The 115,124-nt window shown below is 40.4% G+C and overlaps 3 protein-coding genes across 12 annotated transcripts in view; 1 reads left to right on the top strand and 2 right to left on the bottom strand.

Annotated features, from left to right (window-relative positions):
- Positions 1 to 16,625, bottom strand: part of entpd1 (ectonucleoside triphosphate diphosphohydrolase 1) — a 28,189-nt gene extending 11,564 nt beyond the window's left edge. For 2 of the 4 annotated variants that reach the window (XM_037754023.1, XM_037754020.1), the window contains exons 1-7: positions 16,469 to 16,625; positions 5,812 to 5,939; positions 4,680 to 4,797; positions 2,373 to 2,523; positions 1,832 to 1,991; positions 874 to 1,077; positions 423 to 680 (exon numbers count right to left, since the gene is read on the bottom strand). In XM_037754023.1, coding sequence (XP_037609951.1) covers positions 423 to 680; positions 874 to 1,077; positions 1,832 to 1,991; positions 2,373 to 2,523; positions 4,680 to 4,797; positions 5,812 to 5,939; positions 16,469 to 16,484 — 1,035 coding nt within the window. In that variant the 5' untranslated portion in view covers positions 16,485 to 16,625. Of the gene's footprint in view, positions 1 to 422; positions 681 to 873; positions 1,078 to 1,831; positions 1,992 to 2,372; positions 2,524 to 4,679; positions 4,798 to 5,811; positions 5,940 to 6,971; positions 7,346 to 16,281; positions 16,305 to 16,468 lie in introns of those variants that run through there. The other 2 variants (XM_037754022.1, XM_037754021.1) reach the window with 2 other exon arrangements.
- Positions 16,626 to 27,508: 10,883 nt separating this feature from the next.
- On the bottom strand, positions 27,509 to 97,139 carry ptprea (protein tyrosine phosphatase receptor type Ea). 7 transcript variants are annotated; one of them, XM_037753985.1, is made up of 22 exons: positions 97,002 to 97,139; positions 61,999 to 62,265; positions 46,446 to 46,523; positions 44,637 to 44,730; positions 44,091 to 44,164; positions 42,596 to 42,640; positions 41,507 to 41,643; positions 38,369 to 38,459; positions 37,141 to 37,217; positions 36,213 to 36,249; positions 36,025 to 36,122; positions 35,240 to 35,359; positions 34,148 to 34,311; positions 33,761 to 33,896; positions 33,447 to 33,596; positions 32,769 to 32,862; positions 32,433 to 32,509; positions 32,179 to 32,313; positions 31,812 to 31,937; positions 29,726 to 29,877; positions 29,461 to 29,596; positions 27,509 to 29,316 (listed from the first exon to the last, which is right to left on the bottom strand). In XM_037753985.1, the coding sequence occupies exons 3-22, from the start codon at positions 46,516 to 46,518 to the stop codon at positions 29,242 to 29,244; spliced, it is 2,091 nt and encodes a 696-aa protein (XP_037609913.1). In that variant the 5' UTR covers positions 46,519 to 46,523; positions 61,999 to 62,265; positions 97,002 to 97,139; the 3' UTR covers positions 27,509 to 29,241. The 7 variants fall into 7 exon arrangements, with proteins under 7 accessions (XP_037609913.1, XP_037609910.1, XP_037609915.1 ...); XM_037753982.1 differs by having other exon boundaries at positions 44,637 to 44,733; positions 97,002 to 97,138; XM_037753987.1 differs by lacking the exon at positions 42,596 to 42,640 and having other exon boundaries at positions 97,002 to 97,136.
- A 2,818-nt stretch (positions 97,140 to 99,957) lies between these two features.
- Positions 99,958 to 102,032, top strand: LOC119478939 (clarin-3). Its single transcript, XM_037754041.1, has 3 exons — positions 99,958 to 100,189; positions 101,334 to 101,519; positions 101,603 to 102,032. The coding sequence occupies exons 1-3, from the start codon at positions 99,958 to 99,960 to the stop codon at positions 101,878 to 101,880; spliced, it is 696 nt and encodes a 231-aa protein (XP_037609969.1). The 3' UTR covers positions 101,881 to 102,032.
- The last annotated feature ends 13,092 nt before the right edge of the window (positions 102,033 to 115,124 follow it).

Raw genomic sequence — 115,124 nt, 5'->3', positions numbered from 1 at the left:
TGTTGTAGTGACCATAGCCTGTAGCGGTCAAGCACTTTGCATTGTGGGATACAGTAGGCGAGGTAGACTGGTCTGATGTATACTGGAGATTTTTTCCGAATCAGTATGACATCCCGGTATTTTTGACATACTGTAGATTTTGCTTTTGTTCGCATACTGCATACTACATGCTACATGCTCCATTTTGGCCAAATCAGTGCGTACTAGTATAGTATGCGGTTTTGAATACAGCCACTGTTTGTGGAAAGTTGAAGTTCAAGATGCTACGTGCAACACAAAGAAAATGCCATTCACCTTCATTATATTGGGGTGGTGGCAGGAATCTCAGACATACATGGAATAAAGCCAAAAAGTAGTAGATACCACTAGATATAAGTGAGAAAATGTATATTTTATTCGTAATGATAACTGCGTTACATTACCCCAAATGGCCCCTGCAAACGTGGCTGGAAGACCCCATTGAAAGAGCATTGGCTGTATTGGCAGTAAGTAAAGTTGAAGATCCTTCTTATGGTTTCCTGGCATTGTGTGAAGTTTCCTGTCCCAATGTGAGTGTATTTTTTAGGATGTCCTTCGGGTTTCAAGGGTGACACGCAGGGGCTATCATAGAGTTCGGAGAACTCCTTATCCACACTATAGCCAGGGTTGAAACAAGGATCCAATACTCTTACTGGACTGTCCTATGAGAGAGAGCAAGAGAGAAAGAGAGGTGTAAGAGACACAGAGAGGAAGCTAATTACATTTAAAGTCAGCATCATTGCACATTTCAGCATATCATGTCTCTCTTAAAGTTTATTAAATCTCAAATCATCTCAGATTAGATTAGATTTGAATAGACCATTAACGTCAATAGAGAAAAAAACAGAAATTTACTTTTGCCTGGTGTGCCACCGCCAGGCGTTGTGCTTGGTCTTTCCCGTAACACAGGAAGCTGTTTGTGTACAGGTTATAGTCATTTCCGTAGAGTCGGAAAGTCACGCCGTTGCTGGGTGACTCTGAACCGTCGAAATTATCAGATACAAAGCTAATCTGAGTGGAGGCCCCGCCAAGGTCAAGGGCGCCTGTGGTTGCCAAGCCCTGCAGCAGAGACAAAAAGGACATTGAAGTCAGTGCACAGCAGGAGCACACTGACTGATGCACACAGAGCACGTTTAATAGTGGACAAACTTGTATGGACATGTATGCGGAGACATGCGCGTAAGGACCAGTGCGCAACCTCCGGCTCTGAAAAGTGAAACCAATGCGGAAGCCCATAAACTTGCATTCTTTCTAATAGCCAGCAGGGGGCGACTCCTCTGGTTGCAAAAAGAAGTCTGATTGTATAGAAGTCTATGAGAAAATGAGCCTACTTCTCACTTGATTTATTACCTCAGTATACATTGTAAACATGAGTTTATGATCTCAATCTCTAGTTTCAAGTCTTCTTCAATACATCATGATGTTCATTTAGTAAATTATGGTCCCATTTAGAGTCAAATAGACCATAAAGCAGGGTACTTTGTGATTGACAGGTCGCTACCACGGCGTTGTCCGGTCTGGGAGTTGTCTGCGTTTTCGTCTTACAACTTTAACCCTTTCACAGTATGTTTTCAGTTCATGAGAGTTAATTATAACCTTTTCGGTTGCCTAAAAATGTCTTATTCAGCGTTCGGTTGTTCTTAGCTTCACCCTTTCGTGCCACTTCTGGTTGCAAAAAAGTTGGCGATGGCCAAAAACCAGGATGGCGACGACCAAAATGCCAAACTCGAGGCTTCAAAACAGCAGTCCACAAACCAATGGGTGACGTCACGGTGACTACGTCCACTTCTTATATACAGTCTATGGTACAGACCTGGCTGAGGCGGTCATCCAAGTAGTTGACCGTGACCCAGCCAAAGGCGCCCTCCTCCCCGCCGGTGAGTAGTCTCGCTCCCTGAAAGGAAAAGGGGGACTTTTGCAGGGTGTCCTCCACGGCCTGAAAGACCTTATTCGATGCCACGCTGTTCACCATACTGCACACACACAACACATTCATTAGATTGATTCAAATCCATAATTCAAATCAATATGGCAGCCCATAAATAATAGACTGTATCATATATAATGTATTTGACAGTAAAATATTGGCTCCTCTGGCAGTAAAGTTCATGTGGAGATAAATCACAAAACAGTTGTGTGGAAAAGACTACAGATAGAAGAGCTTCGACTGCCAGCGCCAACACGATTACAGAGTTAAGCCTTGGGATACACCTCTGTGTCAGCATGCAATGGCATGCGGCGTTTATTTCTGTAGATGTATGTTTTCAAAATCAGAAATGTTTTATGTATCCCCGGGGGAAATTGAGATGTTTTATGTCTGATTATGGGGATGTGTGTGCACACGTGTGCCGTACTTCAGCAGTCTCATTCCAGCAGTAGCCCCCAGATAAAGAGGGGTCTCGTGATGTCTTTTATCGGGCACCCGCCGCTTGGCCTCCTGCATGCATTCTCTCAGAGACTCCCCTGCCTTCTGTGGATCAGACGCATAGCTGGAGATACCTGGACCTGTGGGTTGAGCAAAATTTCAAGAGGTGTGTGAAGTCATTTAGCCTAAATTTTGCAACTATGGAGAAAAAAAGTTAAGACGTTATCAAGGTGTCGGCTTCCTGTAAGCATGCTTGATGTACCCTCCCTCAAGCAAGTATTTAATTAAATTGCTCTATTTGAGTTTCTCAGTTGGCAAATTTACAGCCAGGTGTATCCCTCATCAAATATCCAGCATAAATGTACGCATCCTCCCTTCTTGTGTTAACCTCTCAGGTAATGCAGCTGGGTTAAAGGATAGGCCAGGTGTTACTCTACGTTTGTCTGACTGTTCACAAAGACCGAAACCAGCAATGCTTTAGTTCACCTCCCAGTGCTTTCTGACTTCCGTACCCTGTCTTAAACCTTTTAAAAACAGCTAAAAATATATATTATTTTATTTAAAAAAAAAGGCTCAGTAAAACAGCTGGGTACTGTAGTTTTAAGAAAAACCTTTCTCAGAGAAGCGTGTTGATCCTATTGTCTGGGAATCTGCCGTCTGGTGCCTATATGAAAGCGCTCTACTCTGATAACCAGTATAAATTACATGAGAGGAAGGGAGGCTAGCACACACTGACAGCGCTTTGATAGAAAGCAGCAGTTAAATCAACTTACAGAGGAGAAGCTCACAGTGGGAGTCCGTTTGACACACCTTTTTATTATATGGTGTGTGTTCAAAAGTGCTTTAATAATTCAGCAAGATTTGGTTCCATAATAAGGTTGCCTTGAGGCGGAGGCACTTTGGATTTTCATGTTAGTTCCAGGACATAATGTACCTTGACTTTTACATATTCATCTATACATGCATACAACACAGGCACTGTAGGTAACACTATCTATGAATTGTTATGTGATAACTAATGGCTTTAATATTAATGATTAACCCTCTGAGACCCACAATAGACCCATTTTTGTCCTCTTTAGGGGGTGATAGCAGGTCAACGGTAGATAGGCACATAGAAGTGGTGTCTTTCATCTGAAAGCTGGGAATCGGTTTATTTCTGAATCAGAAATAAACATTAATTAAAGTATATGATGGCCACTCCCATGCTTATTTATGTCTCATAAATTGTTTCAGCAATTCTTGTGTTGATTTGTTACACAGGTTTGGTGCTAAATTTAACCACTTCAAAATTTTATAAAAATGATCAATATTCCCTCCAAAATAACACATTAAGACAACAAGACCTCGAAGAACACCATAGAAAAAGCCATGCGGAGATTTCTGCATTTTTTCGGTGATTGGATGGTACACTTCGGACACTTCTGTTCTGGAAACTGCTCAGAAAAAAACCCTTATTGTCAATCTAGCTAGGAAAGCCATCCATCCTCTGAATGCTCTAGGTCTCTAGTTTGTGGCTGTAACGTTTCATGAGGCTGTGATTATCCTAGAGGTCACCACAGGTCATTTTATACAGTGAGGTCAAGTTTAAAAAAAAATGTTCTCACTACAATGAAATGGCTGCTTTAGGGACTAACATCATCACACATGAATACAATTGGGCTCAGTGGATCCACAAGAGTTTAGTTCATAATGAAGGACCACCCAATGCATCTGGACCAAAATCTATTTATTAAGAACTCATTAACATTTACAACTACAGACTTGATGACGTATTAGAAAGTTAAACCCAATTTTTATTAGGCTTATCACAAGATGAGTAAGTCATTAGTAGAGCGTCATTGGGTTTCTCTTTCACTTTATAATAAGCATTCAGATATGCAGCCATAAATGTAAGTGAATCATTAATAAAGGGTTCCTGCAATATGATAATCCATCAAGTGTGGAGTTGTAAATGTTAATGAGTTTTTCATAAATAGTTTTTGGCTGCAAATGCCTTTCACAGAAGGTAAGCTAAAACGATAAGCTGATTAACCAAATCCATTATTTACAACTTATTTACCCATTATAAAGTGTTACAAATTGGTATCAACAACTTTTACACTATTTTCAAAGTTAAAGCTAAAGTTTTTTGTTCTAGTGCTGCATAATTAGTGCTCTAAGTGAAGTATATAAAAATGTTCATATAAGCTTATGATTACACTTTTTAAATATTTGCATTAATATGCATTAGTGGTCGCACTCGTGAATGTGAGGGGACAAGTGTGTGTATGTGACGGCATTGTGCAGCACATACCTTTGACTGTGCAGGAATGCGTCTGCTCAACTCTTCCAGTGTTGTTATCCTTCTCAGCTGGCCACTGATAGATATACAGAGATGTGTGGGAGGAGCCAGCGTCCATCACAATCCCATACTTGAGTGGAGACAGGAGGAGGAATTCGAGTTCAGTTAACTCTGGACGACTTCCATCCAGACACACAGTTTAAAGCTTCAGTAGGCAGAAAGTTTCATTGGGCAAAAAATCCATAATAACCTTTCAGCATATTGTAATTCAAGTGTTCTGAGAGAAAACTAGACTTCTACACCTCCTCATGGCTCTGTTTTCAGGCTTTAGAAAATCGATCCATTGACGGGAAATTTGGCCAATCAAAGGTCATTTCAGAGAGAGAGCGTTTCGTATTGGCTGTGCTCCGGCTGGTGGGCGGTGCTTGGTATTTCCTCAACAGATCTCAATCATTTTACAGCTAAACAGTACATTATGAGATGTTTCTGAAAACATTTGAGGTGAGAAATAGGCATTACAGTAACAAAATATTGATTCATATTTGATCAGCGCTGCCTAGTTTGACCATTTGATCGGAGTTTGCGAGTGATTGACAGCTGCTCAGAGACGGCAAGGCTCCAGCTCGGCTCTGATTGGTTGTTTTCCTCCGGTCTGTGAAATCTTGCAGATGCCATAAGGGGCACCGGAGGAAACAGAGGCACATGACTCATGCACTACTGTCAGGATATAAAAAATAATAAATGTTTTATAAAAAATAACTTTTTTTTTAATCATATTTGCTCCATTTCTACCCACTGCAGCTTTAAACCGAATGATTGTATTGCCCACAGAACTATATCAACAATATGTTTATATGTTCAAATAGAAAAATATCAGTTTAGTGCTGAAACTATAGTAAAACACTGTAATTAATAATAGCTGTGAGACTATTACTTGGCCTGCATTTGTGACAAAAAGGAATGGTGATTTGATATTATCAACATGCACTGGCCTTATTTGGTAGTGGATTTCTAGAACCAGTAGCACAGGTTGAGGTCATATTGTCAAGAGACCATATTTGGCTTGTGGACTTTGGACAGAGATCCCACTGTAATGCAGTGGGCTCCCACACAGACAACACTTTAGTAGTCTCCTCTACCATACCTTGTACTTTTGATGGACGGGCTTGTTCTGCAAAACTGCTACCGTCACCAAGGCAACAATCGCTATGACACCAATCACAGTGATGATGATGGTCACAGGCTTTTGCCAGGGGTTCTTCCCTTTCATCTCTGAGAGCGGGGGCGGAAAGACAGACAGACAGACAGGAAGGAGAAGCGAGAGGGATAGAAAGGGGAAGATGGGGACACATTGCAAAAGAGGAATGGTGTATTAGCCAATCTTGCATCCAGATGTTGATTGATGTCACAGCATGTGTGTGTCTTTGTATGTGTGAGCGAGATTCCGCCCGAGGGTTTGTCTTTTAATTGTGTTGTTTTGTAACCAAGGGCTACAGATGGATTTCTGAAGTGGTATGTCTGAAGTCATGCCAAGCTGTTCTAGGGGGTTGTTATTTCAGCCGCAGCACGTTTCGTAAGGGTATTCCACCAAAGTCCTTAAGTAATGCTGAAAGATCAACAAGATTTCCCGTTTAGAAAATGATTAAAAGGAAAACCAGTTATACAAAACATGAGGATACAATCAAAACAGGATGACCTATTGTGATTGAAGCTATAGCAATGAGTCACAGTTAGCCATCCATAATTAATCATTTCCACATCCTGTTTTAGGTATTATTTTAATCCTGAATATATTTGATCGCTGCGTCTGATGCTGCTTTGTTTGGTTCTCATTCCTTCCTAAGCACTCATTGAGTTTCCACTGTTTACTAATGGGATTTGAAACACACACACACATACACACAGATGGTATTGTAGATTATATGCGCTTATATATTCACAGTTTAGAAAGGGACAAAAAAAGGGTGTAACATATGATACCAACCTGAATTGTAAAGTACACACACTTGCGCACACATGGTTGTTTGCCAGCTTACTTACCCTGGTAATTACGAGGGTAGGTAAACTGGCAGACACTATGTAGGTGCACATGACAGCTGGCAAAGTACACACATTGTAGAAAGCGGCCCGACTAGAGTACACTACACATTTCATGAGGACATTGAAGCTTTTCTGCCGTGCTGCATCAGCAGGACGCGCAGCAGTGATAAACCTGACCTTTGTCTACTGTGTGAAAACACACCAAACTGAAACTTAAAGCACTAATAAAGCAGTGGCGAACAGACAGCGAAAGAGAGTACTTACCTCTGTTGTCTACTTCAATGAACTTACCACTGACAGGGGAGCGAGAGAGGCAGAGAGAGAAAGAGAGCAAGAGAGAGAGAGGGAGGGGTGAGAGGAAAAGAGAAAAGGAAATATGGGGAGGAGAGAATGAACAGAGGGAGGTAGCGGAGTGATAAGATGAGGAGAGGTTTTTCCGTTGTGGCCGGTCAGAGGATTAGAATAGAGCTGTGTGTGTTTGTGTTTTTCTGGTGGAGCGCCTCTGAAGCACCGAGTTTGGCATTTCCTCCCCAAGCCGGGGCAGCAAAGCTGGTCACTATGGAGACACAGCTAAAGTGCGTTTGTGCGTGTGTTCGTTGCACTCTTGTGTGCATGTGAACCCTCTTTATACGGGACTCTCTCTCTCTTTCTTTCTGTGAACTAATGAGAGTCACTCGCCCCAGCACTACTCTCTCTGTCCATTCTGTGGGATGTGTAGAAGGGAGGGGAAGTGGGGACTCCCTTGTTTAGCTGTTTTTATTACTGGCAGGCTGTGATGTCATCTCTGTGACGGATTGGAATCCCCTGCTTTTCTCTGGAGGCCCTGTGTGTGTGTGTGTGTGTGTGTGTCTATATGTGTGTGTGAAGAATAGGGGTTGCTGGTGTGTGCAGACCCAAAACATGACTTGCCTGCAAATTTGTTGATCCATTCACAGATCCATTCTGTTATTTCCCACTCTTGCCGCACACATGCAGACACACGAACACACTTGTTTAAACACGTGAATGACTGTCAAATTAGCTGACTTATCATTCCCTCACCTTCCTGTCTTTGAGAGACCTGAATGACTCAAAGCCTCCTACATTAAGGAAACACAGACGCGCACGCAGCCACCACAAAGTATCCTGTAATTGTTTGACCGTGTCATTTCACTGAGCAAACAACCAAAGTTCACAGCTGATATAACTTTTTAAAACATTACCCTGGGGCTGTCTAAACCAGGTATACAGTCTGCTAGTTGTTTAACCAGTTCACTGTCTATTCTGTAAATGAGCATGGTTTTGTCACCCAGCTGAAATCTTCTATCTTTAGTGGAAATTACAGTCAGACTGATCACTGAGCTGATTTATTAAAATGAACAAATTAAAATGTAATATTACTACAATAAAAGTAACAATAAAACATGTAAAGCACCACCACAGATTAAAATACAAGCACAAACTGGAAGTATGAAAGGAGAGAGAGACCTCTCCAAATATGGCTGCACAATTATGGCCAAAATGATAATCATGATTATTTTGATCAATATTGAGATGAGGATTATTTATTGATTGTAGAGACAAAATATTTGTATTGCACTTTAACATTTAATTCAACAGAGCGCTGCTGTCACTTTCACATTGTGCTACATTCCTGCTGATTTACAAATTGTTGCATCAAAATAAGACTTAAAATAAGGTTCTTCACCTGAATTCAGTGTTTTTTTTTGTTTTGCCCATCTGCTCTACAGTATATATCTCTTCTCTGGACTGCAGCTGCAACATCCAGGAACATTTTTCAAAGGCTGCCGCTGTAGGGTATGCACGCAGTGGCATGACGGCTCCCCAAAATTGAAGCCAGTTGGTGGCTTAGCTCAGGAAGCACTTGATTTAGATATTTAGCAGTTTGCAGATATTTAGAGTTTTCTATGAACGGAGCATTTTAAACGTCAGTATCGCAGTCGATCATGTTCATTTAATAGTGGGAAGCCAAAATCATGATTGCAATTAATATTCAATTAATTGTCTATCCCCTATCTCCAAATGCATGTGACTGGTCTTTAATGGTTTTAGACACAAATGTGACCCTCCACATGACTGACCCTCTGACACTTGGAATACAGCCATAGACCTAGAAAAATTCAAAAACTTGTAATGCCAGTCTTAAACTATGTTCACACTACAAGCGACAAAAGCTATATTGTCGTGGAGTTGCCGATGAACTGTTGCTCAAGTGCTTGCGGAAGTGGTCATGTTGTTAAATAGTACTGAGAACTGGCATTTTTATGCCTCTGCGCCAGCGACAGCCGTGGCCGGAGGCAATATGTTTTCGGGTTGTCCATTCTCGTGAATCTCAGGAATGCCTGGAGTGAATCTCTTCAAATTTGGCACAAATGTTCACTTGGACTTCAAGGACGAACTGATTAGATTTTGGAGATCAAAGGTCATGGTATCTGTGACCTCACGGCCCTCCCATTCTCGGAAACGCGATATGATATCTCAGGAATGCCTGGTAGGAATTTCTTCAGATTCTCAGATCTTTCAAACGTCCAGTTGGACGTCAAGGATGAACTGATTAGATTTTGGAGATTACATTTCCAGTCATGGATTTAAACTGCAACTTGACTGGTTGGCAGAGGCATTTTTTAGATGGAACAGGGTGAAACAAAAACATACGATTGGTTGTTGCTTAACCACGTCATTGGAGCTCTGAAAAAAGTTGAGACCAGCTCAACTTTATTTTGTAGCGCGTCATGCAGCGACAAGTTTCAGTTTGTAGCTTCATATCACTGGCTTCCCTTGAAAATGCCTTTTAGCCTGTTGCCGTGTTGCTCGTAGCGTAAACACGGCATTAAATCTCTTTAATGGATTTTGGTTGGCAGCTTGTCTTCAGATAACGGAACCAAATCTGGGCAAAGCTGAGGAAGTTTGGGTGGAGCTGTGTAAAGATAGAAAGAAACAACTAATACTAGTTCAAATTCTTTCAAATTCAGCGAGGAATGTTGCTTTCATTTGTCTTTAACAGTGCATGAGGAAAACATTCAGAATTATTCATTCTTCATTGAAAATTCAATTCTAAAGATATTCACACGGACAGCTACTATATTGAAGTAAACACTGAAGTCAACCATCAAAGGCTCATAGAGTGCTGATCTTCGTGGAGGTCAAAACACCAGCTCTGACTGCATGACTGTCCGTGTTACATCATATAGTACCGGCACGAATGTTGCTTCCCTGGAATAATGTGATTCATCAAATCTTTCGTCGAAGGTTGAATGCAGCCACAGTGAAGCAATAATGAAACCACATGTGAACGCCACATATGTTTACTTGTTTTACAACGTCATCACATGCCTTGATTTATATTGTCATTACTATAGCTGTTCATCTAGAGTGTGTGAGAACAGCTGCATTGTGTCTGCGGGTGAAGTAAACAACCAGCCTCGGCATTAATGAACGACTCCATTAATGACAGCTGGCGCCCATTAGAAAACCCCGGCTTTATTCTATAGAGCAAGTCAAAATCTGTGAGGGAAATGATTACAGTAGAGCTGTGAAGGTGCCTGAACCTCGCCCTTCCTCTCAGTCAAGTTTGAGAGGTGTTTAGCAAGAGATGAAACGTTTAGTTCCAGTCAAATTCTTTCCTTAATTCACTTCCAGATTAAAGTATGGAAAGATAAATGATGTGAAACCACTCACTGATGTGGATGCTGACAGCGACACATACAAACACATGGTCACAAACACGTTGAGGCAGAAAACAGGGCTTATCTGAGAGTCAAATTAGTTGAATGAGATCACCGATCAACTTCCTTAGAACATCAACACTGACTGGAACGCGGCTTGTTGGCAACACAAACACACAGATTTGTATGTTTGTACTGGTGAAGAATTTGATTGACTTAATGCATTCCTTAATTGCCACAACTACATGCCCCAACCCTTGGCCTATCCCAAACCTCCGTGCAGGACTGTGCTGCCTACTGGCTGCCAACAGCTAACGTTAACTAGCTCTCGTCCTGCCGATTTCAACACAGGAGGTGCCATTGATTAACATTATCAGGCGTCAGGCTCTTTATGCAATGAGTTTTGGGCGAAGGTAAATTATAACGTTATCATGATGTGTTCAAATGTAGTTTTTGGTGAGAAACTTGAATAAATCCAGTTGTTTGAAGGAGATGTTTTCACAGCAATATAAAATAGGCAATAGAGAGGGAATTATGACCTGTTTAACTTCCTAACAAAAAACAGTATGCAAATGATAATAAAGGAGTGTATGTGGAAGTACATGGGATTTATTGTTTTACTTTTATTTTTTAACCGTGGTATCAATTGGTATCAAGAATCGTGGAATTTCACTGGTATTGGTATCAATGTTGTTTCATAACGGGGTAATCAAAGCACAGAAGATCAAGTTTATTGTAGTTCAATATCAAATCCAGTTGTGGGTGATGTTGTATAGTATTGTATATCTAATCAGTTTGAAAGTAATGGCAGTATACACATTTAGAAAACATTGAGCCTGACTCTGCAGCCATCTCAGCCATTGAATTTCAGCAACAGGATTCCTCGGGGATAGCCTTTTTTTTCTGGTGGCACACTGGCGGAAGTGATGCAGTGTGGATGAATGAAAAAAATAAAGACTTAATTTCGGGCGGTAACACGTCACTTGACATAATAAATGTAATAATATTACAGATATCCTATTAGTTACGCTAATTTTACTTTATTACTGCTAAAAGTAATTTATTACTGTAACGCCCAACACCTGTGAGGATCAACCAAAGTGTCATCACTTTCCAAAACACATATAAGCATACGCGTTCGTACATGCAGTCTTGCACCACAGTTTTTCCATTGCAGACCCTTCTGTAAACACAAATGTAGTGTTAAGGTGAAGCGAGGATGATTCAAACTACGGCATGAGGAAAGACACTCCAGGGAACAGGACAGCGCAGAGAAATAGACGTGGAAAACATAACATCTGCTATCACTCAGTGTATCTCTTCAAGTCCTTTTTTACGACTTTGATGCAAACATTTGAAGGTTTTTAAGAAATTTCTAACAAGCTAAGTAAATATAAAAGCGTCAGTAGGTGCTTTAACTAACTTTTTCTTGTCAGGAAGCAGGAAGTTAAAAAAAAAAAAAAACACTGTGGAGGGAGACTCGAGATTTAACATTAACTCCTGTAGCCTGCAGTAGAAATGAGTGTTGTTTAGATGAGCAGCATTCAGATCATGCACCAACCAAAGTAATATTCAACAACTGTTTTACATTCTTCTTTCCTCAAGATGACCGTTGACTACATTCATTACCTAATCCCTAAAATGTGATTTAATCCTCATTGACTACCTAAGATTTAAGACCACACCAAATGACCTCATTTTGCAAAAAGAAGTCTAAAGTTCAAACTGTTTTTTATAAGTTTAAACAGTACAGTACAGGCCCTCACACACGCACCTATAAAGACTAAGATACACAGTTTAGAGGTTTGCCTAATATGCCATCCTCTCACACACACTATGGAGTTTATACTGGCAGTATGTTGAAGTTTTGTTAGGTCAGGACGCACTGTGTGATATAAGCGCCTCCACCCATGTTGATCCGAAACTACAGGCTCATAAATCTCCTGTGATAAAGAGATGCACCAGAGAAAGAGAGAGAGATAGGAACGTGTTTTGAATCAGCTGATACTGAGCGGGTTGTTACTTTACACTCAGCGATGAGTCAAAGGGTGGCACAGTCGGGGATTGACAGTGGTTTCATAATGACAGGAAGACGATAATGTTCCTGTGTGGCAGATCTTAAATTAGTTGTGCTCTGATGGTTATAGTCACAAGCCTGTGTGGTGGACTCATGTAGATGAACATTGTAGAGGTAATACATGTGTTACATAGGCGCTGTCACCACAACTAGCCTTTAAATCCTTGAAGTAAAATTAGCAATACCACAGTGAAAAAATACTTAATAACAAGGTAAAGTCTCGATATCGGCTGTAAAACGTTAAAAGTCTCCAAAGTTGAAATACTCATTGTTCCACATCAGGATTTCCATACTTTAAGCACAGTTTAAAGGCCTGTACACACCGGAGGACATGACGAGTAAATGACATATGCAGATGACAAATGCAAATGTGAAATACTCTCCTGCGGATATTGTATGTCTAGGGCTTTTATTGTGAAAGGTAAGAACTGAAGGAGTGCATCTGGTCTGTGCTGCCTTTGTCGAGGTTGAAAGGAGTAATAAAGTTTGACGTCTTGCAGTCGTGTTGTTGTACAATATAGTGTATGTTTTGAATATGTCCGTTCCCGCACAGCGTGATTGGTCGATGCCTTTTATTTGCAGTGTGAAAGCTTAGAAAAATCAACCAAATGTGTTGACGTGCAAATTAATCACACAAAAAAGAACCAGTGTGTAAAGACCTTGGAAGAAAAAGGATGAAAAGATGGGGCAACAAAATTAGAGATGGAATATTATATAGAAATGAGAATGAGAAATAAGAGGAAGCATCTCTGACCGCCACAGGGAAATGGTCTGTCCTTACTGGTGATTAGCCCATCTTGACCTCGCCTACAGGACAGACGGATTATGGGCTGGTCTACCCTGACCTTCAGCAGAGCAAAAAATAGCTATTGACGTTTCATTCTAAAGGATCTTGCTGAACATCCCTATTATATTAGTGATATTTTATAAGCAATGTTATACCTGAAACGGCAAAATAATTACTTTAGTAAATGTACCTCAGATTTGTACTTAATGTTTATTGAGTTGCTTACAGTAAATGCCCAAACAAGCATGCTCTAATGCACACAATCTATTTTTTACAATAAACGGAAGAAGCCAGCAATAATTTGAATCGAAAGCACTTAACAATGATGGATAGAAAGTGCAGACTGTATTTGATACGCTGAATTATTGTACTTAATTATGTACTTCCGAGTAAATGGGCCATAATATTTTCCTCCTTGGCTTAATACACATGCATATATACTCACAAAAATCCATTTAGTGCCTATTCTCCTCAAGGATTAACACATCCAGTGTTCCCACACACATCACACACCATTGTGCCTCTGAACACGGTGTCCTTGAGCTGTCACTGGGCTTCTTGCTTCAACTTTTTCCAATTAATCAGCAAAACTTTGGTTTGTCCTAAACGTTGGAGGAGACAACAACACTCAACAACGCTCTATAAATACATTCGTCCGGGCTGTTGTGAAACAGCGTCGTCTGCGTCTTCCAGTAATAAGGGAACCTCTGGCAGCGTCATATGATTTAGAAACGAGAGGAAGCATCTCTGACCGCCACAGGGAAGTGGTCTGTCCTTACTGGTGCTTAGCCCATCTTGACCTCGCTTACAGGACAGACTGACTATGAGCTGGTCAACCCTGACCTTCAGCAGAGCAAAAAATAGCTATTGCCGTTTCATTCTAAAGGATCTTGCTGAACATCCTTGGTTGGAGTGAAATAATAGCCACAAATTTCAGTTTATTCCCACTATGGTTACTTGATGTCACCTACAAAAGCTAAATTAGCTTATGTTCAGTGACTGATACCTTATCTACAAACATCTTGAACCCTATTAGGATATTGTGATATTAAAGGGATAAGTCACTCAAATTACAAAAAAAACAAAAACATTTTCTCACTTATTCTAGTGGTGTCTAGCCACGCAGGTGTCCACATTTTGAGATATTTCTGCCTTCACAATTCCAGAGTAAATAGTAAACTTCAGCACATAAAATTAAAAAAATATATACATGGCATTTCCTGTACATTTTTAAACAATAAAGCATACCTAAAAACCACTAGCAACTCTGTAAAGTAAATGTGATTTGTATTAAACGGAATAAATTCAGTGTCAACCTCCGGTTCTGAGAAGTGAAGCCAATGCAGAAGTGCCTTAAACTTGCATTCTTTCTAACAGCCTGCAGGGGGCAACTCCTCTGGTTGCAAAAAGAAGTCTGATTGTATAGAAGTCTATGAGAAAATGACCCTACTTCTCACTTGATTTATTACATCAGTAAACATTGTAAGCATAAGTTTATGGTCTCAGTTGTTAGTTTCAAGTGTTCTTCAATACAACATGATCATTTAGTAAATTATGGTCCCATTTAGAGTCAAATAGACCATAAAGCAGGGGATGCTTTAGGGCGTGGCTACCTTGTGATTGACAGGTCGATACCACGGCATTGTCCGGTCTTGGATTTGTTTTCGTCTTAAAACTTTCAGGTTCATGAAAATGATTTGTAACATTTTGATCACCTGAAAATGTCTTGGTCATCATTCGGTTGTACTTAGCTCCACCCTCTCGTGTCACTACTGGGAGCAAAAAAACGAGATGGCGACAACCTAAATGCCGAACTCAAGGCTTCAAAACCATACCCCACAAACCAGTGGGTGACATCTAGGTGATTACGTACACTTCTTATATACAGTCTATGCTTGGCATAGCCCACATTTTTTTCTGTAATTTGGTTGAACTGACCCTTGGATCTACATTGAGTGACAGGCATGTTATTTTGAAACTTGAGATAAGGCATCGCTCACCAAACATGAGCAAATGTGACCTTTTGAATACATTTTTTTGCATACCTAAATAATCTAAAACAAACCATATACTGTAGGTGCAAATGATATTGGGCTCAGTTGACATTAAAGGCTATTGTATAAAAAAACTAAATAAAACCCCCAAAGAAATCTCCATGTTTCTATGTTATTTCTGCTTCTACAACAATTAGTGGAGGTGAATGGAATTTCATTTAGCATCAAAAATGACTTCTAAAATATTTTGTAGTAAAAGGTATATCACCGTATCCGCACATTGTTTCTGGAAAGACACATTATTGATGACTTTTTAAAATGTACCGGTAGTTTAAAGCGAGAACCACAAATAGAATTCCATTCACCTGCATTGTACCTGAGCACATAAAGTCCAAACTATCTGCATGGATGTATAATTTTTTTTCTTTTTGTAATTTGGGTGAACTGACCCTTTAATCTATATGAGGAACCAGGTATATTATTGTGAAACTTCAGGTATCAGTCACCGGACTTATGCAAATGTGACCTTTGTATACAATTTTGAGATAGTTTCAACATCCTCGAATTCACGGGTGATGTTGGCAGTCTAAAACAAACAGGTGGAAATATTTGGCTCGCTTTGGGCTTGTCAACAAACAATAATTGGATCATACGTCAAAGATATTACCAAACTTTAACCAACCCTCATTAAATTAATCAGATAACGTTGCTCAATTAGCCTCAGTCACATGCACTCTGCCTGATAAACTATCATAAACCTCGCATGATCTTGAGAGTGCCTCTGTAAGTGTGCCACTGTTTATCTTCAGAAACACTATCACACGTACCCTAAACCTCTCACTGAATCCCTCATGCAAACACACACACACACACACACACACACACACACACACGCACACACACACACGCACACACACAGTCACCTGCTCATGCCATCCATACGCACACCCCGGCACATGCTATGGAAAAGTCACACACCTGCCCCACACTGCTACACAGCTGCTACATGCAATAAAGCAAGTCACACAGTTGGAGGAAAACACACACTCACCTGATACTTAACATTTAGTATACCGACTTCTGGTACATCCTGCCACTGAGAACACTGGGTGATAAGCATTGCCTGTTCTTGTGTGTGTGTGTGTGTGTGTGTGTGTGTGTGTGTGTGTGTGTGTGTGTGTGTGTGTGTGTGTGTGTGTGTGTGAGTGTATGTGTGCCAGTCATAGCAGTACACCTACCTCTTTGTGCAGGCATGGGTTCTTTCTCAGCAGCAACACAATGCTCTTTCTATTCTTTGCCCCTCTCTCTGTCTCCCCCTCTCTCTCTCACTCTTTCTCTCTTCCTCTCTGTGGTAACACAGCTCTCTGCTCAGTCTTAATGCTTTTCAGCACCTCCTTTCACATACACTCGCTTTATTAGGAGAAGCAGAGCTTCCCTCCTCCCTCCCCGCGCAGCCCACTCCCCTCCTTCCCAGGCGCCTTTAGCTTTGCCGTCTGTTTTACCCTTTCTCTTCCTCTCTCTCTCTCTACACCTTTGTCATTCTCTTTGCCGCTGTCACTCTTCCACTCAGTCTTTCCCCCACTTTCTGCATCTACCTCTTAATCTGTCTCACTGCCTTTAACTCTCCCGCTCTCCTCCACTGGTGTCTTTTTCATCATTTTCCTTCTGCCTCTGCTTCTCTTTGTCATTGTCTTGTAAAAGTGGGTCAAACATGAAAGCAGTGTTAGATGTGGATGGGAGCTGGAGCTCAAGCTGGAGGGATATTGAAAGAAAAGGCGGCGGGTGAACTTAGTCTCCTGCTTAAATCCTTGATACCCGGCACCCTCGTTTTTATAGATGTTATCTTAACTCTATTAAAAGAAATTGGCCTCTTAATGATTCCACTGAAGTCTATAACCTCAAATACAGAGCCTATAAAGTTAGCTCTAAGAGGCATTATGTAAGATCTCTTTCAGTTCAGGATGATAAAGAAACCTTGAGTCCAGGGCCATGGCATTGACACTGCTACCTGTTTGTTGTGTGTGCGCTTGTCACACACTTTTACCAAGGCTGAAATACAAAGCTCTGTCTGTTTTTGGTCCCATGGGGGGGTCCGATTCAAATTCCCTCACCAGGCTGCACTTTAACCACAACAATAAACCACCATTCCTCAGCACTGATACTATGAGGAGAAATCTGCAACCATCAGCAGAAAACAGTTAATATATGGGTGTGATCAGTATGCATAATGTGTATAGCGCAATCAGTACAAGTGGTATCGGGGGGGATGTTTTGTTTTTATGATGGGACCGCAGACGGAGGTATTATTTTGCTTGGAGCTCTCCCAGTATTTTCTGCAGTGATAGAAGCAAAACAGAAGATAATTATGACAGCACTAATCCTCACTTAATGATTTTCTAAATGACATGCCGAATATTTCCTTCAAGATGGCAATAATGTCCTATCGTTCAGCTTGAATCTGTAAACGCTCCATCAGTCTGTCACTAAATATGAAAATCATCATTAGTGATGGTAAATATCTATTTATTCAGTGCTGTGCACAGTGAGAGGGCATGGGGGGGGGGGTAACTGCCTCTGCTACTTATGCTCTGAATGCAAGAGTCTAAGTACCCCCACGTACCCTTCTAGTTGGTCCACGTGCCCCTCTGCTCGGTCCAAGTTGGGGCTGGGTGAGGATTTAATATGATGAATACATCGTCTTTCAATGGAATCGTATCATGCTGAAATCATATATCAGCATAATGTGATACACAATTACGTCGTTTAAATTGATTTCTCAGAAAATCTGATGTGAAATATTTCGAGGGAATATCATTTGACTATTGCAGTTTTCTTTTTACATTACCACTCAGTTCAATGCAGTTAACAAACAGTGTATGTATGGAAATATGTATTTTTTTCTTTATAATTTTGCACTAAAGTTCGTAATTAAATGAGCAAATCCTCAATACTTTTCATTTGTCAAGTATTTAACTCACACAGGAGTATACAAAAAAGAGGCTTTACCAGGTGGTTATAGATTTATATATTTGGCTTAAAGGAATAGATTTTGGAAATATCACATCCTTGCTGAGAGTTAGATGAGAAGATTAATTCCACTCATATCTGGGCAGTTAATATAAAGGCTATGGTCAGTTTAGTTATCTTAGTTTAGCATACAGCTTAAGATGTTTTATCTCACATGTTTAATCTTTACAATTGTAAAAATGTCAAGTTGCATGTTATGGCTGGTTATGTGCCGGACTATTCCTTGACTGCCCGTAAAATGGCAGCTTGTCGTTTTTATACATCAGATTTTGTACAGATTAAACATATGAGATATAACATGTTAATGTGTGGGCTAGATTATAAGGCTTTTGTGACCTTCGGAAAGTACCAGGGTAGCTGTTTGTTAGTGGTTTCCTGTGTTAATGCTAAGCTTAAAAAAAAAAAGCGGCTGGTGTTAGTTTCGTAATTACAACGGACATGAGTGGTATGAGTCTTCTCATCTCACGTTTGACAGGAAAGCGAAAAAGTTTTTTTCAAAATATTAAACAATTCCTTTTAAGCGCCCCTTAGGTGGTGTGCAGAGATTCTCCATCTCAGATGTTTATGTATTTTTAAGTCTAAACTAATGAAGTTCGAACATTGTGACCATTCTTAACTGTCTATTAATACTCTACAACTCTATGCAGTATATCTATACAGTATATCTCAATAAGTACTGATTGCGCTTTGCAATTTAATATGCATCCCCTATGTTACGACAAATATCAAACAGAGACCTAATGCCATATACAGTACATACATACTGTATGGAGTTATACTGTCAGGGATCCACAGGATAGGTCGTGTTAAAAGCTACCGCAGTTCTGATGCTTTGGCCACTTTGAATATAATCGTTACCTCTGAATTCCACATATGATGTTATTCTCACAGATTAAACATCTCATCACAACTCGCACAGAAAAGAAAATTGATCAGTCCAATCCAAGTCACTTGACATTTACCACCTGGTCAACACTTCTGTTTTCATGATATTCACGATCAATCTCTTTATTGCCTAAAAACATCTTAACGGTTGGCACTCATTACAGAAAACCATACCCTTTAATCCTTAAATCAAGGAAAAGATAATCTAATATTTGATCAAGGAATAGATTTGATGATGTATAAATTGACCCCTGGCAATGAAACATCACTAATTCTATATTTACCTTATGTGACTCACCGTTTTTGTTCTTCAAATGCAAATACCATAGGTTAACGGAGGTTTCCACTAGCACTAGCAACATGTAATGTATTTTTGACAAATTTAGTCAAGGGGACATAATGTGACACATTTTAAAGGGATAGTTTGAGTATTTTGAAGTGGGGTTGTATGAGGTACTTATCCATAGTCAGTGTATTTCCTACAGTAGATGACGGTCGGCACGCCCCCAATTTAGAGAAACAGACAGGAGTACCAGCATGGAAGCAAAGTAATGTACTGCTGTGGACGGGGCCAGCAGCAAAACATATTTTAGCCACCTAAAAGAAAGGCTCACCTAAAATAAATCAATATCAGTTTAAGTGTTTAGAATATTTTCACTGCTTTACCTTGCCGTCAGACAGCCCTTTCCGAAAGGGAACTGAAGCCGTTGTATCCATCTATGCTCTCGCCAAAGCCACCAGACTCCATTGAAAAAAACACCAGTAATTTTACCTCGCAGAACTCGGGAGTTGCTAGTCTACCGCTGCCTCCATCGGTTAGTTTGTTTGGGCTATTGTGTGACCTTTGGTGAATCCGAACTAACCAAAGTCACAAAATAGCACAAACTAACCAATCGAAGCAGTGGTAGACCAGCAACCTCCGTGTTCTGCGAGGTAAAATTACTGTTTTTTTCGATAGAGTCTGGTTGCTTTGGCAAAAGCATAGATTAACGGCTTCAGTTCCATGTTGGAAACATAGACTGTAAGGTTGTCTCACAGTGAGGTAAACCGGCGAAAATATTCTAAATATAGTGTACAATTAAACTGATATAGATTTTTTTAGGTGAGCCTTTCTTTTAGGTGCTAAAATATGTTTCGCTGCTGCCCCCGTCCACAGCAGTACATTACTTTGCTTCTGTGCAGTAACTCCTGTCTGCTTCTCTAAACTGGAGGCGTGCTGACCGCCATCTACTCTCGGTAGTACTCTGACTCTGACTATGGATAGGTACCTTCTACTACCCCACTACAAAACATCCAAACTATCCCTTTTAGTGTTTATGGCACATTCCTATAGCAACACTATAAAAGGTAACAGAACAGAAAAGGAAGTGTTATCTGAAATAACAAGAACTTGCTTAAGCTGTTTGAGCAGAAGTGTAAATGTCTCTATGAGGCGTTTCACAAGTTATCGTTTCCTCATTTTAAGAATTGCTTACTGATACAACATCTAATGGTACCTCTAATAAGGAGAGAAACTGACAGACAGACCGAAGAGGGAACTGAGAGGGTCTCCAGGCAATCCCTGTGACGTTTGTTAGGCCACATATTCAATCAGCAATAACTGAAACATGACAATCAATAAATCAAAGTTGTAATACTCTGGCCTCTCTCCCTGAATGGCGCCCAGAGGGCTTTTACTGGAGAGCAGTTTTTTTAATGGAATGCAACCATAACAACAATATTTCATGTTTAATGTCTTTTATTCATATATGCTGACCTCTTAAAAAGCCTGTACATTATTCAGTTTTATATATTGTCACTCTAATGACAGATGTCAACAAGCTGCATAGTCAGGGAATGTTCTACTTCCTGTTTTATTTTATTTACTGATGTTTTGTTGATGTTTTAAGCCGAATAGCCAGCATATATTAGAAAGCTGTCAGTTGGAAATGTAGCAACAACACAAGTGCTATCAGTCAACTTTGGTGGCTTTGGTCAAATGTTGTACATCAAACAATTTGTATTTCATTTAAAAACAACAAAATGGTGTTAGATTTTCATAACTGAAAGATGATAGATCCCCACTGTTTAACAGAGGACAGTTAGTGGGGAATGTGGTTTCTTCGCAAAACCATTTTCCCACTTAGAAATGGGAGACAAACCTGACCACAGTTATTTAAAAATCACATCAACGGTCGTTTTCTGCGGTCGTTTAAGTGGTTCACTGTGGTTGAAGAAGTATTGATTCACTTAACCGTACATGCTGCTTCGCAAGTCAGTCATGAATGATGATGTACTGCCCGAGCCCGGAAACAGCTGGACAGGCCGGGGTTGTTCATAAAGCATCTTGGCTGCGACCGTGCATTTGTTTACTCCCTTTATGGCACATGCATCAAAAACACATGCTGACTTTTTAAAATTCCACCCTTCTGGCCAGAGACAGCCGACTCCGTGGTGTCAGACTTCCGCCTCGCAGTCTGTATCATGATGTTATTCGTCAGTTTAACCAAGATGCAGAAGGCACTCTCTAGGACTGACAGTAAGCACTCTCATCATGTATTACCACTGGAGGTAGCCCTGTGGGTAGATTCACTCGGTATGGTTTAGTTTGTTTTAGTTGAGTTTTTCTGACTGAGCTGGTTTGCTAAAGATGGCACAGTACAGTTTGGGAATGTCTTGGTCCTCGATATATTACAGCAAGAATAACACCTGTGATAAAAACAAATAGCAACAACCTAAAGAATCAAACAATTAACAAATAAAAACTTGTCTTTCATACTAAAGCAAATTGGATTGGTGGTGCACTTAACATCAACTGGCAAACTGTTTAACCTTCCTGAGTATTGTGTGGAATCTAACTGGACTAAACTATGTATGCTGTAATGCAGCTGTGTCTCTTATGGGAGAAATAATTTGTGTTTTGTGATGTAGCTTGGAGCCCTGTTGTTAATTACTTTCTATGTGTTTTGGTCCCGCCCTCTCAGTTTTTTTATAATTATGTTCATATATCTTATTGTCTATTTTTATTGGGCTTCATTAAAGCAGTTCCTCATCAACAATGTTGATAAGGCAATAAAATATTGAAGTTAAATAATCAGTAATTATAGGCCTAAAACCAACTTCCGTTGTGTCCCCAAGCAACTAGTGATGAATGTTTTTCATTAGATTTTCATTCAAACTATAGCATAATCAGCTTGACGTCAATGCCTAATGAGTTTGCATTGATGCCCGTGTGGATTATGTTGTGGTTCACTTAATTCAAAACAGTTAATATTTTAGCTGTGGCCAACTTGATTTATCTGTAATTTGAAAGATGGAGAATTTTACATCTCCCATAGTAACTTTAAATTAGAAAACGGTGTGGTGTCCCACAGGGGTCAAGTTCGGGGCCCTCTACAGTTTAACTTGTATACTTCCTTTAGTCATAAAAAGTACAACATCCAATACCATAGTTGTACAACTCGCGCTTTTACATTGCATTGTCATCAAGGGATCTCAGTCCTAGTTTTCTCCTATTCAGTTAAATATTTCAACATCTAAGTGGACTGGCACAAAATTCATTACAATGAACAGGGTTATTGTTGAGTAGATCCCAGATGCATGTTCCTGCTGGTGTAAATACTCACTTGCCCACCAAATCCACAGCTGAAAATAAGTCCCATCAAATTCACTATTACCTCCTGTTTGAGTAATATTTGCTAAAAACTACAGCGCCCAGCTGTTTTAAGAAATTAAGTTACTTTACTTTAAAAATGTAATATTTTTGATGCTTCTGCGGGAGTCAATGGACCTGTGGCTTAGAGCCACAAACAGGGTCGGGAAGTTGATGCACTGAGAAAAAGACTAATGCATTATTGGTTTTGGTCTTTATTTGTTGACAATAACAAAAATTATAGAATTCACCAAGCTTATCCTTTAAGCAGCATAAAAGTAAGCAGCCTCACAACATATTCCAAAAGTGACATACATATTGGCTTTTAACTGTTCCCTTTCCATTGATGTTTTATTATTTTGGGTCCAAACCAAGCAGTTGGGTCCTCAGAGCTCCCATGAAAAAGAAGCTTGGAAAGCGTACTGGCCTGTTAGAACAATGGAGGAATAGGATAACACTTGTAATGTGTTTTGTGGGCCATTGTGTCGTATTAACATCCCAGTAAGAGCTGCCTGATTGAATTATGGTGAGACTTAAAGTGTCTGTTGAGACTGTTTTAAGTGTAGCTAGACGTTGCACAGTGAAAGAGAGACCGGTAGAGAAAGAGATACTGAGGAAATACATTTAACAACAAGTCATTATGAAGCCAGTGACTCAGGGATGTGAATCAGAGATGTGTAGTAGAGGACAGACAGACAGGCGGATGGACAGGATCTCCGGTTCATTCTTAGGATATTAATGGCACCATGTTCTACCCTGTGCCTGTCTCTTTTCATCAGCTACAACCACACTGAGGCAAGAGAAAAGAGTGTGCTAACATGGTCAGGTTGAGATCTTAGGAACCTCACTTTTGTAGCATACAAATGTACACTTGTATCTTTTTTTTTTTTCTGTAGTCTGTAGTTTCTTTTTTAGCCATGCTAGCAGCAAGGCTCCATTGATGGTACGGTTGGTTGGTCCATCTCTTTGGTCCAGACTGAGATATCTCAACAACCATTGGATGGATTGCTATGAAATATTGTACAGACATTCGTGGTTCCCAGAGCATGAATCCCAGTGGCTTTGGTGATACTTTGCCTTTTCCTCTAGCACCACCAGGTTCTCATTAGTGTGTTTCAGTGAAATGTCTCGACAACTATTGGATGGATTGTTTTGAAATTTGGTACACACATTCATGTCCCCCACATGATGAATTGTAAAAACTTTGGTAATCCTCTGACTTTTCATGTAGCGCTATAATTGGGTCCAAATTTCAATCTTTCCAGTACTTTTTGGTTTATGACCAAATAACTGCAAATCCAATGACATTTCCATCAGCCTCAGCTGTACTTTGTGTTTAGTGCTAATTTGCATATGTTAACAGGCTAACAAGCAAAACTAAAATGGAAAACATGGTAGACATTGTGCCTGCTCAACATCGGCGTGTTATCATTGTCATTGTGAGCATATTAGCATGCCGACGTTAGCATTTAGCTCAAAGAACTGTTGTGCCTATAAGTACAGCCTCAAAGAGACGCTAGCATGGCTGTAGATCTTGTTATATCCGCAAAAGCAAACTTTTTGTGTCTTGTGTGTGGCAAGAGCAATGTTCTATTTGAGGAGCACTTTTGAAATGACTCTTGGTTGCTCAAAATTACACTCTTTCGATATAATTGTGTTCTCATGCCTTACTGAGTGACTGATTTATATGGAGAAAAGTGCGTGGATTGATTGATCTTTAAGAAATGTGTATGGAAGTGAAAAACTCTGGCTATTTAAAGCAATGTTTTGTTCTAAACTTCAAATATATTTTTCAGAATTTCTCAGTACTTTACATTACGTGTGTGGTTCTGGATACTTGTTATGTTCAGGAGATGGTGAAAGTAATGTGAGCATGTTTTGGAAAAAAGTGATGGAATAAGTGAATAGACTTTGCTTGACATAGGCTACACTTACCCACAGTGTAATCAGGAATTAGTTTCCGAAGCCACACATGAAAGCATTTCAGCAGTGGGGTCACAGCGAAGGCCACCACGCCAATGAATGGCCCATGTTCCATATTATATTAGAGAGAAAATGGGAAGCCTTGTGAATGACAAAATATAATTAGTTAGGGGTCAATCAAAATAACAGAATCAGTTAGGGTTAATACATAATTCATATGACCTCTTCACTCATGCTGACCTTTTTGGGTTTCGGCCCCTCCCGCTGAGGAGTGTTACCATGGCGCCGGGTAACAGAGGAAATGGAAATTGTCAACAAAGAGGCTTTTTGTTACTAGGGTTTTTGTGCAAGATAAGAAACATTTGGCAAAAATAGCTCAAATATACTCCTCCCTGTTATTGACTGGTGGCAATCACATGGCTACTTTTAGTTTATACATTATTTATTTGTTTTTGGAAGTAGGAGATACATTCTTTGTGTATTACATGTATCATGTGACACTCTGAAAGAGGAACTTTCTTGCCTTGTCTCGTAATGAAGTATTTGCCTTTGGTGCTTTTAAAGCCTCATCTGTTTTTGTTGCAACGTCATGTTTGCAAAGCCGTTTCTCAATCATGTGAATGTACGTGGATGTGAAACTTTTCATTACAATAAGGAGATCTAGTGAGGCCATGTGACAGTTTCTGAAGTTGTGTTCTGAGAATCTTTATTCGAGCAATCACAACTTATTTACTTTTATGGTTCTGAATTACTGTTTCATCATGCTGACATGTAGGAGTTGTTGCATTATTCACCATCTACAGAGGAGCCTCAGCATTTGTCTTGCTTACATCATCCCACCGGTCTCAAGCTTTGATAGTCCGTATATATGGGCAGGATAGATTGAAATGACTTATCATGGAGTAGTATGATATCACAGAAACTTACATTGTATTATCAGTTGAATTTTCCCTTTTAATTAATAGCATTTCTCATCTACATATAGATTGAGGTGCACTGCCCCCTGTTGGCCTGAAGTATTACTTACACAGGTCAATAAATCTTTTTGATATGAGGTGATATTTTATGGGCAGAGTGTTGCTGACAGTCTTCAAGCAGAAGATGATACTAAAGTAATCTTCAGTGGTGAATTTTCATTGAACAGAGTGGAAATGTGCAGATAGGAGTGATGGAGACATGAAACACTGAACCCCTTTGTTACTGTGCATGTTTTGAATTAGTTTGAGGTTTTCAGTCAGTTTTTGAACCAAATCGCCTCTAGTTGTTGTGCATCCATTTTAATGTATTTTCTGTTCCTGCTGGTATTTAATCCCACATTTCCATACATTACTCTCTGGGGTACTAACTCACTATGGTTATCTCTACCATTGATGAAAACACATGGCAAGAGAGATTTATAAAAGAAGCTGCTATCGGGGAATTTTGTACTAAAAAGACTAATTGAATGCTCTTCATCAGGTTATGCTACTGCCTGATATTTATTTATGTTTGAATACATTTTTGCACAGGAGGTAGAAGTTATAGTATAGTAAGTCGAAATTTTTTGGGGAAAAAAAAGTCAAAGTAAAGTATGTTGAAAATTCTTTGGAAGAAAAAAAGTGAAAGTATAGTATGTTGAAAATTATTTGGAAAAAAAAAAATCAAAGTATAGTATGTCGAAAATTTCATGAAAAAAACACAGTTAAGTATGTAGAATTTCTTTTGAAAAAAAAGTCATAGCATAGTATGTCAATTTTTTATGAAAAAAAAGTCATAGTATAGTATGTCGTAAAAAAAGTCACAGTATAGTATGTCAAAAAAATTCCATGAAAAAAGTCATAGTATAGTATGTCGAAAAATTCCATGAAAAAAAGTCATAGTATAGTATGTCAAAACATTTCATGAAAAAAAATCAGTGTGGTATTTCGAAAAAATTCCTGAAAAGTATGTCGAAATTTTTTTTGAAAAAAAAGTCATAGTAGAGTATGTCGAAAAATGTAATGAAAAAAGTCATATTATATATGTGTCGAAAAAACATTTAAAAAAAAGTCAGTGTAGTATTTCGAAAGATTTCGTGAAAAAGTCATAATATAGTATGTCGAAATATTTAATAAAAAAAGTCATAGTATAGTATGTCGAAAAAATTCATGAAAAAAAAGTCAAAGTATGTCGGAATTTAAAAAAAAAAAGTTATAGTATAGTATGTCGAAAAATGTAATGAAAAAAGTCATAGTAAAGTATGTTGAAAAATGTAATGAAAAAAAAGTCAGTATAGTATGTCAATTTTTTTCTGAAAAAAGTCATAGTAAAATATGTTGAAAAATGTAATGAAAAAAAGTCACAGTATAGTATGTCCAAATTTTATTTTATTTTTTTAAAGTCATGGTATAGTATGTCGAAAATTAAAAAAAAAAAGTCAGTATAGTATGCCGAAAAATTTCATGAAAAAAAACACAGTAGCATAGTATTTTGAAATCTTTTATGAAAAAAAGTCATAGTATAGTATGCCGAAAACTTTCATGAAAAAAAAAGTCATAGTATAGTATGTCGAAAAATTTTATAAAAAGTCATATTATAGTATTTCGAAAAAACTTTTGAAAAAAAGTCATAGTATAGTATGTGGAAAACTTTCATGAAAAAGAGTCATAGAATAGTATGTCGAAATTTTTGTTGAAAAAAGAGTCACAGTATAGTCTGTCGAAAAATGTAATGAAAAAAAGTCATCGTACAATTTTTTCATGATGCTGTTGCACAGTGGCATGAAGTTGTTGGTGGTCTTGTTTTTCAAAACCCTAGCAAAGACATCTGAAGAAAACTTCCACTGACCCCCAAAGCCTTTTCAGATGAATTTAATATTGCAACTTGCATTTGAAAGACATTGAGAATCCAAAAATGGATAGACCACCCACAGAGAGCAAAGGCAAAGAGCTGTAGTCTAAACGGACTCAATATTCTGAAAACGAAAGGCATAAACAGAAAAGAAGCCATGGGAAAAAAAGACTTAGGTTGTTTTGTCAAGTCTCTTGTACTGCAACTCACAACTCCCACAGACAGATGAGCACACAAAAATGACCAATCACTTTACAGTTCCTTGCTGCTCAGCCACTTTCACAATGTTAGCACTTTGTCATGTAGTATTTACATACAGCATTAACAAAATTACACATTTCATTGAGGATTAAAGCAGATCTGTGTCAAATTATTTCAAATGTTTGGTTTAATGTTGGAGTACCAGGTGGGTGGGGGTTTCTGCCGCAGAAGAATTGCACAGAAAAGCTGTTTCACATTCAGATGCTTTCCTATGAATTAAACTACCATTAGATACTTTTCTATGAAACATTCTGCTCTCTCATTTTGACCTATGAGAAAAAATGAACCCATGTACTCTACAAGATATAAAGTAACTGAATATTGATAGTATGGGGTGTTTTTTGTTGCTCTGGCATTAAGCAGGCACTGAAGCACCACACGTGTATTGTGGTTTTTGCCATTACAGGACTCTTCTAATGTTACACTTTAAATACTTTTGTGTGTTAACTATGCATCTGATACAGGTTGTCATGAAATCCTACTGACTCTACTGCATTTAGCGGCCACACCTTTCAATAATCAGCCTTCACCTCAGGGTTGTTCTACTTTTCCATGTTTTAAAAAAGTACATATGGCACGGATTTGTGAAAAATCTATAATACAAATAAAGCAAACTTGAATATTGCAGGTTCTTGGCAAAAGGCTTAGTTATGTGCTTTTTAATGTGCAGTCATTTTAGCAAAATACTTTTTGCTGTCTACAGACAAAAGGCAGACTGTTACATCCATGTTAAATGCAGTTGCATACCACGTTTTTGAGGTACAAAACCAGTTTAATGGTATTATATGACTGTGATACGTCTAACTGTGAAACTTCTGCCTGAATCCATATCGGAAATCAACCCGTGTCGTGATCTTGGCCTCTGTTGCATAACGTTATGTTCTCTGCATTATGGCTGAAGTGATTCATTCTTTTTCTGACAATATTTCCATTGGAAAGAGTATCACATTCGTGATGGGCATGTAGTTTCAATATTGCCTCTAATCTCAGATAGAAGTCATTAATAACTGAAATGATGTACTGTATGCTTACATTTAAAAAAAAAAAAAAAAAAAAAAAAAAATCGTAACATTCCCGTCGTGTTCTCCAAACTCAAGATTGGAATGTCATCGTCAATACATAAATACATTTACAATAACTACAACTTTTAAAAATATTACGTTGTCAATCCAAAATAACACTTAGATAAACATTTAAAGTACAGTATTATACAACAAAACTGAAATAAGAGACCAACTTTGAAACACTTCATGACAAAATAATTATCATACATGATGTGAAATATACAATATTAATCTAACTTTTTTCATTTACAATTTTTCGTCCACTGACATACAGTATATTACAGCGAGGATGGAGTTAATGGAGGACAAGTGCATAGCAAAATAGATCATTTGACCAAGTTAACGAAACACATAAAACTGACAAACCGGCTTTAGAAAACAACATTAAAAACCATGTTTAAGGCAAATCTCGTCATTTAAAATTGGCATAGTCTGAGAAAATGTCGACAAAGTCTTGTACCACCCTGTAGCAGAAGTCATATTGTTCCTAAGGGAGAAAAAAAGAATGGATTAGATGGTCTGTAAAATTAGTTTCAGTCAAAATAAAGCAAGAAACAGGAGGTGATGAATATGAGATATATTACGTTTTTGTAGAACTTATTATTTGGGATGCACTTGTGCTGATACTTACCACAGTTTGGACCATATGAGGCCTCTGCATGCGTAAACTCTTCACAGTTTGGAACACGTCCAGCAGGCCTTCTGCCTTGACTCGCTCCAAGATATTGCTCAGTGCAATGAACGTACCTGTTCGCCCTGCACCAGCACTGCAGCGCACAAACACAAAAAACAATTCAAGCATGAACAGTGGCTTAAATATACAAAAGTACTGTTTTAAGCTGTCATATGCAATACAAATATGATAACAATATAAAAAAATTATGTTTTGAGGCTACCTGCAGTGTACGACGATGGGATTGTTCCCGGACTGCTGCTGCTGTCTCTGCACTGAGGCGATGATGTCGATCATGCCTTTCCCCTCGGCTGGGATGCCGATCTCAGGCCAGCCGTGGAAGTGGAAGTGCCTGATCACCCTTGTTTGCTTCTCCTATGAAAGGAAATGAACAAGGCAGGCGAGAGCTCATAATACCTCTCAAATCTGATTTATGGGCTGTATATGAAAGCATAATGGCAAGTGCAATGTCGGTGTAGGTGGAGTGTGCAGTAGATTAGTGGTGGACTGATGGGTGCTGCTCTTCCGGGAGGCAGGAATGTACTACTGAGCCTCTGAGAGGTGATGTGGGTCGAATTTAATTAGATGGAAGGCTACCACTTGATAATCTTAAATACATCCTGCCCACCACATTTCCTCTGGCAGCCAAAAGAGTTTTATGTACTCCTCAGATGAATATTTGCTCTGTTATAAGACAATTATGTTTGATCCTGCAGTGTTTCCCCTAGATGGAGTTGTAGCAGCGGTGGCGATACTCTTCCACTTAACATTTTATTGCGTAGGGCGCCATGCCTGCAGGTTGCTACATCTGTCGGCACCAGAAAGGCTCTTGAGGCCTAAGTAGGCTACATAGTTACAGTACATTTGTGTACAGTAATGAGCAGGGGAAATGTCTGTCTGGCCTACATATGAGGTGTCTTAACATTTAGGAAAACACTACTTTTATTGAATATAATAAATGAACTTGCATCACCACACTGTTATATTATCAGACAGTGTTAATTTACTTGAATGTTATGACATTTTTCAATGATGAAATAATAATCTCTGAGGGAATTTGTCTATTGTTTTACAGATTGACATCTTTTGTGCCTCATGGTTGCCCTCGCACATAAGGCCCGCCCTCAGGAGGAAGACAACAATCGGTTCATGAGGAACACGTGGAATACTGACAGTCTTTGTACTCTGAGGTACGTCTACACTCGCACACACAGAGAAATGTTTAGAGGAGAGGTATTAGCTGCTTAGAGCTAATGTTAGGAAGTTAAACAGGTCATAATTCCCTATTAATATCTATTTTATATTGCTGTGAAAACATCTCCCTCAAACAACTGTATTTATTCATGGGCGGCTGTGGCTCAGAGGGTAGAGCAGGTTGTCCACCAATCCGGGTCACATGTTGATGTGTCCTTGAGCAAGACACTTAACCCCAATCGCTCCCGAAGGCATAGCCATCGGTGTGTGATTGAGTATTTAGATTAGATCCTGATTGACAAAGTTGGCACCTTTAGTAGCCTCTGCCATCAGTGTATGAATGTGTGTGTGAATGGGTGAATACTGACATGTAGTGTAAAGCGCTTTGAGTGGTCGGAAGACTAGAAAAACGCTATATAAATGCAAGTCCATTCATGTTTCTAGAAAATAACATTTGAACACATCATTATAATGTACCTTCGCCCAAAAATAATTTTTACTGAATAGAGAACGCATCATAATGTAACTCAATAGAGTGATGTAGGGATGACATATTTGCTCCGCGAAGCTTCAAAATACCTTCGAATATTTCTCACCGAAGCTTTGAAGACCGAAACTACCTCACTGTATAAAGAGTAGTTAAAACCACTTCCCTATTGACCAGCTACAGCAGTGAAATGCAAAAAGAATATCTAATAATGTTATATATAATAATATATCACACACAGAAGTACTTTTACTTTAGATACTTATTTTTTTTTGTGATGATACACTTGTACTTTAAATAAGATTTTGAATGCAGACCTTTAAGTAATGGAGTATTTTTACATCGGCACTTTTGAGTAAATGATGCTAATTCTTCTTCCACCACTGGAAGTCAATACAAAGAATTAATTATGAGACAAATTTGTTTTCTAAGTAATACTTAAAGTTAATGTTTAGTTGCAATTACGCAATTCAAAAACATTTCCGTAATCCCTTGGAGAAGAACAAACGCTCAATGGAATTACATCAGTAGAGCCAATAAAAGTCTTTTTTATCCTGACAGGCAAATGTAATGTGGCGTTAACTGCCTCAATAACAGCTGTGTGATAGTACAAGGTTAATTTGCTTACCGGGACAAAGGTGAGTACCAAGTCTCGTAGACTGAAGGTGTCGCACAAAGTGTCTCCCTTCAACTCTACTGTGTAATCTCCGTAGGTGACCGAGTCCTCTGCGGGCCAGTAATGGCAACATTTGTCCTGCAATAACAGACAAAAACAGAAATAAGTGTTTGTTTACTGCTAGCAATAAGTTAAACACAAACTTAAAACATGGAATTTAAATATAACTAAGTAGTTTTGCCTCAAAATATGAAATACTGCAAAAACACAAACTGATATAAAAGAACAGTTTAGTGAAAGAAGCAGGTAATTGGAGCATAGATGGTTTTTGTTGCACTGCTGTAGTGGTTAATGTAGCCGTTAAACATATCTTGCTCACCTGCTCCCTCTCCTGGAGCTCAGTGAGCATGACAATGGAGTGACATTTCCATTCCCAGACCATTCTCCAGAAGTCCTCCACTGTGTGTGTCAGAGGGCCCTGTGTGGCAATGAAGTAGTCCTTCTGTCTGTAGCCCTGAGTCACAGCAAAACACACACTTTCAGTTCCCAATAATTTGTGTTAGTAGAAACACCCATGAAATATTATAGATAGAAATGCAAGAAGGAAGTCATTGGGTAGTAAAATGTGCTTACATCTATAAAAGATGCATTGACGTAATCGGTGAACTCCTGACCTCTTCTCATGGAGAGAATGACTCTGTTGAAGTCATCTGAAATGGGAATAGAACAGGAAACTCCTCAAAACCATTTGAAATGAAGCAGCTTATAAACATGTTCACAGAGCATCAAGTATACAAAGTGGCCCCGAGTGGCTCTCTGAGAAAAAATGCAACGCCGCAGAGCACAAGATTAGAAAAAAAACATGTTCAGATTCTAAACATAGCGACAGACAATCTAATCTGGAGGTCAAAATCATGGAACAGGCATCCAATCTGTTTCGTTCTATGGGTTTCCTTCTTTCGTACGTACATGGAATAATTTGCAGAACTCTGTTCTTCTTCATGTTGGCAGGAAGGTTCCCCGTTCTCATGTTCTCCTTCATTATTCGCATGTTGGTCAGTTTCTGGGAAGAAATCAAGCAAACAAAGTGTTACAAACCTGCAAATGTTTGCTATCCTTTTGCTTAAATAGGGAAATAAAACAAGTTACAACATTATTATTATCACACAATTAGTTTTTAGTGGATCACTGTACAGATAATGGCAGAAAGAGAAGGACATGACACAACAAATGTAGTAGTGAGAAGTTGATCGGTACTCGGTATCGGCCGATACCCAAAGAGAATGAAATCGCTCTCCCTCTGTGTGTGTTGTAATCTGAGTTTCTCCGTGCTTTGTCAACCCCACGTGCCTTTAAGTGCATGTGAGCGTGCCCCACTGGTAGCTCACGACTGACAGCGCCGTTGCAGAAGTGTAGCACCCACCCTCCGGTTAACATTGTTAGCTACAAGCCGCTGGCTCAGCCGTCACCATGTTGAGAGCCGTGCAAAGGCAATAGAAATGCTCCCAATCTCGCATTTAGCACCTCTAAACAGTTGTATAGTATTGATTTTTCTATCATCATTGGGATTTAATCATGAGTAGTAACAGACTTGATATCGTATTAAATGTGATCTTTTGTGGGTCAGAATGTGAAATAATGTCTTACCTTAAACTCTTCCTCCAGGCCGACCCGGTCACCGGTTACAAAGGTGTTGTGCAGTTTGTGCAGATGTCCTTCCAGAGACGACACGTCCAGCTCCGTGTCTCCATAGAGGTAGTATTCAAGCAGGGCCTGGTAGACGAATGAGTACTGCATCTGGGGGGAGAATACACACAAACAGATGAACACACACTATGCATGGGCTCATTTAAAACTACACAGATGATTGAGGAGAGCATAATTCACTCATTAACTTTCGAGTACTAGCGTAATGTTGTGGTTTGATAAACAAGAGGGAACTTGTCCCATCTCAAACTCACATCTGTCTGAATGAGCTGTGAGCGCTGCTCTCGTATCTTAGCGACAATCCCAAACACATCAACTTTCTGCTCCGCGGGAATCATGTCGATCATGGCATCTATTACGATGAAGGTTCCCGTCCTCCCAACACCGGCGCTGCAGAGACACAAAACAAACCACAATCCTCAGCTGACACTCGCATGTTAACAGACAACAGCAGTGAAACAAAGGGACGTCTGTGCCGTTTCCAGACGTAGCTGACGGTTTGTTTTCCACTGGATATTTAACTCCATAGAAACAAATTGGGTAATTAAAACCACTTAAAAGTTATGACCGGGCAAAAGCATGCAGATCCAAGTAAACAACACAATAATAAACAATGATGCATTAGCTCAGCGCTCTGGTACCTGCAGTGCACCACAATAGGCCCAGAGAAGGGTGGATTGACCACCTTGACCTTTTTGAGGAACTTGAGCATGCCGATGGGGGAGAAGGGAACTCCAAAGTCAGGCCAGCTGGTGAAGTGGAGCTGGGTGACCAGCCTGGGAGTCTTAGCAGCATCGCTGGCTTGCTACATAGACACACAAACACAGATGACAGTGTTAGCAACCCCTGCATAACAACATTAAAGGCACAACAGACCGAGCCTGGCCCCGGGGTAATCTTTCATAATAGTCCCTGATGAAACAGAGATTAATCAAAATTAGCAACAGCTTTTATTTAATGATCTGGATACATTATTTGTACCCTAGAGCAAGATTTTTTTCTTTTTAAAGTTATTCAGAAATTCATAGCTACTAAGAATTTAGAAACACCACCCATGTTCCTGTTAAAGGGATCGTTTGTGTGTTTTGAAGTGGGGTTGTATGAGGTACTTATCCATAGTCAGTGTATTAACTACAGTACTTTACCGTGCGCTACTCATTGTTTACAGTCCGATTAGCAATTTGAGATGCAAGACCACACGGACTGTTTACCTGCATTCAAGCAAAGCCTGCTCGAACGTGATTGGTCAATACTACTCAGACTACAAACAGAAACCAGAACGCTTCTGATACCAAAGTCTTGTCCCGTTGCTTTCAGAATCTACATGTGAATGCAAAATCTGTTTATAGAGATTAGCACAGACGCAAAGCAATGAACTGCTGTGGACGGGGGCAGCAGCCAAACATATTTTAGCCACCTAAAAAATAAATAAATCAATATCCGTTTAAGTGTACGCTATATTCTAAATATAAAAATACTGGTATTGATTTTTTAGGTGAGCCTTTCTTTTCAGTGTCTAAAATACATTTTGCTGCCGGGACCATCCACAGCACTGTATTGCTTTGCTCCGGTGTCTGTTCTCCTGTGAGGGCGTGCCGGCCGTCATCTACTATAAGTAATACACTGACTATGTATAAGTATACAGCCCCTCCTCAAAACACCCAAACTATCCCTTTAACATACAATTTCTATGAAGCACAGTAATTATTACCCGAGCACTGCTTTAAACTTACATATTGTATGCAGAACTTGCGTATGGTGTAGTCCACGAGGACAGTGAAGTCTTCTACTGCCACCCTCACGTTCCCATAGGTCCAACAGCCCTGATCTGGCCAGTACTGGTGGCACTTGTCCTGGGGAGAGATGACAGCCGCGAGTCAATATTAAACACCTACTGCATAAAAGAGTAGTTCTTCTGGAACGTATTCAAGGACTTTCCTTTCAAGAAACTATAATAGCTCGATGCAAATGCATGACTTCACAAAGGCGAGCTTTACTAGCCAGTCAGTCTAGATTAGCATAATTGAGAGGGGAGGAACTACTCAATATAAGACTTTGCTGAGTGATTATGATACCGCCATAGAGGACTTTATTACGCATTATGTAGCCATCGATTTCAAACTGTCCACATGCTGATTTAAATCTTCGCCAGTTCTCTCCTTATTGATCTTTTTCGCCTCACTCCTTGTTCAGTGAGGGAGTTCTGGTTCACATGGTTCACAATAAAGACTGAGCAATTATAGCAGGAAAAAAAACAGATGTCAGAGGGGAGATTACAGGTGTGAAATGAATAGTTTAAATTAAACTCCATGCTATCACCTTTGACCATGACTAATGAAATCTATTTGAAGCACATTGCTATTCAAATCTTTTAGTGATGCTTCATTAATCCCTACTGACTTTTTGCAAAGCAGAGATTTGGCTGGAGAGGAAACCCTGCAGCTCGTAGGAAGGCCTCATCTTGTTCAGCAGTGGAGCTGAGACACATTTAAGAAATAAACAAGGACAAATCACTCACTTCTTTCCTTTCTTTGAGATTTGTCAGCATGACAACAGTCGCTACTTTCTGCTCCCATATCATCCTCCAGAAATCTGCTACGGTGTCTTCTTTTGGACCTGTGAGACAAAAACGTTCAATGATTACAATAATACATAATAAAGATAAACATGATTATGCATGTCATTTCTAAGTGTACTATATCTTACCTTGTGCTGCTATGAATTTGTTCTTTTCCGTGTAACCCTGTTGGAAACAAATATTAAGTTTATTAAGAATTTTAATATAAAGCTCCAGAACCGCTACTAATGGACCGTGTGGTGAGATTGTCTCTTTGACTGCTGTTTCCAAAGTCAAGAATGAAAAAACTTTCAAACTTCATTTTACAACATGGGAAAGAAGTCATTAAAGGTACAGTGTGTAGGATTTAGCGGCATCTAGTGGTGTGGTTGCAGATTGCAACCGACAAAATAGAGTGCAAAACTGTGGTAATGCCATTCGCCTCGCTCAGAGGCCATCTTTACCGTAATAACACAAATTAAGAGAAACGGAAGTCAGACGTGACTACTGCCGGCTGGCAGTACCACGGTTTTGCACTCTGCAGCTAACGTTACCACAGTTTCACAAGCGTGTTGGAGAACTATGGTGGTAAAACATGAAAGGCTCTCTCTAGAGTCGTTTGTTTTTTCTGTTCTGTAGAAACATGACGGTGCAACACGGCGGACTCCGTGAAGAGAACCCGCTCCCTATGTAGATATGAAGGGCTCATTCTGAACTAACAAAAATACAATTCTTAGTTTCATGTGATTATACACTAATGAAAACATAATTATGAATATAATATTCCATATCAAAATGTTACACGCTGTTCCTTTAAATGCTCAGAAAAAGGGACATTTTTAATTCCACTACAACTGGGCAAAACTTCACCTGCTGATTGTGTGATACGACAGAATAAATACTAACGGACCCTGCGGTGAGATTGTTTCAAACCAAACAATATGAAGCTGATTTATGAAATTCATTCATAAGAAATTAGGGCAATAATTGTTATTTTGCTACAGCTGGTGTTTGCCATCTTATAAATTAATGTACCATGTTCAGCAGAATGATGAAAATAAAAGAAACATAACTCACATCAATGTATGAAGAATTCACATAGTCTGAACAGGGATTTCCATCCAGCTGAGTCAACACCACTCTGGAATGATCATCTGTTGGGAGAAGATACCATCGGAAAGTTTAGAGGGTTCCAGCGGAAAAACAATACACAGAGTATGTAACCTTACTCTGATTAAACACTATTACAGTGCACGCACAGTATCACAGAGAGCATTAAAGGAATAGCTTTGTGTGAAATGCACTTATTCGCTTTCTTGCCAAGACAAGAAAATTGATACCACTCTCATGTCTGAACGGGATATATGAAGCTACATCCACCATAAACACTGGAAATATTTGGGAACATGAGTGTCCGCTGGCAAACAAATTGTGCTGCAACGATTAATCGATTAGGTGTCAACTATTAAATTAATTAGCAACTATTTTGATAATGGATTAAATCGGTTTGAGTAATTTTTTAAGCAAAAAAAGATTGAAAATTCTCTGATTCCAGCTTCTTAAATGTGAATATTTTCTGGTTTCTTTACTCCTCTATGACGGTAAACTGAATATCTTTGAGTTGTGGACAAAACAAGATATTTGAGGACGTCATTTTTAGCAACACGTCTTTGGGAAACACTGATTTTCTGACATTTTATAGACCAAACAACTAATCGATTAATCAAGAAAATGATCAGCAGATTAATCGACAATGAAAATAATCGTTAGTTGCAGCACTACAAACAAATAGTCACACACATAATTAGCCGTTTTACGGGCTGTAATTTCTTTTGTACAGCTTTTTTGTAACAACTAAGATATAACATGATAATAATTAGTGAGCTTTAGAGGTGCTGGTAAGCGGATTTTGTTAGCCAACAAGCGAGCCATTACCAGTTCTTATGCTACTCTAACTGGCCTCTGGCACCAGCCACATATTCACTGTACAGATAGGGGAGTGGTATCAATCTTTTCATCTAAGCCTTTTAAAGATCACAATGCATTGGCAAAGAAAAAAAAGTATGCAATGAATAATTAATGAGTCAGTGATGAGTGATGGGAACCGCGACTGCATAAAGGAAGAATGGTGAGGAAACTCTCAGTACTGAGGTGTTTCTCTGTGAATGAATACGTGAGCTGTTAGGAAGGATCTACTGTTTCTCAACTGTAAAAAAAAAAAAAAGACATGTGCACACACAGGCAGGAAACTGTGAGCTCTGGGTGTGAGTCAAAAGATAATCTACAGAACAGAAAGTAAACTCACAAGGAAGGATGTTGGGGTATCTGTTCTTCTCCTTGTTGTCGTCTTTGTTGGCCTCCTCATACGTCCCGCGGGCATTACCCCCTGGCAAGGACTGCAAAGCAAAATAACATTTAAATTCCACACAACCATACAGGAAAACTGACTTTATGTATGCTTTGTTCAGCCTTGATGTAGGCACTTCCTCTGCTACCTACAGCAAACAGTCCTCCATTAAAAGCTGAGAACTTCAACTTCCTCTGTCTGCGCTGACAAACTGTCTGAATAAATCATCACATTTGTATGTGTTACATGAAACCGTGAATCACACACTTCATTTGAGTCAGACCCCCAATTATAGCCATAAAATACCCAAGAGGGTATTTTTCATGCGTGTGCGGTTGTATGTGTACAGTATGTGTCATGGACAATGTGACACATATACCTCCAGTAGTTTTCCTCGATAAAGAAAATACACACACAAGTCTGAGTCTTCTGCCTTCTCATGAACACACAGCTTATCGCAGCTTGTTGTGGGAAAACCCTTTAAAACCAATTTTAGATATTTTGTTGCCGCAGTTGAAGGCAGAAAATACCCTTTTATTAAAGGGTAACTTCTGTATTTTTCAACCTGGACCCTATTTTCACATGTTTTTACGTCTAAGTGACTAATGGGGACAACTATTTTTGAAATCATCTGATGCGAGGGTTGTACTGTAAAGGAGAGAAGGTGTCGTATGCTGTACAAATTGTAAAGCCCCCTGAGACAAATTTGCTTTTACGTCCACTAATAGTGCTTGTTTTTGCCCCCGACAGGCTCAGATTGTTATTATAAGTGTCTGACATCATTATGGAAAGGACACTTCAGAGAAATTAAACATTTTCTTTACCTTTCACTTGATCCAGTCTGTTTGTTATTGTGTCATGTGACTTGTTGCCGGAAGACAATGGTGGAAACCCGAGAGTTGGAGAGAGGAGTGCCGGTGTTGGCAGAGTTTGTTGTGTTGGATTACAGAAAGCGTACCTCAGTGTTATCTCAAAGATTTTCAATGTCATGGCTGAATATTTAGATGATTTCGACAATGTGGACGCAACGCAAGATTTCACAATGAGACTTCTCCAAGCGAGACACACAATAACAAACAGACCGGATTAAGCAGAAGGTAAAGAAAACATTTCATTTCTCTGTAGAGTCCTTTCTATAATGCTGTCAGACACTTATAATAACAATCAGAGCCTGTCCGTGGCAAAAACAAGCACTTTAGTGGACGTATTGTCGGTGAGGAATTGCCTGTATTATTACATTACAGCCCGTTTAGTGGCTGCTATCTGCAGCGTTCTCCCTCAATACTGGACCAATTTCAGAAATTTTTGTCCCTATAAGTCACTTAGATGCAAAAATATGGGAAAATAGGGTCCAGATTGAAAAGTGCAGTTACACTTAAGCAAACAAAACCTGCTTTCGACATTTTGGAGACACAAAGTTACATAATATTAATGATAATTTGTGTATTTTATTGTTTACAGTAAAAGTTAAAATGTTTGCGTGGTTAAATAGAGCTTTAAAAAGTACAATACAGATGTGGCCATTGCGTAGTATCCAGTGGTGGAAGAAGTATTCAGATCCTAAGTACTAATACCACACTGTTAAAATACTCCACTACAAGTAAAAGTCCTGAATTCAAAACCTTACTTAAGTAAAAGAATGTAAGTATTATCAGCAAAATGTAGTTAAAGTATCAGAATATGTAGTAAAATGTTCCCTGTCATTGATTTACTATCATATATATCTGATTATCACTGCTGCATTAATGTGTATGTTGCATTTTACTGCTGTAGATGTTTTCATGAGCTCAGAAAAACAGCTGTTTTCGGCTTGGTAATAATGTTTTTTTTTTTTTTTCAGCTGATCCATCTGGTTCTTAAATAGTTTATTTAGCTTAAGTTGTAGGATAATTTTCTCAACCAATAAAGGAACACAAACCCCCCAAAAAATAGAATCACCACATCTGGAGATACATGGTTTTCACTGTACAGGAAGTAAGTAGTAACTTAAGCTGTCAGACAAATGTAATGGAGCGACACCTGTGGCCGTTAAGTCAACGAAAGTCAGCGTAGGGCTCGCGCTTGTGCGCCTTCTACATAGACATGAACGAGCATCGCTCAAAACAGTGAGGCGACACACGTCAGCTAAAACCACAATATCACTCTATATTTCAGCTGCTTGGCAGTAATGTTAGCTGACCAGACGAAGGTCTCTCCATGAATCAATGCTGATCCTAGTGTTGGCAGGTAGGTAGACACCGGCACCCGGCACCCTGGTGATTTATACGTGTGAGAAGTTACAAACAGTCCCTTTAATTCTCAGGAAAGAAAACTGAATAATTCGCCCCTCTGGCGTAAACTTGTGTGAATCTCTAGCATAAACTAATATTCATATTTTTTTTTATTCATTTTTTGCCCCTGCTTGAGTATTTCTTCCAGTTAGCTCTCTCCAATTCTCTCTCCTTCTCTCACTCACTAAAGGTCCTTTCAGTCACAATGTGACAACGTCTCCACTGCGCTCTGTAACCCGTTATTTACAATGGCTTTGCTTTTCTCTTTGGGCGCTGCACGCTGTGATATGCGCTGAACCCAGTAATGAACACAGCTCAAATATGAGCTCAAACTGAGCTGTGTCGCGAGCAGCGACAGCACTCTTCCGACGGGAGACAACCTTTGGTGTAGCTCTATTGTTGTCCGGGTGGAAACAGTAGAGATTATACATAAAAAAGTGTGAAAATGTGCCATAAATCGGGAGAAATATGGGAGAATTGTGACCACGGGAGAGAGCATTGAAAAACGGGAATCTCCCGAGAAAATCTGGAGGGTTGGCAAGTATGTGTATACTATATTTCTAGTGTTGATATGTATATTTACTGTGTATTTACTGTTCCTGTACATTGCCTGAATAACCGGCTGTTGTAACACAAGAATTTCCCAATTGGGGATCAATAAAGTCCATCCATCCAGCCATCCATCCATCCATCCATGGACTCAGTGCTTTGACCCAAGACGCCTGATGTAAACACTACTTCCAGCCTTCTTTACAGAATACAGAAGACTCTGCATCATGACCACCTGTTACACTAACCCTCCAGGCAGAGAAGAGGGGATACTTACGTTGTACTCCTCCCTGAAGAGCTTGCCATCGTCGGCTGAGCGGAGCCTGTACTCCTCCTCGAGGTGCTCCACCGGGATGGGGAAGTAGGTCTTAGAGGCTGAAGGGGATCTGGGCAGAAGGACCACCGTCTGTTGCTCTGTGGGGAGAACAGTCAGTGGGTTTATCATCCCTGCTGGACTCAAGTATTTGTTGTGTTAAAGAAAATAACAGATTTAACTTAGGGAATTATGACCGGCTCAGAGGAATGAATTCTAAAACAGGATTGGGTTTAATTAGACCAGCGGTTCCCAACCAGATGTACCCATAAAGCCCGTCTGATGAACACGACACCAACTGTTATTTAACACTATTAATTATACAAAAGTGGCTTTTGTTACAATAATGTTTTCATATAACTGTAAGTGTTTAGGTTGTTTGGTTAACTTTAATTTTTACTACTACCACTTGGAGTGGCAAAAGGATGTTTCAACCATTTATTCATTATTTTTAGCGAACTGTTAATAATTATAATAATATAACAAAATAAATTAATTAACCATTTGTTCCAATTATAATAAATTTTTATCCATTACTGTTAGCTAACTGTTTCCTCACTTGCTAACTAGTTTTCACTCAATCTCAGTCTCAATACGTAGCGTTCAGGTGTTACAGCTGACTAAACATATGGATATATATTTCAAATCATGCCGTAGTACCCCTGGTTGGGAATCACAGAATTAGACAATACACCTATCGAACTACTCTGCAATGATTTTTATCAACAGCTTATCAAAAGACCAAAAATGATTACCAAACTGATTTCAAATCTTCTGACATGTCGGTGGCGTGTGTTTTCCGACACCTCAATAATTTAAAAAAGGAGTGTGAGTATTCGATGATCACCAAACATCAACAGGTGTTAGAGAACCAAAAGGACCCCAGGGAGAAGCCATTTACAGCACCCTGTAGGCAGGTTTGTGAATGAAAACCTCTAAAACCCGACTTAGCATTCAGTTAGCGCTCACAATTTGGAAAATGTAGGTTGAAAAAGTACTGAGAAGAGTGTTAGTAATATCAGGCTCCTCATGCCGCCACCCTGTATACCTGACCTGGTGGCACAGTGGTGTATAACGACTCAGTACTGTATCCAAACTCTAAAACACAACACATATCAAGTCAGAGTCATAAAGGCAAAACAATACATTAAAATCATTTTCACAACATAATGTTCACAAGACAGGATGCATGACGCCCACATATGACACTTCTGCTTTCAGTTTTATCAGTTACAAAAAATAACATGTAAATTTCACAATTTAACTTTATATTTATATATTAGGGCTGTCAAAGTTAATGCAATAATAACACAAATTTGTTTTAACGCCACTAATTTCTTTAATGCATTAACACAACCCGTACGCTATTCAATCTTTCAGAGGTTGTAGCGGGACCTCTGACCTCAAGATATGTGAATGAAAATGGGTTCTATGGGTACCCACGAGTCTCCCCCTTTACAGACATGCACACTTTATGATAATCACATGCAGTTTTGGGCAAGTCATAGTCAAGTCAGCACACTGACACACTGACAGCTGTTGTTGCCTGTTGGGCTTGAGTTTACCATGTTATGATCTGAGCATATTTTTATGCTAAATGCAGTACCTGTGAGGGTTTCTGGACAATATTTGTCATTATTTTGTGTTGTTAATTGATTTCGAATAATAAATATATACATATATTTGCATAAAGCAGCATATTTGCCCACTCTCATGTTGATAAGAGTATTAAATACTTGACAAATCTCCCTTTAAGGTACATTTTGAACAGATAAAAAATAACTATTAACTATTTGAATCGATTGACAGCCCTAATTTGTATACATTATATGTGTATATTACTATACTGTAATGCTTTTCCAGCACAGCAAACTTAAGTTAAAGTGAAAATTAAACATTACATCACTCTTCTATGTAAGAGTTGACCATGTGTCATGTTTGCACTCACAGTAATTAGGAGCTCAGCTAATCCCTTCTTATTTGCTCAGTGTTTGTTACAGCTACGTCTGGGTGTGCTGTGTGTTTTCCAGCCATATATCACTGTTGCATTCCTATCTGCAAGAATACAACCTGCTCTGTACTTTCTATTGTAATGTCAGATAAGAATGATACTTCCTAGAACACTCGCAGCTCCTCAAGACGTGTTGTTTCCTGTGAACCCCTATAGCTGTTTGCGTACTTCACACATATCGGCTATATTTAAATGATGCTGCTCAAAGCTACACCACTAATGGTGTGTACTAATTTTACATGCAGTGTCAAAATGCTAAGAAAGGGGGTTAATGATACTGTGCTGTTCTTCACATTAACCACAGGAAGTACCCAGCCACAATGCAGTGGTGGGACAACGAGCACATACAGTTATAAATATAAAACTGATGCCTCTTTCACACGTCCTTCTGTCCGTCTTAACCTCTTTCTTTGCCTCATGTGTCTCTAAGTCTCCTTTACGTTCTCACGATATGCTTCTTTTGACAGCCCGTCGCTCTCACAATCGACAATCTGTCTCGCGGTTTCTCACAATGTGTACAATTTACAACAACGTTACCTTGTTCCTCCAGGATGCCATTTGGTATCTTCTTGTCGACTGTGGTGACGACTGCTTTTCTCTGGTTTTTTAACCTGCCAGATAAAAACAATACAAAAAATGAGAACATTTAATGATGCCATGATAAAATAAGTTCATTTTTTTAAATCAGAGCTACAAAAATACTTAAGATCTCCTAAATGATCTGAACAAAAAGCCTATCCATCCTACCATCTGAAACTGAGGCTATTCTTTCTCATTAGCTGATGTCTTGGAGCAACGGCGCTCTAGTCCGAAAGTGGTGCAGAATTAGTTCTTTGCTCTCTTCTGTTGCCCGTCAAGGTCCACAGTCACAGCCTGCTCTCTTCTCACTAAGCACGAGAGGGAGTCACCTAGCAGCACTTCCTGACAGGGCTCCGCCTCAATGACTAAAGGAGGAAGTGTTTGTCACCCTGAGCTCTGCCCCCTGAGCCTGGCTCACAGCCAGTCAGCGAGAGAGAGAGAGGGAGAGGGGGCGGGTGAGGTGAGGTGAGGTGGGTGAGTCCTTGCAGGGGTGGGAGACTTTACCTGAGGAAGTACCAGGCTAGCAGCGCGATGATGAGCAGCAGCAGGGACAGGACCAGCACGGTGGGGAGGATGTGCTGGCTGGGGGATGTAACGCCTGCTGAGGAAGAAGGAGAGGCAGAGCCGGGGGTCAGGGAGCACCGCCAACAAAGAGGCAGGAAGAGGGAGCAAGGCCGACCGTATATATGTGCTGTACTGTATGTTTGTGTGCTGCATTCATGTGTTTGTTTGAGCCATGTGTAAATTGTAGAGCTGTCAAAGTTAACGCGATAGTGACGCGTTAATGCAAATTTGTTTTAACGCCACTAGTTTCTTTAACGTATTAATATAAGTTGTGATTTTTAGGTTGTGGTGAGCTCAGTTTTAAAGCTACTGGTATCATATGAAACTAGAAAAAACCTAAGGAATCCATTGGTACCAACCATGTCATACTAGCTTGTCACGAAGGAGGCTAAATAACGCTCCAAACTTATGCTAAATTTTGGCGAGGAAAATAAATATTTAAATAATAATTAAACGTACGTTTAATTATTCTATTAACTGCCTTATGACAAGAAATATTTCTACTTCTTGAACTGATTTGACTTTATATTTATATATTAGGGCTGTCAAAGTTAACGCAATAACGCAAATTTGTTTTAACACCACTAATTTCTTTAACGCATTAACCTTGACCCGGACGCTATTCGATCTTCCCGAGGTTGTAGCGGGCTCAGTTTTAAAATTGAAGTGAAGATACTGGTATCATACTAGAACTACAAAACCTAAGGAAATAAAACTACTGTAAATTAATAAATTTAAATTAATAAATGTCATATCATCTTGTCACTAAAGGCTAAATAACGCTCCTAACTTGCGCAAAAGTTTGGCGAGGCGATTTTCAAAGGGGTCCCTTGACCTCTGACCTCAAGATATGTGAATGAAAATGGGTTCTATGGGTACCCACGAGTCTCCCCTTTACAGACATGCCCACTTTATGATAATCACATGCAGTTTGGAGCAAGTCATAGTCAAGTCAGCACACTGACACACTGACAGCTGTTGTTGCCTGTTGGGCTTCAGTTTACCATGTTATGATTTGAGCATATTTTTATGCTAAATGCAGTACCTGTGAGGGTTTCTGGACAATATATGTCATTGTTTTGTGTTGTTAATTGATTTCCAGTAATAAATATATACATACATTTGCATAAAACAAGCATATTTGCCAACTTCCATGTTGATAAACTTGACAAATCTCCCTTTAATAGATGACAAATGTGTCATTAATTAACTATGGACAATTACGTGATTAATTGTGATTAAATATTTGAATTAACTGACAAGTTAGTAGTTAGCTAGTAAATTGCATTAACTGATAAAACAGAATCAATACTTGGCACCTCCCATGTTCCCTTCTGGTCGCAGGCCTGATTTAATAACTGGTTTCTGCCTTATTTTGTCTACAGAGATAACTATCAGCTCATTTCGTCCTGTCAGTATGTCTGTCTGACAGAAAATGAGAGCCTCTAAGACTCAGCCAAGAGTCACAGCCACACAGCCAGCTATTAGCTGTGTTTATAAAGACGCACAATAAGCCGTAAATTACGGTCCAGGGCTGCTGAAGTTCATTGTGATCCGGTAATAACAAGGCTGTAGAAAAGGCTATTATCAAGCAGATGCATGCGCCGAGGAAGACACATAATAATCATATCTCAGGGAAAAGTGATGACTGCAGTGGATATAGCAATGGGTTTCTGTTTCCTATCTCAAATTGTTCAGCGTTGCTCAGTCTCACATGTCGATGTGCATCTCCCTCCTTATTGTTCTTACCTTCTGTATGGTTGCCATTGCCGGTGGAATTAGGTGTTGTTGTTGTCGCCACCAAAAACAGAAGTGGGACCATTGTGACTGCAGAAAAACAAAATGAAGACGGATATTAAATTTAGTGCAAGACATGTCTGGAGAGTCGAGACTCATGCGAACGTGGCCGCTGGATAACATCACCATTTAGGAAACACAAAAGCTATTGACAGATCTGAGGCATGTTGCTTTATTCATGACTGTTGCTTTCAGGAATGTGCTCATCGGTGCAAAGTTCATGGAGACACAATGGAACAACACACTCATATCCTGGTCATTCACTAGTCCTGTCATAAAGCTCACAGTGTAATGGCTAACATGTCCACATGGAGGCACAATACTCCAATATTTGAGAAACAGAGCTGGCCACGATTACATGCTTCCTCACCAAACCCATTGAGAAAAAAAATTCCAAAGATAACATCCAGGCCAAGGAAACATCCATTTTTACAGTTCTCATTTAAATTTCTATCAAAAGAAAAAAGGTTACATGTGTGGGTTAAGGTTATGGTGACATGTCTTTCCACAAATGCTATTATTGCAACCATCCCTACCCAATGCAACGCTCCTTACTACTCTAATAAGGCATATGCTCATGCTCTAATCAGTCCATTATAAGACTGAGCAAAGGGAACTTGATTAAATGCCACTCTGAGCTGATAACAGCTGTTTTTCGTTCAGCTGTTTCCGTGGCAATGCCGTGCTGAAACGTGTGATTTCCAAGATATAGCATGTGCAGGGTCTTAGCGTGCTATATGTTAGAAATCACAACATACACACACACGACATGCATGCCAACAAGAGGCCTGGATGTCAGCTGATATTGAACTACGAATGAGCGGTTAAGCCGAGCGAAACTGGATGTATCAGATTGTGGGGAGTGAAATCTAGAGTCAAGCTGCAAGAGGCTTAACACCTCTCACACCCTCACGCTCCACTCTTTGCCACCTCCTCCCCCCTTTCCCCTTTGATAACACCCCCCCAATACAAACACTTCACATAAAAGCCGTGTTTCCACTGCATGGCGCGGCTCTGTTCGACTCGACTTTTGGTACCAGGACCTTTTCTCTAGCCGTGTTTCCACTGCAGATGGTACCGCCCTCAGTGTTGGCGGGATTCTCAGCTGATCGCCGTAGCGGCGGCGCATGAAACTGCGCATAGATCATCTTCAACGGGACACTCGCTGCATCATTTAAACGGCAAACCAAACAGAGGAATGTCTGCACTTCGTCAATTATACGGCGTAGTTTTGCAAGCGGACATTTTTCTCAAAATCTGTGCCGAGTGAATGAAAAATTGCGGTCGCCATTTGATAATTTAAAAATGGCAGGTTTGTGCAGGATGTCCCGTGCAGGGTTATTATAGTAAACTAAAACTGAAACTAAAGCGAAACAATATCCTTTAAGAAAAACTAAACTGAAATGATATTGCCTGGTTAAAAAACTAATAGAAATAAAATTAAAATAAAGGTAAATTAATTTCATTTTTTTTAGGTATAATATATCACTACCGGAAAAAAGGAGACAGCATGAATTTCCGTCAAATACACTTCTTTATGCAAATGCATGTATATATTTATTACTGGAAATGAATTAACAACACAAAACAATGACATATATTGTCCAGAAACCCTCACAGGTACTGCATTTAGCATAACAAATATGCTCAAATCATAACATTGCAAACTGCAGCCCAACAGGCAACAACAGCTGTCAGTGTGTCAGTGTGCTGACTTGACTATGACTTGCCCCAAAACTGCATGTGATTATCATAAAGTGGGCATGTCTGTAAAAGGGAGACTCGTGGGTACCCATAGAACCCATTTACATTCACATATCTTGAGGTCAGAGGTCAAAGGACCCCTTCGAAAATGGCTTATAGTGTAAGTTTGGAGCGTTATTTAGCCTCCTTCGTGACAACTAGTATTGGTACCAATGGATTCCTTAGGTTTTATAGTTTCATATGATACCAGTAACTTCACTCTAGCTTTAAAGCTGAGCCCGCCACAACCTCCTCGAAAGATCAATTGCGTTAATGCGTTAAAGAAATTAGTGGCGTTAAAACGAATTTGCGTTAACGCTTTATTATCCCGTTAACTTTGACAGCCCTAGTTCTAACGTGTAACAAACTGAACTGGACTGCTTGGTGGAAAAGTGCCAAAAGACACACACATGCACGGCAACACCCAAAGCAGCGTGAGCTCCGTCCAGAGCCGCTACACACAAGTGACATCTAGAAGTCTCAGCTGAACGACTCTGATCATTCCTTCATTTTCTCCCGGTGAGAAGAATGGAGAGGAGGGAGGATAAAGGAGCATCTCCGATCGATTCTAGTGTTTGAGTATTCAGAATGGGTTTCACATCGCATTGATTTAAGCGCCTCTTTTTCTTTTGAAATCTAGTGGTAAGGTTTGAAAACCAATACGCCTTGACACGGTTGCAGTTCCAAAGGTGTTTTTTTTTTTTTATTATCATAAAAGTTGGAATCCAAGCAATGCGAGCCAGCACAGAGCTGCTATCACCCCGTAATGAAGCAGAGCGGAGTGTGCTTTGTCTTACCAAGGCTGCAGGTGTGTGTGTGTGTGCATGTGTGTGTGTGTGAGTGGTGCTTTGCAGCTGCGGTGAAAAGAAAAGCACCAGGCCAAGTGCATAGTCAATGAAGACACTGTGTGCTGAAGCCTCCACGCTGTGCCGCAGTGTCCTGTAATGTGTCCAGACAGGACACCGGAGGAATGTGGAGGCAGCAGAGCAGAGACACTGACTGCAGCAGGGAGAGAGGGAGCAGAAGGTCCAGGTCAATAATATTTCCTGGAGCGATTAATAAACCCTGACATGTCCCCCCTAGTTCCAGGAGGAAGACTGATGAGAGAATTCTAATGAGAGGAGAGAGGAGAGTGTGCTACCCCCGTCTCCAGCTCTCCTCCCTCTTCATCCCCCCTCTTTAAGGCTCTCTCTGCAAATGTCACAAGCCTGGATGAGGGGGAGGTTATTGAGCTGAGTGTGTGAATCCTTAGGGTAGGACTCTGTGTATAAGACTGGAGGTTTTTGTAAGGTGGAAATTCACTCATGCAGCCATTTGGGACTTTCCGCTACACAAGCTGCAGTGAATTTTATGTATGTGTGTGTTTATTTGCTTGTACGATAGCTCAACAGGGACAGCCAGCGGAGTGCTCATAGCGAGCCCTGCGGCTGTGTCTTGTGGTAAAGTACTGCTGCTTCTTATAAGCGTCCCCAGTAGTTCCCCGGCTCCATCACCTCTGGAGATGTCACGTCTTCGCCTCCAGCCCCTGCGAGGCTCAACTGCTCCTAAGGGACCACAGGCTGTTTTCACCCCCCTGCTCTCCAGCTTTTTTCCCATCTTGTCACTGCAGTGGTCTCAAGCCTGACCTCTTCAGCATCTCTAAGGAGATCGGCCAACTTCCTTTCCTCCGTCTTCGTGAGGAAATGTCCCTCACATAACTATAAATAACGCTGCTTCCTATTCCTCCGGGTTTCTCCTCACTCAGCAAAAAAAAAAAAAAACAGCCAAGAGGACCACCAGTCTCAAATTAGACTATCAGTATTAGTCATCGTTTAGCTCGGGTCAGACTCTGGGCAAACAGCTATCATCACATTGTCTGTGTGTGCTCTCATCTGTGTATTGTCCTTTCTCCATTTAGCACTCTGCAGCTAGCCACCACCCATCAGCCGTGATGAAAATAGGTCATGGGAGATGTCAGCTCGGGGGAAGTTCTGAGGCGTCCTTATTTTCCGATAGGAGACGTTCTGCAAGTAGCTTTGGGGAAGGGTATTGTCCTGGCCAGCTACACAGCCAGCGTGTCCCGAGTTACCCAGCATAGAGTTCGTTCTGTCTCATGGTGGGTCAGTGTCGTCCTGGCCTGCAGAATGGGACGCCTCAGCTGTACTGACACAAGCTCCAACACCAATTGAATACAAGGACGGTAGGAAACTAGAATTATTCTTAACTTAAAGGGACTGTTTGTAAGAATCAGAAATGATTGTTAACAGCGACACCTGTGGCCGTTAAGTCAACTGCACAAACGTCCACTGTACATTCACTAGATATTCTCAGAGCTACTAACTCTTCTGCAGTGTGTAGTGTGTGCGCATGCACGTGTAGAGGAGGAGCAAAATAGCGAGAACGAGCGCGGTGTGTTAGTGAAGGCAAGCAGGCAGGCAGAGGAGCAGAGTACATCAGAGACTCCGGTCCTGGAGACCAAAGCTACGGTCTCCCCCGCGTACTACGACCGCGGCCAACACTGTTTTGCAAGACGGGCTTCACTAGATAGAACTTTGCGGTTTTGGTGCTTCCGTGGAGTTTGTGTTAGAGTCTGAGTCTGAACAGCGTAGCCACACGTGAGCGCGCATGGGACAGCGACCCGGATTGATTTACATGTGTAAGAAGTTACAAACAGTCCCTTTAAACCACTGCAGACTTTAAGCTATGTTTTTTGCCATACTAGAAAAGTCTCACCTCGCTCTGTCTACATACTGTATATGACAACACCTCAGCTGCAGTCAGGTGTTCAGGGAGACCTCCAGCACCTGGTATGCACCGTGTGTGACTCACGGCTCGGTCTCCACTGATTACAACCTGCCACCTCTGAATACCTGCAATCCTGACAGCGTGCAAACAAGAATGTGGACACACACACACACAAATATCAGCATATCACAACACACAGACAGGCAACAGAGAGTACAAGCCGACCTCTCTTTGATTCTTTATCCTTGCTCCGAACATGAAAAGGGCATTGTGGGAATTCTGACTCGTACAAACTGAAATCTTGTGTCGTTTATAGTCCCAAACCAGAGAGCTGATAAATGTTCTTCCCTGGCAGTGTTTTGTTTTGGAGGATGAGCTATCCCTCCCTGCGGTCGTGTGTTTTCCTTGTGGTGTGCTTCCGTGTTCTGTCATTCCTTCAGTCTGAAAAGTGACATAATGACACCCTTGCAGCTCTCCACTATTGTCTCACTAATTAGCCCCCTAGAAAACTAGGCATCAAATAAAGACAAGCTTGTTACAATTAGAAGATAAGACAGAGAAATTGTGTGTCTTTGCCTCTGACAGGAAACCCGGTGTTCCCGTAGACAGAGCACTGTCAGTTCCACTGAATGTGGCTTCTCCGGGCACAGAGTCGCTCTGTCTCTTCACATACATCAGCTGGGGAATTCAGAAAATGGGTAGTGGGTGTAGGGGCGATATAACGGGCGGTAGGTACATTGTGTCCTCTGACGGAAAAAGCTGCCAGACTATTTACCCTTTAGGCGAAGGTTTTTTTTTTATAACTGAAACCTGCAAGATGGCTTATTAGAGGAAAAACAACTAGTAACCCAAAACCTTCTGTGCAGTTCCTCACTGCTGCACTCAAAACATGTTGTCAAAACCTGCCCTAAAACTGAGGATCAACCCAATTAAAGGTACTATATGTAACAATTTCCATGTATTAATCGCTTTGTATTGCCATTGTGTGAACAGATTGTAACGTAACCTAAAAACTGAGACCTTTCCCAATTTTCTCGGTTGCCTATAACAGCCTGTGGACTGATTTCTATGTAAAGGACTCGGGACGGTTTTGCTTCGTAATGTTAACTGATGAAGTAATTTGCAAATGGCAAGCTAGTTAGTATCATGGAGATTGGACATTAACGGTGATATATGATTGTAATGTAATGTCACGTCATTGTTTTGGCCGATGCCCAGGATGATTGCTCGCGCCTATGGAGTGCGAGCACGAGCAACAGGATGCTGACTGCAGTCCACTTAACGGCATTAATAACAAGGACTTTCTAAAAGTTACATATAGTCCCTTTAAAGGTCTTATTGATAACATTTTTACGAAAATGAATATATATATATTTTTTAAATAATACATCCACAGAGCTTTTAGAAAGGTGCCGAAAAAAAATAAAAATGCTGTGATTGTGAATTAATCATTTAAAAAATGTTGGCAGGTCCAAAATGAATGTTTTGTTTATGTCTGTGGACGATATCTGACGTTTGGTTCCGACTTCTAACAAGGCTTGTGAGCCAATAGTAAAACAACGTTGGCATCTCTGGGTCATCAGTGTGGAAAAAAACGGATAAATGGCTGAGATTGACAGTAAGTGCCTGGCAACGACTTGTTGTGAAGTAAATTAAATGGTACGGGGGAAGAAGAATGTGACATCTAGTGGCTGAATGTTATCAATGTTATCAATAGCACCTTTAAGTGTTTAGAAAGATTAATCGGACATAGATTATTTCATATGTTGACTATTAAAGGAATACATTGAGATTTTGGGAAATAATCTTAGTTGCTTTCTTGCAGAGAATTAGATGAGAAGATCGACACCGCTCTCATATCTGTACGTTAATATGAAGCTACGGCCAGGAGGCAGATATCTTATCTTAGCATTAAGACTGGAAACAGGTTGTTTCATCTTGCTTCCAGTCTTTATGCACAGATTAACAGATTATTATTATTGTAGGAAAGTTACAGTTAATATGCATATTGTGTAAAATGAAAATATACCCGAGCTCATGAGTAAGTCTGTGTCCACTGCACTGAGTTGTATGTGTTTGGGGATCTAATGTGAAGGATATCAAGAAAACAAGAAGCAAGTTTTGATCAGATCACTGCAGGAAGTTTCACAAGTTCTCGCTTTCTATTTCAGCTGGTCGTCCTCATATCTCCGCGCCTCTCTGTCTCTTCGGGGAGCTGCAGTGTGTAAACCTGGGCCGGGTTAGCTATTTAAAGGACAGTGCGCTATATTCACAGTGTTGACTGAGGAAATGAAGCTGGGGTGTCCATCTGCTCACACAGATGTGTGACAGACTGCTTCCCATGCAATGTAACCTAGTTGGACAAGGTGATCAGTGTTGCTCTCTCTGAACTCAAGACTGTATCACGATGTAATCCATGCATATAGTATTTTACTTATTTAAAATGAAACTACAGGAGCCATCTGTCTCACACTACTCATTATCCAATCTAAGATTTTGAAAAAAGTACACTGTGGAAAATGTAGACTTGTTTTAACACATATACCGCTGTTCTACACAATGTGTTCCCATGGTAACCTGACCAGCAGTACTGCCACCAACGTGGCGGCACCTGTGGGATGTCGAACACCTCGGCTTTATCAAGATGTTAAAAAAAGAAAACCCAGCACACAGACGCACACTGAAAAACTGAGAACCTGATGTCAATCCAGCTTTTAGTCTGAGTCAACAGCTCCTGAAAAACAGAGATATTTGGAAGGAGAGCGTTTGGTATAACACACCTTCGACTGAAGATCCAACTTAGATATATAAATAATACTATCATTATCATCAGAAGTAGTTGTAGTACTGTGTCACACTCTGCAGTATCTCACACTAGCACTATCTATAGCACCACCATACAGTAACAACTCTGCAGCGCTGCTCTCTTGCCAATCTGGACTCCTCCCCTCCTGCGCTCCTCCTACAGTAGCATTGCCATTAATCAATCCCTGCCTCCTTCCCAGGGCGCCCAGACGCTGTGGCAGTGGTAATGACCTTGGAGAGACCCGCTGACTCCGCTCTGCAGCGTCAGCCCTCCACCTCTATGGGAACAAACGCAGCATCTCCCACGGCGATCTCAGAAAATGCATATGTGTTAATGTATGCCGGCGTTACGTTTGCATACAAGTCAGAAACATTTACCGAATAAAAGAGCACAGAGAAAACCATGTTAGCTACTGCCAGGGGAAAAGAAAGCTGTGGTCGGTTGCCAGGTTCAGGCCATAACATCCTGTTGACTGAGATATGGCGGCTACTGCGTCTGACCCTGAGAGCTCCGCCATTAGAGTAGTCCGCACTGGAAATAAGAGCTTTTTAGCTGCTGCATATTAGTTAAAAATAACACGGGGCTGAGATGAGAAGCGATTATTTGATAATCCTCTTAAAAACATTCCAGCCATAACATTTGAGAGCAGCTCTAATTTACCGTATAAGTTAAAAGCTACTGTCACATTCTGGCGAGGCATGGAAACCAAGAGCGTAATTGGAAGTAAATATTTACTCCAGTCTGTCTGCAACTAGCAAACGCCACATCTGAGCTCGCACTTGGTCGGCTTGTTTGAGTGTCATTTAGTCGTGTGTGTAAGTGCGTCCCACACACACACACACTGTCATAGTAAAGGAGCCAGTAGGTCTTTAAACCTCTTCTGATCCTACAGATTTACACGCCTGCGCAAACACACTACATGCATACGTTTGTGCTCCAAATCTGCTACCAATTGGCATGCAAAGCTACACTTTCTGGCATGAAACACACACACATGGGAGACACACGCATACCCACAAATCCACTTCAGCAGGGATCCGTGGGAAACACATGTGCCAGGGCCTGTTTGAGGACCACCGTGCCAGAAATCATTCCACTAGTGGTCCATCATGTGTGTGGGGACAATCTCCCCATGTGAGGGGTCTCATCATGTCCTCCAGGCCCCTTTACACCTCCAGACCTGACAGCATTGAACACAGAGGCATCCATCTTTCTCCCACCTTGACACCTCAGGGATTTACCTCCTCCCCGCTTTCAATTATTCAGAGGCAGAGCAATTATGGGCTGGAATCAGAGCCGTCGATAGCCAGCGTAATGCGCGGCAGCTGGGCTGGAAATGACGGAACCGGCGTTGTGACACTTCTCATTATCACCCAGCGCTCGGTGATTACCGGTGCTGTGCTATGAACAGGTATTAGTGTGAGAGGCAGAGAGAGAGAGAAAGAGAAGAAGAAGAAGGTGTTGTGTATAAAGCTGGGAGCCTGTCAGCGTGGTGATGTATGTGAAATGTACTGCTCAACGTGTAGGGCCATTAAGAGGAGGACAAATGTGTAGCATACGGAGGTAAACTAATGAATTCTCGGGTATTGAATATGAGGCGAGGGTCCTTTTTGGAGGTTTAAGTATATGTTGAACCTGCATTCTTCAAATGGTTAAAGGACAATTCTGGTATTTGTCAAGGTGGATGTTATTCTCATGTTTTAGGTTTATGACTCGTCATAATTATAGATATTTGGAAAACCAGGACTCCAGCAAGAATGATGTTGATTGGGGCAAGGATGCAAGCCTCCTACAGCTTTTAAAAAAAAACTTTTATTTACAGAAATCCTCTCAAAACTTGAGGCTAACCAAAAAAACACTAACAAACACAGAGAGTAGTCCCCCCGGAAATCCATGTAGCTGTTGTAGCAAATTGCAAAGCAGCTGTGGAGCAATTAGACGCAACTCGACTCAAGTCTCCCTTCATCAAATAGAAGCAGTCAATAAAAAAGTGCATTTTGTGTAGCTTCTCCTTTTATGTGTGCAATTTGGAGACACAAAACATCTTCTCATGTTCGCTGGTAATTCTCAAGCATGCACACACGAGCTAAATCTCAAGTGAGCCAAAGCCTCACAGTAACGTACACAAACTGTAAATCAGACGGCAAATTGACCAGGATGTGGACGTGCTGTGCAGTTCGCTACAAGATCTACAGGGATTTCAAGTGGATTAGTGTCTGTGTTTACTTGCAGTCGGACTCGAAGACAAGTATTTGAGATTTATTAATTTTAAGGAATAGTTTTTGGGAAATATAATCATTTTTGTAGAGAGCAAGGATGCACTGATTTATCGGTCAAACATCGGTATCGGACAATATTCGCCCTGTTGACCGACATCGGCCTTTCGGCGATGGCAGTGGCCGATACTAAAATGGGCCAAATATACTTGGGCGGCCGTTAATGTATGAGCAAGTAAGTAAGAGCAAGCAGAGCAAGCAACGTCCATGTGTGAGAAACACTGCTTATGTTTCTAATCACTATAACATTTAATTTATGTTTCACATAAATATTTTTGTTGGGCTGTGTAAGTACTGAAACATTCTTCTCATTGAGTAGTTAGTTGTATAGCAGCTAAAAAGGCTTTGGAAGCAGTTCTTTTTTCTTTTTTTGTTAAATAATATTTTTCATGTGAAGGAAGGTTATATTAAATTTCATAAATTTGTAGTATGATTGAATTTGGGCTCATTCAAAGACTGTGTAATGAAATGATGAAAAGCTTTAAAACAGAGCAATCATTTTTTTTATAATGAAGAGGTTTTTGTTTCCCTGGCACAAAAGGGGAATAAAGAACAGCAAAAATGAAATAAAAAAAAACCTTGGTATCGGCTATTGGCCAAATTGTTATTTTAAAAATCGGTATCGGCCCAGAATTTTGCAATCGGTGCATCCCCAGTAAAGGGGTCGATCTTCTCATCTACCTCTCGGCAAGAAAGCAAATAAGTGTATTTCCCAAAACAGCGAACTATTCCTTTAAGTTTTTTGAAAGCTGTAGGAGGCTCACACTCTTTGCCTTCATGAGTGACATGTCATCATCACCAGTAGTCATAGTATAGACAAAAATATGAAAATGAGACACAGTTTGAGAAATACTGGAATTTCCCTTTAAAGTTCTCAGTTTTTATCAAGACTTATAATTCGTAACACTGCCATATGAGATATGAGTTTGATTAGACTGTGTGGTTCCTTCAATGCAGACACATTAGCCATTCAGGAACCACGTCCTTTCTGATTATAAGCTTACACATCAGAATAAATCTGAAACAATAAAGAAAATGACGACTGGTGGTCACATTATGGGTAAATCACCTCTTTTTATCTGGCCATAAATCCATCAGAGTTCCTTTTCAGAAAAGTTTTAATGGTCAATAAAAAGGGATTAAACAGATTAGAGTGTAGTTCTAAGCAGAATCATAACCGCTGACTCAGATGGCGTCTGGGAGGCTGGTTTTAGAGAGCATTACAACCAACCACACTGCCTCCCCCGAGAATGTATACAGCGCGTTTTAATGTCATGTTATTCGAGCGTAGAAATAACAGGCAATTGAGAAATCCTGTGGGATAAAGAAGTCACTCAAATGAATTAGAATAAGTCGCGGTGTCAGTGCCTGTAATGATGACAATCCACACAGCTTTTCTACCGGCGTGAGATTTATTTAACATCAGCGCTGACGCAGAGACTGGGGCTAAACGGAGAAAGAGAGGAGGGGATCTTGTATAGAACCCCCTATTTTCAGAGACAGAGATAACTACAGTCCTTGGGGGATCTGTGCAGGACAGACAAGATCTATCCCCCAAAATATCCTTTCATTCCCGGAGAGAGGGATGGGGAGGGCAGCGGTGGAGAAACAAGTGATAAGCACTGCAGCGGGAGAACAAAAAGCCACTTGATTCTGAGGGGAGGAAAAGAGGAGGAGAGGAGACGTGGGCCCAGAAGGGATAAGTGAACGTCCCACGCTGCGAGGATGAGGAGGCCGCCTCTGCTGCTCTGCAGAGATAGAGCAGACCTGTCTGCTCAGTGCAGACGCAGACTATAAGACCCTCTTTGAAAAAAAAGGATGTGAGGACTTGTTCTTGACGTGTACCCACACTGTCTGCACGGGGAAGCAAGGTTTTACTGTCAAACAGCTCCGGTTGCCATAGCAAAACCGCAGTATCTCACTTCATCTTCCAGAATAACAGCCCCCTTATCACACACGCGGGCAACAACAGGTTTGACAAACAAGTAGAAAAACAACTGGTATTTTTTACAGCATAGTCCAGATTCACAGCTGATTCCAGCAGCCTCCTAGGAGAAACTGGAAGTGGCAGCGCAGTAATTATGTTACTCAAAACCCCAAACCTGACACATTTTTTCACAATCCTCTTTCGCAGGATCACGGCCCCCGCAGAGCACGTTATGAGCAGCACTTTGTTGATTAAGATTGTGTAACCCTGTTGCCTGAATTCTATAGGAATATGAGTCATTCAGTGGGGCCTTGGGAACCATAGTGAGCCTCATTGTCCTCCCTCCTAAGCAGACTTGTTGCACGAATGAGAATGGACACACACACATACACACACCATATGGAGAGCAAACGACTATTCTACGTCGAAGACCTCTCAGAGAACTCGCTGCCCTCTTGAGAAAAAGGAAGTGCAACATCCAGTCTTAACACGCTGCTGACAAAAGCTCTGCGGGCCGGGCCTCTCCCTGCATGCATGGTCCGCCGCTAACAACTCTTGACAGAGGCATGGAGGCATGACGGGCCATCAGAAATCATGGGCACACACACCAGGCGGGGGGGCAGGAGGATGAGGAGGAGGAGGAGGCGGTGTTGACATATTGGGTATCACTAAATCTCAACAGCAGACAAATGTGTTTGACCTGCAGGCTACAGAGGTAACACAAGGGTCAGAATCTCAGCTCTGCTGATAACTATGAGATAGGGATGCACCGATCCGACCTTTTTAGTCCCAATACTGATACCAGTACCTGGGCTTTGGGTATCGGCCGATACAGAGTACCGATCTGACTCCAGTGTTTAATTAATAAGCTGTATGCCTCACTGTGTGGAATTGACTGGGATCATTCTTTTATGTGTAAGGCAACAACAGGCTTGACTTAAACATTAACTTTCCTAACTTTGTAAAACAAAATATAACAAATAACTACATAGATATGAATTTACTGAATTGTCATTTATTATTAAAATAATAATTTATACACCAGCAACTTCGTAAAATCTTCAGAATTAACAGGAATTAAAATTCTAGTATATGATGTATATTAGGGCTGACCCAAATGCTTCAACCGTTGCCATGGTAACCGACCTCCAAATCACTATTCGAATACTTTGGTTTTCTTTTTTTTTTTTTAAGTATGTAATAATAATGTAGAAACCCCAAAATAGCCCATGAAATATGGAACAATCCCACAACATTATTCATTATTCATATTCAACATTTAATAGTATTCTGATAAGAAATGTTGTTATTGTTGTTATTCATGTAATATATAACTTTAAAGCTCTTTTTGTGCTCTTTATGCTGGAACTATCCATGGGCACATCAGATCAATATGAATGTAGTTATAAGGGGCATTTGCAGTGGAATTCAGAATTCACCCCATTGCAGCATTAGAGGTCAAAGGTCAAATTCTCCTGACCTCAGTGTCATGACAATGTGACCGATGGATAGATTATAGTTTAAGCTTTACAATGATATATGACTTCATGATATTCTGTGTTGGTTAACCTCCTATATATTGTATCTTTATGTAAAATAGCAAAAAAAACACAGAAAGAAAATTAAAACCCAGAACTAAATTTAAATATGTGATTGTTTTTGCTCCAAGGATCTGACAGATTGGGTTTACTGATAAAAGTTTAGGCAGCATTTGAAAGTCACTTTCATGCCTTACACAATCTGATTCTTTGCAGTTTGGTGAACGAAACTCTGTCGACACTCCAATGCAAGTGAAGTTTTTCAGAGGTGAATAGAGATTTGAAGGTTGACGAGCTGCAGGGGACTGCGGCACTATGTAAAGTATAAATACGACGATGGGAAAAAAAAAAAGCTTTGAGAGGGCAAAACAACCTTCCAGGAAGAAAAAAAAAGTCTTTGCTATTATGAAAACATCTCAAAAGTGCATTTGAAACGTCAGGGTGTCCTCTAACGTCCTCATTCAACTACAACTCTTATGAAAACTTCTGATTCTCCACAGCTGACAATAGCGATGTGCGATCTGGGTCACACTCTCGATAAAAGCTACACAGCTCCTTATGTGTGCAGGGCTGCATTCATGCACGCCTGCGTGTATACGTGTGTGTTTCTGCAGTGTAAGCACATGCTGTCCTCCATCTGCTGTTTGATAGAGACTGTTTCCTTTCCTGTGCAGCCAGCCAACCAGCCAGCCTTCCTGTAGCGCTCCGCTCCAGAGCGGAAATGGGAACAAGACTGCCACACACTCCTGACAAAAACCCTGGATAAGATACGTACACATGCAGACACATGTGGACACGCAGACAATGACTTAGCCACAAACACACAGTCTCCTCTCCTTTCTCTTTCCTTCCGTCTTAGACTTTGTTTTCCATTCCTGTACATCTACTTTATGCTCCTTTTTTCTTTATTCTTTTCATGGTCAAACACCTCCACAAGTCATTAAACAGCTTGGCGGCGACCAAAACATTTGATTTGCACAACAATGAAAGGGGGATTGTTAAATACAAGAAAAGTCAAAGGCGGGGGTGTTGAGAGGCTTTCGCACTTATTAAATCTCCTATTAGCCATTTCATGGGTTGTAATAACAGGAAAGGGGAATCTGTAGTTAAATATACAGACAGTAATTTGACAGAAGCAGACTATCCAACTGGGAAAGCCCCAGTGACCTCAGCTGATGCCTGAAACTGCAAATTGAGAAAGAACCATCTTGATAAAAAAATGATAAAAAACATTTAGTCTGGATTTAGTTCCATCTCTGTCTGCTTTAGTTGTCCCATTACGCCCAATACAGTGATACCTGTACATCTACGTCTAACTAAGAGATAACCATTTCTGAAATTAGTCCAGTATTGTGGGAGAACGCTGTAGACGGCAGCCGCTCACGGACTGCAATATGATGCTATTGGGGCAAGCTGGCACCGTCATTTACGTCAACTAAAAGTGCATGTTTTTGCCATGACAGGTTCTGATTGTAATTATAAGTGTCTGACAACATTATGGAAAGAGTCTCGCTCAAGCAGAGGTTTCGTTCTGAAATCCGGCGAAGTGACGTCTTACTGGAAGACAGCGGTGGAAACGTGGAATACATCCATGGTGGAAACGCGAGATTTTGTTGGAGTACAGCAAGCGTAGCTTAGGGTTATCTAAAATATTTTCAATGTCATGGCTAAATATTTACATGATTTTGATAATAAAGACGAGGTCTTCGATGGCTGCCAATATTCATTTGAGCCAGAGTATACAGATATTCAGATTTCACAACGAGACTTCTCCTTGAGTGGCACTTTGACACAATAACAAACAAACCAGATCAAGTGAAATGTAGGAAAAATGTTTCTGCAGTGTCCTTTCCATAATGTTGTCAGACACTTATAATAAAAATCTATAATCTCAACAAAAGTAGGCATTTCAGGTTCAAGTTGAGGCTCAAAGTCTCAAGTGATAAAATATAAAAGGCCTTTTTGTATACAGGCTAGAGCAAGACAATACATTTAACCAACTGATTGACACAATTGCTTAATCTGGTTCCAAACATCAGGACAAAGTACAAAGCCAACCGTGACTCTATTTCACAGAGTCCTAATAAAATGCACTTAAAGTATGAATACAAACCGTACCATTTTACAAACAGCTGCGGTCAAGTTAACAGCGGTTTACTACTGTATACCACTGTGCTGTCCTCTGTTCTCACTACCGTTTCACACTACTGTCCAAGTTCCTGTTTCTTGATCCTGTTTACCAGCTGACAAACACAACACACTGTAGCCATGAATCTCCAGATTGAGGAAGTGACAGAGCGGCCACAAATATGCCGGGAACTTGTGACAAAAACGTCTATCAATACACAAAGAAAACAAACCAAACCAGAATGTCAAAGTGAAATCCTCAAGAGACTGACCTCAAATGTGAACTAATAAGAAGCTCATGTCAGCAGCTAAATGCATTGATGCAGTGTTATGTATGTATGCAGGCCACAGTGTGCTAGATTACCTGGATGAGTGTTGATTCAATGTATGCTGATTCTCAGATCCATAACAGCAGGTCACATGGTTCTGACGGAGTCCAGTAGTCACATTGTTGTCGTCTTCAGTGAGAGGTTGGACAGAAGCTGGAGGTGTGGGGGGGGGGGGAGCGAGGTCTGATCTCACAGCCCAGTGAGGAGAGACAATCCCTGGATCCAGGCGACGGCAGCGGAGAGTTCACTTCAAGGAGCTCACCGAGCAGCACTGCGAGCCTTACAGGGATGCTGCTCACCACCTTTATTGTAACGGAGAGCAAGAAAGACAGAGAGCATGTTAGACAATTAACAACACAGCAAAGACAGATGAGGAGGACATGCTGGAGGAGGGGGAAGTTCCTGTCTTGGGCAGACCCGGTATGTAGCAAGAGGAGTAGAGTGCAGTTAAAAGTAGAGGACAAGGAGGAAGCTGTGAAGTAATGAGGAGACCCTGGAGCATAATGAAACAGCACATCTACCCTCTATAGGGTTACCCCCTCACGCATAAATTCAGAAGAAAGTATGAAGATTGCATCCTCATCAGCAAATGAATGGTGAAGATGGCAGAAAGTCTAATAAGGATGCCCAAGGCTGATATGCAGGTCACAAAATTTATGGTGAAGAAATGACTTTTAAATTAGTCAGGAGAGTCAAATTAGTTCATGTTTTGGGGGGTAACGTTTTGCAGAGCACCTATAATGCAAATTAGTCTTCCAAATCCAGCAGACACCAACTCCTAGTGCACATCACTTTGTATCCAGGCTAACTTCAAAACAAAGAAGGTTCCCACTGATTTCTGAATCTACTGACGGCAAAAATATGCATATTATCAGCCCAGATTTAGAGTTTTACATAAAGCCTCTTTCTGTGTCGTTACCAACATATTTATTTTGATCCCAGAGAGAGTTAGATAAGTCACTGGATGTTTTTTTTTACTATTTGTATTTGGGTTGGGAATCACCAGAGGCCCCACGATACGATATTATCACGATATTTAAGTCGCGCTACAATCTTATTGCGATTTTAAACATTTTGCGATATGCTGTGTATTGCAAAAATATATATTGCAATATATTGGGATTTATTAGCTTTTCATCAGCTGCAAATTATGCATGTTTGTCAACATCTTTTTTATCTAATAAGATACAGTTTCCACTAGGTTCATCTCGGACTTTTCATTCACATATCTTGAGGTCAGAGGTCAAGGGACCCCTTCGAAAATGGCCATGCCAGTTTTTCCTCGTCAAAATTTTGTATAAATTTGGGGCGTTATTTAACATTTTTCCCAACAAGTTAGTATGACATGGTTGGTACCAATCAATTCCTTAGGTTTTTTCTTAGTTTCATATGATACCAGTATCTTCAGTTTGCCTTTAAGACAGCCTCTGAAAGACAGAATAGCAGCCGGGTCAGATTGTTAAGAGGTTAATAGTTTATTACAGAATATTCAAACGTTAATGTGGCCCGGGAAAGGGAAGTTTGGAGTCCCCTGCTGGAGCTGTTGCCCCCGCGACATGACCCCGGATAAGCGGTTGAAGATGAGATGAGATAAGATGAGAATTTTCAAACGCAAAATATTGCGATACTATGCTGTATTGATTTCCCCCCCACCTCTAATTTGTTTGAGAAAATACTGGTGCATACTGTGCATTTGCTCTCGTAGAGATTGCAGGTTGGTGCCTTCTCATATATAATCCCTGCTATTACCCACGGGAGGCCTGAAAGGAGGGTATGGAGGGAGGAGGGGGGTGTGAGGAGAAAAAAAGGGACAAGGAGCACAATTTATCTACCTGGGAACGCTGAGCAGCCAAAGAATCTGGAGGCAGCGTTCTCATGTGGAAACCTCGTAAGTACGGTTTTACCTTCAAGTGAAGGATTCTGGGTGAAAACTTAAATCACATTCTTGAACATGTTTCCAAAAACTGTGAAAACTCGAAACCACATGCTCACGAGTTGTCTTTTATCTGCTCTTGCAACTTTGACATTTTGGAGATACAAGGTTTTTAACCTGCCAGCGGCGGGGAGCATGCCGAGCGGTTGCTATGGCGACGTTCTCGTCTAGCCGAGCAAAAGGGAAGTGTGGAGGGGGGTTCTCTCTCTCTCCCTCTCTCTCCCTAACGACAAATGAATGGACACATCTCCTGCAGCCCTCCCCGTCTACACCCCGCTCCCTTCTGGAGCTCAATGAAAACAGGCAGTCAACATTTGCTCTATGACATCCTGGAAAATGAGTTGTCATGCTCGAGGATCGCCATGACAGCAAAATAATGGCATGAGCTAAAGAGTCCACGCTCAGAGGGCCGGATAGAGCGGAATGGAGAGTGAAAAATGAAGATCATATCTATAATCCTGCGTAATATAGTTTTCAATTTACACCTAAGTTCCTGGAGAGCACTGCGAGGGAGTGTTTCAAATCACATATCCCCTCAAAGTTCATAAATAAATAACACGAGGAGTGACAGTGTGGAATCAGATCAAGCAAACTGTTGAATAATAGAAGAACCTTCCTGTAATGCAGTCGGATACGGAGCAGCAGGCTCTTGGAAAAACACAGCAACAAATAAAAGCTGCTGAACGCAGAATACGACTCGTATGTATAAAGTCTCGGTGTGTCCCTTCTGTGTGTGGAACAAGCTGTAGTCCATCTAAAGACAAAGTAAACACGTCTGCAGGTATGCGAGGGTAGGGATGTCACCATACCAGAAATAACGTTTGCATACTGTTTTTTGTTAGGAAGTTAAACTTGTCATAATTCCCTCTCTATTGTCTATTTTATATTGCTGTGAAATCATCTCCTTCAAACAACTGGATTTATTCAAGTTTCTTCCAAAAACTAAATTTTATAAGAGATTACATTTGAACACATCATGATAACGTTAGAATTTACCTTCAATTTTTACTGAATAGAGCCTGAACACATCATAATGTAATCAATGGCACCTCCTCCTCCTCCACCTCCAACTAGCTCTCGTCCTGCTGATTTCAGCCCAGATTTGTTGTTCACAATGAAGCATTATCAGGTAAACAATAGGGTTCGTCGATAGTGAGTTTACTGCGTCCCAAACTCATTTTCTATCGCCCCCTGGACATCAGGACACCGTTGTCGAGCAATGACGGTACATACAGTATTGTAGAAAAACGAGTAGCGTCACGTTATCAGAATTTTGCATCGACTTGGTACTGAAGTATCGGTTCTTGTGACATCCCAATGCGAGAGTCCGATAGTGGTCACGTGACGTAAATTTAATCATCAGGATTGTACGCATAGGTAGCTGTGCAGATGTCCCCGTGCTGCAAATTAGTTGTGACCGTGCGGACCTGTCCGAACTTGTCCGAACTTGTCCGCAAGGCCACGACACTACATGTGTGGAACGCGTCCTCCAACCGGACAGTATAAATACATCCGTAGTGTCTGCAGCTGTCCGTGTACACAGCCGTTTGGGAGTATAACCGAGACTTAAGGGTCACCATTTGTGTCCTCTCACAGCAATGACGGGGCGGTGCTGCTGCAGCCACAGTCCCACCCAGCCAGCCAGCGGGTACTCCGCACTTGAGAAAAACAGCAAGAAAAGATAGCCGGCAGTCAGAAAAATGTAATGAGTATAACAGGTTTTTACCTGCCAGCCGAGCCTCCCCAAGTTGTGCCCTAAAGGTGAGCTGACTCATTCAAACAACAACGCAAGCAAACAACGCCCTTTTCTTACATACTTTCTTATCGTTATTAAAAAACAACATTTCCTTATCTTTTCTAAGCTACAATAACACACTCATCATCGTGTTCATCACAGAGCTTATGTGAGGGAAAGCAGGAGCTGACAGTGTGGTGAACAAGACAGCCCTCTGAAGCTATCAGCGTACCACTTCCTCACAGTCATACACCGATTACCACAGTGCACGTGATAAACACCACATTCATGCTACATCTTATCATTGTGAAATAACAAATGGCAGCAAAAATGTGCTCGGGTATACTGGTAAACCATTTGTGCTTATCTTAAAGTCGTGTAAATGCACAGAGGCAAGAGGGGAAAAAAAGCGACTTCCTGGTGCTTCTTAAGATTTGAGATTAAGTCCATAACAGCTACTAACATCAGTAGTTTGAGCACGCCACATGCTACAGTAGGTCTCTGTGTGTGTAGAAGCAATGCATTTTCTGTATATCACCTCTCTGGGCTTCATCTGAGGGTGTATAGGAGTGTCCAACATGTGGACTTCTGCATGTGTAAGATTTGCAGCTGCAGACTCAAAAACACCTTTTCACCAAAACTCTCATACAGCTGTTATTTCCCCCGACAAGACCCTAAGCTCAGCTGAAAATACACAGAGCCAAGGTGACAAATACCAGCTCAAAGACGTGATGGACACCTCACACACCTATATGCATTGCACACAGAGACACACACTTGGCTCTCTGACTCGTCCGGCTCTTCGGGGTTGTGGTCAATCAGATTAGAACATCACACCGAGATCTCCGAGTGCACCAACACAAATCCATTTATAGAGATAAGCTTTGAGGGCAACCACAGCCAGAGAAGAGAGAGAGAGAGAGAGAGAGAGAGAGAGAGAGAGAGAGATGACACTTCACTCACTGAGGAGACATCTGAGTCGCTATCAGGCCCAAACATCAGTCCAGCACAGCACTGTGTTAGTCCTCTCTGACCTGCCACTGTGTGTGTCACTTCTAAAATCACAATGCCTCCATAAACAGTTCAGTCCTTCACAAACCTGGTCCAAAGATAAGTCTTAAAAGGTCAAAAAATGATTAACAGGATAGGAAAGCAGACAAAATACATTTTCTCCAGCACAATCTGCTGCTTTTTGGCTGCACCGCAGAGGGCCAACCCTATAAACACAAAAGTCTGTCACCGAGTGATGAAGTTACAGGATTGGTTGGCCGAGTGTGCTCTCTCAAAATGAAAAGGCGGGAACAGTCCTTTATGTAAATGAGCCCGTCCAGCGCGATACATCCGGCTCACGAAACTTGGACCAAGCTGTGAAACTAGCTGATCTAGTTCTAAAATGAAACGAGATTCAGCAGTGGCATCGCCTATTTCTCGTTTGAAATGTTCTCAGAAGTAGATTTTGGTGGATTGTTTAGACGGAATAACAGAAAGTTTACGAGCAGGCTGCCATGTTGTTTCCTGTTTGAAACAGCAAGCTCTATACATACCGCTCTGTTTTAAGGGATAGCAAGATAACAAGACTCGTCAAAACTGATTATATGTCTGGACCGTGTTTGTGGATAAATTGTTACACAAATAGTCAGTGGTCATGTCTATAATGTTAAATCCAGTGGTACACATCTGCTCACCATTTCAAACAGGAAACAACAAGGCGGCCTGCTCGTAAACTTTCTGTCTAAACAATCCACCAAAATCTACTTCTGACAACATTTTAAGCGAGAAATAGGCTATGCCACTGCTGAATCTCGTTTCATTTGAGAAATATGTCGCCTAGTTTGACAGCTTGGTCCAAGTTTCGTGAGCCGGACGCGTTGCGTTGGGACGGGCTGATTTGCATAAATTACTGTTTCCGCCTTTTCATTTTGAGAGAGCAACGGCCAATGAGGAAACTCGAACACTCTGACGACCAATCGTGTAGCTTCATCACTCAGTCAGTGACAGACTTGTGCGTTTGTAGGGCTGGCCCTCTGCGGTCCAGCCAAAAGAGGTTGGAAGCCACTAATATAGAGGGATTATTTCTTTGGCAATTTATAATATGAGAGCATGACTATTTTCTAAATGCTGCGTGATGGAAAATAATAAGCTAAGCCATACAGTAATAAGGCAGTGTTCCATTTTTAATGATACGGCTTTAATTAGAATAGAGCAGCAGCAGCAGCAGCAGTGTAGCTCTTGCGTTACCAAGCCAGTGTTAGAGAGATGTAAAAGTGAGAGGCTCATTGTGATTTATGGTGTTTACAGGCAAACCTGAAAGGGACAAAATCAGCCCCGAGATGAAAACTGCAGCCGCAGGAAATTAGAATAAATGGCCCTGCAGGAGAGAAATGCATGCGCGTGGACTTTACGCCTCTATGATCAGACGTGAATAGAGCCGTGTCCTCGATGAGCCGTCCACACATTGTGAGCTTAATGTTCCAGAGCGAGAGGACAGACGGCAACAAGCAGTGTGATGTTTGTTAGCAGAGACTGTCCGCCTCACTGGTGTATCTTGGCATCCAGGTTTGCTGAGCACCGCCGAGTGGCCCTTCGCCAAAGTAAGCAGGATGTGAATGTGATAATATCATATAGCGGCTCTTCTAAACTTGGCAATCGCTGTTATAATCAAATATCTGGAAATTTCTTAAAGGGCCCAGGCAGGACTATATCATTTACCGGCAGACTGTCTATGTGACAGACTACATCAATAGTGTTATTCATTTAGTGGGCAGCTAAATGAAAAGGCCTGATTTAATACTCACCTGTGGCTCTCTCAAATCAATAACCAACTGAGAGATGAAATAAGCCTCTGAAAGTGTAGGAAATGTACAAAATCCATCAAGAATATAAGTGAGGAACTGCTGCTAAGGCCTAATGTAACGACTCCCAGGTAGTTTTAAAATATATACCTGCAAAACTAATGACATTCCCATTGGGCAATTGGTGCTAATTGTTTGACCAATGGTTGTATGCCAACATGCTAAACTAAGATGGTCAACATGGTAACCATTATACCTACAAATCGGCTTAGAGGTTCATTACTGACACCTACTGGACTGGAGTGTGGAGCAGTAGGTTGGCAGGAAAATTAAAAAACACAACTATGCTGTATTCTCTCTATCATTCCTTTTGCTCTTATGTAATTAATATACCTGCTACCGTCGTGGTGCAGCGCAAAGCCATTGGAAATAAGGGGTTTCAGAGCGCAGTAGTGTCGTTGTGACGTTGGGTCTTAAAGGACCTTCAGTGAGTTAGAGAAGGAGACAGAAATGGAGAGAGCTAAGAGAAAGAAATACTCAAGAAGGAGCAAAAAATAAATAAAAACTGATGAATATTAGTTTATGCTAGATATTCACACACCAAGTTCAAACCAGAGGAGCGAATTATTCAGTTTTCTTTCCTGGGAGTTAAAGGTGAAATCAAAAGTTTAACATAAAAATGCTGCTGCAATGTACTTATTATTTTGTTATTTTCACTCTTTTAAAATCACCAGAATGCAGGAAACAAATTACATTTTTCTAGGGGAGGACCTCCAGACCACATACTTTGGGTTTGAAATCCTCCCTTTTTTTAATGTCTCAATGTTGGCAAATATGGATATGTGTTGCGTCCTGGGCCTTAAGTATAAAGATGTTTATTGTATTAAATCTGTAAAACAGAGTTTCTCCACAAAGAATCACACAAAAGCACCACGTTAAATCTTGTGTTTACCAGAGATATGCTCATAAGTTTCTTGGAAATAAGTCATTCAGCATGAAAAGAGCATAAGAAACGACTAATCGACTAAAGAAATCTTAGTTAACTTGGACCAAAACGACAGAATTAGACTAAGAGGGGGCAGCCCTAATTTTGGTTACACAACAATAAAATAAGAGGACCCGTCTGTACAGCCAGTCATTCCAGCTCTCAGTCGCAAGACCCAGACATGACTTACAGCAGGCCTTTAAAAAAATCCTCAGTTCATCATAACTGCAGCATGTAAACACAGAAATGATCCAGCCTTCCATCCCACAATCCGATAGGCATCCCCTCAGTGGCGGTGTCTCTCCTCCCGTCCTTTCACATCCTCTCCCAAAGCTTACTCTCCCAGGTACCTGGGAGCAGCTCAGACAGAACGGGGTTAGGATTAAACAATTCCCCATCCGAAGATCCCCTGCAACACTTAAACTCCATGAACCCGACCTGGTTAATATTCATGACAGAGAAAATAGCGGTATTCCCGGACAAAGAGGGGGAGAAACGAACACATCTCCACACAGCTACAAACCATTCTCTAATGCACACACGTAGACACACGTAGACTGACATTAATGGCCATGTAAGAAACATGTACACCCACACAAAGGGAAAAAAAAAAACGCCTTGTGGATTTCTCAAGCTTTCTGTGTGTATATCTGGCTACAGCCCAAGGCTACATGTCTTGTCTGTCTGCACAACCTTGTCTGGGAACGGGGATGTTTCGCACGTTAGTGAGAGAGCCACAAACGCCTCCACTTCTTTCACAGAGAACTGCCAAAAGTAGGAACCGGGATGAGAAATCAAAACACAGATCTAGCTGTGGAGTAATGTGAAACGGTGCTCTCTTTCAGGAATTGGTTTGTTTATCCGCTTGAGATCATAGCGACAGAAAAGGGTCAGAATGTCTATTGGATGATTAACGCATCAACAAAAAGACATGGATGAGAACTGTTTTAATTGACGTCACACTCTCGCTGTAGGTTTTATGAATAATAAAACACAAAACAACACCACTGTCCCTCCTGTCCGTAAATCTAACATCTTTGGCTACTGGTCAGAGGAACTCTCTCTCTCTTTCTCCGCTTCACGTCTTTGTGATTGTATGAAGCTGAATCCGAAGACTCGCTGTCCACAAGCAGGAAGAAACAGTTAGATCATATCCTGTGTATGAACTGTGGTTTGCAGTCAAACACAGGGGGGTATAAAATTAGCTGGACTGTGAGAACTAGAGAGAGAGAAGGCAGAGATGGAGAGCGAAGGGATAGGCTCAACCCAGCAGCTCAGCATGCGCCGACTTCCTGTCAAGTGTGACTACTCTGGCTACACTAACACAGATGTCATCGTTTGCACAACGTCGGCTCAGTTGTGTGGCATATTAAGCCAGATTAGGGAAGGAAAGGGCACACTAAAACTGCATAGCGGTGAGCTATGACCTAGAACATTCATTGTGGGTGTGTCTCACTCTTAAGCCAAGTATTAGTTTGCTAAAATGACTCATTCTGTAATAAATGTAGAAAAATACCAGACCACAGCTGACTTTGAGCGGTGGCTTAATAGCAAATAAAAAAAGATCAGTAGCCATTACATGCTAGCAAAATGTTAGATGAATAAAATATGGCTTGTGGGAGGCACTTATGTTAGTATGTTACCATCTAAATTTACAGCTGAGGCTGACCAGAATTCAGTGGTAAGTCAAAGGAATCAAATTCTTCATAATTGATGCTCTGGGCATATGTGCAAAGTTTCATTGCAATCTATCGTAACAAGTGGTTGTTGAAATATTTAACGTGTTAGCCAGACAGATAGACGGGGATCATCTGACATTGCCATTCCTCGAGCCACATCGCAAGAAAAAACATTGTTTGCTGGAATGATCACGCCGTTATGATCATACGGATCAAAGGGTTAAATCAAACAGTTATGTTATTTTATAGTTTTTAGTCCTAGTTTCATGGCATCATATGAAACTAGAAAATCGAAGGAATCCATTGGTACCAACCATGTGATACTAATTTGTCGCAAAGGAGGCTAAATAACGCTCCAAACTGGCGCAAAACTTTGGTGAGGAAAAACTGTCACGGCCATTTTCAAAGGGGTCCCTTGACTTCTGACCTCAAGATATGTGAATGAAAATGGGTTCTATGGGTACCCACGAGTCTCCTCTTTACAGACATGCCCACTTTATGATAATCACATGCAGTTTGGGGCCAAGTCATAGTCAAGTCAGCACACTGACAGCTGTTGTTGAATTAATGTTAAAGGGTAACGTCTGTATTTTTTAACCTGGACACTATTGTCCCGTGTTTTTGTGTCTAAGTAACTCGTGGGGACAACGAGTTTTGAAATTGGTCCAGTATTGAGCGAGAACGCTGCAGACGGCAGCCGCAAAACGGGCTGTAATGTAATCCTTCCGGGCAATTACGCATCGTCAATGTACGTCCTCTAGAAGTGCTTGTTTTCGCCACTGACGGGCTCAGATTGTTATTATAAGTGTCTGACAACATTATGAAAAGGACCCTACAGAGAAATAGAATGTTTTTCTTACCTTTTGCTCTTTCAATCTGGTCTGTTTTGTTATTGTGTCATGTGACTTGTTGCCAGAAGACGATAGAAACCTGAGCATCGAGTTGGAGAAAGGAGTGCCGGTGTTGTCAGAGTTTGTTGTGTTGGGAGTACAGAAAGTGTAGCGTCGTGTTATCTAAAAGATTTTCAAGCTGATTCTGCTTTATCTGATTTTTACAATGTCGCAACATGAGATTTCAGACTTCTCCTTGAGCGTGACTTGGTTAGACACAACAACAAACAGACCGGATCAAGCGAAAGGTAAAGAAAAACATTTTATTTCCCCTGTAGGGTCCTTTCCATAATGTTGTCAGACTCCCTTTAAAGTGAATGAATCACAAAAGTCAAGTGAACCGTGATCTCACTACTAGAGCTGGACAACCCCATACCATCCTGAAGAAAGTATGCCTGCGACAGGAAGTAGGAGCTCATAGGAAGAACGCCCTGTACACTTAAATCAACAGGATACGGATGATTTACAGGGTAACGTCCACTGCACTCGGGAGCAGTAACCAAACACGGCTGAAATAAGGCTCTCCGACCTCTTTGTATCTTTCTCTTCAAAGGCATCACTTCAGCTGATCTACAAGCAGGGCTGTGCGCTCAAGTAAATACAGTAATCTAGTCATCAGACAGAGGGGAACTTGCAGCCCCCCCCGCCCGACCCTCCTTCCAGGAAATAGTCATGTAAATACTCTGTAAATGCTCTGCGGACATGAAACGTGAAACATGCTGAAGGCCACTGGCTGCAGCATGGAGGGCAAAAGGATCAGATTTGCAGGGCTGGTGGCGGATCACAATTTCAATATTCCTGAAAGTGAAAGTTGCGATGGAATTACATCTCTTGCCGCCATGAAGTGCGTTTCACCAACAGGCCCGAGAGGATTGAGTCCCGTTCTTCAGAGCATACTGTGTGCCACACTTCAAACAATATCAAAAACAGGAACTCTTCTTGCATCGCAAATTATCCAGGGGCTTCGATTGCAGATGCAAATACTCCTGTGTGTTACTTTAATCTATTTCCTAGCAGTTACAGCGACCCAGAGGGAAATCATGATTCGTAGAGCAGAGAGAGAGAAGCCGTGCTCTATCTATTACAGGTAACAGGAAATTGGCCATTCAGCACATCATCTACAGTAGCTGCTCCAGTCAGCCAACGGACTGATGGATGGCAAGTCACACTCGAGCTGCGACACCATTGATTTTCTTCGCATACAACCCAAGACTGCTGATTCAAGATAATGTTACATTTTTAAAGGGCTTTGCTGTGATATTGGTGATAAATTCAGCCCATGAAACTGATAAATGAGTTCAGGAAACATTGACGGATGAGATTTATTTCCGGCGCATCGATTTATACGTCTGGATGATGTACATTATTTATAGTTTTTATCGTTAAACGTGTTCTTTCGTTTCTGGTGCGGAATCAGGCTTTTAGAGACAAATAGATTATTGAGAAGGCTGCAAAACTCCAACCATCATGTGAGACTGACTTTCCTGTTGGGGAAATAAAAAGCTGTCTTCCAGAACTGTCAAATACTGTACATCCAGTGAACCACGGTGTCATTTAATGACATTTCACAACATTTACCACATCACGGTTCATCACGATGATATAAACTGAGGCCTTTTGTGAATTTGTTGTTATCCTCCATTGATCCGGAACATCGATGCCTTTCTTAACCTCGTCTGTAAATCAGACTACAGTTACCGTAAATATCACTGTGCTCAGCTCAAGGGATATTCTGTAACCTTTTATCTTTTTACTATCCACATTGCTGTGGACTGAGCTCACACCAAGTCAGCTAAAGGTGCGTGTTTTTCTCTCTGTTTTGGCCTTCAATCCACACCAAGATGCAGCTTTTCACACCCAAACACAAGCTTTTCTCAAAATCTGAATTGTCTTTTGAAAGCCTGGACAGATCTGAAAACGCCAGCCTAAAGCCTGTATTATACTTTGCGTGTCCGCGAGTAAGCAACATTTCGTCATCAGAGGGTGTATGCGTAGGCTCTGTACGTCTGCATACCGTAAATTTGTTGTAACCGCGTGGCCACTTCCCTACAAGTGGTAGCCAAAGTGATAAAAGTGGTACAAGTGGTCCCTCTGTCTGGCCTTGATGCCATTCTGAAAAACATATGCCCTGCTGCCTCATTCCTGTCAATACGTTTTTTTAGACAACAGTGTCTTTTACTGGGCGACATCAAGTGAAACACTGCGCACATAACCAGTGGTGGGTTCGATTTCGAACCTCTTATGAAAAGCTGGAAAACCGGGCTACTTATGACAACACTTTGACACCGGGCTCAGCTGCACCGTGTTCCGGCTGCGATGCGGCCGCCTAGCTGATCACGGCAACTCTAGACAATGCTTGTGATTCCACAATGCACTGCAGTGCATTTCAGAAGCAGCTTTCAGTTCTGCTCCTCTATAGTTGATTCCTGAAGGAGCCGCGGCGCGATGCTCTTTCGCTGGTTGAAGGGATGCACCCAAAACCGGCTCCTTCTCCTTCTTACTACCACTTGACAACTACTAATTATACTACCACTTTCTCCTCTGCTTCGATCGGTCAACACCTGTCTGCTCTGAGCACATCCACCTCTCTCTCTCTCTGTCGCTCCACCACACAGCTACGCCTACACTGCTCTTATAACATATGCATCAAACTGTGTCATCAACACCCTACAACTACAAGAATGACCAAGTTTGAAACATATATACAGGAAAATATACAATTTATAAGCCTACAGAAAAGGAGGAATTGGATCAGCTGATTATTATATTACGTTACCAGCAGACACACTGTCATGCCTATTCATTTTGAATGAGAAACAGCCGGCGGTGTAATGTTATCACTTGCCCCTAAAATGATGAAATTCCAGGCCTGGTGACAGCAGACATACAGACAGGAACTATGAGGAGTGAGACAGGAGTATGACGTACAACAGAGGTCCCTGCTCTGGTATGTTAATGATGATTTAAGCGTTTAGAAGCCATGATCAAATCAGTACTTCCTGCTTGCTCAGTTCTCTGAAATCATTAGTTATGCTGTATTAAAAAAACACAGAATAAGTTGGAGAGTAGGAGGGGACTGACTGTCTGTTCCACTCCTTAACAGATGTTGGCTGTGAGGAACAGTTTTGTCGTTTGTTGAGTGAAAGAGGAGGAAGAAGAGATTTAGTCATTTAGGTGGTTATGTTTGGAAGGAGATCTTTATGAAAACACTAAGTCATTTTCCACATTCAGCTGGCTTAGCGTGGATGTGGTCTTAGTGCTAGCTCTGGTCCAGCTTCATCAGTCTTGGCCATCAGTAAAGGGATGAAAGGTTGGAGGCTTGTCAGAGAGTCGTGCTACCTGTCACGGCGATTACTAGTGTGGATCATTGGAAAGAGCTGTAAACAAAAGGCCCACGTGCACAGCTCTGAGGAGAGGAGATAAGAAGGTGTAGGAGGGGTTCGGGTGGAGGGAGAGGGGGGTGTTACTGATCATTGTGCCAAGCTAGCAGCTGTGTGATGGATTTCACACACATCTACTCATCTACCGCTGCATCCCTTTGTGTCGAACAAAGAGCAAAAAGAGACCCTTCTGAGTGCACGCAGTGGAGGATCACCATTTTGCCATTCATGCCATTTGCCCTCGCTGCATGTCGTCGCACGGGTGAGCAAACACGCCCCCGTGGTCCTCCGGCGTGCTGAGCACAGGCATGCAATTATTGTGTTTGTCAGCCACACTGAAGGAAAACAAATATATAATGAAAACAATTTGCGGTCAGGAAAGCTGGTTGAATTCAAAGTGGATATATCTGACAAATCCAGCAACATGACAGCGCTGCATTGTCTGCGCTGGTATCAGACAAGTGCAGCGTCTTGGCGTACCGCAGCAGACAAAATCTGAACAGGATATTGCATCCCTCGTGACATAAGCCGTGAGCAGCGGCCCCCCTTCGGTTTTTTCGAATCAGTGACATTACACAAGCGACGAACAACAGAGATGCCATGTCAGCCTCCCCAGAGGGTCAAAAATGTGCGGATTAGACTGTCATTAATACTGAATCTGGATTATGGCAATCCTGAGGCAGCTCTACAGCTACAGATTACTTCTATCCCGGCCGCAGCAGCAATGCAAGACAATGGCACTTTTTGTTCCCCCAGAACTGACAGTACCGCACAGTAACAAAGGAGGACTCATTTCTAATAGGGTCAGGAGTGATTAGACAAGTGGCAGGCCCGGAAGCCCATAGAGAGGCCCAAGATCCTCCAGAATCCCCCAGAATCAGACTGGATTTGTCAGATTACGACTCCAACACCAACTCCAATTAGCCCATTAGTGTAGTTAGATGTTGTAAAAGGGGTTAAAGTGGCTTTATAGGCAGTGACTTTTGAAGATGTTTCATTATAACATGGCCCTGTAGGAGTCTATATTAACAAAATAGATCTTTGCAGGATACATCAGAGTTACGAGTAGCACTTTACTGTGATGAACAAATGGCACCCAGCTGTCTAGACATCTTAACATATCGTGTGATGGCAGCCTATCCATTATGGCCGCTGTGAGCGCCGTTGTGCTTTTGATGAATAATTTATTAGCCCCCCACAAAAAACATTTTACACTGAGTCTTTGAGAAATTGTACCATATAAAGCAGACTAGTGTTGTATTGGTACCAGTGTAATTTATAAAAAAACTGAAATGCTTCATTATGACTTATTTCTAAACAACTTCAAGCCAAAGCTTAGAAATATAATAAATGGCATGACTGTCTCTGGCTGTCCCAGATAATTTTTTAAGGAAATCTAATACAGTGATTTAGAGCTGGGACGATACACCTATGTCCCGATTCGATACCATCACTACTCTTGGGTGCCGATCCAATATGTATTGCGATTCGATATAACGATTTATTGCGATTTTTGTTAACTTTTTTAACACTAGATCATGAGAAAAAGTTTAATCATACACTTCTAGGGTCTTTTACTTTGGAAAATATCTAAATTAATGCAATTAAAATATTTGATTTTCATGTCCTAATGTCAAATATATCAGTCAATGTCAGACATTATTTATTGAATTTTTTCCAGCAACCCAAAAATCAAAGAATGAAGACATTTTCCTCACAAATTAGTGATATTTTCTATTTAATTTATAAGGGACATGTAATGTTTTATACTTCTGGTGAATATAATCCAATCAATCTTATTTCCATATATGTAATTTGTATATACAGTTCCCATTGTACACCTTATTTTGAAAACTGGATGTAGTCACACATATATACTTCCTCTAACTTCATCAAGTCCGTCGCTAGTTCTCCCGTCAGCTCCGTTTTCTTTATACATCCATGGTCCGCTCCATCGGGGCCGTTTGAATGCATTTAACATAAATGTCAGTATATGGGTGCTCTACAGTTGTAGCGTCGGTCGATTTGACCACGGAGATGAGAGCGGCGGCTGGCTTGACCGCACGTTTTCTGCTTTCTCGTTTCAGCTCATTGCGGTTTGTTTTGGTTGACGGATACGGATATGACGTCGCGTTAGACCGACTACAACAATAAAAGCGCTTTACTTCCTTCTACCTCCGCATAGACTTAGATGAAGCAAATATATCATTTCTGGCATTAAAAAATTCATTTAAAAATCGTAAAAGCCCTCATATTATTCTGGCACAATCAGTACCAATGTTCCTTTCTTATGGCTTCAAACAGAAATATGGGCAGCAGGGAAAAGTATTATTTCAGGCATTAACAGTCATCTCATGAGATTAAATGAACAGATATTCTAATATCTCGGGTTTCCTTAGCTTTCCTTCATTCACAATAAAACGTGTTATTGTTATTTCAAAGGAAGAAACTCAAAAGAAAGACTCAAAGTACAGAGAGGATCAGAGGGAGTTACTGTAAACAAGAAGTGAAGACAGAAACATGAAGACTGAGGGGGTGGAGGGGAAGGGAGGGGAGAGAGAGAGAGGAACAGAGAGAGAGAGAGAGAGAGAGAGAGAGAGAGGGAATACAGATCAGCCAGCGTGACCTGTCCTTGTTCCACAAAAACAAATGACATCAGAGTAGCTGCCAATCAGCTGACGTGGCTCAGAGAGGCTGTTAGAATTCACTCCAGCCTTTAGTCTGCCATAACTCTATCAAAAAGGAGAAAAACTGCTCACTGAAATGGCACTGCGGATTGGTGAAATCTCACATAATGCTTTCACACAGAACATACTGTACATCCTTCATTGCAGCCTACAGTGATGACTGATGCAGATGGTCGGAGCGAGTAAACAAGCTCAGCCTGTTATATTCTTCATGTAAAAATCTGCCTGATTCTACCAGACACCTCAGTCTACTATGGTAATTCAATCACAGACACATTAGAGGGAATCAATTTAGAGGGAAAAATGTAAAAGCAATTACAGTGGTTGATACGGCTGGCTCTAATGAACTTCATTAGACGCATCTTTGGTGACAAGGCATAAACCATTACAAAGTGCCACAGGCGCTGCCATTGACTGCCATTTCAAAGCCAACAATCTCATCACGCTCCTTATTGAGTGGAATCGCTGCTCATCATTAGAGCAAACAACATTATTAATCTATGGACTGCACTTGTGCAAATTAAATATGAGGAATCAAACAAGGTTCCAATTGACTCAACTAAACACATTCCCCATTGTCCAATCATAGCTTAGCAACCGTAACTAGGCACGGCAGGCCTGTCAAACTTACAAACTAAGAACTGACTGTAGACTGTAAGAAGTGGACGTAGTCACCGTGAAGTCGCCCATTGGTTTGTGGACTGCTGTTCTGAAGCCTCGAGTTCGGCTTTTTGGCCGTCGCCGTCTTGGCTTTTTGCAAACAGAAATTACACGAGAGGGTGAGCCAAGTACAACCAAACGCTGAATAAGACATTTTTAGGAGAACAAAATGGTTATAATTAACTTTCATGAACTGAAAACACACTGTGAAAGGGTTAAAGTTGTAAGACAAGAACACAAACAACTCCCAGACCAGACTCCGGACAACGCCGTGGTAGCAACCTGTCAATCACAAGGTAGCCACGCCCTAAAGCATCCCCTGCTTCATGGTCTATTTGACTCTAAATGGGACCATAATTTACTAAATGAACATCATGCTGTATTGAAGAAGACTGGAAACTAGCGATTGAGATCATAAACTCATGTTTACAATGTTTACTGAGGTAATGAATCAAGTGAGAAGTACATTACATACAATACAGTCAGACTTCTTTTTGCAACCAGAGGAGTCGCCCCCTGCTGGCTGTTAGAAAGAATGAAACTTTCAAACAACTTACTGAGCTGACCGTTAGCTTTATTAACTGTAGCTACAGATGATAAAGTCTGCACATGATGACTAATTTCAACCTGCAAAGTCAGCGGTCGCAGACTAGAAATCAATGTATTTTCTTTTTGAACACAAGAGAGGCACTTCTTCTCGGGGGAATCATCCACTGGAGAGTGTTGACAGAAAATCATTTCGGATCTGGTGAGCGTCCAAAGGTCAAGAGCAGAGTGTGCTCCCGCTCATCAACCCACCTATTGTTCCAGAACGACGATTTGAACGTCTTATTTAATTATCTGTATCTATGACACAGAGTAGACTGATATTGATTTTAATGATAAACATACAGATACTTCATAGATACTGTGCCAATCCTATGACACTGAAATAGGCTGTTAAAAAGTGCCTTTCTCTGATTCATCAATTACATTACCACACTAACCCTGCACTAGAAATAAAATAAATTCTGACTTATTGCATCTGAATTCAGTCTGAAACAACACAGCAGTGGACACCAGCTGCTTCGATGCAAAACACTTCTATTTTGTGCTGATGTCTAACAGATAACAGTCAAATCAGCAGGTTCTGTGACAGACCTGGACCGTGAGCGAGTAGCACTCTCTCTAATGACGGCCAGTGTGTTTGACATAGATAAGGTTGTTATTAGAATACCAGCTATAGAGATCTGTGCCAGACAAAATACGGTGAACAAAGTTTTGTGACGAGGGCCGACACAATAAAAAATGCTGAGCTACATATTAACCAGGAACACACACACACACACAAAAGTGCAACAGTGTTAAGCACTGGATTACTTTCCAGGCCTGTCTGCGAGGCAGCTACATAAAAAGAGCTGAAGCAAAATGGTGTGGATTTATCGTTAGATACAGGGAAGGGGTCTCTGTCACCAGCTTAGCTGTGGTTTAAGGAATAGGACAGGTTTAAACCTGTGTTGTCGTCTGGGTCAAAGCCATTTGATCACTTAAACCTCAGTGCTGTTTCCTCAGAAGCTGCGGTTTAAACTGCACTTAAGTCTGAACCTGGTTGCTTCTGTAGAAACGAGGTCACTGCGTCTGAGGTTTAACTTAAACCTACTGAGGTTTAAGGTTATGAAGTTCAGATTTATACAGCTCAGATCATATCATTAATTTCTAAAATTCTAAATCTTTTACCATGCCTGTTCTTTTGAAGGCAACACAACCGCCACAAGCCCAGTGCCTGTGAGGAGGGCATGTTATCAGTTTGTCAGTAATTTATAATCATACATGTATTGTTTGATCAATTCCCGCCTCAGCTTTAGTGTCAGCTATTTATTACTATTTATTATCTGTTACCGCATATTATTGATACTGCAGTAGATTGAAAGGAAACACAGGAGCAAATGTGTTACGATATAAACATTTCATTGAACTGTTTAGGACAATTCTACTTAATGGTAGTCATTTCTCATAAGTGCAAGCAGCCTATTTTACTGAATAGTAAAACATGTTTGGTCAAGGTAAACTTTTTAGATAAGACGCAGAGCGGAGACAGAGGGGACACCGTTTTTCACTTTAAGTCGAGATTAAATGAAAAATGTTTTTTTAATCCTTTTAGATCACATTCCCGGTCATGTTGTGCATCTATTTAACAATAAATGCAAAAAAACCAACAAAAAAAGGTAAATTTCTTCATATTTTTACATCAAAATCCTATCACCTTTTCTTCCTGTAAAACAAAATATGACTTGTGCTTACGTGAGCTAGTAACAACCAAGGATTTGATTTAAATCCCTCTCGTACTGTACACCGCTCAAATATTCACTTTCACTGGGGATAAGTCACAGTACAGAAGCTACAAGACGCTCTAACTTCTGTTTCGCTGGGACTTTAACGTGATGCAATGATGGAACTGAATTCATTATCAATGCTGCATAAGGTCATCAAATCAAAGCGAACGGTGACAATCTCAAAAATCGTGCACGCAACATCACTCATGGTGTAATCGCAGTCAATCCTATGTGGAAATGTGAATAATAGCGGGAACATTGCACAACACAAGGCAGATCATAATCACACCAAGACAGCGCAGCAACACAGATAAATAATGATAATTCCATTGCCCCAGTGCATGCTGGGAAGCCATCAGACACATTTTATTCTTATTTTGCCTTTAAGTAAGTGTTTAGTCTATAAAATGATGTCTTAACAGCATGATATCTTCAAATTGCTTGTTTTGTCTGACCAACAGTCCAAAACAAAAGACATTTACAATTATATAAAATAGAGAATAGCAGCAAATCCGCACATTGGAGAAACTAGAAGCAGCAAATGTTTAGCATATTTGCATAATAAAATGACATAACAGATTGATTGATTATTAAAATTGTTGTCAATTAAGTTTCTTTCAATCAAGTAATTATTTCAGCAATACTATAATTTGCTCTATGATTTATCAGCTCAAGGGTAAGCGTTTCACATAATAATAATATACATAATTCCCCCCAAAAATAAACCCAAACAAATTAGTTCACAACCCAAATACTGGCATCTCTGGCAACCACTGTGTGCTTTAAGAAGCAGCCCCGTGCCACCATCACCGCAGCAGGATCTGAAGGGAAACATAATTGAACACATGCAAATGAAAAGATGTGTTAAAAATTCCTCTTCATCATGGGGGGATGGATTTTGGCACCAGCAACCACAGCTCCCTGTGTTTCATCTTTCCCCGTTGTGCTTGTGGTTGTAGTTTGAAGTGAAACACACACCCACCCCTCCTATTTTCTCCCCCTCTTTCTCTCCAGTTCCCCTCCACAGCTTACACCCAACCCCCCTTTACGTATTTCCACAATAACCAATTACAGGCGCAGGAATGCTGGGGGGAAATGTGTGGCCTGGAGCATGTAGGTTTTTATATCAGGCTCCATACTGATATGATAGTAACAACATGGGTGGGGATGCTATAAAAACAACACTCTGCTTCACCTTGCAATATTTTTGGAGCTTGTGGAGAATGACAGCCACGGTGGCGTCTGGAAGTATCAAGCTACCGCCGGCGGACTAATGAAAACAATCACGCAGAGCCGCGGGAGTTCTGGTGGTTTTCAGGACAAAGTGCAGAGCGTTGAAGGACCAACTGGTGCAGCCACACATGATGAGAAGCAGCGTGCAGCTCGAGCTGAGCATAATGAAAATGGACTCAAACTAGTCTGCGCTAATTAGTTTTTACCACGAGACTGAAGGCATCTCTCTAGCTAAGTAAGCGGCTAACTAGTCCCCTGCTGGGGCCCAGCTGCTGGATGTGATAGCGCAGTAATGAACTGATAGCAGAGCCTTTTACTTATATTTCCTGCTGTAGTTCAGCCAAGTCGGACAGGCATCACTGACGGCTCAGAGCTGTGTGTCCACGTATCGGATTTGGTTTAAAATGCTGCACAACAGACTCAACATTTCTCTCAAATCAAATACAACACAGCAAATAAACACTTGCAATACAAAACAGGCCCCCGTTTGGGGACAAAATCCCAAACATGCTGTGTTTCTAACAAAGCCGGCAGTCCAAGCATCTACTGTCTGCCTCCACATATTACACCAGCTCATCCCAGGCAGTCATAAAAGACTGCAAATGAGGGAGTGTCTTCAGAGAGCAAGGCGTTTTCCCTCTCCGGGGAGGACAGATCTGATGATCAAATCCTTTCCTGTCTCCTTGTTGAGCCCCTTTCCGCAGCAAACACAGGGTCTCTCATGTGTCACACTCTGCTGCCCACCAGTTTGGATATAAATGTGTACAGCCCAGGAAGATTGCACTTGCAAAAGGTAAACAACGGAACTAATTAGAGACCAATTCCATATGTACAATCCCCAACACACATTTTCGGAAACCTCATTCTGTGCAACAATGCACAATCAACTGATACAGTAGGTAATAGGGCTGGGACGATACACCTATCTCCTGATTCGATACGTATTGCGGTTTTACAAGTATTGTGACTCAATATTATGATTTATTGTGATTTTTGTTAACTTTTAAACACTAGATCATGGGAAAAAGTTGAATCATACACTCCTAGGGACTTTTAATTTGAAAAATATCTAAAATAATACAGTAAAAATGTTTGATTTTCAGCATGTATGTAGTCAGAGATGTCCTGAAGTCAAATATATCAGTCATTGGCTGGCATTATTTATTACATTTTTTCCAGCAACCCAAAAATCAAAGAATAAAGACATTTCCCTCACAAATCTAGACGTTCGTTATGACATTTGTTGCTTGTTTGTAATAAACTCTATTGTACCAGCAAGAACAGTGTCCGCGGAGCATCCTTTCTCATCACTTCAACAGCACTGTCGCAGGAAAGATACGACACTACAACAATAAAAGCGGTAACTTCCTTCTACCGCCGCATAGACTCAAATGAAGCCAATATCTCGATTCTGGCGTTAAAAAATCAATTTCAAAATCGTAAAAAAACAAAAACAATCGCGATACATAGATGAATCGATTTTTTCCCCCATCCCTACTAGGTAATAGTGAAGAAATCATAATAAATGCACTTTGAATATGTTTTTAAACCACAAAGACAGCAGAGTAGGAAGTGGTGTGATTTATAAATAAAAACAACACAGATACACAAATGAGGCCATCCAGAGTGGTTGTTTTCTAAAGCGCCCGTGTAATTTCTAGCAGGATAACAAATTAGTCATCGTGCAAAGACACAGCACATGGAGGAAGCCCACAGGGGACGCAGACTCCCAGTTTTAAAAATACATATCCTATAATGTTTATTTGTTTTCTGTTTAAGCATCTCCAGATGCAGAGAGAGTGAAACGCGGGGAGGAAGAGGGTTCGAACAATTCGTAGTTCACCAGCAGTAAAATAGACGTTTGTGTGAAGAGCCACCCACTGACTAACGTGGGCCCACAAAGAGACACACTGTGTGATATTCAGCCCTGGGACACATCATTATTATGATTACCGTGATCTCTAACCTCATTTGACTCCATGTCTTGGTTCTCTAGGAGTTTGTCGATGGCTGCCTGTGATCCCTGCTCCCTCTTATCCAGCACACACACTGTCTCACTGTACAAGGTGCTATGAAACAGGGAGGCCCAGGGGATGAGTGGGCGGATATAGGAGGAACTAGGCTGCAAGCACAATCATTATAGCCATATGTAGCGAGCACTATATCTCTGAGACTTGTGGTGCATTAATGAAAAAGGTTATTAACAGCTCCTGAGTAAATCACAACCACTTCCTTTACGTCCAAGTTTGTGGATTTTTTTTAAATGTCATGCCCATTTGAGTGGGAAGCCTTAAGGGAAAACTAGCCACCTTTCATGTGGACGTCCATAAATGTAGTCTACTGATGAAATAAATTCCCCAATTTGTGCTATATTGACCGAGACAGCTGATTTGTACCACTGCAGAGCCGTGCATGCTATGCCTGAATGTACCGGGATGCATTGCGCGCGAGCGGCGAGAATACAGACTTCCATGACCTGCTGGTGGGAGAGTTATTTTCTCTCATGCAGGCACAGAATGTACAGGAGGGAATTTTCCCTTTAATGTCCATTTAGGAGACTCGATTAGTCGATAAGTCAAACAACAGAAGATTAATCGGTAACTATTTTAATAATCTTTTTATACTTTAGTAATTTTTCGAGCAAAACATTTGCTTGTTTTAGCTTCTCCGATGTGAGGATTTGATGTTTCTCTGTTTTATATAATTGTAAAGTTAATATTTTGGGGTTTTGAATTGTTGTTCAGACAAAAGAAGACATCTGAAGACGACTCTTTCCACTCTGGGAAACTGGGCATTTTTGGTTAATTTCTAACTTTTTATAGACGATGCAAAAAATCCAATAACTGAGGAAATATTTCCAAAAAAAAATCATGAGTTGCAGCCCTAATTTAAACCAATTCCCAATTCCACTTTTATGTCCATACGCAGCCAAAAGCTGTTGTGTTTTCTGCTGCACAAAGTCACTGGCCACCATGATTTACAGTAAACGTCCTCTTACCACAAGCCAACGAAAAACTTAAAGCAAAACACAATGTAGAGAAAATTGAAGGAAAATGCAAAATGCACTGCTGATTATGCGCCCTCTAAGAAACACAGCAGTGCTAAAACTACACAGCAATTTCATTTTTTTTTTTTACATATTTTTACCAACACTCAATTAACACTTTTTTTCTGAAAAAAATGAAAGCTGAAACTGAGGCCTACATATATGGTATTGTCATCCAATTACTACTTCTCACTTCTGTAAAAGCACCAAATAGCTCCTCATGGTTGAATCTCTGCTGGCATCAAAGCAGACTCTAATTATGATAAACACACATCCCATCATTGTGAGTGAACGGTGTGGATCTGGCATTTTTTCTCTGGCTGAGCGCAAAAAAAAAGGCTTTGGCAGTGTTTGGAAGAGTGTGATTGTCAACAGTGTGCTTTCCCAGTGGGAGAACATATTGTATGACCAAATGCTGCAAAGATTAGCAACATACAGCATCGCTTAGTTTTTGGTAATTAGCATGAAAACAAAGAAAAAAAGCATGTATGTGAACGTGATTTTTCATACATAACACCCTGCTGAACAGTGGAAATGTATCACAGCACTTATAGATTACATCTCCAGAGCTGAAGGTCAGTGAGACAAAGTCATGGTGTGGCATGTCTTTTCTTACATGGACGAATCAATTCAATCCCCCCCAAGAGAACCAGGCCTATTATCTACTCAAAATGATTACTGATGACTACGGATGATATATTTTCTGATGGAAAATATCTTACGTGACGACACTATAAACAGGACAGAAGCGGCAATGTAACTTGTTTGAAGAGCATAACGGCGTTAATCAAATGTCAAGCACTTTTTCAGTTATGAGATATGAGGATTTTATTGGAGAGTTGACATCTGGAACATCTTTGAACAGTGTTATAAAAATGGAAAGGCCGATTAATCAAACAGAGCCATTACGGCAGCCGTAAAAATCTGCCCTCCACAAAATAAATGGATAAATAGCAGTAATGGCAGCCAATTACAGACAAGTCTTCATAAGTAAAGATGTGACATTTGGGTCAAAGTTGGAATTGAGCAACAGACTAACATCCCTACAGCGAGCTTGGCTAATAAAAACTAATATTGGGGCTATTATTATCAACAGATTTTTCCCTCTCAAATATCAATACCAGTCTAGGCCTCAAAACTCATCTACGGATCTGCTCTGGTTAATACTATTTTTTTCTATTGGGCTTCATCCATAGACTGTATATAAGAAGTGGACGTAATCACCGTGACGTCACCCATTGGTTTGTGGACTGCCGTTTTGAAGGTCGTGTCTAGAAGGTAACCTGCAAATCGCGAAATCTGATCTGAAATATGTGAAAACTCTCGCAAGACTCGTTGCCTGACAACCTATCCTAACCTTTACCATTCAAGGTCAATGCCTAACCTTAACCATCTCGCGAGAGTTTCCTAACTTGTGGGTACTTCCTAGACACGACCCGTTTTGAAGCCTCGAGTTCATCACCATCTTGTTTTTTTGCAACCAGAAGTGACACGAGAGGGTGGAGCTAAGAACAACCGAACGCTGAATAAGACATTTTTAGGCGACTAAAAGGTTACAATTAACTTTCATGAACTGAAAACACACTGTGAAAGGGTTAAAGTTGTAAGACGTATACAAGGACAACTCCCAGACCTGACAATGCCGTGGTAGCAACCTGTCAATCACAAGGTAGCCCCGCCCCAAAGCATTCCCTGCATGCTGTATTGAAGAAGACTTGAATCTAGCGATTGAGACCATAAACTCATGTTTACAATGTTTACTGAGGGAATAAATCAAGTGAGAAGTAGGATAATTTTCTCATAGACTTCTATACAATCAGACTTCTTTTTGCAACCAGAGGAGTCGCCCCCTGCTGGCTGTTAGAAAGAATGCAAGTTTAACGCTGTTCACTTTTCTGACCTGGAGGTTGCCACCTGAATCTGAGAAAAGCCAAATACTAGTATGTAAAAGTTGACAGAGCTGGCATCACTGTGGCTAACAGTCATAAACATGTGATTTTTCTGCTTGTCCTATCTATGTTTTGTTTTATCTAAACCACATCCTCTGTCTTTTTTGCACGCACAGATAGATACCATCACATAACAGCAGCTGAAATTACATCCTTAAACACTGACAGGGATTCAATAAGATAAAGCACGTTCAAGGCCCATCCCCTCATTTTATTTCCAACATACTGCATGATCCCGGCCGCCTTTAACCTTGGTCATATATATCACCCAAGACAGCTCTGATTATCATCCCATACATTAACGCTCTCTGGTGCTCGCCTGAGCCTTACATACCTATCAGCATGCAGGGCATGTCAGCTAACCCCTGACTCACTACCACATCCAACTGTGCTCATTTAAACACATTCATCATAGTCAAAAAAAAAAAAAGGCCTCAACACTATAAAGCTGCCCAAAGAGTTGGAACTTAAAAGGTGCTTTTAATGAAATAGATCTGAACTCACTCGCCACTCCACATCCTTTTCAGCTCAACACAAAAAGTGACAACGCAAACATTGAATTAATGCTCGTCGCTGTCACTGCAGGCCTTTGTGATGCGATCAGCACACTTTTAATTATTACAAGCCTCAGGAATACTGATGTTAAACAGGAACCTCGGAGCAGATAAGACTTTGGGTGAATAAAATAGAACTAACTACTCTCTGTGCAGTGTGTAAAAAATTGTTGCTCTGTATTTATTTGAAACAACGATCAAATAAAATAAGCCGTCCTTTTGAATAAGCCTATTGTACTTGTGTGAAAATGTTTATTGGAGTAACTCCAGTGCCTTCAAACTGCATCATGTTACTGAAAACACAATGAAAATATTGAAGGGCTGACATGATGATCACACACAACTCTCTGTGTAGCAGCCTTAGAAGAATGAATAGGAAACGGGCTGCTTTAGCACGCATCCATTATTCATTAAGCACTGTACTCCTCCATGTCAACAACCTCTGTAGTGACACAGCCAAAGCATTATTTCCTCTTTACTTTCGGTCTCATCTAGTCATACCCAGCTTTCGTCTCATATATGATCAGCTGCCTGTAAACTCTAAAACATCCAACAAAACACTTTATAATCCGACTATATTTGATGTCAGACTGTTAAAAGAACATGATCAAACACTGACGTTTCAGCAAAGACGAGGAGCCCAAGCTGCAGCCAGAAATGTTCCCAAAGCATTTTTTCCTTCTCGATACCGATTCCAATACCTGAACTTGTGTATCGGCTGATACCGAGTACCGATCCGATACTAGTGCGTTAAAAAGAATGTAGTTTTTGTCGAGAAACTTGAATAAATCCAGTTGTTTGAAGGAGATGTTTTCACAGTAATATAAAATAGATAATAGAGAGGGAGTTATGACCTGTTTAACTCTCTAACAAAAAACAGTATGCAAACAGTAATAAAGGGAGTGTAGGTTGAAGTATAAGGGATTTATTGTTTTATTTTGTTTTTTACAGTGGTATCGAGAATCATGGAATTTCACTGTCATTGGTATCAACTACTAAATTCCTGGTATCGTGACACATCAATACTCCACTTGAACCTGCCCGACCGGTACTGCACATGTCCAACCCTCAACAGAGATAGGAAAGAAGTGAGATGGCTCACTCGTTAGCTACTTCCATCATCAGAAAAAACGGTCACTGCATCGGAAATCGATGATGGAAGTAACTAATGAGTGAGCCATCTCGCTTCTTTCTCATCTCTGTTGAGAGCTGCACATGCACAGTATGAATCGGTCAGGGTGTACGGAGCGGTGTAGCGTAAATGAGCTGATAAATTATATAATGTGATATCGGATCGTGGATAGACTCGCGTACTCGACAATACCCGATCCAGCATTTCAGGCTGTATCGGATGCATATCCGACACTGTACTGGTATCGGAAAAAATCATTGCATGTGCTGATATACTGCACAGGAAACAAACTATCTGACATTACAGGCAGAGGCTGATAACTATCCGGCATTACACGCAGAGGCTGATAACATAAAACACAAGGCTGGGTGGGACCTTGATGCATCTCCAACTGGCTTTATAGTTTATGGTGCTGAAGAAATGAGGGGAGATAATGACTCTTTCTATATGCACCATCGCCATCCGAGACACAGCCACTCACAGCCCGCTGCTTTTGGAATCAATTAAAATCCACTTTACATGTTTACATCCGAGCAGGAACATTGAAGTTCAATAATGTTTGAGGGGAGTATTTTAGGGGGACATTAAACAACGAAAAGACTAGTAAAAAAACATCAGTGATTCCATGTGTGAACACATGTACAACAGTAAGCCTCAGTTTCGCACTATCTGCGTCATCTTGTAACTCCAGAGACATGATCGTAAACATCAAGCTATCTAGGAACGAGTGGGTGTGACTTCTTATGTGCATATAAGAAGACTGCATCTCAGATTCTAGATCAAACAAACAGCCTTCAAGGAAAATCCACAATAGCTGAATATTTTTTTCCTTCCTGGCTGTCAAAGTGATATTAAGCATGTTTTTCTCAATCTGTGGGTCACCCTTTGTTTTCCACAGAAAGCCTAATATTTGTTTTTCCTCATCGTTCATTCAGATAAAATAAAGTGGACTGAAACATGTTTCAAGCCAGAGCTGGAGATGTTTGCTTTCACTTCAGTTAGAATCAGGCCACATAGCGCAGGGATTTAATCTCTTCTGGGCTCCACCCTGCTTTCCCTGAGCAGGTCACAAAATTAGGTTGCCATATTTTGGCCTAAAAAAACAAAAAAAAAAGAAAGTCTGAGCTCCATTGAATATGAGTTATCATGTTAAAATCTGTCAACATGCTGCCCCCACAAGCAGCTGATGTTAAGTATGGGACTGTGCGATTATAACACAAAAAAGCTCTTGGCAGACTACTGCCTTTTTTTGCTATTTCTACAAGCTAAAAAAAAAAAAAAAAAAGCAGACAAAAACATACAAAGCTTTTCAACAATGTGTTTCTCCCCCTTCGGAGACTCATAAAACAACTGCAAGGTCACCAGCTCAATCTCCACAAAACGTTTCTTTTAAGAGCTTTGTGGTGTACTTTGTAATGCGCTCATGTAGCGACTGACAGAAATACAATAGAGAAACTATGTGTTGCCTGGAGGGGAGAATACACCCATATTACTACTGGGCAGCTGTTGTGGAGTGACATCATGCAGTACGTCTCTTATTCAAACCAGAAGGGCTTGACCTAGTGGTTCCCAACCTGGGGTTCGGGGATAAATCTGAGGGGTCACAAAATGATTACAGGGACCAAGATATATTTCTGTGGCACTAAATTATGTTTAACTGTCTGGACTTTTCTCTGCATTTGCCTTGCAAAACACTTTGACCTCTTCAGGCCTCTAGTGAAACAGGAGGAGACAGAAATCTCTCTTTGATCCAGGGCCACGCTAAGGCAATAACCTGGTCACAAGCATTTCCTTTCCTCGTCGTCTCCTGGATTTACATTTACCACAACGGCTAACAATGAGTACACCAGAATATACTCCATTTCCCAGTGTCGTAGTCAAGACCACCTAAACCGAGACCAAGGCAGGAAGACCGAGTCAAGACCAGACCGGACCAGTGCGTGTCCCAACATTGCATGACACACTTAGAATAAAATGTGGAACATATACACCATATAGGCACTCCTCAAAATGATCTGAAAGCTCCACATTCCCATAAAAACACCCACAGAAAACAAATGAAGATTCCTCTCCATTCACCTCTTTTATTGCTGTATGTATGTACAGTATACTCCATACATGTGTGTATGTAGAAGTGTACCATGAGAAATGTCTCAGCAGAGATGAATTTTATGCGCAGGAATTTTCCTTTGTTTTTTATGAACAATCACAGTAATGATTAACAAATAAATCAGGAAATGCACAAGCAATTTAGTGATATCCCTGCAGTTGTGGTCTTGATTAGTCTTTGAAATAAAATCCAGAGTCCTCTTTGCCTGAGGCCGAGACAAGACCGAGTCAAAATGCGGTCGATTCCGTGAAGAGACCAAGACCGGTGGTCTAGAGACCAAGATTTCACTGTCATTTCCAATTCCAACTTCAATATTGCAATCAAATGTCTTGTTTTGTCCGAGCAAAAGTCAAAACCCCAAAATATTGAATTCACTATAATGTAAGGCCACAAAAAAAACAGCAAATTCTCACATTTGACACGGAGTCTTCAAATCTTCGGCTGAAAATACATGACTTTAATGAATCATCAAAATCAGTGCTGCAACTAAAGCTTGTTTTTGTCCTCAACTCAAAGATATTCAGTTTACTGTCATAGAGGAGTAAAGAAACCAGAAAATATTCACATTTAAGAAGCTGGAATCAGAGAATTTTTCTTTTTTTTTCTCAAAAAACATACTCAAACCTCTTAATTTATTATCAGAATAGTTGGCGATTCATTTAATAGTTGACAAATAATCAACTAATCGTTGCAACTCTAATCAAAATAGTTTCAGATTGGAGTTCTTTCCATCGACTAATCACTTAATTGGCTAATTATTGCAGCTCTAGTTGACTCCTCGGTCAGACAGAAGGGTTTTGAATGGGTTGTAGCACTATATTGAAATGACAGATTGGTTTAATTTTAACTTCTCCTCCAAAGATTATGTCTCTTTTGGGTCTCATGTGCTCGGCCTTCCTAACAATGCTTCCTTTGAGCAGATGGTGGGTGAGTTCTGACGCATCTGAAATTGGAGGAACCTTGATCTCTGTCCAGCTGTTTCAGCGCTGCAGTGGCCCAGCTGAGTTTTAAACACAGCTGATGGTAAACAAACACAAATCTGCACAGCTTGAGTTTGTACATATATCAATCACGAGCCACAGCGGTGCATCGCTCGCTTTCCCTGGCAGCCACAACAGTAGTGCTGCGTGGCCCTGGGTGTAACACGGATCAGATGGTGAGGGGGGGGGGTGTTTTTGTGGGCTGCAGGTGGCTGTTTGCACAGCCGTGGACTGTCCTTGCAGCGGCCATGTGTTTAATAGGGAGACACACCTTCTTAGTGTCACCGAGGTCCCATGTCCTTGTGATGCTTCGGGGTTTTCCAGATCCTATCCTCCAAACAGGAAGCAATACCCCGCTCACATGCTCCGTTTCTGCTTTCCCTGGTTTTGCTTTTACTGTTGTTATTCTGGTTTCCAATCACAGTTTATAGCTTTAAACACAACGTCACATTTAATACAAGCTGTACAACTCCTCCCACTAATCATTATGTTTTTAATCCATTTGCCTGGTTAAGTGAGGGTTAAATTTCCCTCACTCTGCATGAATATGTTTTATCTTTACTAAATAATTTAAGCATGACGCCAAAATCCAAAGGATGACTGCGGGGTTTGCATTCTGTAGCACTGGCCGCAAGCACAAACAAGCCTACGATTGCAACACACTGCAGCTTAATGTGCTATAACAAGCTTCCACTAAGACGAGCAGAAAAATAACTAATGCTGTTTGTATCAAATGTGAGATCTTATGACTATATGTGTAATTCATGAGCTCTTCTACGAGGCTGGCTGGAACCATTTCTTGCCTGCAAATATCTCACAAGTTCTGGGTCAGACCAGGCTCATCCCTAATTGTCGTGACTTTACACCAATTAGTTCCTTCTCCGCCTATTTGAGGGAGAAAAAAAAAGAAGCGCACCTTCAAGCAGAGTATAGTTAATGCGGCTGCAGCCTCGGAGAGCGCACTGCACAGCGTGGAGTCTCGCAGCTCAAAGTTAAGAGTGTTTTCCAAGACTTACAGAGAGGAGGCGGGTGGATAGATGGAGGGTGGGCGAGCTGCGGGGATTTACTCCGGGCTGGCAATTTGAGGTTTACACCCAGCAGGTGTGTGCGCAACTCGTTCCTCTCCACCTTCGCTGTGGATTTCATTAATCACCACATCTGTTCGTTTTCGCACAGCACACCCACGCTCAAATAACGTGCACTTCACAAGCGTTCCAATATGCCTTTTTTTACAGTTCTAACTATAGCCGGAAAAAAACTAGAGAAGAACATCTTGGCAGTGTGTTTAACGCAGGTTGGAAATAGCTATACTGCAATTATGAACCTGTTGAGTTTTTGCACCATTTTATTTGGAGACTTATACAAACAACTTATCCTCTCCCAGCGAAATACAACCTTGCACGATACACAGTTGATATTCTCACTCCTGAGACCCCACAAGGAGAATTTAACCGGAGTCAGATATGAATTGTAACGAGACGAAAGCCAAAATCAATCTGCCGACAGCACTCAGCGGTTATTTCTTCCTGCGTCCTTACACGGTCTCATTTGTCTCGGCGTGACTGTTTGTTTATTTCAATGCATCCTCATTAGCTTCTGCCACAGTAATTGCCATTCTTCCCCGGAGTCTATATACTGTGTAATTGAAATGGAATTCACGCTGTATTATCACAGACAGACTGTTTATGTATGAGACTAAAGACAGTAAAATCAAGGTGAATGAGGAAACGTCACGTGGCTGCTGCATCATTATGAAACTGAAAGACTAGTTTAATGCAGCCAGGTGTGATGTTACGATGAATCTGGTTCTTAAAATTAGAGCTACAACATGTAATTGATTAGTTGTCAAGTATTAAATTAATCACAAACTATTTTGATAACTGATTTTGAGTCATTTTTTATGAAAATAAGTCAAAATTCTCTGATTTCAGCTTCTTAAATGTGAATATTTTCTGGTTTCTTTACTCCTCTGTGACAGTAAGTTTCTGACATTTTACAGACCAAACATCTTATCGATTAATCGAGCAAATAATCAACAGATTAATCGACAGTGAATATAATCGTTTGTTGCAGCACTACTTAAAATGTGTAATATATAGTTGATTGTCGGTTTAAGTGTGTTTTAAGTGGTTAGTCTATGCTAACTTGGCATGTCCGACATGTTTGGCCCGAGTATAAAAGTTAGACTGAAGAGAAGTCAGGTGTCTCTGTTGTCTTTTTAATGGAAAGGAGCAGAACTGATCATTGTTTAGCAAAAACTGGAACTCACAGCAAACTGTTACGCATTTCAGTGATGCACCATATGGACAGTGAGGAGCTGATCTGGCAACCCTTTTTTTGGCTTCTTAATAGAGCTGCAACGATTAATCGATTAGTTGTCAACTATTAAATTAATCGCCAACTATTTTGATAATTTATTAATCGGTTTGAGTTCTTTTTTTAAGAAGAAAAAGTCTAAATTATCTGATTCCAGCTTCTTTAATGTGAATATTTTCTGGTTTCTTTACTCCTCTATGACAGTAAACTGAATATCTTTGAACAAAACAAGACATTTGAGGACTTCATCTTGAGCTTTGGGAAACACTGAACGACATTTTTTACAATTTTCTAGCATTTTATAAATCAAAACACTAATTGATTAATAGAGAAGAAGGTTAAACTGACAATGAAAATAATCGTTAGATGCAGCCCTACTTGTTAGAACTTTGTACTCAAAATGAGATAAGAATCATAAGAGTCAAGAGTCTTATTGTCAGGAGGGACAGAAGTTAAACTTTCCACATTGAAATTTGCCTTCTTTTTCCTCATCTGTTGATACTAGAGGCAGCCTTGCTCGGTCTGCAGTACCCGTCTGTCCCTGTCAGATAGACTACAAGATTTATTAGAAGTCATTTAGCAGCGTCTCTCTGACATTGATGAACTCATTGATGAGCTGTATGGCCCAAAATACAGTAACACAGGGCTGCAACTAATGATTATGATCTTCATCGATTATAATCTGCAGATTATTTTCTCGATTAATCGTTTGGTCTATAAATTTCAGAAAATAATGAAAAATGTTTACCCCAGTTCCTCAAAATCCAAGGTGATGTCTTTAAATGTCTTGTTTTGTCAGTCCAAAACCCAAAGATATTCACTTTAATATGATATAAAACAGAGAAAAAGCAGGTAATCTCCATATTTGAGAGGCTGAAAACAGCATTTTCTGACATTTTTGCATGAAAACTACTTTAACGATTAATCGATTATGAAAATAGTTGGCGATTATTTTTCTGTAGATCAACTAATTAGTCGACTAATCGTTGCAGGTCTCAGCAAAGCATTTAACCCACAGTATCTGTCCATACAGGTCCTACAGTATAAGCACCAAACGCTAAAAAAAAGGGAAACGTTACCACAAAAGTATGCAGAATTATTTTCAGAGACTATTTCCTGTTTCATAATGATGACTAAATTAAAGTCACTTCTCGAATGTCGGCTGTCAAAGTCCCAAAGTTCTCTTTAAGTTAACGGTAAGTGGAGCACAATCTTGATGGTGTCTCGGTTCATTTAACTTTTCATTTCCATAAATGTCATACTCGGTTCATCTCCCCTTCCCTTCACTTCACCCAGCAGTTAATCTGCTCCAAGGATGCTGCTGTGGTTGCTGACCCTGACCTCTGACCTTCCCCTGGGAGAGACCTTTCCTATGGAGATTAACATCATGTCCAACTGTATTTCAAACCACTACTAAATTAAAAACCAGTACAGCCAACAGTACTACCTTTAGCAAACCAAAATCGTAACCTCAGCATCACAGGGCTGCAACTAATGACTATTTTCATTATCGATTAATCTGTCAATTATTTTCTCGATTAATCGTTTGGTCTATAAATTTCAAAAAATAGTGAAAAATGGTCACCCCAGTTTCTCAAAATCCAAGGTGATGTCTTTAAATGTCTTGTTTTGTCAGTCCAAAACCCAAAAATATTCACTTTAATATGATATAAAACCATATTTGAGAACTACTCCAACGATTAATCAATTAGCAAAATAGTTTGCGATTATTTTTCTGTCGACCAACTAATTAGTCGACTAATCGTTGCGGCTCTCAGCACAGCATTTAACCCACAGAATCTGTCCACACAGACCAGCAAACGCTAAACAAAAAGGGGAAAGTGACAAACAAAATGCTGAATTATTTTCACTATGAGACCAGTTCCTGTTTCATAATGACGACTTAATTAAAATCTCTTCTCCAATGTCGGCTGTCAAAAGTCCCAAAGTTCTCTTTAAGTTAACGGTAAGTGGAGCACAATCTTGATGGTGTCTCGGTTCATTTAACTTTTCATTTCCATAAATGTCATACTCTTAATCTGCTCCAAGGATGCTGCTGTGGTTGCTGACCCTGACCTCTGACCTTTCCCCTGGGAGAGACCTTTCCTATGGATATTAACATCATGTCCAATGATAACTGTATTTCAAACCACTAAATTAAAAACCAGTGCAGCCAACACTACTAAAATCTTAACCTCAAAAACACCATGAAGAGTCCTCCCTACAGTAACAAGTCTTAGCAGATCCATCCATGATATCTGGAGTAGCCTCAACGACATGTTGAAACTGGCTCTGAAACTGCAGCCCACACAACACAAGCAGTCAGACACCGAATAGGAAGAAAAACATTGATCATCTTTCATTCAAGACAATATAGAAATGAGGAAAAATGAAGAAGACCACGAGGACAGAAACTCCAAACGCTTATTTCCATGAACCCACATTGGCACAAGAGGTTGATCCAAGTCGCTGCAGGTTGTCAACCAGACAATCAACACACGATAAAACATTAAGGATGAATATGATCTGCTGAAATGGAGGAAAACCCTCCACCGTGCGCTGCTGTGCGTAACGGACAGGTAGGTGGAAAATGACCTGGCAGCCAAAATGAGATGCAAAACAAGACACGAGAGCGTGTATGACATAAAGTAATGGTATCACTCACCTTGATGGCAGCGACATTAAGTCCAGATTGTGTTGGAGAAGGCGAGGCAGCGATGCCTCAGTCGGTTGTTGCCGCCGCCTGTCAACCGGAGAGAGGAGGAGTTTGTGTTTACTCCAACAAAACACAACCGGCTGTCAGAGAGAAAGCACACACGGCTGGTCCTCCTCCTCCTCCTCCTCCTCCTCTTCCAACACTGGTTAGATGAAGAAACAGAGACACGCTCTGGCCACAACCTTTATTACAACATGTGTGTGCTTCTCTGTGGGTGGAATAAATCCTGTTGGAATAAAACTTTGGGTTATTATTTAATCATACTCATATTTTATGAGTTGTATGAGTGTATTATAATGAGTTTGGGATTTAATATGTTTTATATATATAAGATTGACATCATTTGTAATATAATTTAACAGTACTTCTTTATTACCTCTACCTAAATAATATAAACAATATTCACAATGTCAAAAATTAAAATATAATACGGTATGGAATTTAAAATAATAATAATAATAATAATAATAATAATAATAACAACAACAACAACAATACTACTACTACTAATAATAATAATAATAATAATAATAATTATTATTATTATTATTATTATTATTGGTTCAAAAATCACACTCATTATTATGATTTGAATGAGTTACATGAGTGTATTATAATGAGTTTGGGATTTAATATCTTTTATATAAGATTGACATAATTTGTAATATAATTTAACAGTGCTTCTTTATTACGTCTACCTAAATAATATTAACAGTATTCACTAAATTGAAAGTAGGGTACGGAATTTTAAATAATAATAATAATAATAATAATAATAATAATAATAATAATAATAATGATAATAACAACAACAACAACAACAATACTACTACTACTAATAATAATAATAATAATAACAATAATAATAAATGATAATAATAATAATAATAATAATAATAATTATAATTATAATTATAATTATAATAATAATAATAATAAAAACAACATACAATTATTTTTGAAACATTTTCTGTAGGACTTTGAGGAAGATGTCATTTTAACCAAATGAATAAGTTAGGACCTCTAAATCTCAATAATGTGATCATGTAATGTGTATGAGAGAACTAAATATAACCCTGCTGCTAAAATTATGAACTTTATGCTCATTATAATTACACTGTACGGAAGCACTGAGAGGCAAGTGAAAATTTTTTTTTTTTCTTGGTGATCCATTTTCTAAGTATGTTATAAAGTGTTTTCTCTCTTGTGTTTATGACTCGAGAACAGGTGAATAAACAGATTTTTTCAGGATAATCTTTCTAAGCTTCTTAAATTGTTATTTTTCATTTGCGAAACAGGTGGGGGAAAAAAAGCTTTATAAAGTGTTTGCTATTGTAATACTCATTTCGGCTTCAAGAGGCTGAAGTGCACCACTAACCCCATGTTCTAAATGGGACTAAAAGCATTCAATGTTTTCTTCAAGGTGAGTTTTAATTTCTCCATGCCAAAGAGCGTATATTTTCAAGAAGTGAAAGTCAGTTGTTCGTTCCATTGCAAAATCAGCGCCCAGCAGCAAAGCTACGCTCCCGCAATTTTAGACTGAAAGCGACTACCAGACGCCAGTAAAACGTCCGTCTACAAAGTGCTGACAAAAGAAAATAAAATTATTTTTATTCTATTGTCATTTTCTACCAAAGTGGCCTGTGTCGAACAATAAAATATTATAAATATAATAAGCGTTTTGAGTATTACAACTACAAACACTTAGAAAACTTATTGTAATAAAAGAAAATTTCATCTGCCCAAACTTGTTTTTATTTCAAAAACATTTAAATTATCCAGCAAAACTATTTCCCCACCTGTTTCACAGATGAAAAAAATTAAATAATTAAGTAAGTTAGAAAGATTATCCTGGCAAAATCTTTTTTCACCTGAATTTTTCTCACTTGCCTCTCAGGGCTTCCATAACCCAGAGGTAAGAGGATTGGTAGAAACATTTTTGTAAAATCATAAAGAGATTCTCGATGATTACCGAGAACCGGGAAGTCTTGAAGCTTCATAGCTCCATTGAAGCTGGGAAAAGAGAGCACTCTTCCTGCCTTCATTGTGTGCCATAAATCAATGGCACCAACCAGGTGGCATACAGTGTAAAATGACACAGTTATAGAGGCCAAAGGTCGGTTTTCTCTGCGTTTTTCCTCTTTATTTATAGTATTAATGTCTCAAATTTGAACTGGAAATCACTTGAAAATGTGGCACTAATAACCTCTCTAATCCTGAACCAAAAATATCCTCACGCCTTCTGTCATCATGGCTTTAGTGCGTCATTGATGACACATACATGTGATCAGATGATCATTCCTCTTCCAGTAACTTTTCCTTTTATAGTGACACAGGTAAATAATTAATCTGCATTATGTTTTATGACCCTACAATTTCAAGAACAGGACTTTGAATCCAAGACTGTGAACGTGGTTCCCTCAGAGTGCACCAAAGGGCGTGTGTAGACACTGAACAACAGGAAAAATAGATAGCGTCTCTATAGATAATAGAAATATTTCTTTTTAAAGAGCGTCTTTTGCATGTCCTGAAGTTGCTTTGTTGAGCTTTAAATGTGTATTCATCGTTAGTACTGGCCCCCTCAGACAATATTTCACATCGTCACAAAGCAGATATGATTTTCCTTTGCGGTCTGAGACCAGACATGACACCGTTACGTTTAAACTGTTGAGGAAACTGGTGTCCTACCATGACAACCAGCTCTGTGTTTTCCTTTCAAACCAAAGGTCACTGCCGTAATCAAGAGACTTTATGACCAGCAATCCACTCCCACCCAGGAAGGTAACTCATAAGCGGAATCTTTAGAGGATCAGAGGGTCGTAATCTGCTTCTGAGGCTTCATCAGAGCTTTAGAGAAGAGATGCTGGGATTTAGATTTAACTAGTGCAACTGGAATACAGCGATAATGCCTTCCACTCAGAAGACTTTGCATTTCTTGTGCAGTAAGCTGGTCACTGTCATATCTGTTGGGGTATTGGGGTTCTGCATGTCAACAAAGTGGTCTGAGACGACCATGGAGTGCACACAAGTTGGAACTGACTTCTCCAATGGAAGTGCTGTGGTCACTTTGGAGGTTTTTTATGGGATTGTGGACAGAGACCATTGCCCCTCGTTTGGAGGTCTGGACACTTTTCAAGGTACAGTAGATATTTTCTCACTTACATACCTCTAGAATCTGTAAACATGCTGATAGTTTTGGTTTTATTTCCCTCCATCTCTGATATTCCTGCCTACAAACAACATTATTCATAATAATAATAATAATAATAATAAACTTTATTTATATAGCACTTTTCAAAAACAAGTTTACAAAGTGCTTCAAAGACACAACAGAAAATAAACAGTGCGGTTGCAAATCATTAAATAAAAGTTGAATTAATATCTGAAATCAAAAGAGAAACTAATTAAAAGCCGTTTTATAAAAATTAGTTTCTAAAAGAGTTTTAAAAGAGGACACTGATGTAGCTACTCTGTTAAAAGGTAACCCGATAATAACGCGTTAACGCAAATTCGTTTTTGACACCACTAATTTCTTTAACGCATTAACGCAACTTTCGATTTTTAGGTTGTGGCGTGCTCAGTTTTATAGCTAGAGTGAAGATACTGGTATCATATGAAACAAGAAAATCTAAGGAATCCTAAATTTACGCTGAATTTTGGCGAGGAAAAACTGGCATGGCCATTTTCAAAGGGGTCCCTTGACCTCTGACCTCAAGATATGTGAATGAAAATGGGTTCTATGGGTACCCACGAGTCTCCCCTTTACATACATGCCCACTTTATGATAATCACATGCAGTTTGGGGCAAGTCATAGTCAAGTCAGCACACTGACACACTGACAGCTGTTGTTGCTTGTTGCGCCTGAGTTTGCCATGTTATGATGTGAGCATATTTTTTATGCTAAATGCAGTACCTGTGAGGGTTTCTGGACAGTATTTGTCAATGTTTTGCGTTGTTAATTGATTTCCAATAATAAATATATACATACATTTGCATATTTGCCCACTCCCATGTTGATAAGAGTATTAAATACTTGACAAATCTCCATTTAAGATACATTTTGAACAGATAAAAAAATGTGCGATTACTTTGCGATTAATCACGATTAACTATGGACGATTATGCGATTAATCGTGATTAAATATCTTAAATGACTGACTTCTCAAAAACCATAAGGCCTGCTCACATGGTTTCATCAGTGTGTCATATAATGTAATGCATGTAAGCTCTACTAAACTATATAACCATAATGTTCTTGTACTGTGTTTGTGTGTGTGTAGTGATTCCTAAGTTGGTAGAAACAGGAGTTACCCCTCTCGTCCTGCACTCTGTGGTTTCGATCCTGTTGGCCTTGTGTCTGCTGTGTTCTGCCTGCAGCTTCCTCATCTCCCTCTACAACAGCGTCAGCAACCCTTATGAGACCTACATGGGGCCTATTGGCGTCTACGTCTTCAGCTCGCTCAGCGGTAAGTGACACAAACGTTAGAGCATCTGGGAGTGACAGAAGTGGAATTTGACAAAAACAAACCAGCATCTCTTTCTCCTGCAGCATGTTTGTCCATCTTGGTCCTCATAATATTTGCGCTGAACGTCACCCTGACCAGCATGGCAGAGGACTTGGTAAAGAACTTCGCCGGGGTGATTCCAGCAGACCTGAGGAACAAGTCTACAGAGATGCAGCTGGGATACTACCTGGTCATCATTTACACCGTGCTCTCTCTGTTCGCCATTGCTTTGATCTACATGTACGAACACGCCGCCTACACACAGAGGAGAGAACAGCAGAGGCCTACAGAGGACGCACCCAAAGAGATAATGATGTACTAGTGGCCTGTAATGGAGTCAGTGACATTGATAAGTTGATCATCAAGACTTTCTGGAGTAACTTACTGTAATGGAGAATTACAGACAGAAATCAACAGCTATACATAAACCCAATGAGATTATTTGTGTGTGTGTGTGTGTATGCGTCTCTGAAACAATACAATAAATAAGTGAATGTAAATAAAGTAATGAGATTATGTTGTTCCACTTTTATGTTAAAGGATGAATTAAAAAAATAAATACAGCCAATTTTTGAGTACATTTTTGGGGAAAATGTAAAGGTTAAATAAAAAAAAAGAAGAGGATTAGAGAGATTGAGGAGAAAAGTGGTAGGAGGCATATGGGAATGAATTGATCTCTGCTGCCCTCTATCTTTGAGATGATGTAAATGCAAAAAGACGTATCCCTGAAACAGGAGTACAAGTGAAAATTGTTTTTATGTTTTTTTGTTTTATTAGTCTTATTTTAATTATGGGTTATTTCAGTAAAAGTGTCTGACTAAAGAAAGACATAATGCAAAGTAATAATAGCAGTCATATAGCTTCAAATCTCTCCAGCAGGGCACACTGACACAGGACTCACATACTTGGATTCTCACAGGCATTCCCATGACTGGAAAACTGGAAAACCGACTTTGGACAGACCAGTGGTTCCTAAAGAAATTTGCACCACCAAAAAATGTGTTAATTTGAGTTCATTTCAAATTGGATGTTATTTTTACACCATAGAAATATATAAAATTGGTTATTGTTACAATAATATTTTCATAAAATTGATCTGTCAGTGTTTAGGTATGGTCAAGTTTGTAACTATTCAACTAGTTATCCATTAGGCTACTTTTAGTTATCTATCTGTTACATTTAGGCTAATTGTAATGAATAAATATCGAAATACCTAAACTAGAGCTGTTTCAACAGGTTATCCATTACCTTTAGCTCGCAATTTTGACTGTTTATTCATTAATATTGCTATCAATTTCAAACATTTATCATTAGCTATTTTTAGCTTTAACTATTTTGACTGTTTAACCTTTACCGTTAGTTAACTTCAACTGTCCATTCATTTCTTATAGCCCTCCATTTCAATGATTTTATCCATTAAGTTACTTTTTAGCCAACTGTTACAGCCATATATCCATTGCTTTTTAGCTATCTATTTCAACCATCTTGTCCATTTTAAGAACTATTTCCACACTTTATCCATTACTTTTGGCTAATTATATATATATTATTCTTTTGGCTAATTATATTCCAACTGCTTACCTGCTAACTTCGTCTGCTAAGTTGTTTTCCCACACTCTCAATTACCTTACAACACCTGCTCAAGTGTTACAGCTGACTCAGTATAAGGGATGTATTTTTTAATCAAATCATAATTTCTGTTTTTTTCAAATTAGTTGATCTACAACTTTCCCACGTACTGTATTCCCTGGCAACGGCAGAGTACTTCCTGGCTGGGGTAGTACCCTCTGAATCACTGGAATGAATGGATTACCTTACTTACCCTTCATCAATTCATGGCTCATGATAGAAGCAGTGCTTAACTTGAGCCCTTTAAACTCCAGTGATGCATTGCATCTTAACTGTATCCACTTCCATGTGGGATCAACTTGCAAAAAGCCCTGATGAGAGATACATTATTATTACAGATCTGTTTAATTCATTTCAAAAGGATTTAAAACAAACAGAAAATGCAAGCAATGCTGACTTCTGCAGTGATCAAAACAAAGCTCGCTGATTCTGTAGAAGCTTGAGATAGATCTCGCTGAGAGTCGGCGTCTATTGTCTCCTGGATCTTCAGACGTTCCTCACAGCTGTGATTCACATGACTGTGTTGACATGAGAGCAGGGGCGAGGTGTCCTCTTACCGTTTCCCGTGTCCCATCACTCAGGGCCTAAAGTCTGTTTGGACATGCCCTTTCCAGCACCTCTCAGAACCCGCAACGCCTTCTACCTGCCTTCAAAAGAACCACTCTTCCTTCAAGTCTCACACTTCAAGGGACCTGTGGAAGGATGCGGCAATCTGCTTTGTGGTTCGTCAGCGTGAATGTGTATTAAATTTCTGAGGATGTGTGCTTTCTGCAATGAATCAAAAGCATTTCAGGCCTTCTGAGGTTGCAAAAGTTTCCAATACATCTCTCTGATTCTTTTCTAGTCAACTAAAGGCATTGCATTACAGTGATCAATATTCAAACTTTAACATTTATTTTTCTCACCTGTCACCAAACTATACTCCTGCCAAAATATTCATGATGCAGCCTGATGTAACCCTTCAGCTGTGACCGGGACTCAGTGTGAAGCCGGGGCAGGTTGTATTCTCCGGAGGAGGCCACGTCAAAAGCCTGTTTCAGTGCAAAATCACCTGCTGTGAAATTGATAAGCTCTTCACAACACAGCACAGAACTGTCAGCCATTAGAGACCCTCTTATTTTATTTTTCACCCTTTGAAATTCATCATTGACCCAGTCTGACCTCTGACAGTCACTAAACTAAAAGACATGCGAGAACAAAATACTAAAACTTTACTTTATAAAATAATTATTTCCAGTCCAATGTCACCTATATGCACATCAAACTTTAGCCTCGATAAGAACTAAAAAAGGCTCCTCATAGACATGAATAAAAGCATTATAAAATTAATGAAGGATCCCTCGAACATCAACCTGTTTAACAGCTGCTGGAGGAGATATTTCACTATATCTAGTACCGATCTTCTCGTGTGCACTGAGGTGTGAAATAGCTGAGTTGCTATTGAGATATCCCTCTCGCCGTTTGCTGTGCAAACATTGATTGAATTAAATCAGAGATGGGCAGTAATCTCTTCCTCTCTGCATACTGTCTCTTGGCTCACCAGAATGGATAAACCCAGGATTATGCAGAAGCCCTGAGCCCTGACCACTCACTCTGTGTGATAGGATTAAAGCGGAAACTTTTGTACCTGTGAAACCTTATCCTCCCAGGTCCCGCATTACAGAGGCCTGTGAAACAGACACCTCCAGCTGCAGGGCAGGGGGGGCACACATTCAGCCACGTAGAGTCCACTCTGGTGGGGCATGGGGGGTGGGAGGGGTCTGGTCCTCTTCAACCTTCGGGAGTAGATTTCACATTGACAACAATGTGACAACTGAGACGTATGGGTATATGTGTTAGGGCGAGGGAGTGTCTTCAACACTTTTAACACTTTCACAAGCACCTTGAAAGGCTTCTCACATATAAATACATAGATGAAATAAATAAAGCAGAACACATACAGGTGCCAAGACAATAGCAACATACCTCAGAGAAAATACTGGAGCCTATCAACCTGAAAAGTCCAATCACGCCCCAAAGTCCTTTTATTTGATGTCCTTATCACTACTGAGTGACCTTCTCCCTCCACAGCCGCAGTAAGATACAGTAGGTGTGTGTCCCTGTTGTATCTTCCTACGAGGTAATGAACATTTATGGCGTTGCTGCTTGCCGTTGCAGCTTAGCAACAGCTGTGATACAGAACATTACACATTTTACACACCACACACCAGAGGCGTGGACTCGACTCACACGATTTGGACTCAACTTGGACTCACGACTTAAGTGTGAAATTTGATGGCTTTAGACTCGACTCGACAAAATCAAAAAAGACATGCAACTCGACTTGGACTTTAACCCTAATGACTCACAACGTTACGTTACTGAGCACCAGTTGGAAAAAACAACGATAATTTAGTTCACATAAAAAAATAATAAATTTCAGAATGCAAAACATGCTGGTCGAAAATTACAGACGGAGACGCAAATGGCATTACATTTGGCAAAGAGCGCCTTATGACTTGTTTAGGACTCGAAACTCAAAGTTTAGAACTTGGGACTTGATTTGGGACTAGCCTGTCTTGACTTGGGACACTTGTCAGTCTTGACTTGGGACTTAACTTGGGAATAGCCTCTTTTGACTTGTGACTTGATTCACGACTAGCCTGTTTTGACTTGGGACTTGACGCTGGACTAACCTGTCTTGACTTGGGACTTGACTCAGGACTAACCTGTCTTGACTTGGGACTTGACTCAGGACTAGCCTGTCGTGACTTGGGACTTGACTCTGGACTAACCTGTCTTGACTTGGGACTTGACTCTGGACTAACCTGTCTTGACTTGGGACTTGACTCTGGACTAACCTGTCTTGACTTGGGACTTGACTCTGGACTAACCTGTCTTGACTTGGGACTTGACTCTGGACTAACCTGTCTTGACTTGGGACTTGGCTGAGGACTAGCCTGTCGTGACTTGGGACTTGACTCGGGACCATCCTGTCTTGACTTGGGACTTGTTAGTGTTGACCTGGGACTTGACTCGGGACTAGCCTGTCTTGACTTGGGACTCGTCAGTCTTGACTGGGGACTTGAGTGCAAAGACTTGAGACTTACTTGTGACTTGCAAAACAATGACTTGGTCCCACCTCTGCTACATACTTCACGCTTACTCCTCTACACCGTCTATTGCCTTCTATGTTAATGGTTGTATATATTTTACATATTTCTTCTCTATACTGTATATTGTTTTTAGGGACTTTTTAATGGATTTTCGCATCATCAAAATTATACAACTGGTTATTAACATATATGCAAAATTAGGCAAAACATTTTCTTTTTGAAAGGAAATATAATCTAAAAATAGATTTAAAAATATAGTCTAACTACGAGTCTATTGCTGATTGTTCAATGTGTCTTCAAATGTTGTATTTGCTCCTTTATGTCATATCTCAGGCAATGGAGACGGCAACCCTGCATTTCACTGCACATTGGGCTGGTAAATAAATAAAAAGGGAAAGGGAGGATTTACAGGGAACAGGTATGAGAGAATAACACCAAGTGATGAGCTGCACCTCGCCGCACTCGTGAGCTGCTCTCAACCTGACCGTGTGATATTGGAAGGCAGGCAGGTTCCTTACTTATCTTCGTCATTAATCTTAATTTGTCAGTGAAGGCTGAGGTGAAGGCGGAGGGAAGGAGGAGGAGGAGGACTAAAAGGTAATTGCACCCCTGCTGCTCCATTATGGTGTCATTCCACTGTTAACAGAAGATAAGATCTTCTCCAAATCACCTGAAGCCAATTCTCCACTTTACCTGGCTGGGACAGAGAAGAAAGAGAGATGGTGTCCAGCCTGGTCTCACAGACCACGATGGAGCCAAACTGAACTAATCAATCCGTGCAGAATCTTTCTGACCAATCTGTATGTGTGGTAAAAGAAAAAAAGAAAAGTCTACATCTGATGCCGGATGACGGTTTCCAGCCAGAGTGATGGATGGAGGGAAGGCCGAGCACTTTCTCTGCCCCATGCCGCTTGACACCGTAGTTGATTAATGTGGCCCTGATTGGCAGGTGTGATGGATATCAGTGGATGCAACACGTAGGGACACACAGTTAACCTACTGACACAGCACACGGTTTAACTGGATTGGTGGCATTTGACCCGGACAGTTAACATTAACAACAGTTTAAAAGCAGTACTGCAGAGAATTTAATATTTGTAGTAATTATGCTCATTCAAATCCACTATATTTTAGACTGAGGGGAAACAGATAAAAGAAGGTGTAAGACAGTGTTAAAAAAAAGAAGAAGATATGTACAGGTATTTGTGGAAGTGAGAAATGTTTCCTTCCATATGCCGACATTCTGGTGTTATTAGTTATACGCTGACATGATACTGAGTCTGTTTCATATCGCACCTTACATTTTTTTGCATACGCAGAGCTGTCTGTGACCCATTTCTGTCTAGACAGGATGCCTATAAGAACTCATCCTTTCTAAATTTCAAATTGGGGCATGCAGACAGTGCCTATATCCTCCAGCGCACGTACACAAAACCTTAACGAAGATGCTCTGTGAATTCCTGCAGATAAATCTGTCTTTTTTTTTATTACAGTTTTTAACTTTGCAGATATTCATGCTATAATTGGTTCAGGTGTTTCAACAATCAAAATGAAAATCAGTGAATGGGGAAAGTAATTTCACTTATTTTCAATTATTTTTGCCTTTTATGCTTTAAGTGTATTGCAGAGAACAGTACGTGATGCAGGGGACACTTTAACAATCCATGAATGAGGCAAACAATGGTTAATTTAGATTTATTGAGACTCTACGGATCTAAATTAATTTTTGTTTGGGACTTTTGGGTATATGTAATATACATATATTTTATTTTGTTTGTTTGTTCCTTTAATTTTTAGTCTATAAATTTAATGAGAAGTGAACAAAATGATGAATGTATAAAGGGTAGGTGCAATAAGCTAAGGCTTCAGCCTACACCTTTTTGGTCAGCAGAACCTTATTATTGTTTTTTTTTGTTATTTTTTTATGTGTGTATTTGAGATGTATAAGTTGAAATCAACCAAAAATAAACTAAAACTAAAAAGGTCATCGGCTGGAGCAGATCCCAGCAGTGTGCACTACAGGAGGGCGTCTGAGAGGAAGTGAACGCATCATTGTTTATACTATATGTTCATCACTGATTCTGACTGTCTTCAGTTCTGTAGCCAGGTCAAACTGTCACGTTCAGTTCAGCACAAAACTACTCCACGTGAGCGCTGCACACAAGATTAACATCCTTTTCATACGACAACATTTACAGTCACAATTTATCCTGAATCATCAGCAACACAAAATGCATCAGACCTGCATCGAGAGTTCTTACCAGGAGAGTTAGAGTTACTCGAGCTTTGCACCAGGTGGCAGCCTTCAGTAACTGAATCAAACAAATCCCTGTCTGAAACCTGTAACGCAGGAATAGTTGCATTTACTGTAACACAATAACAACATAAAATCACACTCCCATCTTGAGTAAAATCTGCTGACTGTAGCATCTTATTCTAAATGTGAGTTTATATCTCTCAGCGGTTTCCAGGGTCATCTGTGTCTCCATGAGATAAAAGGCTCCTGTGTGCAGGAGACTGCCACTGGAGCGGGACACACATCCATAGATCACAGACACTCCACTGTAACCAAGACACTCAGTCACAGACCGCAAGCTGTTCTCCGATCCATATGGCCATAAAACTACAGAGATTCCAGCAGTCTGCACCCACGGACAGCACATATAAATTCTAGTCTGCCTTGTACAGCATTTCCTTACCCTTGTTTGCCCTTGTCTGGCGTATTAAGAAAAAAAGTGTGTGTATTAAGTGCCTCCTTCTGTCTATACATGCTTCATTAATACACTGGGTGGATTTACGTGATGAGAAGTCATGTCTCGTAAAAGCTCTCAACGCTGCGTGTCATCAGCTCCTGTCAAGAATCTGACGGCGCTGAGTGTCTTTTACAGAAGCCAGATGGGGAGAGGTGCTAGGATAAAGTGCATCAAGTGCCCCCCTATTGAGCTTTATGAACGGATTAGAGGATTTGCAAAGCTCTGTCATAAGGCCGTCAATCATTGTCACACCCGCCTTGAAATTTACTCCGCTGACCGCGGAGAAAAAAAAGACCTTGGGGCTGTTGTCATAAAGAGTATAACTTCATCTGTCAAGTCATTCACCTCCACATCAACACCTCGAACATTGGGAATTAAAAAAGACAGAGAGAGAGGGAACCATGACACAAGACACTACAAATTACCACAGCATCTCAATACCTGAAGTTTACCTCCAGGAATGTTGTTGCAACTCAATACTTGTACACCTTTCATCATCATGTTTTCCACCTCTCCTTTTGAGCTGTTTGGCATCTCAGCCTGTGATGCAAAGTCTTAAAAGCTGCAATCACCTGTCTGTCTTTCTAATAAAACAGAGGTCCTTTGAAAAGAGCAGAATTTGATATCGGCTTTCTAAATCCTGCATAAGACACAATGCAGCCTCTCTACAGGAGGCAATGTTCAGTGTCATTCACCGCAGACGTGGAGACATGCTGTCTGACTGCTGGGGGGGGATCAGGAGGGCCTCAGGCCTGTTTGCATGTGTATGAAACAATTTGTCAGCCTATATAACCAGCTGACCCCTCGCTCACCACTAACCTGGCCTCCTTCCATTAAAGGATAAGTGAGGTTAAATACAACAAGGGTCTTATTCTGTAGTTTTGGCCATCATTTCTATTGATTATGATAACATTATACTCACTACAGGGATTGCTGAGACTTGGGAACACGGTGACATTGTCACAGCAAAGCAACGTTGCCAGATGGGAAATGTCAAACTATCGTACCAGAGGCTTAAAATTATCAGTATTTTGAGTTTAAATTATTGTACGCAAGTCATAAACACGAGAACAAATAGGCGTAAATGTGTAATTTTATAAACAACTTTTTGACACGCCTACAAATCTACCCACATCGGGTTTTTTTTTAAAGCAAACTGATGTAGCTATGATGCGTGGAAGGGGGTATGTGTCAATAAGTCCGTCAGTCTGACAATTTTTGTAGCCCACTATTTAAAAATTGAATTACAAGGCAGGAGGGAGAGAGAGCGACAGCCGTGCTTGCTAAGTCACTTTAATCAACATCAACATACTGGCCTACACTAAGCATGATTGGCTGGAAAGAGGTCACACCAGAAGAGATGCGTAAACACAGACGTGGGATTCACATTTTGCTATCCGGAAATTAATTATAATGAGACAGCGCAGACTAAAACTTACTACTAATTGTAAGCGTCACAAAACGGTCAAATTATTGTACATTGTGCAGAGGGAAAAATTATAGTACCATACGATAATTATCGTACATTTGGCAACACTACAGCAAGAACAATAGGGCAAGAAATGTAGGGCAATAGGGCAAAAAATACAATCACATGTCAATCAGACAGATTATAACGATTACAGCAATAAACCCAAATTATCCTTTTAAAGAACAATATTAGCCTTTTGCAGATATATTGGTATCGTGTATATGTTGACCGACAAGTAACAAGAAATGGCAAACGAGGTTTGAGGTCATTTGGAATCTAATATTGTTGTTTATGTTACATGTTTATGTAGAAAAAAAACAACCTATCTGCTGATATACCGTAATCGGATTTTTTTAGTAGATTTTAATAGATCCCACAAAATCAATTCATATGTCATCCACGTAATCGTGAACAGGAAGTATAAAGAGCGACAAACGCCGCGTAGGGAGGAGGTCGGGGTGGATGGTTGGGTAAAAAAACACCGGACTTTCGTGTAAAACTAGAAGTCAACGTTGACTTATTTGTCACGTAACTTTTCCTAAATCTAACCAAGTAGTTTTGTTGCCTAAACCTAATCAAGTTGTTTCCCGTGAAGACGGAAGTTTATTTTGAAAAGACTGTATGGAATATAAATTGACACGTGTTGCTGGACATTTGTAGGAGAACGCACGAAAAATGAGGAATAACATTTCGTAAGATATATGAACTGCTGTGAGGACACGTTGATAATACATACATACATTTATAAAAACTAAGTAAAGAATGAAGAAAAAAGAAGAAAACATAGAAATGGATACAAATAATTCAAATTAGATTTTCAGTTGTGCGGTTGTCAAACAAACAAAATAAAAAACTGCAGTGCATAGATAATTAGACCACCACAGAAAAGATACAAAAGCGGTAATGGTGGAGATAACACTCCCAGAGCCGTCTTCACCCTCTGTGTCAACTCATCACCTCCTGGTTGGGTGTCAATGAAGGGAGGAAGAGGAGAGAGGGGTGAGGAGGGAAGGAGAGAGAAGGGGAGCGGCTGGCAGGAGATGGATGGGGGGTGGGTGAAGGGATCACCTTGCCAAATCCGCTATGTGAAGGCCTCAGCTTGGTGCACTTAGCGTACGGCGGCCGGAGCCAACACGTAGCGGGGTCTAGGTCTCCCTGAGGCGACACTCAGGCCCCGGCCTCCCTGCCATTGTCATCTGTCCATCTCTCAGCCTCTCCATCCAGCAATCTGCCTGGAGGAAACTTACTTCCTCCCTCCACATTCTTCCTCCCTCCATTACCCCCAGGAGGAGCAGGGGAAGCTGTGTCGAAGGGGACTCCCATGCAGTATCGATGTCGGAGCCTAAATGTTAGGGCCGCTAATTAGATCATCTATAAAACTCTATAAGACATAAATAAGTTTTGAATTAATGCTACGTTGGACAGAGGATGCGTATACGGCTTGAGCTGGTGGATCTCTGACACTGATGAGTGATAAGATGCTCACACACCTCACTGAGTGGAATGGCAAATATGTCATCATCCTGAGACAGGGTCTAGCCAGGCCGTTTCAATGAGTGCACCCATGTCAGGGTGATGTATGGACGCAGTAACACAACCTCTGAGGAGGGATAGGGGGGGAAACGCCGCGCTGCCAATCCTGCCTCTCAGATCCTGAGCAGAAGAATAGGGGCCGCATGTAAACATTTGAGACACGTCACTCATTTCTCCTCCGGTGATTTATAACCAACCTGGACACTCTGCATGCCAGCAGCCATGTGTGACTCAAAGCTCCAACAGAGGTCTTTGGTTTAACTTTTATATGAATGTATAGCTCACAGTGAAGGAGATAGACATCAGATAGTTCGAACCTAAAGGTCAGCCCTTCTGTTTTAAACACTATGGATTACACCTTCAGAGGTTTGTCTGACAAAACCCTGCCCTTTGGCTGGTTATACATTTTGCGGAGCCCACAGAAAGCCCGTCCCAAGTCTCTTAATGGAAATGGCTTGGGAACTCATTTGTGAGGAACAGCAGCGAGAGAAACACTAAGTCTTGGAGGAATTTCTTCCCCTAGGGATCCCTAAGTGATGTCCATCTCCCCTCAGTCATTCAGAGAGCTGAAACTGGAGAACATGACTGACACTTTGAGTTCCCTCACTCAGGATCTTTTGAGCGATCTATTTATCTGAATCCAGTAGTGTGTTAAAAGGGTTGGTTCACCCACACAAGATGTCCCTTACCTGTAGTGATGTTTAGCCATGCGGATAGTTTGATATTGACACATCTGTCTCTGAGATTTCTGCCAATACAACAGAAATTAATTTGATTTCCTTTTATGGTTCTCAAAACATTAAAAAATTACATTTGATACACTTCAACAGTGATATATAGTTCCAGAAAAAAGAACATACTGTCAACTTTTTTTATCGGGACTATTTCTTTGGTAGAGAGTATACCCAGTGAAAACTGTCAAGTAAATTTTTATTTATATATTTATTTATTTATATGTCTGTGGATAATTCAGAGACATGGGGTCTGGAAATATATTTTAATTTTTTTGAATGCTTTTCAAATGAAATTCCATTTACCTCCATTATACTGGGGTTGCAAATATCTCAAAATACAAGCAAATAAAACCAAAAAAATGCATAAGTACCACTAGAGGTGAGTGAGGGAAAAAAATAATTATTATAAATATAATTTTATAAAATATTTATCGGCTGGGATATGCTCCAGCCCCCCCCGCAACCCCTAACGGGACAAGCGGTTGCAGATGGATGGATGGAAAATATTTATGACCTGACTGCGATTATAATTTAGTAAAATATTTATTTTATTACTTTATTTTAAAGGGGCAGTGCTCATTGATTTGATGGCTAATTTCCATCTGCTATCAATGGCCAGATATTAAAAAGGCTCCTTAAAAATAGCATAAAAATGCATAACTTATACAATTCATATACACAACCGGTATTGGCAATAACCATGATATTTAAAAAATGAAATACTAATATTGTGTTACTAATACACACAAGATAATATCGTGTAAATAATTCAGCACCTCAGTTATTGTTACAGACTCATTCTCCACCTCCCTACACTCGTATTTTGAGTGTAATTAATTTGCCAAAAAGGAGAAAAAATGCAAAATAAACAAAGTTAAAGATGAATTTCGCCCATTTTTTTCAAATTTTCTATAGATCTCGTAATAATATCATTATTTTGAATTCTTTTGGCCACGTTAATCGTGTAGTGAAAATAGGATATCGTGACAGCACACAGTACACAACCTAATAAATATGCAGAGACCAATAAAGTACACATCCACCAATAAATAATTCGCTAAACAAAAATATTATTTTGTATTATTTGTGAAGCACTTTGTAACCATGTTTTGGAAGGTGCTATATAAATAAAGCTATTATTATTATTATTATTATTATTATTATTATTATTATTATTATTATTATTGTTATTATTATTATTATTAAAGGAAGACAGAAAAGACAGCGAACAAGATGGCAGCAGACTAGTATCTAAACATATTTAATTATTAATGAGCCACAGCTTCAATTGGTCAGTAATAGAGTAGCATGTATTGAGTTATCTAATGCTCTCTGGTAGTAAATTAATGAACCGCATTTATGAAATAACTTTATAGAATTCACTGTCACATGAGCACTATTTGTAAAGCTAGAAGAAGTGAAAAGAATCTTATGCAGAAAAAAAGGTCAGATTGAAATATATTTTTTCGTATTTGTGCTGAAGAAATCAGTGCCACAACCTGCCCAGCAGAGGCCCTCATTACATCTCCTCTCCTCCAGTCAGAAACCAAAAACCTCTGCCACCATACCAAAGCCATATCAAGACAGAGGATCCTGAGACACAATAAAATCGGAGATGTATGGGAACCATCTAGGTAGAAATGTCTGCAGTGATTTATCCCAGCACGCCTTTCCCAGTTTAGACTCAGACATGTGAAGATTTAAATGGGAGATACAGGTGAGGGGATTTAAAACGACCCTGGCAGAAACTATGAAATATGGGAACATAAATGTACATTCTGTCAAATGGGTAAAATATCATACGGGTAACACATACTCCTCCATACAGTGAACCCCTGCCAGCTCCTGGATCAGAGCCCAAACATGCTGGACTCTGGGACCAAACTCGCTCACTGTATTCTGGCAAATAAATAAATGTGTGCATGGTTCACTGCCTGGATAACCTGGGCAGTAAAACTATTCAGTAGGTGATTCCAAACATTATTCCTTTTGCTTTTCAAATGCTTTCTAATCCTGTAAGTGTGACACAAACACTTAACAAAGGAATGCTTCTTCGCTGTGCTTAAGCGCAACCCGCTGAGAGGAGAGTTCTACTTGCCATAAGATGTCAAAATAATCAGCTCAGAGTGTTCAGGAGCTGGCACGACCTCAAAGGGCCGGCCATCATGTATGACAAAGAAGCCAGAGTGTGCAACCGGGAGGACACGGTGGAAAACAACACCGAGTCTGTGAGTGCACTGGACCAACAGTGATATACAGTAGCTTTAAATGTTGGTGGCAATCTTCAGCATCACAAGAAACACAAAAAATAAGCATATTCATTTTGGGCCAGACTGACTGATTAAAATATA

This window comes from Sebastes umbrosus, chromosome 20, assembly GCF_015220745.1.
Source record: "Sebastes umbrosus isolate fSebUmb1 chromosome 20, fSebUmb1.pri, whole genome shotgun sequence".
Classification (NCBI taxonomy): domain Eukaryota; kingdom Metazoa; phylum Chordata; class Actinopteri; order Perciformes; family Sebastidae; genus Sebastes; species Sebastes umbrosus.
The sequence above is the reverse complement of the archived record's forward strand: the minus strand, read 5'-3'. Positions and strand labels throughout refer to the sequence as shown.

Bases quoted from the DNA above. Each gene is read 5' to 3' on its own strand.
- ptprea (XM_037753982.1), bottom strand. From the start codon at position 46,518: ATGGTCCCACTTCTGTTTTTGGTGGCGACAACAACAACACCTAATTCC. The intron at 34,312-35,239 runs GTAAGTTTAAAG...GTGTCTATGTAG, and splicing joins GCAAGTTCTGCATACAATAT to CAAGCCAGCGATGCTGCTAA. The intron at 32,863-33,446 runs GTAAGACATTAT...ATTTCTTCCCAG, and splicing joins GCCTGGAGGAAGAGTTTAAG to AAACTGACCAACATGCGAAT.
- LOC119478939 (XM_037754041.1), top strand. From the start codon at position 99,958: ATGCCTTCCACTCAGAAGACTTTGCATTTCTTGTGCAGTAAGCTGGTC. The intron at 100,190-101,333 runs GTACAGTAGATA...GTGTGTGTGTAG, and splicing joins AGGTCTGGACACTTTTCAAG to TGATTCCTAAGTTGGTAGAA. The intron at 101,520-101,602 runs GTAAGTGACACA...TTTCTCCTGCAG, and splicing joins CGTCTTCAGCTCGCTCAGCG to CATGTTTGTCCATCTTGGTC.